Below are 105,340 nucleotides of genomic sequence, written 5' to 3' on the forward strand. Positions count from 1 at the left end.
TTTTGGACAACGTCCTATCCCTTCACGGCACACTTTTTCTCCGCTCCACCCCCTCCTTTTTGTGTTTTAATGTGATTTTCATTTTCACTTCGGCCTTTGGATTTATGGCCCTACAGGAACGGCGGTGAGGTTGAGGTTGAAGTTTATTGTCATGTGTACAAAGTACAGCGTACAGAGCACAACCAAATTCTTACTTGAAAACCTCTCCCACGTGGACAGGACATAGAACATGATACATAGAAGACATGAAGACAAAGTGCAGCAGCAATAAATAATAAGTCCAGAGAGGTGAATATATATAAGTTGCATAAGAAAGTGATTGTGCATGTGCGGCACTATAGTCTGTAATCGAATCACTGGACTCGGTCGACCTCAACCCATCGATTAAAACGAAATAAAAGACTTGAAAACAGTAATAAATCGGCACCTGCGTCCGCCGGTGAATCGCATTTCAATCGGCTGTTAAAGAGCCGGAACCTTTTCCTCAAATCCGTTAGTGTCACGACGCACTGGCTGCGAGGGGGACACCGCCGTGAAAAGTAAAACGCACGACCTTGCTGTCCACGTCGCTTCATACAAATGACTCTAAAAGCTTCAGATTTTAAATCTGTATATTTCTGGATAAAATATGTGTGAGTGTGTGCATCTGTAAATCACGCTCACGACGCTCATTAAAAAGGGATCTGCGCGAGGAACGTCCCCTCCCATGTCCTCCGTGCCAGCGGAGCGTTCCTTCCCTGGAAGGACGTCTCCTCGGCTGTCGGCGGGGAAGTACGGGCGGCGGCGCTCATAAATTCGGCGGGAATTTCCATCTCCAGGCGCGTGAGGAACGGGGCCGTGGACAAAGGTCCACAAAAGGGGTAAAATGCTCACGTTCCCAGTTCCAAATGCCCCCGGAGAACGTGTCCGGTGTTGCCGTGACGACACTGGGCAGAAATAGTGGGGTTTTCTTTTGTAATTATTACAATGTAATTATTGCCTTGTAATTCTTAGTAAATATTATTGTCGTGACACGTGGCACCGCTCGTGATGGCCCGTTTCTGCTCCGCTGTGCGTCTTTTCGTGGGGGACAAGTTCGGCGTACCCCTCGCCGCGCCGCGTTCGTGATCGGAGCCGGTCGAAAGGGGCCCTGCTCAGGAGCCCGCGGGTTCTGGGCCGGCGAGGATGAATGTTTTTATAAAACGTCCCCCTTGTCGAATTCCCTCGCCGGCACCTGTTGTCGCCGGCTCTTTTCACATGGGTGCAACTTTGACGGGGATTTGCCAAATACTTGTAATTGATCTAGAGCGGACTACAAAGAAAAGGCGTCTCCCGGCGCAGGGGACTCAGAAGTCCTCGGTTTCTGCTCGCTTGCTAGCACCATGTCGAGACAACCTGTAAAACAAAAGCGGCGTTTTAAGTAGGAGCTATAAGTGTCAATTAGACCGGTTTTACAGACTCTATTTAATCCTCCGGTATCCATGGCTACAGGGACGTCCCCCCACTAATAATGGCCAGAGCTGGACTGGACAAAGCGCTGCTCGGAATCCGTGAGAGTCACGTGTACGACTCGGGTTTTAGGCGGGTAAAATTATTTTACAGGGGGTGGTAGTGGCCTAGCGAGTAACCCACTCGCCTGTGAACCAGAAGACCCGGGTTCAAACCCCACTTACTGCCATCGTGTCCCTGAGCAAGACACTTAACCCTGAGTGTCTCCAGGGGGGGGGACTGTCCCTGTAACTACTGATTGTAAGTCGCTCTGGATAAGGACGTCTGGTAAATGCTGTAAATGTATTATTCTTCCCCGATGAGTGCGCATAGTGTGCAAACGTCCCTTGGCAACATTTACCTGACCCGTGCATCGTTTTGTTCTCTCTCCTCCAACAGGACTGTCTCCTGTCTGCCCCCCCTGTGACAACGAGCTGAAAACCGATGCCATTTTGGAGCACATGTGCGCCAGCGAGTTCGGTAAGCCACCACTACAATGGCGATTAAAAAATGAATACGCGCACCACGCCTAAATCATGTAAAAACATCGTCGCCTCGGCCCGCCCCCCACCGTGCTGAACCGCTCATGTCCTTTTCTGTGCATTTTTTTGCAGTCACTACGAATTACTTGTAGATGGGGGGGGGGGGGACTGTGTTTCCTCAGAGCGGACATGTTTTTAAGCTTTTATGGCTTCGCGGAATAAACGCGCCCCTGCCAAGTTTTGTTTTGATTTAGATCATGCCTTGGTGGTCCCCTCCGTCACTCCGTAAGACCTTTCACAGAAGCCACTAATTCCCCCCTGTACATAAACAGCCTGCTGGGGGGGGCAGTTCTCCCGTGCTCCCCACCCGCGGCTACGGGCTCCGCACGTTATTTCATTCGGCTTTAATTATTGGAAGAAGCGACCACGCGCCAGAGAAGGGGGAAAAGACGGGGACGCGTCGATGCACTAACCAGACGGGGGTGGCTGTTTGAATAGAAGTGGAGTTCGTGGAACAGCAGCTGGAGAATTTTATCAGACGCCCTTATCCAGAGCGACTTACAATCAGTAGTTACAGGGACAGTCCCCCCCTGGAGACACTCAGGGTTAAGTGTCTTGCTCAGGGACACAATGGTAGTCAGTGGGATTTGAACCTGGGTCTTCTGGTTCATAGGCGAGTGTGTTACTGCCTTTACAAATCGATAAATAAATCACCCGCGCTGCTTAGCTAATGAATTGGAGTGATTCAAAGCAGCACTAAAATCTTTATTTGGCACTTACTCGAAGCTGTAAATGGGGGGCGTTTGTCCTTCTGTCTCGCCCGACTGGAAGTGATAAGGGCCCTGGGGTTTGACCCCCGTTCAGGACCGTCAGAGTCCCGCTGACCGGTAAAATATGGATACACACAAATCGGCAGCATTTCTTCTTAAGTGTATCATTTGCACCCTCCATACTTGTGTGAGTGTGAAGACGCTTTGCTCGGGCGCAGTGCAAACATTCCAGCGTGGCGGCACGTTCAGGGGTCTCTTCATCCTAAATCAAGACAGATGTTGTTTTTGCTCTTTGTGGTAATATCTCCCAACGCTTGTTATCCGAGCCTAGCTGAGCACGGTTACCGACGATGACGGTTAAACGAGAGCGTTATTGTGCCCATTAGCCCCCAATCACAGCGGGAGGACCCGCGAACAAAAGGGGTTCTGCGGCGGGGACATCCATCCCACTCAATTCTTTTCTTTCGCATTTGATTTGGAAGCATGTCAGATAATGGAAACACGGGGTCTGGTTTGCAGGACCACGCCCACACAACGTTGGCAGAGTTGTAGAACTTCAGTCGAGACTTGACTAGGAAGTCGACGGCGCCAGCGGAAATTTTTTTTTTTTTTTTTCCGTTGCCTTTGTCTTTCCAGCTTTTCTTTACATGGCTGGGTGAGACGTTGGTGAGGTTCTCCTGCTGTGTGGAGGAGCCCTGGATTTCGTTTTTTAAGGCTGTGCTTCCAACTGATTTGGGCAGAACAGTAACGTGTTTTTGGTGTTTCTTGGACTAGATTCACAAGGTGTTTCCTGAGCCCTCTTCCTCAGAGCTTTTCAGTTACTCCTGGTTCTGTGTTCCATGTAGGGAACTAGTCTTATTTCTCTAATGTAAAAGCGTGTAAATACCTTTTAGCTGCAAACTGACCATTTGCGTTAGTATTTTTTATATTTTATCTTTCTTTGTTGTGGATGCAGGTTTTTGCCACCCATCAGTGTGGTAATAATTTATTTATTTTTTCCGTGTAATGATTAAGAGACATCTCGAATACCAGAAGAGATAACCAAACCTTCCTGGGGTGTTTGATCTTTAATGATGAGAATGCGAGTTAACAGACTGAGTCGCCACAGCCTGAGCTGTTGAGAGGTTTACAGCTCCTCCATTAAAGGGTACTCTGCTCCTACCATGATTTACGCCCACACTTTTAGTTTATTATGGTTCTCGGCAACCAACTTTGTAGTCCCTCAATTGAATGCCTGCATACACGTCTTTTTTTTCCCCCTTGTTGGCCAACTTTCTTGGAGTCAATGACGCATGGCCAATTTTTGAGCAGTAACCACATGTGCGGCCCTGTTCCCGGTCGTGTCCCTGAGCGCCTGTGCTCGCCCAGGCAGACGGAGGCAATGTTTGTGAATGGCTTCAGTGCACCCTCTCCTGCTGGGTTTACGGCACGGCCCCCGAATTGCCCGAAAGCCTGCGGCCCATTCAGCGACTGTTGAGGAAGCAGGGTCACAGGTCAGGGACAAAGGTTTAAATGCTGAATGACCGCTGACCGCTGCCTGTACAGCGTTACACACTGAGCGGCCAGACTGACCCCGGTTACATTTCAATTTAAGAAAAAAGACGTTTGACCCGGCGTGCCTGTATTTTCTGGTTAATAATGTACTTCTTGTGAAAGGAGGCTTAAGTGCTGATAGGGCACGTGTAGGGAATTATTACGAGTTTAGCGATTCACAGAATTACTGACTAAACATGATATCGCAGTGTCACCCTCCTATACAGCAGAAGATATTTCTAGATTTACTTATTATAGAATGTGTGGAATAAAGCAATATTAATTGATATTAGTAGTGTGGTGAATGTGTCTGAATACTTATATTGAATTTTAATACCAGATGAAGGTCTTTCACATAATTATTAAAATTAAGTCTACATTTTGCAATGAATTGTTTGTGATTAATCATGATTAATTCCTAAGACTAAAGTTTGTTTAGTGCATGATTAAAGCGATAACAGTTACCCCATAGATCTGGACAGTTAATGAAGAGGAAAATGTTAGAGCAAATTACTTAATATTTTTAATGTTTAATTTTAAATATTTATAGATTAATATGATAATTTTGACTGCCCTATAGTTTTATATGCGTTTGTGGATCTTATTATTCCACTAATGGACATTTAGCATCTACTCAGTAGTTTCTACTGTACAAATATGTTCTGCAGCATTTTCACTGAAGCCAGACTGTTAATTACACTCACGACACTCTGACAGCAGAGATTATGCAGCCAAGTGGCACAAAGTGCAAAGAAAGTTCACAGCCACTGGGGTTTTATCCCGATAAAGTATTATCCAGGTGGCCCAGGCCCTCAATTTTATGGTTTGCCTGTTATGAAAATTGACCATTCTGAATCCATTTAAGACTAATCCTCCTCACCGAGTCGATTCAGGGTCTGGATTTTAATCCCTACCATGTGCACTGTTAATACTCGGAAAAGCCCAGTGTATTTTTTTTAAAGCATGTTAATTATTGCAAAAGGCTGTGAGAAATGGGGTTTTATCTGGAACTAATTTTGTATTTGTTAACTCCTAATTCAGACAACAACTCTTTGCATGTGGTTTTTTCCTTTTTTGTGTGCCAATAAGAACATTACCTTTCTTTAAGATGCATGTGGGATGTCTTGGCTTTGCTTTGTCCAATTCGCTGCCAGGCCATGAAAACTGATCCGCTTTTTAGTGGACAATTTGGTGTAAGCATCAGTACATAAGTGGATGTTTCAAGACGCAAATGAGACGAAATGTATGTTTAGCCCTTGTGATGCTTTACCACAGTTACAATTGCCCTCAGGGACAGAATAGAAGTAGCAGTGGTAAATGTTTCTTCGACTGTTGACCTCTCACAGGTCTGAAAAGAGGCGAAGGAAGCCGGAGCCCTTGACAGGATGTGGGATGCAGACTAGAGTATTTACAGTCATGAAGACCGCCATTCATCCAGGTTTAGGATGAGACCACCGTGGAGTCGACTTGTGTACATACAGAGCAGGGCCAGGGGAGAAAGGAGATTAAGAAGTTAAATGGAGTTTAGTGAAAGATCAGACAGATTAAGGCGAATTTTAGGAGGGGGAGTTGAGATTAGAGAGAAAGAGAGATGAAAGTCAAAGTTCTGAGTGCTTGGGTCAGATGATGTTGATGAGGGGTGATATTAAGGAGCTAGACAGTTAGGCATTTTCACTCAGATGAGAGACTTCCAAACACCGAAGATCCACCCTAATTGTCAAAAACTATTAATAAGTGTTGCTCTATTAAGAACTACATGTATTTACATATGCTTTAGACAACACAGAGTAAAGTTTAGTAGTCATTAAACCAGATCTTCAATTCCACTGTCTTCATGTAAAGAAACGTTTTTGAAGGCCAATGTCTCTCCTCTCTGATTTGAAAGTCATACATTTTGCCTTCAGCCTTTGAGCGTACACCAACTGATTCTCACCATGAAGGAATGTATATTGTGTGGCTCAGAAGGAACAGTGCCAAAATCAGACAATATCTTAATGAACCGGTCTGTTTCTCATTGATCTGTCCACTAACAATCTGTTTTCTCTTTGCGCTCCTTAGCCATCAAGACAAAAATTAAAGAGGTCAAGAAGGAGCAGACGGATCGCAAGGTGATTCTCCAGAAGAGGAGGAAGCCTCTAAAGCAGGGTAGCCTGAAGAAGAAGGACCTGAAGAAGCTGGTGCTCTACCTGAAGAATGGCGCGGACTGCCCGTGTCAGCAGCTAGACAATTTGGCAAACACTTATCTGATCATGGGCCGCAAGGTGGACAAGCAGTATCTCCTGACCGGCATCCACAAGTGGGACAAGTCCAGCAAAGAGTTAAAAAAGGCCATGAAGAAGCTCAAGAGCCACAAGTGCCCGGCTTTTGATAACGTTTTTTAAATAATCCCATTTTTCTTCATGCGTCTCAATATACACACGAACTTGCACAGCCAAGCAACCCAAACTTGCTTATATTTTTTGATGTTTATATAAATATATATATTTCTATGTGTATTTAGACTTGCTCTTGTAGTGAGTTCCCCCTTGTGCTTATTTTGGGGGTTGGCTGCAGAAAATTTTAAGTGACACAAAAGACTTAAAAAAAAAACAGCAGCAAACCACCTTAATGCCAAAATAATAGGTCACTTATGTATATATCCATATAAATGTCCTGAATGTACTTTGTAAAATGATCACAAATCTTTGTTTGATTTTCTGTCATAGGATGTAGATGAACTGACAAAGCTTTAGCTTTAAAAGCCAACACGGGGGTCATGGCGGGGTGAATTTTACAAACTTCACAATTCCCAAGCTCTTTTTTTTCTATAACACTGCAGCTTGTCCATTATATAAAAAGCTGTGAAATGGTTCAAATGTAAAAGTGCATTATGTTCCTGTTTTTCAGAATGACCCTTCTTTACATGAACACTGAATTGTTTTAATAACTTCGATTGTGTTTTCAGTAATAAACAAACAGGCAGTGATCATGCATTTTATATCTGCATGGCGAATGCGTGTAGGAATCAGTAGTGTCTTGCACACAGTGTGATTTCAGTGCCTTTGGTTGGTGTTACTCTAAGGGGTTCAGAGATGCAGGACTGTTCCAGCCGGCACCGACTTGCTTCAGCAACGGCTAAAATTGCTGTTTCTCTTTCTCAAACTCAGTAACGCAATCATTTAAAATAGTCCCGGGATTTTATTTTCCTTTATTAAAGTTAGATGATTTGCTGAGTTTTGATCCTAACTGAGAGAATGTCTTGTCTTGACCCTTTGATTAATAAAATGTGATTAAAAGGATGTGTTGTGATGCTCAAAAACCTCACCGAAAGCAGAGATATTTTTTTTAAATTAAAATGATAAAAAGAAGCAGATGCCAGGAAAGTATTAGTGTCATATCCAGATAATAAAAAGAAAGGAGGTCATAATGGAGTGACATTTTCTTTTATCACAAACTTGAATGTCATGTTACATTGCTCAGAACTTGTACTGCAAAAAAATGCTCTTTTTCTATTGATTCTGTTAATCAATATTTTGTTTTTGGATTTTTTTTTTTGCTGTATGGAAGACAGATTCAGAAGTTTACTTTGAACTAGAAAAATGTTTAGTGCTGTAAACATTTCATATTATTAATCTCAATTTGTCTATAGTCCTAAAATGAGTACATGTACGTTTTTTGGCGGGAAAAAAACACTAATGGTTTTTGGCTGGCCGTCAGTTATAATTTAGTTTATGTGTGTGTGTGTGTGTGTGTGTGTGTGTGTGTGTGTGTGTATATATATATATATATATATATATATATATATACATTTATTTTAGTTTCATGATTTAAACAGAATGGTCATTATTCTGTGCAATTATGCAATTTAAGCCTCTTACTTCGAAAGACGTTCGTGTTATCTGCAATAGCATGGTCTGCGGCTCAGAGCTCAGAACATCTGACCTTTGGCTCTTAAAATTGTGTTCTATGCAACATTTATTTTGGAGGCCATCATCATAAACTAGTTTGTGGTTTGGAAAGCTTGCTCCTAATCGGAGGTTAAGAGGCAGCTCCTGTGGCTATAAAAGATTCCTTCGCTGGTAGTATGAGGTTCATCTCAACATTAATTCAAACTAAGTTCTCCCTTCTGTCTCATTAACTGCTCTTGTTGAAGCGAATGCATCCCTACTTGCATATTGCTTGGCATCAAATCCTACTTAACCATCTTCGTCAAAAATGTAATTAAATTATCTGGGAAATTCCAGCCCTTGTTGGAGAGCTCAGTCATAAAGAAAATAATTATTTTATATTTAAAAAAAAAAGTTCCCTTCTCGGATTCTGTAGCATTATTACAACTGGCTAAAGTAGCCGACATTCATTGTTACTGTTCATGCAGTGTGTTCTGATATTTAAAAATTCCAAAAGAGATCAAAAAACGTTTTCAGGGAATGGATGAAGGTTCATTTCATAATGTAAAGAATAAAGAATGGTGGTGCGGTGGTTAGCGATGTGGCTTCACACTTTGAAGGTTGTAAGTTCTAATCCCAGCTCAGGCCTTGTGTGTGGAGTTTACACTGCTTTCTCCAAGTTCTCCGGTTTCCACGCTTGGTGAACTGGCTACTCTGAACTGTCTGTAGGTGTGAGTGTGTGAGTGAATGGTGTGTGTGCATCCTGCCATGGGTTGGCGTCCGTCTTGGGGTGAGTCCCCGCCATGCTCCCAGTATCGTGGGATGGGTTACGACACCAAATGACCCCGAATAACACGACTATGGGAAGTGAGTGAGTTAGTGAACAGAAATAGAAAATGTGTCTCTTCTGTCTCTGAACCTCTTAGATTGTTCTTTCTGAAGATACTAAAAAAATATTTTAAACCATCCGCGATGACCCATGCACGAAAGAGATTCCGCATGCTGAAGCATGGAATCAATATCTATCTGGTCGCAAGTTGAAATCCTGGGGATATTATCTCTAGATAGCAGAGATAGCGTTTTGGCAGAACAGTTGGAAGAAAGTATGTGATGGAGGAGAGCTGTGTGCTGCTGAGGTCAGGTTCAACGTTCTTGGATGGCTGTCAAATTGGCAGAGATACTTCACATCTGTCTTAATAATACAGACCAACATGTGCTGGTCCTTCGTTTTTTTAAATATTGAACAGAAGGTTCTGTTTTTGTTTCTTCGTGTGGACTCTCTGTTTCTTCAGGCATCTATGAATGTGCAGCATCCAAGCTGCACAAAAATTGATATATACGTTTATTGACAGTGCGAGGACGTTGTGAAACCCATGCTGTTTATCCAGTGACAGTTAATTTCTCATAACCATGCTGCTTCTCTCCCACCACATATACCTCTAAACATATTGGTCGTGGTATTATTCAAAATTCATTTTCCATGCACAGAAAATATGTTTAAAAATGCATGAAATAGGGTATAGTGCAGCTATCAAGTATATAAGACTAAACCTTAAATCCTAACCATACCCCTATCATCGATTGTGTGTTCCCATGACAAAGTGCTGATTATGACACAAAACTGGTCACGGCAACACATAGCATAACAAGTATTACATAATCATGCTTGGCCTTGGTATGTTTCTACTTTGGCGCCAGGGTTTTACACCCTTCAATTGAACGGTCCTAGCCATGGGTCTCCTGCCTGTTTTGACTTCCATTTTATTACAGATATGTCCAGTCAGTTGAAGTCAGTAGCTGCAACTGCGCCGTATTTATTCAAATCTAAGCGATCGTGTTTATTTTGAGCGTACATCGATGGTGATTTACAGCACAGCCAATGCAATTATCTCCCGTTGATTATTTTCCATTGCTGACTGTAGGTGCAGCAAAAGCAAATATGCGGTGCTAAGTAAAGTTTGTCGATGCCAAAGTCAATGCTGCATTGTCAGTTTTGGAAGCTGTTCTGTGTCAGTCACCAGTCACCTTTAATTCTGCCAAATGCTTTAGGCCTAAGTAAATATTTAAGTAATAGGGCACAGGTGTATTTGTCTAGAAAATCTATTTGGCTTGTCCGGATTGTTGATGCAGCCCGGTCCGATGACAGCTGTTGACATAAGATGCATTAAGAACTGAGTAGATGTGTAGTGTCCTTTGGCTATACAGTATGCAATATTTCTGCACTGGTTCCAAAAACATGGGCTGAATGTTCCTGTTTAGAGCATCTTTGACTGCGACAACCCACCAGGAATGCATGTCTGTACATTTTTAATAGAGTTTAATGATTGACCAGGGACATTACATTCAAGTAGATGAAGTTGCCACACCCTTTGCAACTATAATAGCTTCCACTCTTCTTGGAAGCCTGTCCAAAGGTTTTTGAAGTGTTTCTGCGAGGATTTGCGACCGTGAATTCCATAGAGCATTTATAAGGCCAAGCACCGATTTTGGACGAAAAGGTGTGGCTCGCAATCTCTGTTCCAGTTCATTCCAAAGGTGTTCGATGGACCTTGCTTAATGCACTGGAATTGAAAAGGAACATTACCCAGACTGCATCCAAAAATATCTTGGCATTAAGATTGCCTTTGACTGCAAGTAGTGGGGCCAAGCCGAAACTCTGAAAAACACCCCCACACCATTATCTCTCCTTCACCAAATTCCACAGGTGGTACAATGTAGTCAGACAGACAAGCGCCATTTGCTACTTATTGAACACATGTTCAATGCCCCACAGCACAAGTGGCAGTGTGCTCTGTGCCATCCGATGCTTGGAACTGGACTTGGTCATGTGGCGCCCTTTCCTCCTGTTAATGCTTACACGGATACCAGTGGGACTCTGGAAGTCTCCAGCTGTGGAATCAGAAGAGCACTGGTCACCTTTCCACAGACTGTATGGCTGGTGCCCAGTTATTAAAACCCATGAATTCAATAATTAGTTCTTCAACCACAAAATATAGGTACTATATGATATATGCGTCTCTATTACCTCTATTATGTCTTGTTATGTCAGATCCAGCCACTCAAATTTAATTTGTCTCTCTCTCAGCAAGAGAGATCCTGACATTGATCTTCTGCCAAGACGTACCAGCATGAAATTTACCAGAGGGTCACCACATCCACCAATACCATAACTGCTGAAGCCAGATGGATCTTCTAATGGACCAGTCTCATCATAATAGTCATAAACTGTGGACAATGCCACCTTCAAACCTTCAATTCACTATGTTGGGCTATTTAATACCACTGGACCGTCGTCTTGAAAAAATCAACACCATCCCTGCTCTGACACCTACTGCACCCTAACTCTACCCTGGAAGGGGGTCCCTCTCTGACTCACTCATTCCCCCCTCTGTGATGGTTTTTAGTGTACTTTAGCCTTGTGTGCAGAAAGTGTGGGGTGTAAACTGCAGGCCTTGTCAAATCCCATTAAGACATTCTGCTTGTGATTTTGGGCTAAATAAGAAATAAGTGTTTTTGTTGCTGTCTACTGTTCTTCTCAGTTGTTTTCTTTGCTTTGCAATTTCATATTGGACATGCTAATTTAAGAAATTAGTTATTCACTTTTCTTAAGATAGAATTAATTACTTTGCTCATTTAAATCCAGATGGGGGGCGTTTTTGCAGGGCAGTGTACATTCCTTAGTTATGTCTTCATAACAAGATTGGCTTAATTTCCTTACAGTTCAGCTGTAGAAAATGGCCACATTTGGACTTTTTCTATTAGATTTCCCCTTTTATTTGTTTTAAGTGTGTGTTTTTTCACTTATTGTATCTTCACACCAGGAGCATCAAGGCAATCCCTGTCCTGAGTACTTTCACACCAGAAGCAGTGTGAGTCCAAATTTGCTCCAGTGCCCAAAAAACGCTGCCTAACTACCATCTAAATTGTGATTGATTGCTGCCAAACTGTGTCATAACCTTAAAGTTATCCTGCTTTACTCATTAAACACCAAAAGTGTTTTCTTTTCTCCTTTTCTTTTCGTTTCACTTAGTTGCCTATAGCCTATGAAACAGTAAAAGCAGTCTTGCGTTGTGGGGAAAAAAGCACAGATTTTGGCAAGAATGGGTTATTTTCAGAGGTTTGCAGTGTTTCATGAGAGAGAAAAAAATCAGTACGTTTCAACATGTTGTAAGGTTCCTTGGGGTACTACAGCACCTTAAGTGGAACAGCAAGGTCTAAAATGGAACATGCATGTAATAGTGATTTATAACCTGACATTCTGCTCAAATGTGAAAAAGTCTTACAAGAACACTGGGTCAATGGGCCCATAAAGAAGCAATAAATGTCACATACGGTAACAGAGTGTTTAGCTAGACTGGTAATTGAAATAGTACCTGAATAACGATGACATAAAAAAGGGGGCAATAGATTATGTGCTGCGCAATATATATATATATTAGTGCTTTATGGTATTTGTGAAATGAAGGAAACCTTTTTACTCATGTTTAGTTTTCAGAGTTTGGTTGTGGGCATGGAAAAATCTGAACATTTATGTCCAATGAAAGCTGTCATTCATGAATGTGACCTGACGACACTCATCCATGACCCAACTCAGGCGCAACTAATAAGGTGACAGCCCTGTTCCTGGGGTCATGTTGTCTGTACAGTGCACAGTCCACCCATATTACAAGAGAGAAGTGCATGGGGCCTGACTTCAGCATTGCTGCTGATTTATAATGTGTCTGAAAAAGACATGGTGGGGGGTGGGGGGTCCCTAAGGTCATTCAGACTTCCGTTGTTCATGCTGCTCTCTCAGTGTGGACACTGCTGGCATAATGTTTTGTCATGGTTTCATGTTTTGCCATGATTTCATGCTCAGTAGACATTTTGCAACACAGTCTTGCAAATTATGGTGATCTGCTCGCTGAGGTGGGTTTTTACGTTCAGGTCATGTAACAGCTTTGCCGCACAAACACTAGAACTTGTACTTATGCAGGTCCTAAGTGGGTTATTCAGCCACTGACTGAGGGCCTCAGCAGCCCACCATTGGCGATTTGGACAAGTTTACACAAATTTTGTATGCTAATGGGAATATATCCACCATACGGAAAAAAAAAACGAATCAAGCGTAATCTCTACAAATGTCCTGACATTTTTCCCATCAGGGAATGGAATCAGTATGATCCCAATGAGAACCTAGCAGATCCTGGTTCTTTATCTGGGAAAACAGTGTCTCTTTGTGCCTGCCTGGGAGATTATGAGTAATACTATCTTTCTGAGGGCCTGTGGGTTGTGTTAATGGATGTGGAGCTCACAAAGGGTGAAAGCTAGAGACCCCCCCAACACACACACACACACACACACACACACACTAATACATACTAATAGGTCAAAGAGCAGTGAGTGCCATTCCCCATCTTGCGCTGTCCTGCTTGGGGTATTTGAAACACATTTAAAGAACAAAGTAGTTGTGTGTCTGCTACATCCATGCAGGAATTCCTAATGGACTAATGCTGGAGGTGCATGGTGGTCATGGTGAGCTATTATCCTGCTACACTATTAAAGAAAAATATCGGTTTTAGGCAACCGTTGTAAGCCGTCTGCTTTCTTTGTGCGGTTTCATGCATAAAGTCCTCTCCAACGCAAACACAGTTTTACTTATTTAATACCGACGCACATTAATCACTGATCCCCACCGATCCCCCTTTCCCATGTTGCCTCTTATGTAGTTTCCCATCTAGGAGAGTGGAGGTGAGATGCTGTTGGACATTTACACCAACACACGACATACCAGTTGGGAGGCCGAAGGGGCTTCTCATTTCTCAGATTCGGGCGTGTGGGATTCCACCACAAAGCACGGCTGCTGGCCCCCCTCCATTTCTCTGGGCAAACCTGGCTCCCGCCACGCGCTCCCCTGCCAGCCTTCATACACTCCGGCCATTGCTAATAGGTGAGGGCCCTTAGCATTCCCAGAATGCTTCGTTTTGTTTTCCAGCTCCATATTTTAAAGAGTGAGCACTTAAACTGAAACAGCCCAGAAGTGTGGTTTTTGGAAGGAAGGGGGGTGTGCGGTTTGGAACGAAAGAGCATGAAATGAGGTGTGGAACCGTAACCTTGATACACCCTTCGCTAATCCTTTCTAAGTACTTTCTTCCTCAAAGGTTTCCTTTACTGTGAGAAAGGTATTACCAGCTCTTTTACATGGATAAACAGAGCAAAATGCACAGTCACTGGGATGTGAAACCCTTGATTCAACCGAACCCTTGACGCAACCGAACTCCATTGCAAATGACAGGTTTAGATGATCAAATGAATAGCACATGTAATCATTTTCAAACTGTATGTTTTATTCATTTCATATTCCTCAGTATGTTGCAGTACAAGCTTCCAGACAAGACGTGTAAGAATTACAGCTGTACCTCTCATGTTACCCACAAGAGGACGCCACGGGACCACGATTTGGTCATTTAACTCTCCATCTGCGGTGCAGCATAACCTGTAGTCATTATTTTTTTTATGACTTCAAATATATAAGAATTGTAAAAAAAAGTGGAAAAGAATACTCCAAACAAGTGCTGGGCATCCATATCAAGCACAGTCTTGAGGTGGGACCTTTTCTGACACATGATCACAGGAGCGCATTGAAAGTGTAAAAAATGCAGCATGTTAATATGTTGAATGCCTGCAGAAATTAATTCATTATTTTGGTAGTTTTGAAGTGTTTTTTTTTTTTTTTTAGCGTGTGTGTGTTCATGACCCTGAGTTTTGATGCCATTGCGGTTTGCTCACAATATCATAAATTAAGCTTTGGACTTCATTCAAAAAGATTGTTCTAATTGAGAAATAGACATGAGAGAAAAAGCAGACAAAAATAGGGGTGAAACGACAAGTCATGGTGTTCAAAGGCCAGTGAGGATGAGGATGACAGTCACCCCCATCCAGACCTCTCAGTTGAAAATGTCATACACATCCGTCCACGAGACTGGGAAGTTCTGCGTTCAGTATTTCCACAGGCTAGAACATCATACAACATTAATAAACATTAATCCAAGATCTTTTATCTAGACATGCTTCCGAAAGCTCCTTTGGAACTTCTCCTTGCTGTCCAGGATGTGAGTGGTTGTCTGGATGGGCAACTCTTTGTCCACTGCTGGTGCCACTAAAACATGTAGCACTGGGACCAGTAAACAAAGCTTTGACTAAAGCTGCCTGATTATGAAAATTGGCCCGAAGGTCCTAAGGAACAGATTGGGTGGAAAATGAAGAATCAAGGTGTGCATTTAATTATTCTTTTGGATACAATCCCACCACAAAGATCTGCTGTTCTGATTACCAATGCACCAGTGAGACACACACTAACAATTTGTCATCTTTTGTTTTGTGGATTGCACTGTTTCCAGTACAGCTGTGCACTTTCTAATCTGCATTTGTAATGGAATGTGAACCCGTGAAGATCAGACACTGCAGGTTTTGTTCTGTTTGGCTATGTAGAAGCTTCTGCATGATGTTTTTGCCCCATGGGCTCCATCGGCAGGTCCCTGAAGAACCTGATGTTACCCTGAAGCTATTTCCATTAAGCAAGAATAGCAGGTGTGAGCAGTCAGTCCGCATCTTTTCTTCTAAAAGTTGAAAAATGCTGAAAAAAGCTTTTGGGTTCTTGAGCATGAGGAGGTCAAATCAGGATGTTGACAAGAAATGTATGTTTAAATAAAAGCTCCTCAACCAATCAATTGGTTACAGTTCAAAACCCATGAAGGTCACTTGTCTTGTCTTGTGACTTTTGGCAGCGAAAGGTGACAGTACTAACACCATTATCAACCATTATTTATATGCTCTGATTACATTACTTTGCCCCTGTAATACTAATGTTAAATTCGCTCTGAGGCGAATTCACATTGTCAATGAGTTCTTCTCTTTCATTGTTTAGTTCTTCTAAATTTCTGATGTTGTCCATCATGATGATCAGCCAATCTCTGAAGATAATGTAGTTCTGTGTATATATCACATTCCATGGTTGTGCATGTGTTGTTGATGTATGTCCTTTGTGCCTGGGAGATAAACAATAATGTCATTTGCACTGTTATGACCAAACCATAATAAATGAACCCACCACTAATCTCATTTGAATCCCTCCACAGCATATTCGTCATTTTCAGCTGTCAACTTTTTGCTTTCTTCCTTTCTTTATTCATATTAATAAACATACATTACGTTCTGTGAGTGAGTGATTGAAAAAACATTGTTTAGCTGTTCAATATAAAAACCAGTGTTCATTTGTACAATGTTTTGTAAATTATGTTGGGCAAATTATATTTGGAATAATTGTGAATGCTTTTGCCCAGATCGAAAATTTCCCCATGTTTGTACAATAATTGCCTTTATAATGATAATCAGATGAACAATAATTTCTGAAAGCCCAGGAGACCTATTTGATGTGTCCTTAACGATTATGGCAAACTGCATCTACTATTACAAATGAAACACTGTCATGTTGAAACTACTCACAGTAAAATATCATTTTTGTTAATCTGATGTCTGGAAGAGAAAAGAATAATGAGATTAAACAATACTTTAAATTTGAACATTTAAATTCAAATATTGTATTAGGAAGTGGTCCTTTTTTATTTTTATAATCAGGGCAAGGGAAGATTTGCCATGCTGTATAGCCTCCCTCTGTATGACAAGTGTCCTTTCTCACCGTTTAGAACAAGCACTGATTAAGGTGCTCAGTTCCTTTGGTTCAGGGATTCTGCAGGATGAAAATACACTGAAGCAAGGTAGTCTGGTCAAAAGAGGAGTAAAAACTCCCTTATTCATTATAAAGACCTTTTAGAAATCAATTGAATTGACATAGCAATCAATTCACCTATGTTTTAAAATGCTAAAATGAATTTGCATCGTAGAGTTGCTAGTAGGGATGTAATAGATTTTGGTTTTCGCCTATGGACCCTGCTTACAAATTAACTTTTAATGAAGGAAAAATATTTTCGCCTCTACCAGACAAAAAAGATTCATTGGTCTTCTAATCACAGACAACATGTGGGAGCCCTCAGATGCACGACTCCAATTTCACAGGGCCCTGCCCTGCCACCAACCCCAGGCGAGCACCCAGTCACAAAAATGACAGTTTGAGGTTTCTGCTGCCACCTCTGCAGGTGAACACATTCAAGCTCATCCACACACAGGCTCGTGTTCGTTTACTGTGAGAAGACACTGTATTTGTAGTAAATTCCACACACAACATTCATTATAATGTTATAATATTATAACATACACAAATGTAAATATGAAAGTTAATGTAACTAACTAAACTGTGTTGTTATTGTAAAACAGACACAACAATTTTTTTTGTTTATTGTTCTCCTATAAAAAAAACCCTCTTCTCATGAATTTTGTTTGTTTTTATAATAAATCTGTTCATTACTTGCCTTAATATATTGTTTATTCCATGCTTATTCAATGTACTATTCACAGCACATAGTGAACACAATGAAATGTGTCCTATGCTTTTAACCGTCACCCTTTAGTGAGACGGTACTTTGGCGGTTCGGGATTCAAACCGGAAACCTTCTGATTACGGGTGCATTTCCTTACACACTAGGCCACCACTGCCCCCAACTTCATTACGTCTGAGTTCATCAACTCCTTTACATCTGAATAGTCTGAGAGGGCATGCTGCTCTAGTACCAAGCTACACTAAACCTGTATAAAAATAGATTCCCATTAAAAAGATAATATCCGTGGATACATTTTTGCACAAAATTATTTGATTTAATTTGTACTATTGTATTAGTGTTCATGTTGTATTTGCACATTCTTTTTTATTTACCATTCCTCTTTTTTAATGTGTGTGTATGTGTATGTCTAGGCATGTGTATAGTGTAAATGTACATCTGTTTGTCTGTACAAGGTTGGTGCCTCAGGACCTCAGCGTTACAGCTAACCTTGAGTTGCAAGGCAGTGAAGCTTCATGGACCATGGGTGTTGATAAAGAAATGTGTGTGTGTGTACTCATGCAGGGAGCTGTGCAATGACTGTGAAGCAGAACAGCAGGCTTAACTTTTGAAGCACATTTGCCTGAAGCCAAGATTCCATCGCATGTGAATTAGATTCAGAAATCTTTTTTATCTCACAATCTTTTTTTGAAATGCGGTGGCAAGATTTAATCCAAGCTCCTGATAAATGTGATGTATGTTTTTCTACTACATACCATCTTTATGCTGTTGTGTGTGTGGTTTTTTTTCTTCCTCCAGTGAAGCCTAACAAATTTGCAAAATGCACAATTTGCATAGTTTACTGGTGGATTTCAGTTCTATTAAGTGCAGTTGAGTGGGGAAATAAATGGATGCTTTTGAGCAGAGTTGCTGATTCAGCTATGCTGACCACAGTCTGTCCTGGTAAATAATACATGCAGCATACAGCATATTGCTCACTGTCCATTTTACAATGCACATTGATGTTATATTGAAGTTTACGCACATGCACATTTCTACACGTTGCCACGGTCATAGAGCAGCTTGAAGATTGGGATTTGAAAAGTCCCCAAAGGTGACATCTGGTATTCACAAACAAACAAGCAAGCAAGACAAAAGGGAGAAAAATCAGTTTCTTATCCATGACATGTGTTTATGATTTCTTTCTCTTTTTTTGTACCATGTACAAATGCTTTTAGTTTTGCCTTCTACATTTGGAATGTTAACGTGTGTCACATTTGTATTTAGTCTCACTAGATATTTCAATACACAATACATGTGAAATGCATATTATTGAGTAAATGTAACAGTACGCAGACTAAAAAGTGCTATGAAACATGGAATCTTTTTGAGCTGATTTACTTCTGGGGATACAGGAGATCTTTTGCCTTTCAAGGGAACGCTACAGAGGGGGGTGTACAAGATCTTTCAAGATGTCCAGTGTTTCTGCATACAGCCACAGTGCTTAGCAGCTCCTGCTGACAGTTATTCTGTCCCAGGCAGAGATGTTATGATCTTAAAAAGGAAAAAAAGGCATTAATGTATATTTAAAATTCCCCCATGCGGCAAGACCTGTACTAATAGTCAGGTCTGCAGATGTTGCAACAATCATTAACCCTCACAGAAGAAAACTGCCCAGGCTGTAAAATGCAGCCCCTGCTTTTAATAATGATCTCATCTCACTGTGCACTCTTTACCCAGACCTTTGTGGGCATTCACATTATAGATTACATGATTTATTGTTACCACAACATGACCCCATGAATCAGTGCAGTGCAGGGCGAATCCTCTGTCAGAATGTTTTTATTCTCGCTCAACCTTAATGAGATTTAGATGACCATTATTTATTAGTATGGTAATCTTCATGGTGGGAGGAACAATGGTTTCTGCTGCGCAATAAGCAAACCTGGGTCCTAACCAGGGTGTTGCATTGTTATCTGTATATAGCCCTCATTTATGAGCCCACCAATAAATCGAGAGCAGTGTGTTTCATTTTAGTGAAAAATTAACAGCACTTTTCCACACTTTCTGAAACATAATATGAAACATAAATAATATTCTGTATATATATACAGAACTGAAAAAAATTGCTTTTGAATAGGCCCTTATGTGTGTTATTCACCCTTGTATCCAAATATTGGTGTGCCCATTTTGGTTGGAAGACTCCAGGATCTTGACATGTCTCCAGGTCCTGGCAGGTCTTGGCCACTAGAGCCCGCTATTAGACTGCTTCCATTGTGTGTGTTGTGATCACATTTGACCTGACATGTGACCAGTTTCGCTGTATTCCCTGTATTTATACCAGCCAAATGTCTCGGCTTCCTGTTTATGGCCTTTGAAATCCTGAGCCACTAGCTGAATTGTCTGACATAGGTCAACCACATTTAGGGTCATTTTTTTCATGTATTCTTGATATTGCATTTACACATAATAAAAATTAATAAAAAAAAAAACATTTTGCTGCAGCCAAAGGAAGAAAAGTTCTCTATTAAATGATGAATCAGGAGATGACATATATATGACTATTTCTGAAGAATTCTTTTTGCTTAAACATCTGAACACGGAGCAGTAGGGCAGTTGTTGTCCGATTGGCTAAGGAAACGGACCCGTAATCAGAAGGTTGCCACTGAGTTCGAGGGCCACTGAGGTGCACTGAGCCCACACACTGTGCCCCGGGTGCCAGTCATGGCTGCCCGAATTATCTCCTTTAATTCATCTCTATTGGTTGGCTGATTATAAATTGTAGTTATGCTAGATGACTCATTGTTTGATGTGCATCCATGAAGCTTGCAGAATTAAACAAGCAAATAAAATAATGAAGTGAAATGCATTTTGAATGCATAATATAATCTATGTTTCTTAGGAAGGCACTCTCCGTGTGCCGATATCTGTCTCGTAAATGCAATTATGGAGTGACCAGCTTGGATTTCTCGATGTGTGCAGAGCAGACCTACATCAGGGGAAAGGCAGTTGTGATCTATAAAGGCCACACACCATCCAAATCCCAATGATCCGGAAAAAGACATAATGGTCATGATGAATTACCGGTGTAATATATAGACAGCAATTACCTTGAAATGGTGTAATCAGAGAGCAGATTAACTTGAGCGCCCTCTTATGCGATTTACAGACGCCGCGAAACTGAAGGGGCAAGTTCATGCTCATCCGCCAGTTTTACACTTAAGCACAGCCATCTGTGAAATAACATTGTGACACTGGAATTTGCCCATCTTTATTGCACGACTAAAGAGGCGACAAGTGCCAGCCTCCATGAATTTGGCATCAACGAGCATATTAGACTCTATTCTCCATTATAGATGTTGCACAAAATAACCATCATTTATCAACTTTTCCCTGAAATACAGCTCAGGAGGGAAATCTACAGCCAAAACCGCTAATTTAAGATATTAGACAATCCCTAACTCATCTAAATCACCCAAAGTGTCTTATTTTTGTCTTGTTTTTTATGGTGTTGAATTTAACATGGCTTGCACTCCAAATTTCAAATTTCCAGCAAAATGTCCATCAGGCCTTTACGCAATTTGATGGGTTCATCCCCAAAGATAAGGATTCACTCATCCACTCACTAAAAAGGAAATCCAACACATACATCATCTGAAAAAGTCCTATAGCGGGGTGGGGTGTGGTATTTACAGATTTTAGATAATCAGAGTTTTACACTTGGGTAAAGCGAGAGGGGGAGAGAGAGAGCTTCTTGCAGCAAGGCAGATGTCCAAAGTCACATCAGAGACTGAGACAAAGGAAGCCGAAGGCCAAATTCAGGGTCACCTCAGACTGTACCACTCACTCTTATGTAATAAAAATGAGGGTTTCCTTCACCATCAGACATGGATGGTAGATGGAACTGATGCATTTGTGATGTGCAGGTAGTTCATTTTGCCATGGTGACTATAAAATAAAAGCATCTGTAATAACTACGAGACTAAAAGATTACAGCTGATTTGGGCCAATATTCCAGGGCGGTCAAAAAAATATGAATACACGACGGATTTAGTTGGTGTGGCCCAGATGTGATGCAGGAATGTCTGTTAAATCAGTCTATGACTATAAGCATTGCTTTGTGCCACATATTGTTAAAAACAACAAATCCTACATCCTGTATGGTGGCCTAGTGGTTAAGGAAGCGGCCCCGTGATCAGAAGGTTGCCGGTTCGAATCCCGAGCTAATACACATACTATATTATTCAAGACACACATCATTAACATCTCTCCAATGTATTTATTTTCATATAAGCTATCATTTGCATTCGTCAAGTGCCAGTTTTTTTTTTATCACAGAAAAAAGCTTTCTCGACCAGACACATAAAAAATAATTGCAAAATAAAAACAAATACAGCATTTTTTTTTCTTTTTAAGCAAAATAGAATCCCTCTCATATGAATAGATAGACATCATGCAATGTATTGCTCGGCCGCTTCCATTCCCCCGTCTCTAGCCCAATGGGACGCGAGTGCGCGCAGAATATATATATATATATATATATAAATATATATATAAAAATAATGAAATAAAAGCGCCGCGCCGAAGTACTCCAGTTAACCGGCCAATGAGACGCGAGCGGGGCGGAGAGCAGCCCGCGATCCCACAACCGGACTGCGGTCGAAGCCACGAGCGCGTCCGCGTCCGCGTCTCCGCTCGGCCGGTCCATGGATTACACGGTCTCCCTGCAGGTGCAGCACCAGCTCACGGTCTTCCCGACTACGCTGTTCCGGGGCTACAGCCTGGAGGTGCAGGTGAGGCGGCGTCTTTACGCGACAGTGGACGGGGACGCGCGGAACTGTGCGGCGTGACAGGGTGGGAGATGATGTGACTCTGGTCCTCGTCCCTGGTCACCCGGGGCACAAAATAACTCGTTCACCTTATAGTAACCTTGGAATATCTATTCTGTTCCATTCTATGAAAAGTTGCTTCGTAGTAAATCAACATTCGCCACCTATAAGTTTGCAGCAGGAGACGACGCGCTGACATCAAATGGAGCGGCTGAGTTCTCCACACAAGTTAAAGTTAAAGTTGACTTCATGCATGTCCTGTGGGCTCCTCAAAATCTGTTGCTTGTTCGCACGTTGATTTCGCACGAAGTTTCCACGGCGAAGCTGCAGCCGTGGCCGTGCTCTTCCACGCCGCCTGCGGAGTGAAGTGAAGGGTGGCCGGTGTTGGATCGCACTTCGTGCACTGCGATCATTTCATATCGGTGTAAGGTTACACTGTGTCTGCGGTAACAGCTCCATCTCTGTCTATTTATAGGGGCAGGCAATTAGGAGTCCTATTGCAAAACTGTAGGTATCAGTGCATTTGCATTGGCCTTTGATGTTTTTTTGCCAAAATTATCTTTAAAAAATTCCCTCTGCCTGCTTCGGTTTGCCCTGGAGTGTGACTTGCGAGAAAGACAAAAGGTTCTATTGATGCGTTTAAATACGTGCATCAGTTTTCCCGGTTTATCTCTCTCTGCAGGACATGGAGTTTTGGACGTGGGTACGTGCTGTGCAGAACTGCATTATATAGCAGACAGTATAGGACCATATACGTTACAGTGACCTTTATCTGATATGCAAAACACTCCCTAATATGCATACGCGTATGAATAATTGATGTTTTGCGTATTTCCTTTCTCTGTGTGGTGAAGCCGAACTTTTCTTTTTTAACGTGTTTCCCCGCGTCTCGCGTTTCACTTTGCTCATTTATAATGGATCTATCATCACGGTCTGTCATGTATTCCGTGCTTTGAAGATCTCAGCCGGCAGGCTGTCTGCTTGCTCACATTTTTCGCAAAATTGTCCTGATGTGAGGGTTCCTGCGATGACACAGTGCTAGTGATCCAGAACCTGCTGTACCTCTCTCTCTCTCTCTCTCTCTCTCTCTCGCTCTCAATAAACAACACACAGTGTGTGTCGTGGCTGTGACGTCTGTGACGTGCCCACAAACTTTTCTCAAAATACTTCACTCTTCACTCGGGAGGTCAGCATGAGTTTGGCCTTTTTAAGGGACCTGCCCAGGCTGGACTGCAAGTCCACCAACCCGTATTAGAGCAAGTCAGGCTTCTATACTGAACAATGGACAAAAGGCATCCATCAAGCTGTCCCCAGCTGCTGAACTGGTACAGGTACCGGGCAGATTTCCCACGGTTCGCGTTGCCACGTCTCCATTTGGAATATGATTCTTTGCGTGCTCAGGTTGTTGTATTTATATGTTCTGCAATGTATAAAGGATAAAGTGACAGGACAGTGACAGAAAACTCTGCTGTTCGATGACAAACGCGGCTGGCAACAGGCCATGTGACGGGGTAGAGTTTACAGCATCCGCTGAAAATTGGCAAGGATGAGTGCACCACAAATGTCTTGGGCCTGTTCGGATGAGCGTAACCTCACATTCCCTTGCTGCTCTTCATCCTGAAGTATTGTCACTGTTGGGAGCTGGGCTAGGGGTGGTGTTGTCAGATAATGTCCTTAAGGCATTTTTAAAATGTTAAAATTATGTAGGGACACACTTGGATGAAAAGGCATCAGCGTTAAATTCCTTGTGGTTGTAGATTGTAGATTGTAGAGTCTCATTTATTAAATTTGGCACGTTGCATTAGGGGAAAAACACACAATAAAGTTTATTGGTATGGTTAATTATAGATGCACATGAAATGTTATGAATTTGCAGTCACTGTTGTCTGACATTGCTGACCTATGATTTAGACACATTAAAAGCTCCTTAAAGCTTTTATTAACACTTTTATTCCATCTGGTCCATTACTGCAGCAATAAAGGCAGAGCTGTTTCTGTTTATTACATCAAACCATACAATTCTCTCATTGATTCTCTGATGAAATCATATTTCGAAAATCAAGCAAAATGGACGTATGATGAGCTTGAGAGTTTGACAGTGTAAGCATATGTGCAGCAGCTGCTAATTCTCATGTTTGTCCCTTATTTAATTAGCGGGAGGGACCAGGGTACGAGCTTTTTGATACCTGACAAGCAGCTGTCGCCTCTGCCTGCGGGCCAGTCTCGGAAATTAGAGACCGCCCTTGCTCTACTTCGCACGTGAGTGTGATTCTGCTCCACCTCAACGTTTCATGCCGTACGGGACGTTAACGCCGACGGTTCATCGCTTCGCGCCCCGAACCACGCCGGCCTCTTCTGATCTCTTCTGACTGATCCGCAAAGTCACCTTCTCCTCCGAGCGATGCCCAGTTAGCGCACGCAGAGCCAAACACGCTCCATCTCATTCAAGTGCATATATATACAAAAACAGACCCTCTCTTTTTTGCATTCAATGCATGCAAATAAGGTATTTCAAAGTGAAAAAAGGATTTCCAGATCTGCTTGTTCGCGGTGCTCTAAATGCTCCAAAAGGACAGAATGAGTGAAAAAGAGGCAGTTATTTGTTTATTAAAAATCGTTGCTAAGAAAGAAGATTGTAGGCTGTGGACGCCTCCACTTCCATGTAATCGTAGCTCTTAGATCACTGACCTCAGATCACTGTGATCGTGGAACTGATTTCAAGCGAGCAACTGTTAGGACTGTTATGTGCCACTTTGTACGAATGGATGTGAAAAGAAGAGCGTGCTGATTCATTTGAGACCCCCTCTTGTGAACCATGTTAGCTAAGGGGCACTTAGAGCCACCGTCCATTTAGATTTATCTTGACAAATGTTCTCAGGGGACGTATGTAGAATGCTCAATGTGTTACTCACTGGTTCCTCAGCAGCTAAACAGCAGAAATTGGGTGGACTGGTCAACAACATTTCCCTTCTGAGGTCTCCAAGTATGCTGGACAACTGCAGGACTACATTTAAGTGTTTCGTTTTCGTGGTACATTATCAGGAATCCATCAGTGCAGGGAAAAAAGGATGTAGGTGCTCAACTAACAAGGGATTTGTAAATCAAAAATACACAGACAGGAACAGTGAAGCAGTGGTACAGAACAGTGTTAAAACATCAATGACCTGACCCGGACTGGACACATCAGGATACATTTATACCCATGAACACAATGGACACAATCAGGTTATCTGACAAACACAAAACTATGGTCTGGAACACAGACCTGGAGCACCCAAGAAAGTCATGTTTATGACAGTACTGTACAAGGCGTGACTCGTTGCATGTCTCAAAACATCAGGGCCATCCCACGAATGTCCACCATCTCCTGTCAGAGTCCAGAAGCCCCGAAGGACAAACCAGACCTCCTTGCCTCGGACATTGCCAGGAACACGTGGACACCGTAGCAGGTGTCCTCAACCCCACAACACGACGTCATGAACATCAAGTACCTGCCAAACGGATCGGGGATGCACACTTCCACCGTCCGCCTGGAGCGAGTGTACCCCTACTAGAGAACCATGGTGCAGGCATCCGCGACCCCACCAGAGTTCATCATGGGTGTTGGGACCCTGCAGGGAAATTAAAAACAATAACCAATACTTGACCTGGGACTGGTAATCCATCATGGCAGGAAAAAAAGGATGCAAGTGCACGACAAAACAAAGGATTTAAACAAATAAGTAGTGGTACAAAATCAGCAGACACAGACATGGCACATCGGGATACATTTATGCACATGAACACAGATGCACACAATCAGGTAATCAGGGCGGTAAACATTAGACAAATACACCCACAAAAGTCAGGTTTATGCATGTATTAATGACTTGGCCAATCATGAATGTATTAGTCCATTTTGAAAGGGCAGAACCGCTACGTCTGGGGATGTGGGGTTCAAATCTTCATGAGGAGGTTGAGATTTAAATGCAAAGATTTGTTTCAGCCCTCAGTTTCCTGTTAGGGCTTCCTGCCAGGATTCTGTCGAATAATTTCCTGATGTATCCCACTGTTATCGACCGTGGTTAAGTATATAAATGCATCCCTGGGATGTCCAGTCCTTGTCTGTTCATTCTATTGTCCATCCAGGGGTGTGTCCTGCCTGTGTTTCTTCTGTTCTTTTGTGGACGTCAGTGTAATCCCTCATGCCTATTTCTGTTCTGGCTTCCCAGCAAATGCCCTTGTGTTTGAGGCATGCGTCATGCCTCTCCCTGTCTCTGTGGCATTATAGAAAGTTCTGCTATTTCAGACTTTTTTAAAAAAAAAACTGTCAGTGTCTCATTAAGATGATTTGCAAAAGTTTGGGACGTGCCATTGGTATCGGGTTCGGTTTCAGTCAGTCAGATGAGATCGGGGGAAGCAATGATTTGCTGAATCATGATGATAACTGGAAGTCATTAGGACTTGAAATGCACAGTTGAAGGGTATAGTGGGTTGCAGCGGATGCTTGGGTTCTGTCGCGTTTTATGATTAATAAATGATGATGTTACGTATTATTTTGTCATCTAAACCTCTGCAAAGGACAAGTGCATTCTGACTGGCTTGCTTGTCTGTGTGTGTGTAGGAATGCATAGAACTGCTGGGCTGAATGACAGAGTATATGTCAAGGGTTGAATACACTTTCACTTTTGCAGTGCACAGCCAAAAGCCTCTTGCCCTGTAGATGGCAGAAAAGTTAATTTGAGACAATGCTAGATGTGTGCGGAGTCCACCTAACAATTCTGACTTATGCGTAAAAACAAATGCTTGAACTTCACTGAAAAGCTGTTTTTATGGAGGACACTATGCATAGGCATATTTATACAATCAATCTGACTTTATTTTTGTAATTACTTCTGGGCGGAAAGCATTGCAAGATGCATAATCATGCAAGAGGGAAAAATCTAAAATAGCAAACAGAAAAATAAAATAAGTGTGCATTTATGGAAATGTATCAGTGCAAATAAACACATTAGAATTGAAGATGAATAAATAAAAAACATCTTAAAGAAATGAAGTAAGATGCAATTTACCTTATGTCTTACACCTCCAAGGTTGTGAGTTCGAATCCCGGTGTGTGTAGAGTCTACCTGCTCTACATATGTCGATGCAGGTTTCCTCCGGGCTCTCCGGTTTCCGTCAAAAGGCATGTCCTCTCTGTCCAAAGGCATGTACGCTGGGTGGATTGGTGTGTGTGTTTGTGTTTGTACACCCTTTGGTGGGTTTGGCTTCCCAACCTGTGTGAATATCTTTTCATCAGTTTCTGAGGTTCTTTTCTGTTTGTTTCACTCGCTTTCATTGGCATTTTTTTTTCATCCAGCGGTTGTCACACCAGGTTAGCGATTGCTACCGTCTCTGGTAATTCCTCTGATGAGGAAACACCTCTTTCTCTTTGCCTCCACTCTCATCTCTCACTCCCTCTCTCTTTTTTCCCCCCTTCTCGCTGTGCTCTGATGTGCTGCCATGGAATAGTAATGAGCTCAGCTGGGATACGGGACAGGGAGAGCAGTCGGGGTTCGGGACGTGCGGGGACGTTCCGGAGAGCGCCGAGGCTTGCTCCGCTTGCGCTGCCTCTGTCTCTCCCAGCCACGGCACTTCACTAATGAACTTTTAATGAAGGCAGTTTTTTTTTTTTGCTTTTTGGGGAATGTCATTTTTTATTTTTGAATATAAAACACGCCCGGCACATTCAGCCTGTGCTTTTGAATTTCTGACTTTTGCTTCAGTGTTCATGTATTTGTTTTAGGGGGAATCGGACCTGGAGAGATTCATCTCCAATACCCCTATGGATTGTTTAAAGAAGCAGAATCATAGTACATCTGAAGCGAGCTATTTATTTCTGCCAGCAGCTACGATGAATGTCCCTTTTCCAAGTTCTAAAAATACTAGAAAGATATTTACGGAGAGAGATTCCACTCTTTCACTGGCAGTGTTGTCTCTTTTTCAGATACATATATTTAGAATTTTCTTTAGTATGTTGAACATCCTTCAGCTGATTTATATGCAAGACTGTGGTGTCAGATCTTTCTTGAACTAAAAGGGCACCTTGACCACAACCCAATGTGACTCCAGCACATGTCCATGTGGGCTCCTGTCCAGCTTCACAGCTCAACACCTTCCCTGACGAATTACAACAGACCTTTCAGAGGCCGAACATCTGTCAGGGACGCCCACCACTCGGGCCTCGCTGTAATCTCTGCGCTCGTCTCCTGGTTCGCCCTGATTTGGCTGCAGACTGATGGCCACAGCACCAGTGAGCATGCTCAGAGAGATTGTCCACCATCCCGGCTTCAGGCAAAAAACCCAAAATAACAGAGCAACTAGTCAGTGAAGCAGACATCGCAGCTGTAGATGATGCTGCTTTTTTCCTCACCTGAGGCATTGACATGCTGATATTTTGTGGATGATTTCTTCTAATATGGTCAAACTAAAGGTTCAGAGTTTTTAATCTTTTAAAAATGGTGGAACACCCTTTTTTATTGTTAATATAATGTCTATTTTCAGTTCTGTGTAATGTTGTCCATTTGGATGACGGACACAATGGTAGTCCCTGTGGTGGGTGTTGGATAAATTGAATGTTGAGGATTGTGGGATTCCTAGTATTCCTGGTAAGTTGCTTTAGATTGTAATGTAAATTGCTTTTAAAAGCTAAGATTTTTCTGTCCCTCTGTCTACAAGAGGTCATTTCTTTCCAGCCATCTGTCTAGAATCTGTAGTTTGAATTTTTAAGCTGTCTCAGACATATCTTTCTTCTCTTATTAAGCATCATTTAATAAACATATAAAACATTGACATTAGATTTACTCAGATGTTTTAGGCTTTCCGATAATATAGAGATAATAACAGAGACTTAATTTATAGACCTTCACCTGGCAACTAGTAGAGCTTTTTTAAATACTGTACTGTAAATAATCTAAAACAGCAAACAGAAAAATAAAATAAGTGTGCATTTATGGAAATGTATCAGTGCAAATAAATACATTGGAATTGAAGATGAATAAATAAAAAACATCTTAAAGAAATGAAGTAAGATGCAATTTACCTTATGTCTTACACCTCCAAGATTGTGAGTTCGAATCCCGGGTCGGACCTTGTGTGTGTAGAGTTTACCTGCTCTACATATGTCGATGCAGGTGTCCTCTCTGTCCAAAGGCATGTACGCTGGGTGGATTGGTGTGTGTGTTTGTGTTTGTACACCCTTTGGTGGGTTTGGCTTCCCACCCTGTGTGAATATCTTTTCATCAGTTTCTGAGGTTCTTTTCTGTTTGTTTCGCTTGCTTTCGTTGCCTTTTTTCGTTGCCTGTACTGTAAATACTGTCACTGTACATGTTTCTTACCTTTATTTAGTGTCTAATTATTGATGCTCATTTACATGTTGGAAATTGTTTGGTTAATGATAGATATCAGTTGTACCAACCTAGCCTACCATCTTGCTTGATCAATAAAGTTACCCAGTCTCTAATGGACTCTATTAACATTGAACAGCTCACCTTCGTTAAACTTAATTGAGCAGAGTGAATTACATGATGTTAGACCATACTGACCTTTGTCTTTGTGTCCTCGTGTTTGAACAGTGGATTTTTTTGACTAGTTCCTCTATATGTTATTTTGCAGCAGGGCTGTGTATCTGTGTGGTGCTTTGATGTCCATTGTGAATGTGTGTCCAAGCAGAGGAATTAAGCAGCCATACTGTGCTCAGGATAACGAAGCTCTGAGCTATACGAGTCTGTGGCTCGGCCTAGGCTGAAATGTGCCGATAGAGTACTTAAGCCCTCTCTATAATGCCGCTTGCCCCCCCTGGTATCAGTACAGAGTCTTGATCCAGGAAGTGCTGCTGTTCTCTCTTGGTTTATTCCCCTTCGCCTCACCATTCTGCGGGGGACTCTCAGGCGATCTGACGGGTTTTATTCTCCTCCACATTGTTCTTCTCGTTTGAAGCCAGCATACACTGATGAAACAGCTATGTGTGAGTTAGAGTTGTCGCTCTAATTTCAACCTAACTGTCGAGACGCATGCCAAAGGATATAGAGCCATACTTACATAATGCACTGCGAGTAACTTGTTTTGAACTATGCAGTGTAATATGAATTAAAATGTCATGTTCTCTTGAAATGCACAGCGAGCTGTAATATTATTATTTACAATTATTATACAATACAATTACTTTCTGGAATGTCAAAAACTGTACTGATATTACTGTAACTAAAACAAGGAGAACTGGTTTACCAGAATCATGCTTGCCAAACACACATGCATGTGTGTCAGATAAAAAGCTCAGCAATGATGGAAAATGATGGGGCAGTGGTGGCCTAGCGGTTAAGGAAGAGGCCCTGTAATTAGAAGGTTGCCGGTTCGAATCCCGATGCGCCATGGTGCCACTGAGGTGCCACTGAGCAAAGCAGCGGCCCCACACACTGCTCCCCGGGCGCCTGTCATGGCTGCCCACTGCCCACTCAGGGTGATGGGTTAAACGCAGAGGACAAATTTCACTGTGTGCACCGTGTGCTGTGCTGCTGTGTATCACTTCACTTCAAATGAAATGCAAAAATCTGAAAATCAGCTGTGAAATACATGTATAATGCTGTGTATGTTCTCCAATCATAATAAGGACTTTCAGCTCAGCCTCTTTAGAGAGCAAGCACACAGAAAATTACTTTCTGGTTTGGGAACAACTGTGTTCAGGACCACAAAGCCTCACTGCTGCAGTTTTCCCCTTCCCCTTCCATTCAGTACATTTTCGACAAGAGTTGCAGATTCAGATCCATCCACTGTTTCAGCTGTTGCACAGGAGGTTCAGGAGCATCATGGACGGGACAGAGAGACTCAAGCAGAGTTTCTTCCCACCTAAATAAAACATGCCCCCACATCCGTAACTTAGTCTCATTTACATTTACATCTAAGGCATTTGGCAGTCGCCCTTTTCCAGAGCGACTTACAACGAGACTTACAAGAGCCAGCCTCTGCGACTTCTCAACCAACACACTGCTTTTTGCTAACCACTCATTGCACGTTGGCAACACCACACTTTAACAGTAAATAGCACTGGTTAAAAAGAACACACTTTTTGTTAACTTGTAAATTTCCCTGTAGAGTTTATATAATATTGTCTGGAAAAAGTGGCTGAGGATACATTTCCCTGCCATAGAGCCTGCCCAGACTGTTGCACCTCCTCCACCAAAACAAACCCTGGCGACCATGTTGACCTCAGTGTATCGCTCACCTCGCCTTCTGCAGCAACGCTGATGCAAATCTCATCAGTGAACAGGACTGTAGGCCACTGCTGCGTTGTCCAGGTCACATGGTCTTGTGCCCAATGCAAATGTTCACAGCGGTGTCTTGGTGTCAGTGGACTCTGGCAACGGTCGTCTGGCATTCAAGCCAAAGTGGTGGAGTCGGTTGTGAATGGTTTGTCCAGAGACCCTAGTACCCCTCACATCTCTTAAATGGGCCTGCAGTTGTGTGGCAGTTGCATAACAATGTCTATGGTTCTGATCATTATTGCTCATGGGGCTCCACTCCAGGGTCTGTTATGAACTCTGCCAGTAGTTCTGTGTCTTGATGCAAGTCTGCTGATGACACACCAAGTTCATGAGCAACATCTGACTGCCTGCCACCAACCAAAGGCGCGTCATGGCCAGGTGACGCTTTTTATACCCACAGAATGTTGAAATTGATGCCACATTGCAAAAGGTTTTCACTTGGTATTGGCCCCAATATAAGACACACCTGTACACAATGAGAGCATTACATGGAAAACACAAAATGAGTATTGTTTTGAATTATTGAGTAGTATATGTGCTCTTCCTAACAGGATAAAAGTGAACTCCTCCAATCTTGTTGCATGACTCCTTTGACCTCTCCTGTCCATCTGATCCCACACAGCTTTAGTCATGTTGAGGTCTGGGCCGTAAGGGTCCATCTGCAGACTTGTCTTTATCACATCTCAGTTATTAACTGTAATCACCTATTGTTCCTTCCAGAACTTTACTTTACTTGACTTTATTTAGCAGACGCTTTTATCCAAAGCGACTTACAAGAGGAAGACACCAGCAATTCTCGTTCAAATTCTATAGAATATTGAGTTTACAAACTAAGAGCCCTGATAAGGCTCAACTTGTCAGCGAAGAGCATGCTTAGAGATTGTTAGGTGCTAGACGAAGAAAAATTATAATGTATTTATACATTCCACAAGGATTTCTTAGCTGCAAAGTGTCTAACTAGGTTGTTTCTTCTTGGATTGAAGTGTGTGTACTCTGCCAGATAGTGTCCTTCAGTCTCGTAAAGAAGTACATTGTGAGTACTATGTCTTTAAAGTGCTTTAATGCCAATTTTATATATAAGATACTAGTGCTGCACCATTAATCTAATCACAATCGTAATTGCGATGTCAGTCTGTGCGACTACATGAATGCCAAAAGCTGCGATTTAAATGATTAGTATATGGATTGGATCGGCAACATATCCGATCCATTCTCTCATTCTCTCAAAGTTTGCGAGCTGACTGAAGTATCACTTCAGTCGGATGTGACGTGTTTGGTCACATGACTTTCGATTCTGAGACATATGGGTAGACGCGGCATGACGAGCTGCATCGTACGTCAACGTCACCACCATATTGCGATAGGCTCTGCTGTAGAGTGAAGCATATACATGTCTATGGAGAGAAGTGCATAAAAATGCCTCACTCTTGTGCTGCTTGGGGCTGTACAAACCGCTGTACGCTTCAAACCAGATCCCGGGGGATTACATTTCATAGGTGAGGCTGGACAATTGTTTTTAATATATTTGGCCATTCTAAAATCCCGTTTTATAAGTCTTAACCTTAGCTAAGCTAGGCTAAGCTAGCGAAGCTATGCATTCCTGTGTTCAAGTCAGCCTCCAAACAACGTTTTGGCTAAACGTAGGCATTAAGTATTTAGACTGTTCTTAGCTGTTTAGTTAACTTCTCAAACTTTTTTCAAAACAATTGTTTCCTAAAGAAATTCACCTCAGTTTACAAATCTTAACCTTAGCTAAGCTAGCAAAGCTATGCATCCCTGTGTCAGCCTCCAAACAACGTTTTGGTTAAATGTAAGAACTATAATATGGGATTTTATAATGGCCAAATATCATCAAAACAGTTGTTTAGCCTTACCAAGGTTTGTCGTTCGACAGTAATGTAGAGTTTTGTTTGTGATTATTTAATTTAGTAGAATATTGTATTTTGAAAGCATGGGTATTTCAAGTTGTTACAAATAGTTTGTATGTTTCACTTTAAAATTTAAACATTTCACTATTAGTATGCGACTTTTCATTGATATACAAGCAAGTGTCCTTTATCATATCGCATATCGCAATATTGATCTCAATAATCGCAATATGTCTTTTTCCCCAAATCGTGCAGCCCTATAATATACTGTAACTCCAAAACCTTATACTGTAACACCAAGATTAGAAAAAGACAGACTTAAATAAAATCTGCTCAGACAATTTGTCTGTGACTATGAAAACCTTTGAAAATCATATTGTGTAAGGCCCGCATAAGCATCTGTCTGAATGTACCAAAAGATAAAATTAGATATCTTGTATTGGATATCTTGTTCCTGTGTGGTGTCATTGTCTTTTTAATTGTTTGTCTCTTGCTTCCACTCTCTGAGCATGTAAAATACATGTTTTGCCTTGTTGCTATCAGTAATTGTGTCAGGATTCTTCTGGTTGGTCCTTCATGGACCAGGAATATTTCTGGGTCATGGTAGAGAAATTAGGACAACCTTGTTGTGCCACTGTGACATACTAGTAGGATGCTGGTACTGAATGTAGACGGCACCAAATTTGAGCCTCCTTGTAGCAGTGAGCTCAGATTTTCCTGTTTTCATTTTTTGGTTGCTCTGTGTCCTGTATTATTGATAGCCACATCTTTATGGATTTCTGCTTTTTTCAGATGGTTGGTTTGAAGTCACATACACAAACATGTGCTTATTTAAAAGTTTTATTTAAAGAAATTGTTTTTGCCAAAAATGTAAGAGGACATACTGAGCACCCATCCTTCTAGCACCCATGCTATAAAATATAAAAATTATTCTTCATGCCATACAAACTGCACAAACCAATCAATTAAAAAAAACGTAAAAAAGTAAAAGCACCTGCTGTCACTTAATTTAATGCACATAAAATGCATTGTAAATGTGGCTGTAGCCTGTATAAGCCATGCAGTGAGCTTTCAGATAGAAGGAGAGCGGATGTGACTGACAGAAATAGCTCTAACCCTTGAATAAATAGCAAAAGATCCTCCTCAAATCCTATTGCTCTCTCCCACTACCATCATTTAAAAGGACAGAATTAACAGCACAAACAAATTTTTATTTCAGCTAATAGTCGGACTGCATTTGTTAAACATTCTCTATACATTCAGACTCTGGTGAAATTTAGGGGTTTAGACACGGATGAAATTTGATTTACTGACACATCCCTCTATTGGAAGGTTTGTGATTTAACAATGGTAAAGGAGCCTAATATTCTTTATATGCTAGAATCTCAAGGGAAGGTCACCTTTTGCAAAAAAAAAAAAAGTGCTTGTGATGGACATTTCCGATATAGGTTTCATATCCCAATATATCACAATATAGTGATTAATCATATATATCCCTCCTTGAACCACCATCTTATTCTGGTGGAGAGGTTTACATATCCTAGTGGTCCTAAGAGCTTGGTTGGGGGCTTCATGCTCCTGGAAGGGTCACTCAAGTGAAGTAAGGGACAAAGAACGGCTCACAAATCCTCATATGATTACAGACTTTGGTCAATGTTTTTTTTACATGGTTCACTGGGGCCTCCCTCTGGAGCCAGGCTTGAAGGTGGGGTTTGATGGTGAGCTAGTGGGTCCCCCTCCCATATGCTTACCACCTGTAGATCGGCTGCAGTGTGAGTTGGGTGGTGACTGAAGACAGAGGCCTTGGAGGTCTGATCCTTGGTTGCAGAAGCTGGGCGGATGACACTCAGGCCTGGAACATCTGTGAAGGTCTACTGGGAAGGTCTGGTAGAGTCCCCTTTCAGGAGAAGTTTCAACTCCCACTTCTGGCAAAGCTTTAACAACATTTTGAAAGAGGTGGGGGACATTGAGTCCGAATTGACTATTTTCGTGCCTCCACTGTTGAGCCGACTTAACAGAGCCGGTGTCAGTGCGTGTCATGGTGGAAATTTTTAAATGGTGAGGAATGGAATGAAACTGAAGAAAAATCTTACCAAGACCTTCTGGTGAGATGAGATCCACCCGGAGTTCCTCAAGGCTCGGGATGTTGTGGACCTGTTATGGTTGACACACATCTGAAAAATAACACAGACATCAGGGACAGTGCCTCTCGAGTGGCAAACCAGGGTGGTGGCCCAATTACAGAGGAATCATACTCCTCAACCTCACCTAGAAAGTCTATTCAGGGGTCCTGGGAAGGAGAAGCTATCTATCGGATAGCTTTTTGCAGATGGTGTTGTCTTGTTGGCCTCATTGGGGTACGACCTGCAGCTCTCACTGGATCTGTTTGCAGCCGAGTGTGAAGCAACTGGTATGAGAATAAGCACCACAAATCTGAGGCAATGGTCCTCAGCCAGAAAAGGGTAGAGTGCCCTCTCAGGGTTTGAAGTGAGATCCTGCCCACAACAGAGGAGTTTAAGTATCTTGGGTAATGCGGGTTCTGTACAGGTCCGAAGTGGTGAAGCAGCAGCTGAGTCAAAAGGCACGACTCTCAATTTACCGGTCAATCTACGCTCCCACCCTCACCAATGGTCACGAGCTGTAGGTATTGACTGAAAGAATGAGATTGCTGCGCTATCTCTTAGAGAGAGGTTCAAAGTAGAACCACTGCTCCTCCGCACGAAGAGGAGCTTGATGAGGTGGCTCAGGCATCTAATCAAGATGTCTCCTGAACGCCTCCTTGGAGAAGTTTCATGTGCTTGTTTTAGAGTACAGTGGCTTTTATTTTGAATATGAAGTATTCTATAAGATAAGTCAGTAGATAAAAGTGATCTATTGTGATCCAATGACTGTAGCCCATGAAGAATGCTTAATCTTTTTATGATAATCATCAAAGGAATCAAATATTCAGTCAGACATGAATAATCATCTCCTTCCTTCAAGACAGGATCAGGATAAAGCTGATCACTCTCTGCAACGTTGCATTGATTGACCCTTGTAACTAAGCAGATTGTCAGGATTGCCTGCAGCTGGGCTCCACACCGGAACTCAATCCTGACGCCCCATAAATGCCGGAAGTTTCCGCCCGTTCGGGGTCGCTGGCATTTTCGTGAACTCGCTGCACGAACTTGACCTAGTTTTGTGTCATGTGTTTTGAGTTCTGGCAATCGCCACACGCCTACGGGTTAGTTTTAGTTTGTCTGTATTTAAGTTAAATCGTTTTCGGCCACCGCGCCCGTCTTTATTTGTGTTTATTGTTTATTTAATAATAAAAACCCCTTCCCAGTATGTCAAACCTCTGCGCTTCCTTCCCCCGTAAGTCCGTAGTCGTGACAGAATGCCAGCGACCCACCCAAAAGCGCAGAGGTAGAAAGCAGAGGAGAAGAAACGCCGCGAAGGACGCAGCCCGGCGCGGCGAACGCGGACACCAGGGGAGAGACGCGCCGCCCGTTCTGGTGGAGCGTTTTCTCCCCGAGAAGCCGTGGTACGCGGCGCCGCGTGATGACATCACCCCCGGGAAACTCCGCGAAACCCGGAAGCGACAACGTCGGCGGGTGAGTGGGCGGAGCGAGGACGTTGGCGTCGGCAGCAGCGAGGAAGTGACGTGGGCAGCGAGCGCAGAAGATGCGACCCCCACAATCTTCGCCATGTCGAGCCAAGAACTCTGCGCTCTGCTGGCAAGGCTCCCCGTGGACTGGGACGACACGGACGACGACGACGAGAGCACGGGAGACGAGAGTTGGGCTCCGCCCATCGCGCCAGTCTGCGATCGTCGCAAGGTCCGTGGGGACCCACGTCACTTCCAGGGGGGTGAGAAGCGGCAACAACGGCGGCGTTCCTCCAGCGAGGAGGTGGGCAGCCTCCAGCCCGAATGGCCAGAGTACTGCCCATGGGAGCTTATCGCGCCATGGGTCCAGGATGTCCGCAGGGTGGACGACCCTTGGAGTCACCGGTGGGAGGACACGGATGACGAAAGCGATGATGACGTGGATTTTCGGTGGGTGGTCGGTGCCGGGATGGCTCCGCCCAGCGTGCGCGTCCGAGATCATCGCGGCGTCCATGATGACCCATGTGACTTCCGGGGGTACGAGGTTGACACGGACGACGACCAGGATGACGCCGTTTGGGCAGTCGGTGCCGGGATGGCTCCGCCCATCGCGCCCATCCAGGATCGTCACGAGGTCCGTGGAGACCCACGTCCCTCCCAGCAGTGTGAGGAAAGCTGGTGGAAGAGGGCGACGGGAGGTCGCCAGCCAGCAACTGCGCTGCCGGGACTGCCTCGCAGGGAATCCTCCATTCCTGCTCCAGTCGCCGACCCGCCTTCCCTCTGCCCGGACGTTCCCCAGCAAAATGGCAGCGCAGCACCAGCGTCCACACCTGCTGGAGAAGACGTCCACCCCCCTCCACACCACACACCTACCACCATCTCCAGCGACGTGCCCAGCCCCGTGTGGGACAGCCCAATTGTCCCGGGACCCTTCAGTGGGGCAGCAGACACAGACGAGATCACTACCATCCTCAAGTGTCTGACTGGATCAGCATGGGGCTGGAGCACAACCCTCTGGCAGCAGGGAGAGACAGACAGGAGTTTTCGGGACTTCCAACAGAGACTGAGGGCGGAGTTTGATCGGCCTGAGCCAGGGATCGAACTCTGCCCCTCCACCACATCCAGTGCCAGTCAGGATCCGGGGCAAGAAGACCCAGCACTGGTGGGCGACGAGAAGGTCGCTCCTCCCGAGATCCTGGCTGTGCCCCCTGAGGAGGTCCCGGAGAGCCCAGAGAGGGAGCCAGACGACCCTCTCTTCTGTCTGTCTCTGTCTGTGTGTGTCTGTGTGGCATATGTGTCCGTATGTCGCCCCCACTTCCCCTCTTTGTGTCCACCAGATGGCGACCCAGCCGCGGAGCCGAACCCCAGGGAGGAGGTTCCTGACCCGAATGTGCTGGTCCAAGGCGAGGTGGACAAGCCCCAAGGTACCCCTAAGTCCAGCCGTGGGGGGTGCTCCCCCAAAGAATTTTTTGGGGGGGTGCAGTTCGGGTTGGGGACTCCTCCTGAGGGGAGGGGAGGTGGGGAAGCGATGGAGCTGGGTCCTCCGGTAGCCAGTGAGGAGGGCGGGCCAGGCATGGGCCTGCGTCTGCCTCCAGAGGGGTGGAGCGCCATAGAGCCCCCGGGTAGGCATGAGGACCCAGCTGGGACAGGCAGGAAGAGGGCCTGCTTGTCCCAACGGACGCAGAAGGGGCTAGCCGGATGGTCTGGCAATGCCCCCCCCTTGGCACCAGGGCCGTGCAGCGAGAGGGGCTGCATAGTCCCAGAAGGCACCAGCCTGGGGTGCCTGGAACAGTCGCCGGAGGCTCTGGGACAATCTCCCTGCGCGGTGCAGGGGGTGACACAAGACGTGTCAGAGGGGACATGTGGAGACAGGGCCCACACGTACCCAGATGGATCGGCCCTGATTATTGTGTGCAGGTACGGGAGTCCGGGGCCGCCATGCGGGACCACGCCGGGGAGCCAGGCCGAGGGTCCGGGGCCGCCATGCGGGACCACGCCGGGGAGCCAGGCCGAGGGTCCATCTTTATTTGTGCCGCCATGCGGGACCACGCCGGGGAGCCAGGCCGAGGGTCCGGGGCCGCCAAGCGGGACCACGCCGGGGAGCCAGGCCGAGGGTCCGGGGCCGCCAAGCGGGACCACGCCGGGGAGCCAGGCCGAGGGTCCGGGGCCGCCAAGCGGGACCACGCCGGGGAGCCAGGCCGAGGGTCCGGGGCCGCCAAGCGGGACCACGCCGGGGAGCCAGGCCGAGGGTCCGGGGCCGCCAAGCGGGACCACGCCGGGGAGCCAGGCCGAGGGTCCGGGGCCGCCACGCCTGACCACGCCGGGGAGCCAGGCCGAGGCACCGGGGCCGCCACGCCTGACCACGCCGGGGAGCCAGGCCGAGGCACCGGGGCCGCCACGCCTGACCACGCCGGGGAGCCAGCCCGAGGGACCGGGGCCGCCACGCCTGACCACGCCGGGGAGCCAGCCCGAGGGACCGGGGCCGCCACGCCTGACCACGCCGGGGAGCCAGCCCGAGGGACCGGGGCCGCCACGCCTGACCACGCCGGGGAGCCAGCCCGAGGGACCGGGGCCGCCACGCCTGACCACGCCGGGGAGCCAGCCCGAGGGACCGGGGCCGCCACGCCTGACCACGCCGGGGAGCCAGCCCGAGGGACCGGGGCCGCCACGTCTGACCACGCCGGGGAGCCAGCCCGAGGGACCGGAGCCGCCACGCCTGACCACGCCGGGGAGCCAGCCCGAGGGACCGGGGCCGCCACGCCTGACCACGCCGGGGAGCCAGCCCGAGGGACCGGGTCCTCCAAGGGGAGGATACAGCAGGGCAGGAGCCCTGTGGTTGCCGCCGTCCGCCCCGCCGCCTCCACTGATGGTACTGTTGGGGCTCCGAGGACGTAGCCCTTGGAGGGGGGGCTCTGTCAGGATTGCCTGCAGCTGGGCTCCACACCGGAACTCAATCCTGACGCCCCATAAATGCCGGAAGTTTCCGCCCGTTCGGGGTCGCTGGCATTTTCGTGAACTCGCTGCACGAACTTGACCTAGTTTTGTGTCATGTGTTTTGAGTTCTGGCAATCGCCACACGCCTACGGGTTAGTTTTAGTTTGTCTGTATTTAAGTTAAATCGTTTTCGGCCACCGCGCCCGTCTTTATTTGTGTTTATTGTTTATTTAATAATAAAAACCCCTTCCCAGTATGTCAGACCTCTGCGCTTCCTTCCCCCGTAAGTCCGTAGTCGTGACACAGATAAGTGGTCCCAATTACAGAACTACATTATACTACACTACACTACACAACACTAAATTAAAACACATTTAATGTAGAGGTTGTAAATTCAGGCCTGTACACTTAGGGACCCAATTGTAGTAAGTGTGGTGTTCTGGTTTATAAGTGAGTGTCTTACCCACTAGGCTACTACCATAGGTTTTAAAAAAATGGCCCCTTCCTATTATCTTCAGCGGTTTTTGTTGGTTATGTACCATTAGTATCTTAGTGGCACGTGTGTCGAACTCTTGTAATTATGTTTGAACTATTTACTAGACCTGGCCCACGGTAGATGGTGTGTGCTCAACGCGCACCGCTTTTACTACAAATTCCACAATGCTCTGCTTGTGTGTTGGCGCATTATTACCCACAAGCCCCCTCTTGCTGCCAGTAGCAATTAGCCCCCAAAAAACTACAAACAAAATGCAGAATACTAGCATTTACATGACGCGTGGGAGGCTGAATATTTGTTCACAAATGTTAATTACAGACCTGTTTGTCATGTGTGCGGATCCAATGCAGTGGTAACTAAAGAATACAACATAAGACGACGCTGTGAAATGAAACACCACAACAAGTGCAAGGATCTGGACATAAAGCAGAAGCTCCAGAAAGTAAAGGAGATGAAAAGAGGTTTGATTTCACAACAGACTATGTTAAAAAAAACATCACAACGTGAGGCTGCTATGTCCATATGTGTGTTTATGTGTTCCAAATAAATATCAAGCCTTTTTCCAAGTTTAAAAAAAAAAAAAGTGAAGTGATTGTCACATGTGATACACAGCAGCACAGCACACAGTGCACACAGTGAAATTTGTCCTCTGCATTTAACCCATCACCCTGAGTGAGCAGTGGGCAGCCATGACCGGCGCCCGGGGAGCAGTGTGTGGGGACGGTGCTTTTGCTCAGTGGCACCTCAGTGGCACCTTGGTGGATCGGGATTCGAACCGGCAACCTTCTGATTACGGGGCTGCTTCCTTAACCGCTAGGCCACCACTGCCGTTTACTGTGAACTTGAGTTTTTACCCCACACTAAGGTTGGCCCCCGACTTTGTCCAGGTTTTCAAATTTGGCCCAGTGTGTATTTGAGTTTGATGCCCCTGCCTTACATCAACCTGATAGAACACCTTTGGGGTAAAATGGAGTGGAGACTGTGAGCCAGGCCTTCTCGTCCAACATCAGTTCCTGACATTACATATGCTATTCTAAACCTTGTTCAGGTGTTCACACTAAACCTTGTAGAAAGCCTTCCCAGAGGATCAGAGCTGTTATATAGTGAATATGATTGACCAGCCCCTTTTTAAAGCCTATGGATTAAGAAGAGGGTGTTGTAGGTGTAAAGGCAGGCATCCTAATTCTTTTGGCAACTTTGTACATAAATTGATTTCCCTCCCCTAATTGTATACTGGGACAAGGATGAGATATAATCTAGCTTGAATAGACTCTGCAATGAAACACACTGCCTTTCTCTTAATGTTACAAATGGCCAGGAAAGATAATGTTTGGGGAACTGCTCCCTCATTCAATTTTTTTTTTTTTTTTTTTTTTTTATTGGCATTGCCAAGCTGTTACCTTAATGAAAATATTGCAGACAGCTCATGAGAATACCATCTAATTGCTAATAGTTAAATGACTGGCATTAACATAGGCACAAACCATGCTAATATTTATTAACTTTCAAGTGTGGGAACAGGAGCTTTACTGATGAGTCTTTAATATGCTTCAGCAAGTTTTTTTTATGCTACTCCGCTTTGCCACCACCTCTTTGAAGCATTGTTTGCATGTAGGCTTGACATGTTAAAAATGTTCAAATGACATTATGCCAAATAAGTATGTAATTTGATTTTTGACAACCCTAACAGATGGATAGACAGACATTGAACTAATATTCTATCTTTATTCTAGATGAAGTCAACAGAGGTGGACCAGGGTCTCTTCACAGACAGCTACTGTAAAGTCTGCAGTGCCCAGCTCATCTCCGAGTCCCAGAGGGTCGCCCATTACGAGGTAAGGAGATCCTCCCCCCTTCCATCAGGAAGACTAACCAACACCTCTAACCCTCAGAGGTGCTTTGGTCAAACTGAACTCTCACCTTCCAAAGTTGATATTTGACACAATCCCAGGCAGAGAGATGATTATGTGGCTCTAATGGCTGAAATTGCCTGAGTTGGCTGTGCTGTCTCAGTGTCGACTCAGGCCTTCACTCACTGTCGGAGATGCTCAGATCCCCGGCGAATCCAACTGCAGGGCTTTCGGTGCCAGGCTGCTGGAATAATAGAAGTTGAAGGTTTTCATATGAGACCCTGTCAAGCTTTTTAAGTAATTATTAGGCTGCTCTGTGCCTGGCCTTCACTCGATAGTCACTCCTGCAGCAATTTTTTAAGAGGCTCTTCAAGTCTCCTTAAACATTGCGGTATGCCATTGTACCAAATAAATTTTTTTAATGAATTGGAAAATAAACCACTTATTAATTTACACTGCAAGTCTGACAAGTTGTGCATTTTTTTTTTTTTTTGGGCCTACGTTTAAAAATATAGTCCCTGAAAAATATATCCAGCTATCCCTAACATGGTTACACGGGTGACAAATGATGTCTGCATGCTGGTGTTTTGCTTTGGAATGACAATATGACCCATTATTTAATGTATTTATTCAGACAGGCATCAAAGACCAGAGGAAATCAGCACAGACTTGAGTGTGAAATATTCATTTAGTTTAATTTGGTGCGGAGACTTCACCAGTTGGCCGCATGCCTCTTGCAGATGGGTTTTATCTGGGCTCTATCGGACGAGAGGCTAATATGGTATGACATGTTTGGAGCACAGTGATGAACATGTGAAAAGCCAGACCAGGCGAGAGTGGCACTCAGGCCATTTGTCAGATGGTTTGGCTCTTCTGATCCCCAGCTCAGGTGTCTCTCGGCTCTGTTCTGATAAGGGGACATTAGTAAAAAAGAGCTACCACAAAAACTCAAACCACCTTTTTTCTCTCTCTGCCCCGTTTATTATGTCTCGTCTAATGGCGTATGAACAGAACTACATTATCAAGCACTGAATGTTATTTGAGTTGTAAAATCCAATGCATAAGTACACTAAAGTGAATATAAATGCATGTATATGATTGTAAATGTCCTTTGTGAAACGTTAATGGGTACGATTTGAGGCACATTTGTGGTAATAAAGCACAATGAGGCCTGAGATTTCCAATCCAGAGAATACAGTTATAGTTGAAATTTTGCCATTAAAGCTCATTGGCCTTAACTTTCATTGCCTCTTTCCAGTGCATAGTACCAGCTTTTGGTAGAAGACACTTCCCCTGCAGGCATGTCACTTCCTCAATATATTAGCAACAGATATAATATATATAGGCTCATAAGAAAACAATATTAATCTCAAAATTGTTTTTATGTAATGTAATTGTTGAAAATTATGGAACAGATGTAATGCAAACATGTTTTTGGCATGTAAATAGTTGCTTTATCAGCATGCATCATGCAGGAAATGTGCCATTTGTGAATACAATGCACATGAGATTAAAATATTTTTAGATATTGTTACTGTTATTTTGCATAGAATGCTTTTAATTTCACTAGGCTTTTAATTTAATTATTTTTGTTTCTATTTTTATTGTTTGAGCTGCTTCCCATATGCAAAAAGAACTATGTAAAACAAACATTTTCCATCCATCTGGAATCTGGATTGTAGATAAAGTATTTTTAGTATCCACATATTTACTTTTGTTGTGTGGGATGTATTTGTCTTTAGGGTCATAGTCTGGTAGAGTGACAATGACTTTCTTTGACCCGTCAGGGATATTTTCTTGTCACCTGAGTGCCAGGTAGCTGGTACTACCCATTACTTTTGCACGATGATAAAACAAAAATTAGATCTAAAGGATGAGCAGGAACACTCACATGCTACTTACTTGCTTTGAGTCGATTTAATGGTCTTTTGATCAGGCTGCTGTAAATAAGTTTGAAAAGTGGTTGCCACAGGGGGCAAAATGCGCACTGCCAGATGCATGTGACATTGTTTGAAGTTACTGGTTCACATTTTTGTCACAGAAATTTGCGCTGTGTTTTTCAGGCAGTTATCAGGACTGCAATTTTAATTTCCACGCTCAGCCATTGTGCTTCAGGACACTTGCTGTTTTGTGATAGCATTAAAATATTCCACCACAAACATTATTCTACTATAATCAGAGGCTTTTCAGCAGGGTGCATTTTCAGAACAGTGTGGTGTTTCTGCACAGCAGCATGTTATTTGTTGCGTGCTTGCCACCAGGGCCAGATTATCAAGGCAGATCCTTTGAGCGGGCGTGGGCCTACTCTCCCCCTGCGGAATCTGTCACTTTGCCCTCAGTGTGCGCATGCTTTGTTCGCTTGACTCCCAGATTTAGCCTTGCCGGCTCTTCCATATGCATGCGAGGCACGATAGAAGAATTGGATGAAGCGACCAGAGGGCGTTGTGCCTCTGCACGAGTGTGGTGATATCATCAGCCTTCAAGGGCAACCTTCTCCTTAAGTCTGCACTCTGCATTGTTATCGTGACCCAGTTTGCTGCTATCGCAAAACCTGTCCTTGTGATGGCTGCCCTTATTTGAGACCTATACGCACCACTAAGAGCAAAGCTATGCAAATTTGATTTTAGAGGTAATTAGATGTCAAATTTGCCCCTTCCTATTATCTTGAGCAGTTTGTATGTGTTGGTTATGTCAAACCCTGGGTAAGGACCTTGTGAGTTGCATTTTAATTGTAGCCTGTGATGCTCAGTACTGAGCACCATGGAAAAATGAAGGACTGTGGATTGATCCCAGAGCTAAGATTTGCCTCTACCTCCAGGCCCCTTAATACAAAAAAAAACTGTTCATGAAGGGGGATGTACAGTAGCTCATATTGATCAGTTTGTTCCTGTGGCACAAGGCTGACCTCAGAGATCAATGATTTGGAAAATTAGCAAGACATTTCAGTGGAATACCAACACCAGGAAGCCCAGATACTTTATTTCTGTGTAGATCTAAGCCACTAATATATTATTATACATTATTTTAAAGACTGGGATTAGATTGTGATTATTACCACTAAAGATTTTTTCAATTTTTTTTCACAATACAGAAAAATTCTTATGTTGCACTTGCAGAAGAGGGCAAAGTGTAATAATCACACTAGGACAGTGGGGATGTATGACAATCAATAAATCAGAGGCAAGACTACATAAAACTATACAAAGTCATGCAAAATAACGGCAAGGCACGTGACAATCGTAACATGATATAGACATGATTAGAAACATAACATGAGTAGCAAAAAGTGAGGCAGCCTGGGTAATTGAACATTATACAACAGATATTTACATTTATGGCATTTATAAGATGTCATTATCCAGAGCGACTTACAATCAATAATTAGATGGACCGTCTTCCTGGAGCAACTTGTGGATACGTGGGATTTGAACCTGGGTCTTCTGGTTCATAGGCCAGTGTGTTACCCACCAAGCTACTACCACCCATATACAGCACGTGGGTGTAATAAACAGTGTGTTGCTGTGAATTGGAATGACAATATGGTCGGCAACACATAATACAGTTCAGTTCATTGGCTCGTGGAAAGAAACGGTCTCTGAATCATGTGGTGGGGGTGGAAATGCTCCAGTAGCGCCTACCAGAGGGACGCTGGGCAAAGAGGGTGCGAGCTGTGTAGCCCGCAGCCATGATGATCAACTCAGCCCTCCTCGGCGGGTGGTGTAGACGGTTTGGAGGGAGGTCAGCTCCAGCGGTTTTTGTTGCAGATTCTCATCAGTGTTCCATTTCATGTATCGCATATAAAGATAATGTGTTACTAAATATTAAAGGTTCTTAATCACGTCCATTTTTCTGACAGCTTTGAACAGAAGACCAACTGAATGGATACTAAAGCATGCAAATAATGGCTAATTTAATACATCAGATGGGCAAAAATGTATTGATAAAATGATTGCTAAACCAAATTGTGTTATCATTAAATAGGCCCCAGACCCCCTCCCTGTAACCCTGAATTGAACAACATTTCTACACCTAACATTGATCCAAAATCCATTCTGGGCAGAACCCTGTCCAATGCATTTTACCTGTGATGTTGCTTGCAGGGTTATTTCGCTATATTCATTAAACTGTCCCAGTTTATTATTTCACTGACTGTAATCGGACTGAATTTAATGCGGTTAGTGAAGCAGGGAGGGATTTTTTTTTTAGGGCTACACCGAGTCGTGTTTATTTTAGCACCCTGGGTGTAGTATAGTAATGGGTTTCCTCACATAAACACATTTTCACTTGTTATTTAGCAACCTGCATTAGTATTGCCTGCATGTGTCACATGGTTTTTGGGGGAAACATCGACATGTCCATGGTGAAATAAGTGAAGTGTGTTCACGAGGTGACGTCCCCTGCGAGCATTTTAATTGATTTGTTGTTATTATTGGCGTCTCATGAAGCACGTTCACTTGGGTGAAATGTACAAACGCCGCGAGCTCCGTTGATCCGCAGTACACAGCATGTGTGGGGGTGGCCTGGTGGGTTTTAAAGGGAGAACAAGACCTGAGCGTAATGCTAATTTAAGTCGAACACGAGGATGGCACGGCCAGCGATGTGATCTGAGGACGCCGTGGCTGGTGCCTTCTAGTTTCATCCAGTCACAGAGCAGTAAAATCGCTTATGATTCGACTGGGTTAAACCATTGCGGTTCTTACATAAACCCCGTCAGCACTGACAAAGCATTTATTAATTCGATTGACTCTAGAGGATCAGCAATGAAGCAGCACTTCAAAGTGACACCATGTGTGTGTTCAGAGAACTGGCTCTGAAGTGTTTTTGCAAAAAAAAAAAAAAAAAGCTTTAAGCAGTTAGTTACAGCCTAAAATCAGTGGGACAAGGAAAGATGGGCTGGCAAGGCTGACCCGACTATAACAGCCAGCGATTAATCTCCCTCCTTCCAAAAAGGACATTTTGTGGTTGAAAGCACGACCCAGCGTGTAATCTTGAGACTTTGTTATGCTTTTCACGTCTTCATTAAAAGAATGAAAGTTGAGCTTCTTAATCATACCAGTGGGAAAGTAACTAGTTTAATGCTGGAGTCCTCAGCACCGTCACTCTTAAGAAGGCTAAGATTCATGGTGTTAAACTGCAAACATTAAATGAATTGGTCAGAAAGCTGCATTTGATGTAGACAGTATGTTTTGTGCAAGGAGAGCTGCTAAATCTCATTTTCTGAAATTACCACACTGAAGCAGAAAACACAGCATTTACAAATGTGAAGGAAGGGTTTTTTTAATGTATTTTTTATGTATTATCAGCTAGGTGTTAAAGCAAATGGAAATGGAAAACAGCAAACAAACAAAACATACTTCTGAAAAGTACAGGCAGTGGTATTTTTGGCTTTTTTATGCATGCACTCTTTTTTTAAGCATTTTTAAAAACTTAATGCAATGTGGCATTTAAAGTACACTACATGATAGTTACTTCATGAATATATATTTCTTGGATTGTCCTCTTTTCTTACTTAAATTTGCTTTTTAAAAAATGAAAGGTATGTCATAATTGATGGAAAAGATGATGGAATACATAGATAGCTGGAACCACATTTACATTAATCATTAAAAAATATGATTATACAGAATATGCAATTAGATGAGAGCTTCATTTTAATTTTAATAAATACTTAAAGATCTTATGAGTTCAATATTTTAAGCAGTGTTTTAAAGCTCCAGAGAAATAGTATATTGCAATACAATCGAATTGTGTTTAACCATATGAATTCTTCCTTGTGTAATGTACCAGAATACTCATCAACCTGCTCATTCGTTTGCGGGCAGGGGGTGAACGGACCTTTTTAAGACTGGCTTTCAATGGGACAGACAGGACGTGCAAGCAGGGCCTAGTTCTCTGACAGCTCTCTGTTATGTGTCCTTCCTTCACTGTATGCTGATCCACAGACTGCACAATACACAAATTCCTGCCAGGCGCACTTGGCACGTGTCAGAAATCCCACTCAGCGCCCATGAATCCTGTCAGAGCTGTTCTGTGCTTGCAACTGGGAGAATTCTGACGGATTATCTAATGGCGCAAGAGAGGACGCATGAATACATGCATGATCGAGAGCCGGCAGTTTCATTCAACACATGCAACCACATGACCTATAATGTCCTCCTAGCATTTAATCTGCATTTAATGCCCATATATGTAATGTCAGCATTTTTGCCTTTTTTTTATATCAACCACAATGGCGGACTACATTCTATAATTTCATGCAACACAATTGCCTTGTGTCAGTAAAAGTTAACTTTTTGTGTGCAAGTGTGCACATCATATAGTTGTATTATCTTACATTGAATACATATCTATATTACTATTCAAATAGTGTGTAGCAGTTTGCCTACCACCCAGTCTACAGTGGCTACTGAGGTTAAATGACAGGGATGTTTGCGAGAGGAGGTAATTTCTCACCCTTGTCAAGGATGATGTTATATATGGCCGTGCATGATTACTGATGGAGGTCATTTGTCTTCATTTCCTGCTGCCCGCATCCACATGCAATCCAGTGCAATATTTCACATTAGACCTTATTCGTCTGGTTATGCTGTCAAATCAATTCACTGGCTTCGGTGTTCTTTTTACATCCTGTACATCTTGTCCTCTTCGGCATCCTGTAGGTACTGTCTGCAGAGTGGCCATGCAGTAAATTGCTATTGACAATCCCCTGGAAGAAGGGGAACAACGGCCAGCTCAGTCTTGTTTACACAGAGAACTTTTAACTTTGTTGCTCATGACTTGCTCATGACTTTACAACATTTAAACCAGTGAGAACGTTTGTGAATTTTACAGAGCTTTGTGAGTTTGGTTGACTTTTTTCATGTGCACACTGGTTATCTCCATAGAAACAGTTACATCATCATAGTGCAGATCTCTTGATGCTGAAATGTTAAATGACTACAAAAAGCCATATCATCTTACATATACGCTTGAAATGATGAAATGACAGCTGTGCTGCAGTTCTGTTCAGTTTAGCTTTTAACCGCTCTTTTTTTACTACTAGGCACGCTTGCACTGTTTAATAAATGCATGTTGCGCACATTCCAGGCCAAGCACAGTGATTGTCTTTACAGTCACACGGTTCTTGTTGTGTTTGTGTGCTGTGTCTAGAGCAGTGGTGCTCAATCTCCCTCTGAAAAAAATACAGTTGCATAGGCCTATTTAACTAGTTTACAGGGGAAGCAATCTCATCCCGGATATGAATATTTATTATTGACTCAAGAATATTAACTGTACTGCTGTAATTATGGTAATTACGGTGGGATGTGATCTCTGATTCAATCTATTTCTTGAATCTTCCACCCCCCCCCAAAGCAAATATGCACACAGATTATCAGTGATTTTATTCAAGCATTCTGACTGGTGAACCATGATGAATAGGACATGCACCCTTTTAACGTACAACGTCTTACCAAGCACCTCCACAATATTCCCCTTAGTCTGAAAGTTTAAATGAATTATTAAAATATGACAAAACAAATCAGTTAGACTCAAATTACATGCCACACAAGCAACGGAAGGGATGGAAACAAAGTGAATGAAAAAAATGGGGAATGTTGTGGGCGCTGTGAAAGGAAGTCACTACTGTCAAAACATGGGGAGATCTTCTGACCCTATATGTCGGCAGGAGATGTAAAAACCAAAAGTGAAAATCAGCTGCCAGGTCCAGCAGGAGGCGGTTTTTGCAGTCCAGTTTCTCCATTTTACTCCCTTAGGGAGCCAAGTCTTTCGCGTATTTTAGACATGCTAAAACATTCGCCAATAATTTTTTTCAACCTCGTGCTCTCTGTTGACGCAGGGTAGGCTGCCTCCTGATGGGAAGGCTGGCTGTGAACCTGTTGCCTGGTAGAACTGGCATCTGCCATTAGGTCAGTTTCACTGCACCAATGTTCTGGGCACAACAGGACCTGCCCTGCAAACATGGTACAGTTGAGTGCATCGTTAGCTGCGGGTTCATCGCGTCCGCAGCGCCGCAGGCTGCGGCTGAAACCTCACAGGACCCAGTTAGAATAATGCAGTGGGCTTATTTTGGCAGGCTGTGGCGGCACTGCCTTTAATTACATTAACAGAAAAGTGCCATGGGTTTGCTCTTCTAAAATGCTTTATTTTTTCCTTTCGAATATTTTTTTATTATAAACATTACATTTACAGCATTTATAAGACGGCATTATCCAAAGTGACTTACAATCAGTAGTTACATGGTCAGTCCCCCTGGAGACTCAGGGTTAAATGTTTTGCTCAGAACACAATGGAACTAAGTGGGGATTAAACCGGTGACTTTGTGCTCATTCGGTTCATGGAAAAGTGTGTTACCCACTAGGCTACTACCATCCTGCATTTTATATATATTTTATAATGTATTTTATGCATTTTATAATGTTTTGGAGAACACATAACCTCTAATTTTTGTCTGTTCAAACTGGAACAATAGGCAACATCTCAGGATATAGAACATCAATCCCTCAGGAAAACATAATAATGTTTCACTGATTGTGCAAGAAAGATCCCTTGACTGTTCTGTGCACACTCATACTAAACAGACCAGCAAATAAAAATATATATTAGACTAGAAAGGCATGGTCTTATATTCAGGGTTGTCCTGTATTTGGGTCAATATGGTATTTTTTTTTTCATATATATATATAACATTCTATTGATCAGCCTTACTCAGCTCTTTATTGATTTGCCGCTTGTGTAATGTATTATTTTCTCTTTCATTTCAGAGTCGAAAACATGCGAACAAAGTTCGACTGTACTATATGCTACACCCGGTGGATGGAGGGTGTCCTGCCAAGAAACTCAGAACAGACAATGTGAGTCCATTTTTATTTTTTGTCTTGATGCATAATTCCTTCACCTCATGAGAACCTTTTGCCATATGGCTCTTCTGGTACATTTCAATGGTCCATATTTTTCCTGTGCCAAGTTGCTATGGCATACATCATGTCACTCTGGCATGTCCAAAAGATACATTCTTTTTTCATGCACAAAGACTGGGAGTGAGGTTGCAATGCAAATAGGTGTGGGGATTAAGGATTATTGTCTCATCGTGTATGCAGCAAGTACAAAGGTTTGTCACCGCTAACTTGTGTTACACCATGGTCACCATGGCTTGTAACTCATTTTCTTATGTCACATGAACCTGTTATTTAGCATCTAAATGGCACCACTCAGACGAAGCAGAAGGTGTTTCTGAACAGAAATTCATTTTCAAAGTCCTGCTAAAATGCAGATACGCCACAAGCCAGGGCTGAACAATTTTAAGAAAAAAAAACAAATCGCAATTTATTTGACAAATATCGTGATTTACTCTGATGCATGCCCCCACTTTACCCAGCCAACCCCGACATGACTTCTAAAAGCATGTTTATTAAAATCACGATTTTGGTAAAAATTTGATAAATTGTATATCGCTACTACAAGTCATTTTATTCATATTCATGAATGTCCCCAATGCACTACATAAAGCACATCGAAAAATATCACCCTTACTCTGCTCAGACAATAATTTCACAACCAGAGTATTGGGCCACCTCACCTCTTTAATGGACTTTCCAGCTATTGATCTCTCAGTCTTGACCCTCTCCACCTCCTCTAGTTTGAGTGAGTGGATAATTTATGGGTAGCTGAGCTTCAAAGTGACGGCAGAGTACGCGCTACAGCATTTCCAAGTGGCTCTCCATCAGGGTTAAAGAGCACCGCGTGTGCATCTTACGCATGTAAACCGCTGCAGACCCTCCTGTCACCTTTCTGTCAGTAAGCGGTTAGAATACAACGTGGGTGCTGGAATCGCTGAGCGATCGAGGTTGTAAGTGCCTGCGCGCACCATCCCTGTAGGAGGCTTCATGGTGGGACGATGCGCAGCGTGACTCATAGAAGTTGTCTTCTCTGGGCTTTTTCTTTTTCTTTTCTGTGTGCGAAGCCTCCGTAGAATGCGTTGCTGTTTTTGCTCTTCTGGGAACAGATGCTCCATTACTAAAGCACAGCTCCTGACCTGACCTGCAATCATCTCGCCATGGGTGGCCCTGCTTCCAGCTCATGCTGAGGTAACCACCCCATGGTGCAGTGGTGGCCTGGTGGGTATGGAAGTGGACCCGTAATTAGAAGGTTCAAATCCTGAACCGCCAATGTGCCGTTGAGGTCCCCTTGGGCAAGTTACTAGGCAAGTTACTAAGGATGGTGGGTTAAATGCACAATGTTTATCACTTTCACTTTCTTGAACTTTGTCCATCAGTAAAAGGGTCAAATTTGAATGCGTCTGTCAAAATAAATAAATAGATAATGTGGAATAACAAAAAAGAGAATATATTTGGCAAATGTACTTGTGAGCTGATATTAAAATATACTTTCACACTTTTACTTTGTGCCACAGAATACTGAGGTCAGAGTACATCGGCCCACTTCAAGTGTGTAGGAAGCAGCATATGGACGTACATCCACATACATCCACATGCGAAGGCCAGTCTCTTAGATGTTGAGAGAAAGTGAAGGGGCCGAGTGTCACGTCGAGCAAATCATCAAGGGTCCCAGAGCCTCGGCAGTAATTAATCCACAGGACGTCATCCACCAATCAGCAGCTCCGTGGTGAAGCCGGATAAAGTCTCTGCCGACGCGGCCCACAGGGAGAAAGGACTCCCTGGTTCTGGCTGTGTGCTCCCGGCTTCACCCTGATGTGTGTGATTAGTGTTCATCACCGGCAGACACAACACGACACGTGTCTGCTGATGACAGCAGATACTAGTCTGATGGGACAACTGCGATCTACTGGGCAGCTAAACAAAAAAAACATTTTTTGTGAAGTAGGGGACAAATCAGACGTGTGAGTTGAACATTATTTATTTATGATTTATTTGGGTGTAAACCTTCACAAGGGATGATGGAATTCCTCTTGTTGGACAGCCAGTGCATTGAATGGTCACCATTTCATGTGTTAGATTGAGTGTCGGTGAGACTAAAAGATCTTGTTTGGACCTATGAGAGGTGTTGGGCACGACAAGTGACACATTCATGGAAAAGCCCATATTAAACATGTCCTGGTTATTCCTTTGGGAGGCGTGAACCCCATTCTTTTATGTTCCCTCATTTGTTAGGAAGTCATTTGGTTTTCATTCATGTGTCCAGACGAGGGGAGCTATGGCAGTAGACCATACGGTCAGCAACGGTCTCCTGCTACTTTTGGAGGATTCCAAGGGCTTCTCGTTTGGTGTGACATGCCTGAAAATACAGAAATGACAAACGATGAGGGAGCATTCCCTCATTCACTGTAGGCTATGAGTTGGGATGAGATCATATCATGAGATTTGCATTAATTAACTATTCAGTGACACTCGTGCTGGATGGAGGCATAAGCATGTAAATGTTTCATGACACCGGGTTCATGATTCAGCATTACTGTAGGAGATATAATTACAAAAACAACGGCAAATTTGAAATTAAACAAAATTGAATGAAGTAAACGTGTTAATGCATCACTCACTTATTTAGTGTCCTTAGTCCTGTTAGGGGGGTGGCTACATGCTGGGACACTGGGCACAGGGTGGAGACCCACCCAGGATGGACGCAAACCCACCCCATGGTGCACACACACACACATTTCATGGCCATAAAAAAAAAACAAATCAACCAAGGCTTATTCAACTAAATCTCCAAATATATAATCCCCCAAAAAAGATATCAAAGAATGAAACATAACACCTTTTCTCACTGCTAATGAATGCTTTGGTCATTTGGATGTTGGAGCAGGTATTCTGTTCGGGTTACTTTGGTGTAGTGCACCGCTGCGGGCCATGGCCGGGAGCAATGGCATACAGAAATCCCTGTTTGGTCGAGCACTGGCTCATCCGATATGAAATTAGTTCGCCTCTCTAGATGTGTGCGCTCGACGTGGTTTTGGCTCTGCGACCCGGCTCTGGCCTCCGCCGCCGCTCGGCTGCTGGCAAATGTCACTGTCTGTAATTCTGCAGCACCAGCCTAACAAGCTGTCATCCGGGGAGAATAAAGTGAATCACATCTGCAGCGGAGATCATGGCCCTGTCCATCTGTTTAGCACAAATCAGCTGTCTGCATTGCTGCCTAATAGGTACATAGTCCCCGGCGGACTCTCGAAAACAAAGCCCCCCCCCCGCTCCCCCCCTTCAGGCTGCTTGTGCTACAATTCAATGCAAAAGCAATTAAGGGCGGGCACAATTAGTGACTGGGGATGACTTTGGTGCTGATTGAATATCCCATCTGAGCTTAACTTGTATTTAATTAGCGTTGCTTAAATCAACCCCGGTTTTGTTGGGCAGCGCCACTCAGCCCCGAGTCCCGAGGCGTCCACACCCTGTGAAAATCCTACATCAGTTTGCATTGGAGATCCCTGTCTGTCAGTGAGAAACCGTCCTCCGTTAAGCACGTTTTACGACTGAATCCTGCCAAGGCTTGGGTAGCGTAATATCCGCGGAAAGCATGTGATTTATGGCCACGCCACGCTGGTGGTACCAGGCCATATGTTCCCTCTTTCAGCAGGCGTTACGTGTGACAGAGGGGTCCTGTCTTTAATGCTCAACCTCTTACTTTTTCATGCCACTCTCACTGCGTTTACTGAGACGAGGGTCTCTACTGGCTGAGCATTAAAATAAAAAAAATAAAAAAGTTATGGCTAGGTGGAGTTGTTTGAACCACAATCTGAACCATATGGATCTAACTGCTGTAAATCTGGGATTTGCGGATCTATGCATACTCTATTAGTACAGGCCGTACTTGGGGTTTTTGTGGTTGTTTGTCTATTTATCCATCCATCCATCCATTGATCAACCTTGACCTATAACTGTACTACTATGACTGTTCTGCTGAAGCAGCTCTGCAGCAAGTCTTCTCATATTCATGCACATACCCCACTTGTTTTCACTGGAGAAAACTGCTTTTATTGAAGAGATGTAAGGTAAAAATATATATATAGGCCAACCACTCTAGGCTAGAATTTTGGATCTGGATCCAATGGTATGTTTTTAGGGAATGTGTTTTGTGAACCAAAAATAATATTTAATGCAAAATCAAATTGAGAATTGTGGATTGATTTGTGGTACCGGTCCAGCATATACACTGTTGAGGCATATACACAGTCTTGGAGTAAGGAGCGGGCATAACATTTTACATTATTCTAACCTCACCCCACCACGACATTTTCAGAGCTGTGTGAACTAATCCAAGATGCTCAGATGTCCTCTTCTTTTTTACTTTTTTCCTATTTGCATTGCATATGCTCGAGTTTAACACGTTTTTGGGTGAACGGCCCCGCCACCAGTAATGGTATGAATAATTGCGGGGAGAATGAGGCGCAGGTACGGGGAGAGGCTCTGCCCCATCTGCTGTGAAGCGCTCTCAGCACTGCCTCTCCAAGCGAGACGTATCCTGGATGCGTTATTGTGCGAGGCACAGCTCTTTTCAGTGCGGAAAAAGAGTGAAATGCTTTTCCTGAGTAGATACTAATTAATCATCACGCCCTACTATTTATATCTGTTTCACCCCAGCACTGCTGCAGCCTGGAAAGACTCTCATGGGTCATCATCTATCAAATAATCTTGTAAAAATTTGCAACTATTTACTTATTAAGTGCTGTTGTGAGGATGCTTGATTTTTATATTTAATCTAGTTTGATATTACATCACCAAAACATCACATGCTTTCAACTTCATTGTACTCATTATGCATCTTTGTATCCCACCAGGTCATCAGAATAACATTCACATTTAAATTTAAACTTGACATTCATATTGCAACTTTGTTTTAATCATAAATCATAGTGTGAGTAAACAAGGCTGCAGTATGCAGACAGATGTGTTTTTTATTCATGAATATGTCAACATAACTATCCATGGTTCTGCGTCCCCATTCAGCGAAGTGACAGTGGTAGTATTTTTTATCACCGGCCAGAGCAGAGGGATTTTGACCTTGCATGGAGATTAGATTTAGCGATGTCTCAGTGGTCAAAAAAGCCTCATCTTATGTGCCAAGTTAATAATCAAATAATTGCAAAACACAATCAGCTATTTTTCTTACATTAAATGCATTTGGCAGTTGATGCACATTTATTTATATGTGAAAATATTGTTAAATGATGATAAGCATCAATCTCAATACCTTCCTGAACAAAGATGTCTCCTTTATTTGGGATTTACAGAATAATAGTTTTCTGAGTTTGTCGCTGTATTGTTGAACGCTGGTCTTTTTCTCGCCACGGTCATTACCACTGGGATCCTGGGAGCAATCTCTGCACTGTCGCCCGTTATCTCCACCCTGACATCAGCAGTAAATTACAGCTTCATCTCGGCCTGTGTTATCGTGGGGCTGTTTTGCGCCGCTAATCAGATGGTGATCAGAGTGCTGATTGCTCCGACAAGGACCTCTGATTCCGTCTGTCAGCTATTTTGGATACTGTAAGGCCGGCGACATGGATTGCTAGGTGTTCCTTTGGGTCCTGAAACTCAAGACGCTGTCCCCCAGTTTGTTTGTTGGAGTCCGGAAACCAGCAGAGCACACTATGCCAGTCGAATCCTGAAATAACGTTTGAGGTCACTGTGTAAGTGGACACGAGTTTCTGAGTGCATTGTATGCGTGTGAGCGTGTGCAGAGGGGGGATCTGTCTGCTTTCATTTGCACGGTCTGGTGATCTGCAAAAGCGTGAGGCGAGCACACCAACACAGCACCCTGACACTGAACGACACAGGTGTAGCCAGCAGCAATGACTGAAAACAAAGTGACAGGCGTATGATGGGATGCCGTGACTTCTCCTTTGGTGAAATACAGCAGATTGCCCACTTTTCCGTCTGAGGTAGGCATTTCATACTGTGGGCATTCACACTGTTTTTGCACACCAGATGTGAGAAGAGGATGAAAGCAAAAGGAGGAAAAATGCTAGAAAGTCATTCTGCTGTATGTAGACAGAAATAATACTGGCAGTTCTTGGATTCCAGATCATGGTGGGGAAAATGCTGCAGTTTACTAAAGCGAATACCAGTGAGTCATGCATAAAGGCTTTTCCACAATCCCTTTATGAAGCCGAACGAGTAAATCCAGAGCTTACTTACATGGTCACTCATAGTAAATGTCATCCTTCCCTACAATAAGTGATAGTTTACACAGAAAAACAACCTCATGATTCTGACATTCAACATTATATATGCTGGTATTTTTGTGTTTATCAGATGTATTCTACAAAAAAAGTACACACACACAGACACACACACACACACACACACACAAGAAGTGCTTGTGATGCAGTATGGTATGCACAGAGCAACTCCTTTAAAGTCAGTGAATTTGATGCTTATAAAGCAATACTAGAAAGTAATACCTGAAAGGGAGACTTCCTGATACCATTGACACTGGCACTGGATGACTGCAGTCACTGATTCTGAATGCTAAAGCGTGATCCCAATGACATTATTGTCACTGTTGCTGAGTTGCCCCAGTTCTCGCTGCATCTACAATTTGGCTGATCCCATTCTGTCCAGGAGTCATGCCTTGGGGGAGGGGCTCTGTCAGTGTTTGGTTGTGCTCCACCACTCCTGAAAAGGCATAAATGGGCTTTCTATTTCTGTCCAAATAGGGATGTCTGATCATCCTTGTCAGGTGTTTCTTGTTCTATTGTCTCCCCAGCATATAAGGCTCATTCTTTAGTCTCTCATTCGCTGAATTTTCATTGCAGGTCTGTGCAAGACAAAATAGATATTTTCTCATTTTGAATAAATGATTTTTTTAATTCATAAAAAGCTTTTGAATAAATAAATTTAGGATGACCTGAGTCCTGTTGCAACATATATTTCCACACCATGTATTGTCCAGACATATGGAGAATATGGGAGATGTTGTCACATGTGTTACACAATCAGTACTTGCTCCTTCAATGTTGCTGTAGGTCTCTTGGCAGCCTCTATATTTTCTCTCTATATTAATAACCCTTCTCCCAGCTATAGCTGGCAAGTGAGTTAATGTCCAGAAAATCCTACAAGGATAACTGGACTTTATTTGGGAGTAATCAGAGTTTGTTTAATTGATAGCATGCAGAAGACTGAATGCTACAATTAAATCAAAGGGTTCTTAGTTTAAAGAGTCTTAGAGTCTTAGTTTAGAGGTTTTAATTGTTCAGATTTTAAAAGTGGTGCTTTGTGCTTTATGCAAAATTTTTAGTTTTCTTCTGAACAATTTCAATTTGCTGACCAGACTATTCTCATTAGTTTTCTCCCTTATTAGGCCCCTCACTCTCAAGTCTGTAGAGGCTCCTAGTTCTATATTTCTCTGCTTGCTTTGGTTCACTGTGTATCCAGTCTGTGAACTGACCTAAAGGGCAAACTTTAAAAATAAAATTTGAAATTGATAGTGACCAGTTCGCTCAATGCAAAAATTATTATCTATTATTAATTTTATTACTATTATAATTGAAATACTGTTTACATTGAGGTTGCAACTGAGTCTCGGTTGAGCATTTATATTAATTTGGCATCATGAGTACACATTTACTAGATGGTTCAAGTTCTATCACATTTAAACTTATGCAATTTGAGTTAAAGTTTGAAGTACAAAATTAAATACAGGATTTTATTTAAAACCCAAAAAAATCCATGAAACTTCCCTGCCACCAGGTTTTCTGTCACGACGGCGAGCTGATGGGGGAGGGAAGCGCAGAGACGGGACATTCTGGTAAAGGGATTTTATTTATAAAATAAAGGAACTGAAACAAAACCAGGCTTGATGGCTGTAAACACTGCAAATAGGGAAAAACCAAAACTAGCCCACAGGCATGTGCCGATTGCCAGAACTCAAACTATACACAACAGAACAGTTGTCAGGGTTCACAAACTGGGTCAAGTTCACCAAAATGCCATCGCTGCAGAGGGGCAGAATCATGGCCTCTTTATCTCCTGTCTTGATGGGGCACAGGTCCCCCCCCCGCCCCCTTGGAGCCCCAGCAGTACCATCAGTGGAGGCCGCATGCACATGGCGGCCCCAGTCCCTCCGGCTGGCTCCCTGACGTGGTCCCGCATGCGCATGGTGGCCCCGGTCCCTCAGGCTGGCTCCCCGGTGTGGTCCCGCATGGCGGCCCCGTTCCATCAGGCTGGCTCCCTGGCGTGGCCCCGCATGCCAGCCCCGGACCCACATGGCGGCCGTCCCTTCCGAGTTTGTGCGGGCCCTGTCTCCGCACGTCCCCTTTGACGCCTCTTGAGTCGTTCCCAGCCCCACGCAGGGAGGTGGACCCGGAGCCTCCGGCAAGCATACATGGGACCCCTTTCTGGTGTCTTCTGGGATCATGCAGCCCCTTTCACTCCAAGTCCCCGCTGGCAGAGCGGACAGCTTCCCTCTCTGCACCACGCAGGGAGGCGGTCCCGGAACCTCCACCAAGCGTTCACAGCACCCCTGTCAGGTGCCTTCTGGGATCATGGAGTCCCTCTCGCTATACGTCCCTGCTGGCAGAGCGGCCAGCTTCTCTCCCCACGGCGACCGTTCAAGGCACCCCTGGCTAATGCCTCCTGGGAACATGCAGCCCCTTTCACTGCACGTACCTGGTGCCAAGGTGGGGGCTTTTGCCAGACCATCTGCCTAGCCCCTTTAGTGTCCCTCTTCCTGCCTGTCCCAGCTGGGACCTCATGCCTACCAGGGGGCTCTATGACACACCGTCCCTCTGGAGACGAAACCCAGACCCATGCCTGGCCCACCCTCCGTACCGGCTACCGGAGGACCCAGCTTTGTCGCTTCCTCATCTACCCTCCCCTCAGGAGGAGCCCCCAAAGCAAACTGCGCCCCCCAAAAAATTATTTGGGAGAGCACCCCCCCGGCTGGACTTAGGGGTGTCTAGGGGCCCATCCACCTCATCCTGGACCAGCACAGCCAGGTCAGGAACCCCGTCTCTGGGGTTCGGCTCCGCTGCTAGGTTGTCATCTGGTAGACATAAAGAGGGGAAGTGGGGGTGACATACGGACACATAAGCCACGCACACACACACAGACAGAGACAGACAGAACAGAGGGTCATCTGGCTCCCTCTCTGGGCTCTCCGGGACCTCCTCGGGGGGAACAGCCAGGATCCCCGGATACATGACCTTCTCGCCACCCACCAGTGCTGGGCCTTCTTGCACAGGATCCTGACTGGCACTGGGTGTAGTGGTGGGGCAGAGTTTGATCCCTGGCCTAGGCTCTGGCTGATCAAACTCCGCCCTCAGTCTCCCCAGGAAATCCTGAAAACTCATTCTGTCGTCTGAAAGGAAGAGAAGAACACTTAAACAACACAATGTAACTCCAAGTCAATCACACTGTCAACATAGGAAGCAACAATCAACAATTGACAATCAATTTCACATGCTGTTGTGCAAATGGAATAGGCAACAGGTGAAAATTATAGGTAATTAGCAAGACAATAAAGGCGTGGTTCTACGGGTGGTGACCACAGAAGACTTCTCAATTACCATATGGGTGGTATGAGGGCCCGACGCCCAAAGGTGGGGGTTGTGCTTATTTCCCAATGTCGTGCAGCACGTTTGGCATTTGCCAAAGAACACAAAGATTGACAGGTGACAGCAGGTTCACACTGAGCATGTGACAGACATGAAGAGTCTGGAGATGCCATGGAGAACGTTCCGCTGCTTTCAACCTTCCCCAGCATGACCGGTTTTGCAGAGGGTCAGGAATGGTGTGGGGTATTACTTGGGGGGGCTGCACAGCCATCCATGTGCTCACCAGAGGTAGTCTGACTGCCATTAGGTACTGAGATGAGATCCTCAGAATCCTTGTGAGACCATATGCTGGTGGCCTCGGTTCCTCCTAATGCAAGACCATGCTAGACCTCAGACCTGAATCCAATTGAGCACATTTCAGACTTCATGTCTCGCACCATCCACCAACAGAAACCTAAGACTATCCAGGAGCTGGCAATTGATTTAGTGCAGGTCTGGGAGGAGATCCCTCAGGAAACCATACGCCACCTCTTCAGGAACATGCCCAGGCATTGTAGGGAGGTCATACGGGCACGTGAAGGTCACACACACTACTGACTTGTTTTTACGACATTACATCAAAGCTGGATCGGTCTGTAGTGTGTTTTTCTGCTTTAATTTTGAGTCTGACTCCAAATCCAGACCTCCATGGGTTGATTAATTTGCTTTTCATTGATTAATTTTTGTCTGATTTTGTTATCACATTCAACTACGTAAAGAACAAAGTATTTAATAAGAAATTTGATTCATTCAGATCTAAGATGTCTTACTTTGGTGTTCCACTTATTTTTTGAGCAATGTATAATGATTCTATAGAACACATTTAGTGGAGATTCAGGAGCTCCATGACACTAGACGCCAAAGTCAAGATAGTTTCTCGTGGCTCTGCTACCTCAACTGAGTGGAAATAAAATTTCAACAATAAGCAACGCCTCACGATCAAACAGGGGCGAGATGAAAACAGCTGGGAAAATGTATGTGTGCAGCCAGGTGCTGTGAGCCACACGAGTTTAGTGCCGCTTGTGAATCAGAGAGATTATTTTATCACAGATCACGTGATCGTGCAGGGGAAGACCTTCTGCTGAACTCGTTGCAACACGCTGGTGAAGGGCTGTGCGGTAGTGGAGTATTTTAGCTACATTATGAGCCATTTAGATTCAATAGTTCCCCCGACATGCGATTTATACAGATTATCAGCCATAACTTTACTCCTGAGTATACTTGCTATCAACCATATTTCCATAATGCTCAACAAAACAAAACAAAAATGTCACAGAGAAAAATTTTTTTTGTCACCCTCTGCACTTGTTGTAGGCAGGTTCAACTTCTCATCAAAACAGCCAGAGACTACCTGACCCAGTATTTTAATCCCCTTCCCCTCCTCCCAGTGGAAGTAGGTAATTATTCCCTCTCGTTCCAGTGGTATTAATTAACATCAGGATCTGTGCGCTTCTCGGTTCCTTCAGGAAAGCGCCCACTTGTTCGCTGAGTTTAATTTCATCGTAATTACAGTTTAAAGAAACCTTCCCCACACATCATTAGTATTTACGGGCTCCTCTGTGAGCCGGTGGAGGTGCTGCTGTTAAGGTAGTGTGTGACGGTGTGGAGCTCATGCACAGTGGCGCTGAAGGACGGGGCAAGGTCGTTGGGGGGGGTGGCTTGTGCCGCGAGTGCAGGCAAGCTTTTCCTCTTGCTGTGCCGTGTGGGTCAGTCTCTCTCTCTCTCTCTCTCTCTCTCTCACTTGGCTTGCAGCTCAGGCAGCAGCATGAGATGTTAATTTTCTTCAGGCCCACACGGAAGGGAGGAGATCACATTGGCATTAAGAATTCCATTGGTTCTGCTCCGTAGTGAGACGGATTACACTGCAGAGCCACATGGGAAAGTGAGGTTTTTTTCTGTCTGTATGTTTTAAGCATGACAATGACATTATAACACGCTTCCTGTCATATCAGGCATTGTGTCAGTTCTTTTGCCGTTGCTTCACAGGCTTAATGTAACAAAGATGAAAATGCATTCATTCTAGATACGAACAGCAGAAATTCAACATAACTTTGTTGCAATAAAATAGCTTCACTTAAAAAGGTTTAAATCGTAACAAGTGTGAAGATCACACTTTCACCGAATGTCCGATGAATTCACTGAATGGCTCCCAAATTATCAGCTTTTTTTTTATTTCAGCTACCAATCCAATTAATTTAATATGCAATCTCAATCGGATCCTTGCATTTGCTTATATGCAAACTATAAGTACAGTAGAGTTAATAATGAAATTCAAAGGCCTTGGCTTTTCCGCTGGTCACACTTGTGCTACCAGCTTTGCCAGTGGGTCACACAGTCTGGCTGGTGCAGCACAGCAATTGAAAAACTGTGGCTGTGTTGTGCAGATGCAGATTTTGTTCAACAGTGTTTAAATGTGCTAAAGCTAAAGAAAGGTGACATTATGAGTCAACATGACTTAGTTTGAACATTATTTAATTCCATTTGCTGAATATACTTTCATATTTATTTGAAAAAGCACAATAGCAAACGACACTGATATATGCATAAATTCACTGTTAAATACGACAGTTGTTAGCTTATAGTCATTAGCATGTGTCCATACTACCTTCTCGCATGTTATCGTGATAACAGCGTATGCCCCCCCCCCCCTCAGCCAGCGTGGAGGCAGCCTGTGACTCTCCACTCTGTAGTCAGTAGACTACAGACTCTTTTTAACACCGTACCCACCAGGACTATGCGGTGCTTCTCCAATAACAAACCCTGGATTACCCCAGAAATAAAAGCAGTCCTCAAGCAGAAGAGGAGGGCCTTCAAATCTGGAGGTTTAAGGGTGCTGAAGGGAGCTGAAAGGACTGATCGGGGAGGGAAAAAAGACAGCTAAAAGCAGAGGTTGGAGAACCAGCTTCAGTACAGCAACGTGAGTGCAGTATGGAGAGGACTTAGAACCATCTCAGGCCTCAAAGATCAGAACTCTCTGCCGGTGGGGGACGTGAGGTGGGCAAATGAACTGAATCACTTCTTTAACAGGTTTGATTAATCCAGAATGCAGTCTTCAACATCGGCTCCAGACACCCCCACCCAATGCTGTTCCACCTCAGTCAGCTCAGCCACTTCACACCTCATCAAGACGCACTGCTCACTGCTCCCCACCCCCAAACACAACTTCCAGTACGCATCCAGCACACAGCTCCAGCCTGTCTGTCTCAACCATCTAGGTCAGGAGGGATCTGAGGAGGATAAAAGTAAAAAAGGCAGCAGGTCCAGATGGCATCAGCTCAAGGGTCATCAGGTCCCGTGTGCAGTGATGGAGCACATTTTCAAACTGAGCTCTGGAAAACCTCTTGTGTGCTACCAGTGCAAAAGACTACATAACTTAAGGACCTCAGCAGCTACAGGGCGGTGGCTTTAACTCCCACCTGATGAAGACCCTGGAGCTGCTGGTCCTGGCTCAGTTTCGGCCCCTGGTGAGCTCATCACTTCAGTTTGCCTACCAGCCTGGCACTGGAGTGGATGATGACATCATTCACCTCCTACATCGTTTCCACTCTCACCTCGAGACTGCTGCGAGCATTGTGAGATCCTGGACTACCTCACCAAACGACCCACAGTATGTGAGGACTCAGGGCTGTGTGTCGGACAGGGTGTTCTGCAGTACGGGAGCCCCACAGACTCGACTCACAACTCTGAAGCCCTCTACAAGAAATGACAGAGCAGTCTGTTGCGAGATCCTGCTGTGAAGGCTCAGGTCTTTTGGGGTGAAGGGCCCACTCTTGAAGACCTTTTATGACTCTGTGGTGGCCTCAGCCATCTTTTATGGTGTGGTCTACTGGGGAGCTGACCACAGAAACATACAGATCCAGTACACCATCTCCACTTCTCTTAAATGCAATATGCGTATATCTACCCACTTTGTACATATGTAAAATCTTACAAATATATATTTTATGTATATACTGACATTTTTTATTTGTACAACTCACACTCACTGTTTTATTTTGCTATTCTAGGACTATTTATTTGCTTATTTGTACAGTGAACTTATATATTATACAGTCAACAGTGTCTATGCTATTGTTTCTTGCTGCTCTTATCGTGTACTGTTGACTTCCTGCAGTGACAATGTACATTTCCCACTTGTGGGACTAATAAAGAATCTTATCTTATCTTACAGCATGTGGTAAAATTTTCTTGATTCATCTCCACAGGACTAGAGGTAAAACCCCTTGACAATGTTCTCATGTTACAAAAGCCACAGTTGTGCAGGTTCTTGCTTCTTAATAAATATGAAGTGACTATGAAACAAAGACTATTTAAATGGTTCCTGCACTCAGATTATGTGTAATGGTCTGCAGGCATAATGTAATGGCGCAGTCAATTGTCATTTTATTCTTATAAATCATTTCTTTGTGTGTTGCATATTCTGCAAAGCTTATTTATAGAGCTCATCCCAGTAATTGATCATTCATAATAATACCCCACCTTTTTGTAAACATTGTAAAGCATTGCGCTGATGATTGAGAATAACTTTGTTCTTTTGTGAATCGCCATCACGTGTAGCATTGTAACTTGAGGACTATTTCAATTTTGATTTACATGACTGCATAGTATTCTGTGTTATTTCCATGCCTACTTTATGATAGTTGTTTTGTCAATGCGTCATCCATCTGTATATAAAACAAGTCAGTAAAAACGTCCAAAATAGGTCTAAACAGTGAATTTATAGTAGTTTTTCTTCAGCTATGCCCATCTCTCAAGGTGAATGTATTGGCCGGCCTCGGCAGTGTTTAGTCACGCGGCCCCGCGGGCAACAACCACATCAATCTGAGCAGGCGAGTTTCCGCACAGTCAGTGTTGGTCCTCAGGGCGGTGCATTTTATTGTAGCTGCACAGATGGAGGCTCCGGGTGAGGCCTGCGCAGCCGGTGAGAGGTGGCTTCTTTTTTTTTTTTTTTTTTTTTAACATTGTGCATTAACTGGTAAATGGACCACATTTGCATCCCACCAGGAACAAAATGAGGAATCTAACAAGCAGAGCATTGATTTCATTGTCTGGAACTGTGGAAAATGTGCTTGCTGATGCGCTTACGGTACATCTGCCCTCCGGCACTGCCAGTCTGTGACCCCCAAGAGTTAAGGAGCGTGCTTCACTATTGCAGTTCAGTCTTCTCTTTGACTTGTTTGTCATTGGATGTTCAAAGAATAAAAGTTACAAATTTTAACTCTGACAGAAGGAATGGTGCACGTACAGTTTTTAAAACTTTTTTTTTCCTTCATCAGATTGTCCTTCAGGTCTGTGTTTCCCACTGCACTGTTAAAAAGGCAGGGACCAAGTGGAAAAACTGGGGCTTTTTGGAAACCAGTCAAATAAGCATTAAAAAAAATATTCTAAATATTATTATTAGTATTATGGTTGTACTATAAGTGAGTACTGACATCGGGTACAATTTTGTCTTCAAATATGTTTGAATTGTTCTTGTGAAATGCATTCATTAAAACATGTTTGCTCTGCATATTGCTAGACCCACCACTGCAACAGTAACTGGAACATTTGGTGCCATGCGAAACGTAGTCCCAGCTAGCAAGTCACTTAATCAGTCCTTTGGCAACTGGCCTTCCTCGTCTACTTGGCAGGATGTAATTATGCTGCTTGTAAATCTATATCAACTCTCAGGTCCAGCCACGGTAACTAAAGATCTAATCTGACCTGTTTTCCTGTCCACTTACAGGGCAGCGAAGAGGGAGACGTTGACAAGAACAAGTGTTGTACTCTCTGCAACATGTCCTTCACCTCAGCTGTAGTGGCGCAGTCCCATTACCAGGGCAAGATTCATGCCAAGAGACTAAAACTGCTGCTGGGGGAGCAGCCTGCCATCACAGCCAAAGGTAGACCCCATCTCCTGTCATGTCTCATCTTCCTGTGGAGCACTTATGGGAATTAAATGAATCCTGGGATCGCTGGGAAAGCAGAGCACATACAAGAGTGTCCAAGCAGGGAGGGGAATTTAAATTAGGTGTGATCGTGCACTCTACATGTGACCTCAGTAAGGTGCATGCCCTCGCCCAAAAAAAAAAAAAAGTTAAAAGAACAACATTCTGTAAAAAAAGAGGGTTATGAAGGTAAGTTATTAAATGAAAGAGGAGGAAAGTTTTTAATTTTGCATTCCCCAGTAGTGCAATTTTTTTCACATTAATTGACTAACACATTGTGTTAGTATTAATTTGAGACTCATTACAGACTCTGGGACAGTGAGTGTTAAAATATATAATTGTAATATCAGAATTGCAATAAATTGTTCTATTATAGAATTAAATGGCAAAAATCTATTGAGACTATTGAGAATAGTGACACACACCCATTTAAGTGGGGTTACTGTGTTACTGTAATATAGTGACAGAAAAATAGATGAGCTGTCCATGGTTCTGATTGTGGATATGATTGAAAAGGGTATTTTGTTTTACATGCATGTTAAAAATGTTGATGTCAATAAAAAAAAAAAGTCACTAAAATACTCAGTAATTAATTCAAAATTAACCTTCCAAAAATACAAGCATGTGCATTAAACAAATAAATGTTTTTTAGCCAGTGGAGTGGTGTTGGAGATTTTAGTTGATTATACTTGATGTCATTGTCCAGTGAGAGTCATGCCGCGATCTTTGAACACTGCTGTTTATTCTCTTTGTTGCTTGAATTGGTCTTTGTCAACTTCTATCTCCATGGGTCCATGGTTGGTCATCTTAACATTTTGGTGGGTCCAAAGAGTATTTCAGGGAATACATTGATTTAACTTTCTTCAAACCAGGGTGCCCCTTGATTCCTATTACTCCGTGGTCCACAAAAAAGAAGATGCTTTTTGTGCTTGGACAGTGTTCTGTCAGCATGAACGTCTTCAGCAGCCCGGCCTTTGCTCCCCACATGACTGAGCGTTTGTCACCAATCACTTGGAACCAATTCACCAGTTTTCCTTCCTTGGATGAGTTTTGGAAGGTGATTGAGGACTCAATTATTTAGGAAGTTCATTAATCAAACATTCCATCTCATGTGTATATTTTAGTAATCCCACAAGCTTTTTATTCCACAATTCAACTCTACAGCTAATGGGAATGCATTTAAACTGCATCCATCTGTGAGCAGTGCTATCCATAGAGGTGGGGAACTGGTCACAAATAGGATCATAATATAATCCCCATGGATGAAATTGCAACGGCTGCATCTCCTTTCATCATGTGGAAATGTGCAGTGGCTCAGGGGAAATGTTTTTTTTTTGTTGTTGTTGCTGATGATGGGTAAAGGGTTTGTGAGATAAAAGCCAGAGAGCTGCAGGTGGCTGTAGACGTTTGGATGTCTAATAACCCCTCTGTTGCATGCGGATCGGCCTTCGTTTTGCATGGTCCGGATCGCCAGGCTTCGACAGGCGCACTGTTTAAAAGTAATTACGGCTGAAGTGCAGCTCCAGGTGACGAAATAGCAGCACCTTGTGTAAACCTCAGCAGCTGGTCCTCCTAAAGCTGTTTACAGAATAATCAGCATTGGCCACAGCCAGAACGTTCAAACTGAAAGGCACAAGATGTGAAGATGTGGATTCTGCACCTGAATGCATGTGATTCTGTATATTAATGCACCTTAAACGTGAAGCACACGCCTTTACAAGCCTATTGTCTGAGTAGCACGCTTGATGTGCTTGATCAATTCTTTAGGTGGCTGTTATGTTAGTAACTTGTACAGGGAGTGCAGAATTATTAGGCAAGTTGTATTTTTGAGGAATAATTTTATTATTGAACAACAACCATGTTCTCAATGAACCAAAAAAAAACTCATTAATATCAAAGCTGAATGTTTTTGGAAGTAGTTTTTAGTTTGTTTTTATTTTTAGCTATTTTAGGGGGATATCTGTGTGTGCAGGTGACTATTACTGTGCATAATTAAAAAAAACCAAATATATACCCATTTCAATTATTTATTTTTACCAGTGAAACCAATATAACATCTCCACATTCACAAATATACATTTCTGACATTCAAAAACAAAACAACAAAAACAAATCAGCGACCAATATAGCCACCTTTCTTTGTGAAAGTGAAGTGATTGTCACACGTGATACACAGCAGCACAGCACACAGTGAAATTTGTCCTCTGCATTTAACCCATCATTCTGAGTGAGCAGTGGGCAGCCATGACAGGCGCCCGGGGAGCAGTGTGTGGGGACGGTGCTTTGCTCAGTGGCACCTCAGTGGTAACTTGGCAGATCGGGATTCGAACCAGCAACCTTCTGATTACGGGGCCGCTTCCTTAACCACTAGGCCACACAAATACTTATTTGCCTAATAATTCTGCACTCCCTGTATACAGGAAATTACTCCTGACTGTTTACTCCCTGAATGTTAAATACAATATAAATACTAATAACCTTGTTACAGTTTGCTGTGTACTTTTTTATGCAGCCACTTATAAACAAATAAAAAACCCATACATTTTAACCTGATATGCCTCTAACTGTGAGTCATTTCAGTACTGTGGGAATTGAAAATGAGCACATTCTGCCCTATTGCTGGGCTGGCAATATTAAATGTCAGCATGGTGTTGTGGATCTGCTTTACCCACCTTATTGTAAGTAATGAGACTCAAGAATGACAGGATAGGTAATATTAAACTTATCCTCCATGTCCTGCTCTAGTGTCAGGTATTTAAAAAAAAAAAAAAGTTTCTGCATCACTCCAAAAAGTTGATGCCTCTCCTGCAAAGTTAGTCAGCACCACTTAGTAACCATATTGGTATGAATGCATGCAGAAGTATCACGTTTTCTTCCAGAGAACTGCATAACCAGGTTTCTATTTAAACTGAGAGAGGGTTCTAAAATATAATGTTTACATTTATGGCATTTATCAGACGCCCTTATCCAGAGCGACTTACAATCAGTAGTTACAGGGACAGTCTCCCCGGAGCAATTTAGGGTTAAGTGTCTTGCTCAGGGACACAATGGTAGTAAGCGGGATGTTTTCATGCATGCACACGCAACCCCAGAATTCTCCAGTCCAGATATATGCAATCTCCACTGCAGAAAGTCACATGGTAGATGCCATCTAGAGTGTGTGTGTGTGTGTTTGTCCTTTATTGGTGAGCCATTTGTCACCATTTCTGTAATTGTGTACCTACTGTAGTATTAGTGTCATGGCCAACGCGCCTCCAGCCCGCTAGAGGGCACCTCACCAGCCTGGGAGATGGCAACCCGGAAGAGGAAATGGAAGCGGGCGGTGGCAGGTATAAAAGGGAGGTAACACCAAGGAGACACGCCCGCTCTTTGTATGAGTTAAATGAGTTGTATGAGTTTACTCGCCAGAGACGCTAGCTCTCTTACCCACGACCTACGATAATTGAGATTCCCGTAATACGACCTTCGCCTGCCCACGACTTCGAGAATTGCCTGATCCCCTGGAAACCACGAAAGGAACCCCGACCGGAACTTCCTGACTCCAACCTCTTCCTGCCCCTGACCTTGAACCTACCTGACCCCTCGGCTAAGACGGGATTCCATGCTCCCCTACCTTTCTGCCGCCCAAGACCTACTCCCGTCCTCCCAAAGATACCGAACCATCCTGAAACCCGCCGTCTTCCGGTTCTCCTCTGCCCCGGTCCTTCCCAAAGATCCCGAACTGACTCCCCGCTGCGTTGCAGCGCGTCCATTACTTCCTCATTCCTCGCCGGCCAGGCGCCCCCGGTCCTCCTGCCCCGCTCGCCCAGTGTCCTCTACCGGTACGACGGCTCATCCCTACGCCGAAAGTATGTCTGCAAGTACGTCATCGAATTCCCCCTGTGACAATTAGATTTAGTAAGCCTATATCCCAAAAGTCTTTGAAACTGGGAGGGTATATATTTTGAGGTGTATCCTTTGATGTCTTTAAGGTCTAAGGTGTCTGTGTGCTGTAGAGCAAGCCTCGTTTCCAATTCATCTCTGGTTTCAAGTGCCGCTGTGAAAGGGTTATGGCATTGGAGAGAAGCCATAAAAGAGGCATGCTGTGTCACCCTTTCAGTGTCTATCAACATCCACAGACAGCTTCCCTCCAGTGGCAATTGACCCAAAAAGAAGAGCTGAGCGCTCAAAGGAAACTGCACTGTTCCGGACACAAACACAATAACTGAGGGAAAAGGAAAAGGGATAAATAAAGAAGGCAACCAAGCAAAATACATGAAAATTGGATAACTTGGGTGTCAGACAACTTGGAAAGTGCATCTGGGTGTGTGTTAGACCTGTTATATGAGATTAAACGTTTATTTTTCACGTTTCATTTGTTTATTACTGAATTGAATCTTCTGTTTGAGAACCACTGCCCAGATCATCCTGAATCATAAAGAATGTTTCATAAATTAATACACTGAAGAATCACAAAATTAGCTACAAAGAAAAGATGGCATTTAGCACAAAAATAAAATACCACAAAAACAAAGTTCATCCTGGCTCTGCCTTTGTGTGCAAACCTGTCTTCGTTTATACATGAAATGTCAAAAAGTGAAAAACAAAAGCCTGATAATTTCTTATTGGTGCTCTGCCAATGAGTGAAGCTATTGGAAATAGCTTCATATTTAACTGGATTGTTCAAATTTATAGATTTTTTTGTACATGACGACACTTCAAACCCTTGTGTTTATGAAGCTGTTAATGGCGAATTCAGTCATTAGCTGTGCCATCTGCTTTGAATGAGTTGAAATGCATGATGTTCGACTCCACGGAGGGCGTGGAAGGAGCTCATCAATCTCCGCTGTCACGTGAATGCAACGCCAACAAACCTCTGCTATTTCACATAAAATATTTCTTATCTTGCCTGACTTTCAGTTAAATATGGCTCCTTATGATCTCCAGATCTCATGCACATCTGTAATTCAAATTCATAGTGTGGATTATTTGTTTATGAATTTTTAAATCTCCAGGCATCATGTACACAAACATTTACAGTACATGAGGGAGTGGGTTATACAGTATGTGAAAGAAAGCTGGACAACCATCAACAGGAAGGGTCAGTGGCGGTGAACACCATGTTACTTCCCCTCCCAGCTGCAGCTAACAGGGCTGTCTGTTCATATTCTGTGAGGAAACAGCTAACCGATTGTCATATGTTAGTTGCTCTTCATTGACCAGACAATGATATTGATGGTGACAAGAATTTTTTTTCTCTGGGTTCTCTGAATGTCATGTAGAAACACAAACAGTTTCTTTCTTGTACTGGAACTTCGGGTGACTTTCAAAGTAAAACCTCTAGGAATCCCCGTCACATCTCACCCCTTTGTTTTATGTATTCGCTGCCTTCACTATTTAATCACTTAACCTTGTTTTGTGGTTTAAAAGTGAGATGAAGTGAGATGATGCTGATGTATCTCCACTTTAGCTTATGCCTTTGTTCCAATGATGCAGTCATGTGCACAACAGCACTACTTTGATAACATGCAGTAACATTAAAGCAGTGCAACATTCTCAGCAGAGTTAGTCTAAGCAATGTTATGGGAGCACATTGCTGCTGTCCAGGGTGCTGAATACAATTGCACTACAATGATCATGTGTTAGAATAGGCATAATAGAATAAATCTTTTTTTTTTTTTTTTTTTGATAAGCACAGGGGCAAAAAGAGATTTATTATGTTCTGGCATCCAGACACATACTGTCCTACCCCCAAAAAATTGTGGGTTCAGAGGAACTTTACACTGATTACAGCATGCATTCATTATTTCACTAACTTATGCACAGTTCTCAATGGGTCCAATAGACAGTCCATTTGTTGAAATGATCTCATGCTCCCTGAATCCCTTTCATTTCATTGTCATGCAGAAATATGAAAATAATACACCAAAAAAAATGATAGAGAAATGTGGCTATTGCTTTATTTTTTGCCCTCCAATGTTTCTGAACCCTGACCCAACCAACTGTAGCATAACCCAGAGCATAACACCATAGACCTGTAACGAATGGACTATGCATGGTGAATCATCAATCTGGAACAGGGTCGATCAGATCACATGATGTTGTTGCATTGCTATGAGGCACAACGATTGTATGCCAGATCAAACTTTCTTTAGTCTTCTTCTGGGTTTTAATAATGTGTAATCACTTGAGTATTAAGTAATTAAGACTCACGCCTATTTATATCCACGTAGTGAGTTTTTGGCAGTGCAGTTTTTGGCAGTGCAGTTTTCATATAGTGAAAAAAACTTCCATGACCAATGCTTACAGTCAGATGTTGAAATATCTGTGCTTATCCTTTGTGCTGTATTGTTTACACCTACCAGAGCATGAAAGTCCCCTAGCCCAGTCCATTTGCATAAAATCAATCAATTTTACCTCAAAGTGTTAATGTTATTTAGTATAACTAAAGTCAATCTGTGTCCCGTCAGTTTGTGCTGTCAGGAAGACAAATTTAAGCTGTCCCCAAGCTGCTAGTATTGATTTATGCATAATGAACATTAGTGGGGTGGAGGACCATGTTCGCTGACCCCTCTATCTCCAGGGAGACCTGGCCGTGTGAGCCTGATATCAACCAATTACCTGATGACTGTGGCTCTTCAGCATGCTTTTCATAGTGAGGCTTGTGTCACTCCTAAGTATGTCACTTCTTTTTATAACTTTAACCAATTTGAAGCATATTTATATGATCTGAATAGGTTTGCCAAGTCAAATCATAGTCAAATAGAAATATTTTTATCCTATCCATGGTACTGTGTTGATTGAAATGCTCTGTTTGAAACATGGACATCAAAGACATGAGAGCAAAAATATATTTCTTTAGTGTTTTCCAACAACATAATTGACATGCTGAATGCCAAATTATTTCTATTAAGAAGTCTTTCACTAAAATTGCACGGCATAATTATTTATTTAATAATGAGTCAGACAGTCCTAATTTTAGTGATTTCTACCATCTCCGTAGTTTTAATGCTTGATGCAAACCAATATGAATTAAGCTTAACTAGAGTTATTCCAGGTCAATTAAATATTAAATGCTTTAAATGCTGTTTTGTAGAAAATATTTCTTTTTTGTAGAAATCTATTTCAGGTCATGTGTTACCAGGTTTTTCCTGGGTGTCTCAGCTTCCCTTCTCGGCAGAGAAACAAAAATATTAGTTCATTCTTGAACAGAGGGGATTAGGCAGAAGGAGAATGCAAAGCCCAAAAGGGACGGCATTGTAGGAACAGATAAGTGCAGGGATCAAGAAAGCTTTGATCCTCTTTTTTTTTTTGATCCAGCCACTGAATATTTGTTGCACTGCACAGCACCTTTGTTCTGGCTGAATATGTTTGTTCATGCAGACACAGCTCCGCCTTCATTTTGGCTACTGCAACAATTTCCTGTAATAGCTCAAGGCTGAATGTCTGGTTCTTCTCACCAGTCATTGTTTAAGCTTTTCTAGATATTTTTTAAAAGTAGCCAGGGCTACCATTCAAAGGAATCTGTTTGGGAACTGTGTAACTTTCTTCTACTATTAAAGTAAATGGTAGCCACATAGAGACTATGTAGGGCAGTGACTAGTAGTCAATAGGGGCAAAGCCTTATTTTTGGAGGATTTTTTTTTTTTTTACTTTGAAATATAGTGTGTGAGTATATACACACACTATTATACTATAATTACTATTGAACCTTGCAACAGGCCAATTAAGTTTTTTTAAATATATATTTTTACTTACCGTGATGTAACTAATGAGACTGGAATGAAGTGAACTCTTATATGACCTTTACCTGAGGGGGAAGGATGGACAGGGGAATTATCAATATTAATGGGAAAACTATGAGATTTGTCTTGAGTGGAGCCTGTACCAACAAGTAAAACTTCTGTTTTCATACTGTTTAGTTTGAGGAAATTAGAGGAGAACCATGATCCAAATTTCCATAAGACAGTCTGAAAGGGGGGTAGGTGGTAGCAAGAAATTGGGTTTGGATTAATTGTAGAGCTGGGTGTCGTCAACATAACAATGAAACCGATATGAGTGTGTGGGGTCACTCAGCTGAAGGAACAAGCATGCTGAAGAAGCTCAGGAAAGGGAGGTCTTTACTGAAGAAACTTGTCACAGTAGCTAAGTGTAAACACACATAAACTCAATACACAAAGACCTAACTAATACACCTACAAAGAAACCCTCAGCTAAGTCACCTCCCCTCTTTTCAGCGGTCTCCTTGGTTTCTCCCAATTTCAGTCTTTCCGGAACTAATCTTCTGCAGCGGTGCAGTCATGTGACTCTGTCCAGAATGAGAATTCACCCAGGTAACCAAAACAGAAACACACCAGTGTTAATTAACCCTGCACTGCTCTGAGGACGGGCCCAAGCTCAGCAAGTGCAGCACTCACACATCCATACACACAAAACCACCAACATAAATCAATAAGCCATACCTTTTGTGGCTCCGGCCATCACACTGAGTAAATGAACAAGAGGGTGAATGTAGATAATGAATAAAAGAGGTCCTAATACGAAGCCCTGGGGCACACCTGTGTCTGAGTGTGACCCAAGTGTGACCCGAGAGAGATATATGGTGAACCAGGGGAGGGGAATATGACTAATGAATGCAAATAGATGCTAATCTGTTCAGAAGGAATTGTGAGAAATGATAAAGGCCGCAATAAGGTTGAGAAAGATTAGAAGGCCAGAATCAGCTACCATTAGAAGGTCATTGGTGATTTTTTTGATTAAGTAATACAAAATCAGGCAAAGAAAGTCAAGCAGTGATGGCAGTAAAACAACTCTTTCAATGCATTATTTCAAATCTGAACAACTTAATCTATTTTCAAGGCTTGGTACCCATAGGTCTGTTTTTTACACTTTAGCCAGTGGTTCTAAGTGATTTTAAAGTGGCTTTCAAACATTTCAAAATGTCCCCTGCAAGATGCCCACTCATTCCTCCTGAGAGATGCTGGACCTCTGCATATACTATTAGGGGATCGAGGGACAAGTCATTAGTCTTCCCTGAACCCCAAAATAAAATGCTCTGGGGGTCAAAAAATGGCAAAGCTCGCTAATGTGAGGCTGAGGGATTTGCTCCATGCCATCCGCAGATCTGCCAGTGCAGAATTCCTTTCACAGTATGCTGAAGTAGTCCCGAATGGGGAGAGATAATGGTGATGCATGAATGTGGGGCCACCTCCAGTGACCATAAAGACATTAGCGAGAACTGGCTGGGATGTAATGAATGAGTTTAGAGTTACAGGTTTCCAAAAGATATGGCATAGAACTTAATTTAGGAGAAGCACCTGGGCCATCAAGACCCGAATCGCACTGCCGTAATTACATTGGGCCAGACAGTGCACCCCCACAGTGAAATTATAGAAATGATGACTGATGGTCCTGGTTGGTTGCTTCTGAGTAGATTTTATTCTGTTGCCATTTTTCAGGTGGTTTCCATCTTTAGGATGCGAGTTTGTGTCCTGGCTGGGATAGTCTAATGTGACAAACAAACATCTCAATTTTTAACAGATGGATGTAACAGTACATACTCTACTGTAAATTAATATATGGATAGATTGGGTGTAACATACTAGAATCAAAGCATCAACACTTTATTCTAATGCGTGAACCAGGCGAGCTGCACACTTTTTAATTGCCTGTTCAGTTTTGTCATGTGTCAAACTGTCTCAAAATGTAAACTGCAGGGAGCTGTGAGACCCCAAGGAACTGTAGAATGAGGGCTTTAATATGCCATATTATTCACAATCTCAAAATGTTTGCTCATGTTCCCTATGCAGTTTTTGCTACACTCTCTGTGTTCAGCATCTACTCTCATATCAGGAGGATGTGAACATATTTTGTGGTCATAGTCCTGCTCCCGTTACTCTTGACCTGCTTTAGCACTCTATTCGTGTACAACATCCAGTGTTAAATAAAGTCCTTCTCCTGGATGCACACTGTAAGAAAGGGATACAAGCGGCAAAAGGAAAACCTTTTTTAAAATAGGGCCGGGTGGGAAACCCTTCATAATTACAGTATGCCTTATTGCCATATCACATTTATATTTGTCATTGGAATCACTTTACTGATGAGATGATTGAGGAAAGCCTCATTAATTTCATCGCTCCCAGGGATGCATTTCTCCCAGCTCACACAAGGCACCGTGCCACCATTAGGAATTAAAATCTGAATGGCTCCATCCTGGACCGAGATAAGAGCAGAGGGAAGGGATTTCCATTCCGATAGTCTTTTCTTCTGGCTCTGCAGCACCGATGTCATCTTTAACTAAAGCCGTCTTGTTTCACACACTGGCACGGCACTCATAAGGCCATTTTATTTCTGTCATTGCATTTCATTTTCTCAGATACAGCACTTAATTATTTGACATGAATTCAGTCTAAACCAAGGAAATTGTTGTATTAAAGGAACAATACAGTCTTTCTCTTCGCCTTTCAGAATTAATTCAGAGACTCTTCTGTTAGGTAGCTTTGTGCTCAGTGTCCCAGTTTAGTTAAGAATACAGTATTTTGTAATGCATTGAAACAGCTATATTTTTGTATTTGTTACATTCATTCTAAATATTTTGTATATATTTATGGTTGCATATTGTGCAAATCTATCAAATCTGCCCAAATCACTGGCATATTGGTGTCCTTTTAAAGGCCTGCAATGAAATACCAATGCAGCAATAATTGAGTAATTGTTTAAGATTAAAATAATCTTAACCATGTTAGTTAAGCGCTGTGAGTGTTAATGTGGCTTGTTGAATATGCTACCTATGTAAGTGATAACTGTTTGTGTTCATTGTGTTTTTGATGCTTTTATTGAAAAGACCCTCATATGTTTCACAAGGGTTTGACTGATGTATCTGAAGAGCATCATTACAATCATGGTGGTTATGTTATTTCAGGTTATTCTGGGAATAAAACGCACACATTAAAGCCTGCTTCTTTCAAGTGCCTTGCCCTTGGGGATTATATTTACCCATTGAATGGAAGGGGAAAAAAAGAAAATATATGAAAGAATTTTATTTTAGGAATTAATAGGTGCGAGTTTGGAACTCATAATATCCTTGTTTGTTTTTTTTTGTTTTTTTTTTATCTGTGCCAGTAGAGGTGCCACCCAGTCCTGTGAAGATGCCTCTGGACGCCTCACCAGTGACCGGACCCAGACAGCGGCGGGACTCGGATCGCTACTGCCAGCTGTGCAATGCTTGGTTCAACAATCCTGGCATGGCACAGCAGCACTACGATGGCAAGAAACACAAGAAGAACGCAGCCCGGGCAGACCTTCTGGAACAGCTGGGCAAGACCCTGGACATGGGGGAGATTAAAGGTGCTTTTTTTTCCCCGAATCTGCTACATCCAGTGGAAAATTCTTGCAACATCAGCATGAATGCAAAGACAGAAGCTTTCCCAGTATGGCTAAATGGTTTGGGGCTACACAACTGCAATTTGTTCAACAGTTGCCCCTGGAGGATCATCCCAAGTTGGCAAGCCTCACACATCACAACAAGTCTAGGGACCTAGTGGAAGGTCACTTGTGCTTCCTTGCATGTTCTTTGGTAGTAACCAATGCTTTCCAGGAACACAATGCAAGATTAATCCTTTTTGGAGATCCTTTGGTCACCTCAAATGCAATTTGGGTGACCAAACTTCCTTTGTCTTTTTCTAGTAATGTCTGCTCACTTGCTGCTCATTACAGGTACCTTGGAAGATAATAATGTAATCAGTGTAAAGGTTTTAAACAAAGGGTATGCAATACATCTAATCTTGGTTTGTAATCCTCTAGCAGTCCTGCAAAAGCATAGTAATCCTTTATGGGCAAAAAAGTTTTTTTGCATGCTTCACGTTCCTGTTTCAGGTCCAGATGGAACACTCTTGTTCTTGAACTCTGTAAATTACTTATGTAAAACGTTTTGCTTACAGTGGTAAAACACAGACTGAATAGGTTTGGAACTTATGAGCCATGTCCCTAAATCTGTCTCTACCCTCCCTAGTTCGTATTGTGCTTTCTGAGTGCGAGTATCTGTACAGAAATCCTCACTTTCGTAGTGAGCTCTCTAGCGATTATCAATGATGGTGTTCTGGCCTTGCTATGTACTATGTATGCTGTGCAGCCTTAGCTGTGGATTTCACTTCATACTTGCCGTTTTCCCCTTTATAAGGCAAGTACAAGCAAAACAATAAATATTCCACTTTCTTTCTGCTCATCTGATAAACATATTCAGATTCGGCTGAGAAATCATGGCATAGCACTTGACACCCTAAAACAATGTAAGTAGTTTGTTTAAGTTAAACTTACAAAACTAAAGACTCCTGCCAAAATTAATTTGAATTGACACACATTCAAAATTAGTTGACTGAACTATGCATTTTTTTAATCAGTTATGAAATCTGAGATTATTTCCTACAAAAGTGCCAGAATGTATTTTGAATTAAATATTCACTGAGAAAGAAATGATCCTGATCCAGAATCAATGGTTAATGATAGTGTTTTTCAGAGGAAGAAGAGAGTATCTTGCCCACTGAGTTTAATTGCTTATCAAGAATATGTGTATACATGTGTAATTATGTCAAGTAGTTGTGATTAGTATTTAACCATCAAATAGTTTTTGTGCGTGTTTGCGCATTTAAAGGACCATTTGAAGTTTAATCAGGTTTGAATTTGGCATGTGTGATGTATTGATGGGAGTGAGTTTACATTCTCCAGAATGAGAAAGTAGGGTGGTTGGGAGTGATAGCAATAATAGCACACCAACAAAAAGTGTTATTATTATAAAAGTGTCTATCTCATTTCAGACCTGGAAATCTGCGTCTGGCCGTGTTTTTAGAATTTTTTCTTTTAGAAGTTTTTGAGCTGCCTAAAAATTCTCAAAACCAATATTGCTAATATATGTCTACTTCAAATATTGCTATGTTGTACTCAAATTATATTTTGGTCGATATACCAGTTTATTACGATATTTTTAACACAACACAAAATTGACTCAAATTTTGGAACAGTCTGATATATGTTAAAGGCATCAGCAGACATGAGCATCATATTGCTATGAATAAATCTCTAAAAAGGCAACACTTAAAGCATTGCTGCAATGTACAATGTACAATGCAATGTTCAAAGTTTCATGTGTCCTCTTTGAATAAAAAAAAAAAATATTGCAGCTTCACTTTTAAATATTTCATGACGTGGTAATCTTTTTCGGTGCACTTTGCTTCTGCTGCACAGAGTTGAAATTAGACCACTGGCTTATTTACACTGTGAGGTTCTTACCCATTAGCCTTGTGCGCTCTGCAGATTATAAGGGTCGACCCTTCGAAGTCTGTACCTGCCCTGAAATAAGCTCTGATTTACAGTGGGAACGTGCTGAAGCCCACACGCGTTATTTCCTTTATCTTCCCAGCCCACACCTCGCATTCCATCCCCTCATTTCATCCTCGGTTTGCTACTTGTGCTGAGCCCCTTCCAACCCCGTTTTTATCTTTCACAAAATTCGGTTGTTTGCTTACGTTTCCTCATTGCCCTACAAGGATTTTGTGGTAAAAAAAAGTGGTTTCTATTACAGCGCATCACTTTTTCTATTCCACTTCGATCCGGCAACCTATTACATTTTGTGTTTTACATTTAAACAAGCGTTGATGGGCCCAGAACATCCATCATCTCTCCCCCATCAGCGATTTCTTCAATCATAGCCAACCGCGTTGATGTCCCGATGCCGCATAACAAGTTTGGTCGACAGCCGTTGATTAAAGAGGGAAATGAGAGAAAGCAATTGGGCTCCTGTCCTGATTTCTGCAGGGCGCCGGGGAGGTTAGGATTCATCTCCGCATTCTTCTACTCGAGTTTTGCTGGAGATTGTTCCCTTTTATCTTTCAAAGCAATCCGTCTCAGCCCGCACCCATCCAGTCGCAGCGGTCGTGCTGGAGGCCTTTGAACTGTACGTGGAGGGAACCCTGCATGGTTCTGAAGGCTCCCATTTATCTCCGTGTGCCCTAATGCCGCAGAACATGCTTACCGTGCATAACCACCGGCGTCTTAATGCAGCGCCCTGTTTGATATTTTCAGCTTCATGGGAGCGTTCGGCTGGATGTGATTTGAGTTGATCTCCGCGAGCGCACAGCTGCATGCAGGGGGCTGGCAAGAGCCAAATGTTTATCGGGCCTATCTGAGTTCCATAATCAGAGGCTGAGTGGTGATATAATACGAGCTGATATGATTGCACGCTGTGATTATGAGTCAGTCCGGAATGTTTAATTTACAGAGCTGCCCAGATGTCACTCAAAACAGACAATTTGTGACTCTCCCACACCCCCGTGCCCGCCGTTAATTGGACGGACGTATTGGAAGATGTAATTTGGCACCTCCTCTAGGCTGAGGCCTCGCGATCCTGACTTGGGAGACTGTTGTTCCTGCCTGCACCCTGTACCTGACACCCCACCCCTCAACCTGGAATAGAGCCATTACTGTTCTAACGGGCGCCCGCATTGACCAGAGAGTCCATTTCCTCCGCCACGGGAAGACTTTTCAAAATGCATCGTTTTGACCAAAACCATAAATAACCACATCAGGTCCTAAAGTGTTAATATATGAGGGTTGCTAGATTTATTGTTACAAGCTTGTAAGTAAGAGTTGCTTAAAGATTGGGAAAGCTTTGTGGCCATCTGCTTATTATTAAAGCCAGTTCCCGGTTGTGATTTTAGTCTTTTGATCTTTAAATATTCCTGCCATAAAGCACATAGATGGTGTAGGATTTGGCAAGCATGTGTAATTGTTTAAATAAATATTCATTTAATGACTTCACATGAGGACTCTGGTGTCCATTGTGAATTAATATCAGTGTTATGTAAGCATAACCCCAAATTGCCTGCACTGTCGTCATTCCTTAAATCAACCATATGCTCTTTCAGCCTGGAGAGTCCATCATATCACGACAAGCACCATCTGAGAGAAACAGATGGCCAAAAGGTAAATTTAGCATTGGACCAGTTAGCCACTGCTTTCTTGTTCTAGTGTGTTATTAATCAAAATGATAATTGGTGCCCTATTGCTTATATTGCTGATAAACGAGTGCAGAAAATCACAGACCCATGTTTGCTTGAAAGCCCTTGGCTGACGGAGAGGAGCACAAGCTGTTCATTGCAACACCATTAAAACAGCCTTTGGTGGCAATGCATTTTGAGTAATTTCATTTGTGTATTCAGTTATCCCTAGAAAGGAACACATTTCCCCTGAAATGTGGTGTTTGCTTTATTTATTTTATATGATAAAGCAACAATAATATTATTCAGCAACAATATTATTATTATTATTATACAATTGTGTTTGTATTTGAGCTACAAATATGCATTTCCTAAAAGGTAAATTAGTGCAAAAATCTTTTCCTGGAACTTCAAATGACATCACTTCAAGAGCCTTGGACTTAATTAAAGCAAACGGCAATGACATTTGCAACATCCTGACTTGTCTTAAGACGTCTTGTCAAGCTACATTTGCGTACTTCACCGCAAGCCAGTTACATCTAAACAGGTTAAAAGGTCACCTGCAGAATATGTGGTGTCCCCTCACTTCATAGTGGAAACTGCAGATCACACCATTCACTGCTGTTAAACTGACATTTTGTTTATGTCTTGATATTCCGTCGAGGTTGGGAAAAAAAAATAAAAAAGTGAACAGGAGGCCGCGCTTTATCTCACTTCGTTGTCCTGCTGCTTCCTGCAATGTTCTCATCTCATAGTGTTTTCAAGTGAATAGAAATAAATGCACCTTGCTGCGGGAAAGGCAGCAAAGGACCCAGAACGGGAAGGTGAAACAGATGAGGCCGGCTGGCGTTTGGTGGCACAGTGGCACAGTGGCAGCGCCGCTCATTGCTCATGCAGGTCATTGCCGTGGGAGGTGCTTCAGGTGGCTGACATTGATGGATGGCAAGTCGGTGGTACATTATTTCAGCCTCTTCAAAGATCGTTTGGGAAGCGAGCTGTCAAAAAGGCCGCCGCTGAGCGTCCCCCGAGTCCCCGGCTGCATTTCTTTAATGTCAGTTCATAAGAGTGTGAAGGGAAACACAAACAAAATTGAAATCTCCGAGCGCAGGGCACTGACACAGGGTTATGGAGGATGTGATTCTTTACCAGGCCTCTGAGAGGGAGGCTTCATCGTAGCTCAGTGCCCTCGGTGGGTTTAATACAATCGTCTCAGAGCCCTTTTTATATTGCGGTCATTTTCCTTTTGAACTGGAAGACTAATCTATGGCTGTGGGTGTTCCGGCCGACTGAAGCTAATGTGTTTTCTGGATTATTTCGTAAAAAAACAAAAAAAAAAAAGTCCCTTGATTCATTCCTTGCACTAATCATGTAAAAATTCATATTCAGGCCTCTTTCAATTCGTCATTCAGATTTGTCCTTTGTGCAAGTAAAGTAATTCACAAAAATACGACAGCTCATTAGACTGATGGTATGACAACAGAAATAAAAGTTTAAACCATGCTCTTCTCGCCGTGATAGTTGTTTGTGGGCCTAATGGGATTTGGAGAGAAGATAGTCATGTTCTGAACATTTCTCATCACGCCGGACCGGGATTTCATGTTGCACTGTCTCGCGTTCCTGATTAGCCTGATTGTTGTCATCTGTTATTATTGGTATAAATGTATCCTAGCGTGTCCCGTCCTCAGGCAGATATTTGTCTTTTACCCCTATTTCATGTCTGGAGTCTGTGTGTGGGTCCTCGTGTTTGAGACTCGTGCGTTTGCATCCTTCCTTCCCTGACAATGGGAGTGTGCTGGCCATCTTTCAAGTCAAATTGTCATTAGTGCAACATGACAGCAATGAATGAATTTGGGCTTATTTTTTCATCCAATCACAGAGCAACTGCAATGCTTCACTCATTTGCAAGCCATGACAGTCGGTGGAGTTACTTTTTTAGGAGATGGGTGGAAAATTTTCTGGGTAGACAAAGCATGAGAAAGGAGAGGTAACCTTTCCCCTTATGGCATCACAAGGGGACAATTTACACATCCAGCCATCTGAGCTGACTGTCTCTGAACGGCAAAGCAGAATTTGTTATTTCTATCCACTGCAAGAGCATAGACAGGTTAGGGGAACAAAGTGAAATTTTCATGTCATGCGACATTTTAAAACATTCTTCAATGTAAAGAACCAGGAGTTCTGATCTCAACATCATTGAGTCTGTCTGGGATTACATGAAGAGACAGAAGGATTTCAGGAATCTGTCATGACCCGACTGTCCCTGGCATTCAGGGCCAGGTTTTCCTAGTGTTCCATATCTTACCCTGATTACCATGATTGTGATTATCTGCATGTAAGAAATATAAATACCTGAATATGTCTAGTCCGTGTGTGATCATTGTCATACCTTATTATATTGACCATGTTATGTTATTAAACCCCTTGTCTTTTCCATGGATCCTTCCATGCACCATGCCCCCATGACAGAATCCTACAGGCACAGAGGATCTGTGGTTTGATCTCAAAGATATTTGGAACAACCTAACAGAACAGATCCTTCAAAAACAGTGGTCAAGCAGAAGAATGTGTTTGAAGGCAAAGGGTGGTCACAACTAAAACTGACTTTTGCCCAGTACTATATATCAAGGGGGTGGGATCTTACGTTACTTCTCATTCACAGCATCATACAAATTCAATACAAACTGTACTGAGACATAAATCAAAAATCTGACACATTGATAAAACACGAAGCCACTAGATTCTCTAAATCTTCATACAACATTAAACATGCAGTAGAGTGAGTGGATTATTTCTATTGTCACTTCTAATTAAATGACACTCATTTTAACAAAAAATATTGGACATTTTTGCAGAGCTGTCTCTTGGACAAAAGCCGCTTGATGTGTTTTGGGAGGTTTGATGTCTTATTTATGGTACTGCAGTGTACATGCCATGATAAAAGATAAAAATCTGTGTGCTTGTGTAGGTCTGAAGAGGAGCTATGCTTGTGAGGTGTGCAGCGTAACCCTCAACTCGGTGGCACAGTACCATGCACATCTGCAGGGTTCAAAGCACCAAAACAAGTGAGTTGTTTTTTCTTCTTTGCAACAACCAAAATCCCCTTCTAATTCAGACCCCTTCCTTATCTGGTTCATTAGTCATGCCGCTGCATCTGCATTAAAACGTCTAGGGGGGGAGGACAGAGAGGGTTCTTTATCTTGCTGCGGGCTCGTCTAGATGTTTGTCCACTGTGGACTTGGAAGCAATTAGACCTTAAATTTGTCTAATTGAGAGTTTTTCACCCCTTACATGCTGCTGCTAATCAGCGGCCATGATGCCTGCTGGAGAAGAGTTGGCAGGGGCAGCGCTTAGATCCACAGCGATTGGCCGCAACAAACCGACAGCCTACAGGCTTGAAAATAAACGCCCACCTCACAGATGCAAATCGGCCAACAAAAAGAGCGTAAACAGACATCCAAGTGTGAGAAACAAAATAAGCCAGAATTCAAACTGCATCTGGCAGTTGGTGGACAGATGTGGCATGTGGTGGTGAAGAAGGACGTGTTTAATTGCAGAGCAGATTGCCAGATCCAAGAATTTTGTTTCTCATTCATGGTACACAGCCTTATGTCTGTTAACATGGCTGCCTATCACGTTCCATAACAGTGGATGGCAAATCTCTGGAACATCATAGCTGCAATGTTCATTTTGTTAATGAAAAGCATTAGGATACTGTTCATAGATGCAGTGTCAGGAACATTAGAGATCCAGTGTAAATGTCATAAATGAAACATGTTCATTAATTATACAATTGTTTCCATGACTAAGGTGAGACATTGACAAGCTTAAAAATCAGACTATATTTTTTTGTATGTAGAGTACAGGCCAAAGGTTTGAACACACCTTCTCATTCAATGTGTTTTCTTTATTTCCATGACCATTTACATTGGTAGATTCTCACTGAAGGCATCAAAACTATGAATGAATTTGGAGTTATGTAATTAACAAAAAAAAGGTGAATAACTTATATTCTAGTTTCTTCAAAACCGCCGCCCTTTGCTCTGATTACTGCTTTGCACACTCTTGGCATTCTCTCGATGAGCTTCAAGAGGTCGTCACCTGAAATGCTTTTCCAACAGTCTTGAAGGAGTTCCCAGAGCAAACCATCTGGATTGGGTTCAGGTCAGGTGACTGTGGACGCCAGGTCTCCACTTTTTGTTAAGTACATAACTCCATATGTGTTATTCATAGTTTTGATGTCTTCAGTGAGAATCTACCAATGTAAATGGTCATGAAAATAAAGAAAACACATTGAATGAGAAGGTGTGTCCAAACCTTTGGCCTGTACCAAATGTCTAATATATTTGGACCGTTTGGCTGTTTGAGATGCTGTGTTGGCTTTTCAAATATATTCTTTACAATAACATTTATGACACCATCTACCGGAATCAAATTCCTTGTATGTGCTTGCACTTACTTGGCCAATAAATATGATTCTGATTCTGATTTTGCAGACGCCCTTGCCTAAAGTGACTTTCAGTAGTTACACTCCTTGATCTACTCAAGTGTCTTGCTCAGGCACAAAGTGTTAGTAAGAAAAAGATCCTGTGACTTTGTTGTCATCTGGATCATAGTGTGTTAGTTAACCACTTAGCTTCTAACACCCTGACCATGAACACCCTACCATGTTCTGTTCCTTTTGTAAATGTGCAAGATCTCATGCATTCTACATTTAATCACCTTTGGTCCACGTTTTTCCACTAGACATAAACTATGAAGGACAGACAATAGAAACTAGGAAATATAAATCATCTGTAAAAATGAATACTTCATTAGTCTATTAATTAGTCAGGAATTATATTTAGACGGCTGAGAATCAGAGGGGCATGATCCTACACTGCTGATTCTGGATGGGCCAGCGGCTGATGGACGCTCCCCTTGGTGGTCAAAGAAACTAAATCCGAGCCCAGTTCACCACCAGCCCTAAGTGTTATAGCATCTTTACTCAAATCTGCCCTGCCAGCAGCACTGCTCTCTCTGCAAAGATGTATTTGGGGCATTTCACACCAGTTTATCTGAGGTGTAATATCCCCAGAGTGTGGACGGTTTCTCTTTTTCAGTCTGTCAGGTCACATAAAAACAGCTCTGAAAAAAGATGGAGATTTGAAATGGAATAGATTTGAAAGAATACAAGGAAAGCAAAACCCTAATATATTTGGATTATCACTGTTATTATAATTCCACTAGACACATCTATATCAACACAACAATTGTAATAGCATGGAAAGATCAAAGTACATTTGTGTTGCTTGCTTTTAATTTCCCCTTCAAATTAGCTTTCAGACATCATCTGGGTGTTAATTCTGTTATTTTAAAACAGACATTGAAATGGAAATAATCAACTCCCTTGATTATTTAGATGTGTGTGTTTTGTGTGTGACATGGAGTAAACCATTCAGAATGTTTTATCGCGTGAATCAGAGGAATGTTTTGTTGGTGTTACATTACACATGATCATGAGTAAAAGAACCAGCTACACTATAATAAAATGTGTGTAAATAAAAAGTCTATGTCTGTATTGGTGTCACAACTCTAGCTTCTTTGTTTCCACCTACATGTATATATAAATCTTGAACATGTGGTATGTGTTCCTGCTCTGATGTGTTTTGTTTTTGTCCTGAAACCCTTGTATGTTCCATGGAGTTTTGCATATTCGTCCTTCCCTTCACTGCACCCCATGACTGTGATTCTTAAAGGTGCTGCTTATATATATATATTTTAGAATGCACAGTCTAGAAACAGCAACGTGTGGATGGCAGGGTTGCAACGATTAGAAATTTTGGTGGTACAATTACAGTCAGAGAAACAATATCAGTTTCAGATAGTTAGGAAAATAAAATGTGTAAATCAAATAATCTTTGCACAAATCTATAAGTAGCACAGCTTATTTGCTGCTGTCAAAATCCTTAACTTAAATGCAGTGACAATAAAAAAGAACAAATTTAAATCTGTCTACATAAGTGCTTTAACAGTTCATAAATCAGTTCATGTCCACGTAGCAGTCCACAGAGGCTACAAAAATTCCACTTGTGCGCACGTCTGGTCACCCCTCTTAATAAAATGAGACTTTGTATTTTGTGATCTACAAACAAACGGTTTATTAGGACCTATGCAAACAGGCAATGTTTTTTACAAATTCATTTTTTATGAAACTTTTAAGTCAATCATGTTATTGTGTTGTTTTTCTTGGCAGCTTGAACACTATTGATGTTTTATTGTAAAAATACGTGTTTAAGTGGCAAACTATGGCATCTTTAGCAATCTACATTACCCACCCCCCTCGCCGTTGCACACATAGAATATGTAACCTCCCTTTGGCCGCAACTTTTTTTTGCAAGCTCTGCAAATGGGTGACCTGTGGTCCTGGATTTCTCCTTTAGCATCTTTTGGGTATGTAAAACATTCACACTTCAAGTGCTTCAAAGGCAGTAGTCTCATTGTTGGTTGCTCGTTGTCCTTCTGCCACAATTTGTTAGGGCTGTTTTGCATGTGTATCACTTTGACCGAGTCTTTGATTCTGGCAGATTTTTAAAAAATTGTTTTGCAATGTTGGGTAAATCTTGATGGCAGATTAACCACAACGTTTCACAATGTGGTTAATTGAAGGTTAATCCCTGCAACCCTAGATGACAGCATGCCTTTTTATTTCAAAGACACTGGGCCATTGTGTGAAAATGACCAACGCACCTCTGTAGATTCATCAAGCAGGATAGTCGTTTCACAATAAATTGCAGCTTATATTCAGCAGGAATGAAAATATTTCAAGAACTTAGTGCCGTCAAATCAATACCCTTCTTGCTTTAATGGATGAGATAAACCGGAAAGAAGTAATTCTGACATTGCTGATGCAACTCCACTTCACTGCATCTGGTTCTTTCAAGGCACACTTTAGCTTTCGGTTTCAATCATTGCCTTGCTGTCTTTAGCTCTTAAAGCTTTTTTATTTAATTTCATTATATTTCTATAAAGAATCACTTCAGAACATCAAATGCTGTTGGTCTGTTTCTAATGCAGTTAAATAAGCTCTGTTGTTAGTACATATTGCATATAATGTTACCTCATTGACTGGAGGAAAAAAAAAAAAAAAAACATTAATACTGTGATTCCATTGCCTTCAGTTCTTAATAAATGAGGAAAAGAAATGCTAGAGCTGAGTCTGCAGTAAAGATGGGAGTCAACATCGCGAACATTGAGTCTGATGATGCAAGTGCTGCAGCCACTCTGTTCCAGCCAAGGTTGTCAATCAAGTAGAACCTCACCTTCCTATGACATCATAGGAATCTAATATTAGCACTGGGTAATTGTTGGATAGAGGCACTGTAGACAATTGAGCACATTTTGTCTTTGAAGCACATGGGAATGGGCTGAGCTATAAATGTTCTGCAGCAGAGGCATTAGACCTGCGGTGGCTTCACATTTAGAGACAAAGAAGTGCCCACTGTTGCAGCATCATTGTAATAATCATTTGTATTCAGAAATGTCAGATTTTTTATCAGTGTGTCTCACTTTGATTGTACAATGTTTACCTGGGCAATTTTGCTGCCAATCCAAACAAAGTGCAGCAGTGGGCACATTATTTTGACATCAGGGTGCTGGTCGAAAGCACTAATATGACACACAAAATGCTGAAATTGTAAAAGCTACAGCAGTACCATCCCAGCTCCCAGTGATTGACTCAACAAGAACTAGCATAGCAAAATATTAGATCTGCACTAATTAATTACTTTTTGTAATAGTTTGTCATCATGATGCACAGCTAGCACAGCACACGGCGCACAAAACAAAAATGTGTCCTCTGCATTTAACCTCTGCATTCCTTAGTGAGCAGTGGGCAGCCATGAAAGGTGCTTGGGGAGCAGTGTGTGTGGGGACGGTACCTTGATCAAGGGGACCTCTGTCGCAATTAGGCAGTTCAGGATGAACCAACAACCGTTTGATTAAGAGTCCACTTCCTTACCTGCTAGGCCCCCCATTATGTGGCAGGGCTCAAATGTCAAATATAAAAAACGTACAGCATTTGGTCTTCTTCGGTCCACACCTGCCATCAATTAAAGAAACTAGTTAACCCCAAATAAAGTTAATCAGTTTTACTAGGTTGCCTTCTTAGTTGCATGCTACACAGTCACCGGACCTGAACCCAGTCGAGATGGTTTGGGGTGAGCTGGACCGCAGAGTGAAGGCAAAGGGGCCAACAAGTGCTAAACACCTCTGGGAACTCCTTCAAGACTGTTAGAAGAGCATTTCAGGTGACGACCTCTTGAAGCTCATCGAGAGAATGCCAAGAGTGTGCAAAGCAGTAATCAGAGCAAAGGGCGGCTATTTTGAAGAAACTAGAATATAAAACATGTTTTCAGGTATTTCACATTTTTTTGTTAAGTACATAACTCTACATGTGTTCATTCATAGTTTTGATGCCTTCAGTGAGAATCTACCATGGAAATGGTCATGAAAATAAAGAAAACACATTGGATGAGAAGGTGTGTCCAGACTTTTGGCCTGTATTGTACCTTTAAAAATCACTTAGCTGGGCAGGACCATTAATTTTACTGTTTTTATACTGCTCTGTATCTGTGTGTGAGCTGAATGCAGATTTACCCGCAAGTTAAACTCTGTTTTCGTTAGCGTCCTGCTTCTTTATTTCTTCACTTTATGCAAAAGACCACTGAAAAACTGAGTAAAGATTAAACAAACTGAAATACAAAATAAATTAGTATGTCTGGTACATCGTGAGATCAGCAACTAACTATGCAGCACGATGAACTAGCGCTCGTTTATGGAACATAAAGACACAATACACTCAGAAATGCCATCTGCTGCATGTACACGTGTAAAACCAACGTGAAGGACAACTTTTACACTTACAGTGTCTTCCACAGCACGTCACAAACAAAGATCATCATTATGAGCAAGAACAGCAAAGCACAAAAGCATCAAAACAAAGGTCCACAATATCCAAGTGAAATACATGCATTTTTCCTTAAATGAACATTAATACACATTTCTCATAACATTATAACTAACATAAATACATGAATCTCTTTTACTGAGGGCAGAACAGTGTTATTAGTAACCATAGACACTGCCCACTATTATAACGTTTAACAGAAGGGTCCCAGTCCTCAAAGCTGCACAAAGTGCATTTTTATTGGCGCGTGCATTTTGAAAATTGTGTCTCTTCCACTAATTGTGTTTTATAGTGGCATTAATAATTTTATGTTCTGTGAAATAGTTGCTCTGGCAAATATAGTCACCCATTAGTCTGTGATGTAAAAATGGTTGGATGCTGCTGACTTAACAAGACCACACACATACACACACACACACACACACACACACACACCCAAATCCGCCTGCCCCCAAGCACACTGATGCCAATTTCACAGATCTACCCCTAAATATCCACATCACAACAAAATACCGTTTCCTATTGCTCTAGCCAGGACTTTCATTCACATGCTGCCTCCCGTCTGCGGTGTGAACGCAGTTTGACAGACGTGTCCTTGCGGTGGGAATAAGTCAGGGTGTGGGGCGACATGACAAAAATAGGCGGCTGCCTGTGTAATTTATTTAGCTCAGGCGGAATGATGACCTGTTTTGCTGAGCGCATACGAGAGCCTCAGTTGACCGGCGAGACAGTGTTTAGCTCTAGGAAAGTGACAAATTCATTGCTCTTAACCTTAACTCCGCAGGGAGAGATTTTGCTGAACAAAAGCCAGAACCTCTGTTTTCAAGAAACAGCATTTTAGAAAATAAAAGCATGGATAGAAACATTTCTTCTAAATAAAAAAAAAAGATGGATGGCTATGCAGGACCCTGGGGTGGGCCACAACAAGTGTTCCCATTATCGAAAGGGAAGGTACAGCTAGAGAACGGGGCCGTAAGGTCACCGCAGGAGCGCAGCCCATTCCTCAAGTCCCCTGTTCCGTTATCGATAGGTCAAGTCAAGCCGACAGGCTCATTACCATGGCATCACAACGCTCCCCGTCCCCCGCCATCCATCATCCCTCTGCCTCAAACTGACCCCCACGTGCTGATGCAGAGCGAAAACAAATTAGGTGCTTTCTCGCAACGTGGCGATTATGTGTGTCGGCAGCGATTTGTTATTCCGTTTTCAGGTCCCAACACATCACCTGGTGTCTGCAATCCAACTGATGAACAATGGGGTTCCAAAAATGTGGATTTCGCTGTCATTTGACCGAGATGAACTAAAATCATTAAATATTCTGATCTGACTGCGGTATAATATGCATGTGTGGAATTGTCCTTCTGCGGGAGAATCATTACAGATACAGATCATTTAAAACTGCATTCCGCATAGATGCTGTAACCTTCAAATCCAGACAGATTTACATTCCCTGAGGCAGCATGGGGTCAGGGTTTTATTCATGGACACCATGTCATGTCATGTGTCTGTGCAATCCAGTGATTTGGGAAATTGTATAGTAGAATTCGTATCCACCAATTTACCTAGAGCACAGCCATGATACTCAAAATCTGAGGACAATACAATACAAGAAAAAAGCTTTTTTGCTATTCCTCAGTTAAATAATGCCTTGTACATTTGTTATTTTGATACTCATTTTATCAAACTAAATGGACAGATTTTTGTAAGAGCAGACAATTGTTAAATTAATGGTAAACTATGTATTACTGGACAACTGTGTATTATTATGACATTTTTACATGTTTAATTTACAGTTTATTTATTGCTCTAAGTCCTCATGTAAAGTGTGTGTGTTTGTGAGACGACTGAGGTCTCATCTACGCCGAGGACATGAAACAGAATGCTGTATAATGCCAAGGCCTGTTTCTGGCGAGTGTCCCACCTGGTTCCCCCTCGGCAGCATGTTGTCTTTCTGTCGTCCCAGTGGCCGCACCGTGAGGCAGCAGCCCTTTCATCCCCTACTTTACCTGCCCACCTGCTACAGCTCTGCACATCTACTCCTCAGAGACAGGCTGGGCAATGGCACAGAGCAAAACAGATGTGCTTTTCCACCATAAGCACACCTCCCGGTCCTTTGATATCTGCCCGTCCCTCTCTGCACCAACCAATTTGCCTTCTGCGTCGGCCGCCGCAGTTTTTGAGTGCAGACATCGCAGTCTTCTGTTGTGTCTCTGGATGAGAAGTTTGTCCCGTGGGTTATTTTGTGGTTTTCTTTTTCCGTTCACTGACAAATAAACACAAGTGTGGCAGGAAAACCGCTGTGAAGTGTGAGATATTGACTTTCAGAGACTGAATAAATAACCAAGGGCAATCGTGTTGGTGCTTTTCCCTCCCATTACAGACTGGAAGGGAAATAGCTTCTCATCATGAGGATCCTTTAAATGAAGCCTGTCCCACTTTTGACTTGACTGCTGTTAGCGTTGAACCTGTTATCGATTGAGAGGCACTTGCAAATGCTTGTGTTGTCCCAGAATATTAGCAATGTCTGGAGAAAACATGTTAAACCATGTTAAATTAATGTATATGATAGTATTGTGATAAAAACTTAATGCCAATATTTGACCACAATTGTGTGTAAACTTCAGCCTGAGGCTGACATTGCTCAACTCTGCTATTCCATTGGAGTATTGTCCTTGTCCCACCTTGTCCCCACATGCACGAGAGAGAAATTGATTTATTGACTGCTGCATGTCCAACTGTACCAAGATGAGTGGCAATTTCAGCTTGTTAGCATGGCACCCGTTCCAGATGACCTACTACGTCGCCAAAACAGCACACATTTTAGCAGCCAGCCAAATTGGTACAATTTCCAGTGGTGAATTGGACAATTTTCCAGCTCAGAACAGAAACACTTTCCATGTTTTATCTTGTCGTTATACTGTTGCAGAATACAACACCGATGCTCCTGGTTCAAAGCCCAATTGAAGTTTAGTGGAATATGTGGGACGTGTGCAGACTACCTAGTTCAGTTTTGGTTGGGGGGTGGTAGAAGCCTAGTGGGTAACACACTCGCCTACGAACCAGAAGACCCAGGTTCAAATCGCACTTACTACCATTGTGTCCCTGAGCAAGACACTGAACCCTAACCAAAGGGAGACTGTCCTCGTAACTACTGATTGTAAGTCGCTCTGATTAAGGGCGTCTGATAAATGCCATAATATGGCAAGGGAACACTATGAATGTGTTAATTTTAATCAACAAGAAGAAACACATTTAAGCCATGATACAATGACAAAACAAAACAGTCAGGCCACTAAAAACTGTAGGGTAGATGACCACTGTGAACAGGCCATCTGTTTTGCATATTTCCCCCTTCTTCCTCTCTCCTCAGCGGACCCACACTGTCTTTAAAAGTTCCACTCCGACTGGAGTGCGAATTGGCGTCAGGCATGGGAGGAGTTCTGTAGTTGCAGGCTCCTCCTACAAAAAGAAAAACACGAACAGCACATCACATGAGCACAGGATGTAACACCCTCACCACCAAGAATAAACATCCCACGTTGATTAGCGCTATTTCCCGTATTTCAAAAGGCCCGTGACAGTGTGTCTGCTAATGTGTCCGTATGATGTGGACCCAACATACACTTCAAAGTGCTGCAGTGCTAAAAATCAGTGCTAAAGCTTCTGGGGCAGCCAGGACTGGAGAACTGCAAAGGACAGGCAGGCGCGGTTAACAGGCGGACAATGTCTGAGAAGTACTGACAAAAACCCAGATAAAATCCAGCCATCCCTAAAAAAACTGCACAATTCCCATTACAAAGTGGGGACAATTTCACGACAGCCTGACTTTTTTTTTTGACCTTGCCCTGGTTTTTTTTTTTACCTTGACCCATTTCCTTTCCTATGTAGGTCTAAGTTGCCTTAAACATTATAAACTTAAAAAGTTTATAATGTCTCAATCTGCTGGGTCCGGGTGGAAGAATGTATTAGAACCAATTTTGTGACAACTCAGGCTGCACCAACCTTGTCTACGCAGTCTTCCGTCCGAGGAAATGGAAATGAAACCGCTTTAGTGACCGCATTAACATTTCTGTAAGTAATACAGGACCGAAATGTCCCGTCATGCTTAGGGACCAGTAGGCATGGACTACTCCACAGCCAGCTTGTCCAGCTTTCTCCAACAAGCAGGGCACCTCTGACTGCATCACAGCTCACGTAGTTGGATTCAGGCGATATGGGTGCTGCCTGATGAGAGCATGACCATCAACGTCAAAGCATGGTTAATGACAGACGTACCTACAGGGGTGTCAGAGAACAAAGCAGCAGGTGACTAAATTAGCCCAATAACCTGCCTGCGGTCTGCTACAGGCAAGTGAGCGAGATAGCTTTCTAAATCCTGCAGAATTTCACTATTCTGCAGTCAGGGCGAAGCTACAGGGACGTCTCATAAATAGTCCATCCTCGGCCGGGGAATAAGTAACAGGGACAGAAACTGATGCCGCTGACACAACAGGCTCTCCCTGTTCATCATGTTTTACGTTTCCTGTTTTTGTCTCACTCAACTTCGAATCCACCACGTGGACCCACAAACTTTGCCTGCAGAGCAGATCCTAAAATAGGCAGTAAGACAAAAACTCGATCACTGGGCTTTAAAGATTGGGAGACCATTCTCCAATAATAACAAGTCTTCATGACCCCTGAAGACAACGAGGCTGCTTCGATACTCACATCTTACGTAGAAGGGACTCTTGGACCATGACACATTCCAAGGTGGGACAAGACCCTTGGTCCATCTGCACCACCTTCGGAAGCCCAAGTTGCGAAAAGATCTGGGTCAGTTCACCATGACCTTAGTTTTTAATGAGTGCAAGGACACCGCTTATGGAAAATGGGTGGCATTACAAGTATTTATGTCCCAATTTAATATGAGGAAGTGGACCAACACAATCTACATTTTTTTCCTCTCAAAAGATTCCGTTAAAACCGGCACGGGGTACAGGTGCTATTGTCTGGTTTGGCTTCCCAGCCACCTGACAGACAAGGCATGAGCAACAGTGCTTTGCAACATCTGCTTTTAAACTGGGCCAAAAGAAGAATCCAATTGTTGGTTTTAGTTACTCCCAGGTGACCAGCAAATGTATTATTGTGCCCCAAATTTAAAACCTGCGACCTGAATTTATGTGGAACCACTAATTGATAAACAAAATTCCAAATCCATTAACCAGCAACTGGAGGTGTCCATTTTCTCACCATCCCAAAAATAAGCCGCGACTTCTTTGTTAGATCCTCCTTACTAACAGCTAAAGAACAACTCTTAAGTCGTGGACTGCTCCACAAGTCGTGGACAGCGGCTCTGCCATGCTTCAGACGAAAACGCCAAACCGGGGGCAGAAATCGGCCAAAATCAATATCACCCCAAATGCATGACTGAGCTCCTGTTATTGCGCAAGCGGGCAAAACAGTTGAAAATTCAGCCTTTACCTCGACCGGACTGGGTGGCAATTTCTGGACTGGGAGATTCTACCTCCCCACCCGCTAATCGTTGCCAAGGATGAAATCATCTCATATACATGCACACCTCAACTGCCAGTCACAATATCTGGGTGTATTAGTCAATATTTAAGAAGTTGCGTAGTTTCATTCAGAATTCAGAGTAACACATCTTTGGTGTAATGGGCAGTGAATGTGAACAGGCTTTTGGGGTTAGAAATGACGCATGACCCCATGGGACAAGTTATCTAAAGAAGAGAACATATTGTTGTGTGATTGTGTGCTGTCGATGTGACGCTCGAACTATAACAGGCTGAAGTGTTTAATAAGTCATGTCCTGGGTCATTGAAAGGAATACAATTTGCCAAACTATATAGTGCTATTGATTATGGATTTTAAAACTTGGCTGTCATTGCCTCTCAAGGTTATCCATCTCACAAATACACTTTTAGACTCAACTTTGAATGATGCAACATTGGTCCAGGGCCAGTTCGATACAGGCAAATATGAGGGGGCAGACAGAAATGTGAAGGGGGCGCATAGAGCACCCCCATCCCCTGTCGGCACGGTGTAATTGGATTGCACTTTGTCAGGCCTCTACCCTAAGACCTGTCCAACGTGGTTGTCCCACCTGAAGGCTGAGCTTCCGTTGATTTTGCTTTTAGGGTCAAAAACTTGAAACCAGCTCATTTGCATACTAACAGTGATTGGATTTTTAGCTGGGGGGAGGGGGGATCTCTGCACACTAACAGAGCAGAGGGAAGGAGTGAACAAATCATCTCACTTGGAAACAAATGTTTAGTAATGAAAGCAGCAGTAACAGGTCATGCTGCTCTCCTTTTCGTAATGTACATGAAATGTTGATCTCATTTTCACTGACTGGGTTTTTCTCAGTTGGATGCTGCCCCTCATTCTTCATGAGACGTGAGATTCTGTGCAACTGCACGACACCTCCACAGCCCATCCTTTAGCAACCTACAGTAATGTAATGAAGGACGAAGATGCGCTCGTTCAGATGTCTTCAACCTCGGAGAGGCTCTAAATCAGGCTTGACATTCAATCTCACTGTGATGTTATATGAATATTTCTCTCTGCTCAAGGCTCCCATGTGTTTTATTTTGCTCATATTAGAACTTATTCCAATAGAGCTTCAGGGAGATGAAACCAGAGTGCAATTCCATGGGATAAAAAATGTGTTTGGACTGAAACAGGCAACAGACCCAATCTCACTGGTAGCTTAAATGAGCATATGGAAATTTCTGGACTGAACACTTTCTGGCATAAATCTGGCAACAGTGCACAGCATTTGCTCAGCATTGGTGGAGAGAAATCCTCCTAGAGGGTAGAGATGGCACCAAGCAACCGCAATTGATTTGTAGGAGCAATATCCGAGGTTGCTCTAACAACAGATATATTGTATATGACTTCAGGCACATTTCCTTAAAGGTTCTGGCATTTAGGATTATTGACCAATATGGCAGCACAAGGACAGAATGTAAGGGGGGAGGACAGATGGGAGCATTGTTGCTGTGTGAAAACTTCGTCGTTTAGGATTTATGCACAGCAGGGATGCCATAGACCAGCTTCAGTGTAACAGCCTGGTGAAGTGTGTGCGGAGAGACAATCGGACAACTTTGTGGAAGTAAGACTTCAGAAGCACGGTTTAAAGGCACAAAACGGCACAAACAACAGGACAGACTGACACTTTGTTATTGTAATTCTATTTTGCTAATGCAAGTCCAGTTATTATTCCTCTTTTTTTTACCCTTGGCAATAAACAAAAAGCATTGCAATGCATTTAGGAAAGATGTTTTTCCACTAACTTACTCTGATGCTGTGTTCGTTTATAGATTTGTGCAATATGTTTGTGTTCTACATTTTTGTTTTGTGATGTTATACACTAAAAAAATTCAGGATAAATCATTCAAAATATCATGGATTGTCAGTTGATGCTGGTGGAAAAGGTTTTCTGGGATAAAATAAAAAAAATGAAATTGCATCTGGGACTGCATGAGATGCTAGAGTCATCTGAAGAAAAGAGGAAGTTTTTAAACTTTTCCATTTTTTTCCTATTTTTGCAATAGTTTCAAAGCTAATGTGTTTCCATTGTGTATTTTCTAAAAACATTTTTGGAATGTGCAAAATGAGGCTTAATAGAAAAGCTACGACAGTCTCTGTACCTCTATTCACTAACGTCCCCGAAATGATCTCCACTCAGAATGTTGTTTTCTAGAGGAAGAAAGTTACATATTAGATGACAAGTACATGAACGTATGCCAGACAATGCAATGCAAAAGATTAGTCTCCTCAGAAAAGGGATGCATTCCTTTTAGTAACATCACATGTGCCATGTGGAACCCTAGAGATAAAACCAGCAACACGTTTTACTACAGTACTTAAGGCTAAAAAACAGAAGGAGCAATTTCTTGTTTCAATGGATGCCACAATAACATTATTAGTCATTTATGAGCATAAATCTGGAAATGGTTTAAGGCAGCAGGTTCAGATATAGTAGATTCTTGTAGTGTTTACAAAGTCATTCCTTTGTTCATAAATAATTAGGTCTACATAATTTATAGATGAATGTTGGATGAACTTCCTGTTGATGGAAGCAGGACACCAGACTGAAGAATTGTGGATAACTAACATACTTGTCACTTGGGCAGAGTGACAGCAATGATTGGCATCCCGTATATGAAATGCATGCAGCGAGTAGAAGGTCAACGCATCTCAGGTGTTCTCATTTTTTTAATGTTTGCTCCCATTGCAACTGCCGAATTTACACCAAACTCAACATCAATAACTAATGAGGCAGTTTGCCCTGAAGAGGGAGGAAGAAAGCCTTGATGTTGCTGGCGGAAATGTAGCTTTTCTGTCTGACGGGGCTGGGGGAAGTGCTGCTGCAGCTGCGACGGGTTCTCAGATTCCGTCCTGCTGTTTACCCTGTGAAGATGGGCTTCAGATGCCTGGCATTCAGAAGTGAAGGACACACGCAGCACGGTCTTAAATGGAAACAAGCTGGTGGAGGATATGACTTGCCACAAGATCAACATATCTTCTTCCTCACCTAGCATGAAGTGCTCGGATGTGGCTCTCATCCATTTCAGCTTCTGGAATTACTTCCATGTCAAGAGCAGAAATAATGTAGTTATGTGCTTAATTAGACAATTGATCCATGTGGGTTGAAGCATCGCAACATTCCAGCATTTATCCCTTAAGTCTTTGAATTTCATTATTGGATCTGGAGATCTAAAGGAAGGGGAAAAAAAGAATATAAGTCCTTCCATGGTTTGAAAACACTATGTAAATCAGAACCCAATTAGTGCAGTCACGGAAAGACATAGCGGTTTCAGACTTCTGATTTTAGCTTATTGAAAAAATATCTTATTGAGAGCTTTTTCTGTGATGTCTCTCATGACCCATGATGTATGAAGAACATACCAGTACATTTTCTTGCGCTATGAAAATTCCATGGCAATGAACTTAGTCTCACTCAAGACTGGATTAAACATCAATCAATAATAGCAATTTACCATTAATGTTAAAGGTGATTGGCTGTTGGAATGGGGTGATAAGAGTATCAGATGTTATTCTGTAGATGAGTGGGGTCTGCAGACTTTCTTTAGTCTTCATTCCTGCACCATTCCTCTGAGCCTAGACCAGGAAAGATATGTTCCTCAAGATTCCCCTCCCTTGCATCAGACTAGCTGTCAAGCTCCAATGTGGAGGTGAGAAAAACAGAAAATAGATATATCAGAAGAGAGAGAATGGTGGGGTACATTGTCAAGAACCGTAAAGGTCTGATTTTGACATTTCTGTGGTGGATGGATCATTTATCATCTTTTCGGTGGTGGTTCTCTAAATCATTGCTGCAATAAAAGTTAATGCTGGCGGTCAGTGTGACCTTTCTGTTACAAATTTGATGACTTCTTCAATTAAATGAATATTTTTGGGTCAATGGAAATACACTTTAGTCAATTTTCTAATGGAAAATAAATGTACCGTCAAATCCTATGAGTCACATTTACTCGGTCACATAACATTTTCTAAAATATGTCCATTATAACAATCACTACTGAATTTCCAGTTTTTTTTTGTTTTTTTTTAATACTTTTAGTGGGGATCGTGTCATATAATTGCCAATAATATAAACTGTCTGGACATATTTTCTTATTTGAGTGTAAAATATACTACACAGTTGTTCACTGGCTAGAATTTAATATTCATTAGAACAAAAAGGTTGATGCAAGTGCCAGGGAATTGTAACACAGGTGAGAAGTCCGAGCTTCATATCAGGCCAGCGTGTTTAGGAATTATTGAATTTTATATGAAATAAAACTGTAATTAACAAATTAGTCATAAATTTCAATAGATTAAATTCGGACTAGTAGACGTTGGAAAAAATTCCAACATTGGCAACATATTCAAAATTCATGATACATTTGTAATTCAGACAAATTATTTTCTTTTTTTTCTTCAAAATACATAACCATACCAATTATGTGCAGCACTAATGAGAATTCTCAGTAAAAAAAAAACCCCCAAAAAAAAAACACATAACTAAATGAAAGTGGACTCATTAACAAAAAGTCCTCGCCTGACAGAATTATCGATGGCAGTGTGAGACAGCCATCCCTGCAGCTAGTCGTAACACAATTTCATCTCAGGTTTTATCAGATCAGCTTCCATGGTGTCAAGAAGCAGCCATTTTCATGTTTGCCTCATATTTAACTAAACAAATTTGCCAGTGACACCAGTGTCACTCTTGTCTCTCCTCACATTTCTCCCACAAAACATTTAATTAACTGCTAAAATCTCAGACATCAAGTACAACCAAATCCCGTATCCATTCACCTGACATTCCTTTGAGTTTGATCGTACAGATCAGCGATGACACCCAGCCGTCTGTGTGATGCTGACTGGATTTTGCCTGGTCTCTGAATGGAGCCCTAATAAGAGTCACACAGGAATGTTGTTGCTCTACAACATTCTGGATCCTGTTCTGTTATTACTGAGCAGCTTTAAAATAAGTGGTGTGGAAAATGTGCTCATTTTTGGGCTCCAGCCACTCTGTAATGGTTGTACGGTGGCGCACTGCTGTAATACGGATGCCTGGTCCACATACTGTATACTATATGTACACAGTTCAATTCACTGTCAAACTACAGCCAAGCATTAGTTATTTGTATCTTGAAGAAAAGAAACCTTTTTTTTGTTTGTGTATAATTGTGTCTCATATTTCTATCATCCAGAACACAATTATTAATGACGTTTTTATAAATTGAGCTAAATATGGCAAGAGCCCAGTGATCGACAGTAGCTGGCATTTGGATTTAAAATGTGCAAAACTCATTAAAGATGGTGTTTCTTTCATATTCATCAGTCTATTTAGATCTTTGACCTCACACTAGCCAAATGGCCCACATAGCACTGCTCGTAGTGTTTGTGTGGTGGACGGTGTACTCAATTACCAGGTCACTGTAGAAGACATCAGTTGTATCAGTCTTATCAGCAAAACACTATACAGATATAATAACCTGATATGTTCTTTCTCTTTCAGTCTTAAGAATCAGCCGTGTGTCCAGTGAATCCACTGGACACAGTGGATCACCGGATTGATGTCAAACCTCCTGCCGCCTCCTTCCCTCACTCTGGTCACCTCTGGCCTTTCGCACTCTCCTGTCTGCTTGTGTCCAGGCCAAGGACGATGGAAATGGTCCCACTTACCACAACGTCTGCTTTGTTCTATGCTGCTAATGTCCCAGCATTCCTCATGATACGTCTGTCACCAATAAGTCTGCTTATGGACTTGCTGTCTGATACTGGAATACGTGGATTGGGCGTAGGATACTACCTTACTGTGGGAATGAAAGACTTCTGTGGTAATTTTTATTCTTAGTAAACATTCCATAGCATTTGTTTTACTTTAAATGGATTTTAAAGTTGTAATTTGAACCTTAACCTTTTTTATTTCTGTGTTTTTAAAATGACTAGGTGAAGTGAAACTGCCGTCATATCTTCGCATAATTAATAGCCGAACAGCACAAAGCACTATAAGTACTCAAATATCATAATGAAAATTGCACAAGAAAATTTTTATTCATATATTTATTTTCTGGCATGGTATGAGAACTGTTCAATGATTCTTATTTATTCCCCCCCAATACCTCTGTGTACAAAAAGTTATTCTTTGCTCATATTGATTATATCTGTCTCAGGGAGGTTCCCATTATTAACGCCACTACTTCTTCAGCTTTCTAGTTCTTGTACGGCTCTTTCGGAGTGCGAATGGCTGGTATTTATTGTACCATCAGACTAATCGGAATAAAAAGAAGTTTATGAAGTACTCCAAAGTGGGAGAAGGAATTAAATACGTGTTATATGACTTGTTTAAGTGTGTTAAAATGCCTCAGATGTGTATTGAGGTGATTCATACATTGCCTTTGTGTTTTGTGTGCTATTTCTTCCAATATCATCAAATACTTGTGTCATTTTTTCTTGTTTCTTAGAATGTGTTTTTCTTTACAACATTCATTGTTCACGTAAGATGTTTACTGCTAACAGAGAACAAGATAGTCATAAAAAAAGACATTTATAAGAACACTGAAAATTAATAATGACTGGGTTAGCCCAGGATTACCAGACAGTCAAACAAAATGTATATACTGTTTATAATATTAAAAAGAAGAAGGAAAAAAAAAAAAAAAAAAGTTATTCTGTGCACGAATTTATTGATGTGTCTTGCTATGTTATTTTAAGGGCCAACAAAAGAGATGCATTCCCCTATACGCAAATTCATCCGGAAAATGGTTACACCGGTTTCCGGTTTCTACTAATGTTATCTTACCATAGTGTGCCGCTTTTTTGGACCTTTCCTGGTTTTGTTTTGTTTTAACAACAAAACTAAGTTTTGAATAAAACTTACTTGGATTATTTTTCCTTTGCCAGTCGTTGCATTGGCATAAGCAGGTTTTTTCATTTATCCAGAGGAAGTACATCCCCATGATAGACTTTCTTCCTCTTTGTGGTATGGATTGTGTCTTCAAGTGTGTCTTCAGAAGAAAAAATAAAACTGATTGCAACCTCTTCTTACTTTGTGAAGTGAATTGTTATTTCAACCAAATGAAATGTGCTTTTGAGTTTATGATATCTTCTAAGGTCCTGTTGAGTCCATGACTTGGCACAAGAAGGTTATTTAAAAGCAGGTGCTGTTTAAAAGTTGTAGCTGCATTTCTGGCACAGAGGGAAACTTGAACGGCCTGTTTACGTAATGCAGGCAGTAATAGCAATGTAATGAGAGTAGAGTGGTGCTAATGAAACAGTCCTTTGGCTTAATAAATATTAACCTGCACTGCAGGTCACAATGAATAAAACAGCATAGTGAACAGTGGCAGGTACATATGCCTGCCGTGCACCGGTGTCGTGTTGCAACGTTTTTGTCTCCACAAGGATCGTGCTACTGTTCCCTTTGTGTGCAAGCATGGCACTGAGAGACCCCAAACATTCACCCCTCAGGAGAGACAGTGTGATATGTGAAAGTGCTCTGCTGTTCTCATCAGAAAGAAAAAAAAGGAGCAATCTTGTCTGAAAGCAAAAAAAAAAAATGCATGCTTAAAAGCAAGATCTGATGGCTTTGTGTTACATTCCCTTGTCTCTGAGGTTTACGAGTGATAAATCCAGGAAAACCCCAGCTATCCATAACCAGTACACATGGACCATAATTAGGCGATTTTCCAGGGCAAAGGGAATTAAGCAGATTTACAGCTACAGAGCTGAGGCAGGATTGGGATTTTCATGCCAGTGACTTGGAGGGGGCATATATCAGGGCTTTGCTCAATAATCCAACAAAAATCATATCCTATTCTCGCTGTTGCTGTGATCTGAGAGAACGTCTCTATCACAGAATCTTAGCTAGAGGATTATGAAAGGCACTTTTCAGAATGACAAATGAATGTGTCCTTTGCAGAACAAATATTGACGTTCCTGGTTCTCTTGCTGTTGGTGTTTCTGAAATGACTCGTCAAAAACAACCCATACTTTTGGAATGTATTCATAATTCCAATTTCATTATTTCTTACAGTCTCTGCTGGCTGATGTATGACTGCGGCTCCACTCCACACTAGGGGTGTAATGCAGTCAGAAAGGTTCTTGGTGACCTTAGCAGTTTCCCCTTATCTGTGAAATATCTGTGAAATAATTAGCTATGAGACTATAAACTCATATGGGACTGCATTCAGACATTCAGATGCATGTTTTGGGCAAATTGGGAAAATTGACCTGATCATGCACAAAGGGAAAATGTGTGAGAATATTATTACTGTAAGTACCAATATTGGCCAGTCAGGCATTTTTAATAGTTTTATTTCATTTTTGCAATAGAAATGTATAATCTACAATAAAAAAGGATGTGCAGACTGGCCAGAGGCTGTAGAATCCTTTTGCTACCACCAAATGTTCAGCCAACATGAGCATTGTGCCCCTGCACGGTTCTAAATTGTTTATATCATGGCAATGAATTTGCGCTTTTTTTGTACCAACACAAACCGTGTGTAATGTCATTTCACTGCCTCACAATAGATACATGCTGACAATACACCCAGTGAAAGCTCATTCAAAAAAAAGACCTCTCCTACCAGCTCAAAACATGCACAATAGCACTTGTCTTTTCATGGAGATGGACGTATAGGGTAAGAAAAAAACAACAACATCAGACCTCAAGATATTTGCAGAATCAGTGGCAGACAGCGCAAGAGACCCTTTAAATGTAAGACTGTGTTCCACACACCTTTGTTCTCTGTGGGCTACATGTTTTTTCTTCACCCTGTCTGGCGGGGACGGGGCTGGAGCTTGTGGAAGAGGTTGAGCGGTACCGGCTAGATAGTCGGACTCACCTTGACACATAGCATTGGTTCTGGAACCCAAGTCCTTGAGAGAGGTTGGACACTCTCCTTTGCTGGAGTTGCTCCAGGTGAGAGGCGGAGGGCTGGGGTTGGCTTTTTGTTAACCCCAAGACTCTCAGCCTGATGGGGTTTACCCCATGGGACTAGAGGGTGGCTTCTCTGCGCCTACGGGTCCTGACTGTTGGTTGCAATTATACGCCAAACAGCTCAGAGTACCCACCCTTTTTGGAGTCCCTGGGATGAGTGCTCGATAG

The 105,340-nt window shown here is 42.6% G+C and overlaps 2 protein-coding genes and 1 long non-coding RNA gene across 5 annotated transcripts in view; 2 read left to right on the forward strand and 1 right to left on the reverse strand.

The window, feature by feature from the left end:
- sfrp1a (secreted frizzled-related protein 1a) overlaps positions 1-7,530 on the forward strand; it is a 9,005-nt gene extending 1,475 nt beyond the window's left edge. Inside the window, exons 2-3 of the mRNA XM_028996343.1 lie at positions 1,867-1,947; positions 6,311-7,530. Of these exons, the coding sequence (XP_028852176.1) occupies positions 1,867-1,947; positions 6,311-6,633 (404 nt within the window). The 3' untranslated portion in view covers positions 6,634-7,530. The remainder of the gene's footprint in view (positions 1-1,866; positions 1,948-6,310) is intronic.
- Positions 7,531-22,138: 14,608 nt separating this feature from the next.
- On the forward strand, positions 22,139-102,906 carry zmat4a (zinc finger, matrin-type 4a). Of its 3 annotated transcripts, none has more exons than XM_028997309.1 (7): positions 22,139-22,324; positions 42,256-42,357; positions 51,135-51,224; positions 66,603-66,759; positions 77,908-78,129; positions 84,739-84,835; positions 101,747-102,906. In XM_028997309.1, exons 1-7 carry the CDS (start codon positions 22,238-22,240, stop codon positions 101,772-101,774), a joined length of 783 nt encoding a protein of 260 aa, XP_028853142.1. In that variant the 5' UTR covers positions 22,139-22,237; the 3' UTR covers positions 101,775-102,906. The 3 variants fall into 3 exon arrangements, with proteins under 3 accessions (XP_028853142.1, XP_028853141.1, XP_028853144.1); XM_028997308.1 differs by lacking the exon at positions 101,747-102,906 and adding an exon at positions 85,079-85,215; XM_028997311.1 differs by lacking the exons at positions 22,139-22,324; positions 101,747-102,906 and adding exons at positions 28,911-28,986; positions 85,079-85,215.
- On the reverse strand, positions 53,230-57,881 carry LOC114800164 (uncharacterized). The gene is made up of 2 exons (XR_003751339.1): positions 57,746-57,881; positions 53,230-53,625 (listed from the first exon to the last, which is right to left on the reverse strand). It is a non-coding gene; the product is annotated as an uncharacterized LOC114800164 (long non-coding RNA).
- Positions 102,907-105,340: the final 2,434 nt, after the last annotated feature.

This window comes from Denticeps clupeoides, chromosome 11 (assembly GCF_900700375.1).
Source record: "Denticeps clupeoides chromosome 11, fDenClu1.1, whole genome shotgun sequence".
NCBI classification, from domain to species: Eukaryota; Metazoa; Chordata; class Actinopteri; order Clupeiformes; family Denticipitidae; genus Denticeps; species Denticeps clupeoides.

Excerpts from the sequence above, each read along its gene's own strand:
- zmat4a (XM_028997308.1), top strand. The coding sequence starts at position 22,238 with ATGGATTACACGGTCTCCCTGCAGGTGCAGCACCAGCTCACGGTCTTC. Across the intron at positions 66,760-77,907 it reads GCCTGCCATCACAGCCAAAG|AGGTGCCACCCAGTCCTGTG; the intron begins GTAGACCCCATC and ends CTGTGCCAGTAG. Across the intron at positions 78,130-84,738 it reads GGACATGGGGGAGATTAAAG|GTCTGAAGAGGAGCTATGCT; the intron begins GTGCTTTTTTTT and ends GTGCTTGTGTAG.